Below are 121896 nucleotides of genomic sequence, written 5' to 3' on the forward strand. Positions count from 1 at the left end.
TATAGATGATGCCTTCCCTATCAGTCCCCCAGCAGTAGTTATCTGCTGAACAACATGGTGATCTTCCCATCTAATCAGGCTCCATTTAAAAGGTTTGTGAGGGTGCGCAGACCCAGGAACAGTGTAAACAATCGTACCCATTACTATGTATCGCAAAAAAAAATGGCTAGGGCCCATTTTCCAGAGTTCTTTACCTGGCCACGTAATTCCCCACCGTTTCACTCTCTGCCTTGCTTGTCAGTTCGGTTGCAGCGAACTACAAGGTGCAAGTTCTTCTTGGCAGCAGCAGTGTTCTTCAGGGGAGTTTCTCAGGTAACCGCGACCTTTTTCTGATCAAACAGGGTCCCCTTTCCTCCTTTTTTTTTTACGATACATAGACAGTTAGACCATACTTATCGAGTTCGTTTCAACGTGAGCTTTAAGTCATCAGGGCCTGCGACCGCTTCCCATTCGCTTTTCTGGATCGGTCCTTTCACGCGACTGGCATGCGTTCACCCCTTCTCAGCCGTCCGGATAGCCGTCTCTGTGATAAGTAAAACAACATAGGGGCCTCCCCACCGTGGTGTTAAAGACGTTTCTTTCCATGTCTTAATTAGAACCCTATCTCCAGGTTGTATCCTATGGATTGCTATATCTAGCCACCAAGCCTTTCGCTTGCAACTCCCTCCGTTGGTTCATAAGCTGTATTAAATAAGGTTTTAATTGGATATCCTGTACCTGGGGGTGATCAGATGGCATCTCTAAATCATAAGGCATACCATACAGCCTTTCAAAAGGTGAGATTCCGACATCGGCTCGGGGCTATGTCCGGATATTCAATAGTGCAAGCGGTAAACATTTCACCCAGGAGGTTTTAGTCTCTATCATAAGCTTTGTTAGTTGCTTTTAATTTCACCATTCATTCGTTCTACCTTTCCCAAACTCTGAGGATGCCAGGGAGTGTGATATTCCCATTTAATTCCCAGAGCCTTCATCGTGTCTCAGGATACCTTTGACACAAAGTGTGGGCCTCGATCAGAGTCAATTGCTTCTATTACCCCGTATCTGGGTATGATGCTTTCTAATAATATCTTTACCACGGTTTGAGCTGTGGCCCTTGCCGTAGGGAATGCTTCAACAAAGTTTGTGAAGTGGTCTACAATAACTAATAAGTATCTATATCGCCCCGTTTTTGGAAGTTCAGTAAAATCTAATTGAATCTTTGCAAAAGGTCGATGTGCCAATTCTCGTCCTCCTCCCGGGACCCTTTTTCTCATGTGTTGAGCATTTACCCTCCGACAAGTTATGCAATCATTTACGATCCTCTTTGCTATATTATAAATCCCTATACACATATAATATGTGGCAAATTGATCCACCAACGCCTGAGTACCCCAGTGCGTCTGTTCATGAAATCTCCGTAGCACCCTCATAGCTACTGATTTTGGTAACACTTCCCGTCCATCAGGCAGTACCCATTTCCCTTTATCAGTTTTTTTTTTTTTTTTTTTTTTTGAACCCCCATTTGTGTCATCTTGTCTTCTTCTGTATTAGTGAAACAGAGTAAGGGGAGGGGAATGGGTCCATTCGACCACAGGGAGTTAGTCGGCCCGCACTTGTAGCAGTTTTTATAAGGCGGGCTTTCTTCCTCTGAACAATTGCATTCAATCCCATCAACTCCCCATTCACTCCAGCAATCATAACATGGAAATTCCTTTAAGCCTTTCCCACAGTATTAAGTATTATATTAAGCATTATTATATATTATTATATTATTAATTATTATATTAATTATTATATATTAAGTATAAGTATTAAGTATTTCCCACAGTCTGGGCAATCTTCCCTCGTTCTTATAATTCTTATACTCATTAATGCTGCCCTTTTTGCCTCCTGATCTGCTAGATTATTACCCCTAACCTGAGGGGTGAGGCCTTTTTGATGCCCTTTTATATGTACTACAGCAATTTCTTTGGGCTCTCTGATAGCTTGTAAAACCTGGGTAATCAATTCCTGATGTATTAAACCCTTTCCTTGTGAATTGATGAGCCCCCTTTCTTTCCATATTTTACCAAATGTATGTACTACCCCATAAGCATATTTTGAATCTGTATATATTGTACCGCTTTTATTTTTCAACAATTTTAGGGCCTGCAATATGGCATATAGCTCGCAAGCTTGGGCAGACCAGCTAGGGCTCAAAGGTCCAGATTCCACTATCTCAAATGTTTTCTCGTTTACTAACGCGTATCCTGATTTTTGCTTTCCCTCGACTACTCTCGAGGAACCATCCACATATATCTGTTCACCGATGGGTAATTCCACCTCCTCTAGATCAGGTCTCAATTTCGTTTGCTCTTCTATATTTCGGAGACAATCATGTCCTAAGGACTCATTTGGTTCCCCATAAAGAAATTGAGCAGGGTTCTGTAGGGAGGTTGTTCCTAAGGTTAATTTTGGAGAGGAAATCAAAATTCCTTCATATTTTAATAATCTGGCATCAGTGATCCATTTCTCTGCCTTCTGTTGCAGTACCCCGCATATATTGTGTAGAGATATTACTTTGATTTCCCCCCCAAAAGTGATCTTCTGTGCTTCTTCCACTAACAAGGCAGCAGCTACCACTACCTGCAAACAGTTTGGCCAACCCCGGCTAACCGGATCCAATAATTTAGACAAATAGGCCACAGGTTTTTTTGTTTTTTTTTTTTTTTTTTTTTTACTCCCTGCCCATTCTTGGGCCAGCACTCCGTATGCTGTGCCTTCTGCGCTGTTCACAAAAAAAAAAAACAAAACAGCCTCCTTAAATCTGGTAAGCTTAACACTGGGGGGGGCGTACTAGTTCCTCCTTTAACTTGTTCAGTCGTTCCTCATCTTCTTTTGTCCATTTGAGTAATCCATCCTTATTCAGCTTGTTATATAAAAATTTAACCTTTCCACTATAATCTTCTATCCATTGTCTACAGTATCCGGTCAACCCTAACAATTGCCGTACCTGCTTTTTAGTTCGCAGGGATGCTAAAGCCAATATTCCACTGATTCTGCCTGGGTCTAACTTCTTAGTCCCCTTACTTAACTGGTGACCCAGGTACTTTATCTCTTGCTCCACAATTTGTAATTTTGCCCCTCCTTTTTCTTTTAAAGGGTACAGAGGGTACAGATTAACTCGATTCTCTGAGCCAATCCAAAGGCTCGCATATTCGCTCTCCTCTAAACAAAAAGGTTCCTTTGCACTTACATAAATGTTTAAGGCTTGGCAAACCCAGTCTTCAAACGACCCGAATATGGGCCAATAATTTGCCTACCTCCCCAAACTTCAACACAATAATGAATCATTTTTACTTTATCCTTTCCCCGCCTAAAAGGGGAATCACTCCAATTCTTAATCATTAACCCCAGTGGACTATCTGGGGGAATAGGGGGCAACCTAGCACTAGGCATTACCCCACCCATGGGACCAGAAGGCTTACTCTTCTTCTGTCCCATCTTCCGGAGTGCCTTCACACACACACAGAGCCGCTTCCCCCTGGTCGTGGCCCAGTCCCTCGCGGGATGTGGGAACCGCACTACTGAGGGGTCCGCACTCACTTCGTCCGCAATTGGACGTCTCACACAGACGCACTCCGGGATCACCAACCCCAACCGAACGGATCACCGGCCTATACTTACACACCCCGTGGGTCTTCGTTCGGTCTTCGTGCACAAAGATTGCTTGGGGTTACCGGTTTTATTTGCTTGTGCCTAATTTTGGGTTCGTCGGTGAAGGGCTCGAGCGGGATTTCCCGTTCCCGGGGCCGCCAGAATCGGCGGGGCGCCTCCCCTAGAGGGATTCCCAGTCAATCCGCCTTCATCCGAGTCACGGCACCAAATTTGTTATAAGTGAGACCATACAAATTTCTTGGTCTATCAGAAATATTTTATTAATTAAGTAAGCAGGCACAAGCAAAACAGCGCTGGGCGGCTGGGGAGTCTCCGCTCCACCACAGCACGCAACTTTCCCTTTTCAGTGTCGCCGTTTTATAGCATCCAAGTTTCGGTTTGTCAGGACTTGTTGGACCTTCTGAAGCTGTGCAGTTCGTTGTTGGGGGTCGTTGTTTTTCTTTCAATGGTCATGCGTTGTGCTCGTGTTCAAGGGGGAGGGTAGTGAAGCGGGAAACAGTATTTCACAGAGTCTGTTTTACCAAGGATGTTCATCCAACACCCCCTCCCCACTATCTACTTGCTTAGTCTTCCCCCTTAACAAGGTCGTAAATTGCAAAACCTTATCTTCTCAGCAGATCCTCTGAATTCCTTTTAAAGACAATGAACAAACACCCGCTAATTTATCACAAAACACATCCAGTTTTCCTACACATAACTGTCACATTCACATTTCCTTTGTCTCCTTGTCTTCACTGCCTCCAGTGTTCTGCTCTAACGAGCTCCAACAAAGGCTATCACAGTGCTAGCCCTAGTAGGGCCTGGGCACCATGAGGGATGCCATACGAGCAGTGGTGCTGCTCACTAGGAACCAGGCCAGCTTCCTACAGAGCTGCTTTATGAGGAGCATGGCCACCAAGAAGATCTGAGTTATCAGACTCAGATCAGATCTTGGCCTTTCCAGGTCATTTCACTTCAGACAGAAGTGACCTCCCAGTCATTGCCCCAGTCACATTCCTCCTGCTGGGGCAGGAGATCCTGAGGCAGAGCTGACCTCTCTCTAGCCCCCTCGGTACCTGTTTTTCACTTTCTGGGTTAGAGATTAAGCAAAGATATAGTGGGAGTGTTTGGTGTTCTGCTTGTGGTGTCAGGTCTGTGGTAAAGGTATGGACAAGGTCTGTGGTTTAGGATTTTTTAGGTCTGCCAAGAAGTCTAGGGTTGAATAGAGCATTTTAATTTTAGTGTTAAGGGAAGGGATTAGGGTTAGCAAGAGAGAAAATGGACTCCGTTAAGAGTGTTGCAGTAGCATTTAGGTTTAGGGATTGAAATTCCTGGTTCAAGCAATGTAAGGGCCATACGTGACTGTTTTAAGCCAGTGTTACTGCAGCATCTACATTACATGAACCGTCTTAGCTCTATGAAATCATACATTTCTGCTGGCCAAGCTCGTCTTCCCACCCCAAAATCTCACATCTCTCTTGTCCAGGCTGCTCCTGACCTCCCCATATCTTATTGGGATCAGCTCTCTGATTTTTGATCCCAGAATATCTGTCTCGCCTCTGTTGGCTACTCTAGTCTTGAGACAGAAGTGGCACTGTTGTCAGGAAGGAAAAGGGCACAAAGGTCTCTAGGAGCATCCCTCACAATGTGCCCATCAGCTCTGCACCTCCACAAATCTGTGCTTCCTACCTACAAGTTTTGTTTCCAGATTGGCTTCTATGGTGCAGGGTTCCTTTTCCCAGGCCCTCACGCATGGTTTTGTTTCGGATGTGCAGGGATGGAATAAGGAAATCCAAGGCACGGATGGAACTGAGCTTGCCAAAGGATGCAAAGAATAACCGAAGAGATTCTACAGATACATTGCTCAGAAAAGAAAGGGCAAGGAGAGTGTACCCCCTCTGATGGATGAGAAGGGTGAACTGGTAATGACAGACATGGAGAAGGCTGAGGGACTCAGCAACGTCTTCTCCTCAGTCTTCACCGCCAGTCAGGCTTCCCAAGTCTTTCATTTCCCTGAACCCACAGATGGAGGCTGGGGGGCAAAGTCCCACCCTCTGTAAGTGAAGAGCAGGTTCGAGACCACCTGATGAACCTAAACACGTACAAGTCTATGGGGCATGATGACTTGCACCCCACGTCCTGAGGGAACTGGCTGATGTAGTTGCCAAGCCTCTCTCCATCCTATTTGAAGAGTCCTGGCAGTCAGGTGAAGTCCCTGGTGACTGGAAAAAGGGAAACATCACTCCCCTTTTGATTAAGGGTAGGAAGGAGGACCCAGGGAACTACAGAACGGTGAACCTCACCTCAGTGCCTGGCAAGACCATGGAAAAGATCCTCCTGGAATCAGTGTCAGGCACATGCAAGACAAAGAGGTGATCCGAGACAACCAGCATGGCTTCACCAAAGGGTAAATTGTGCTGGCCCAATCTGATGGGTTTCTGCAATGGAGTGACCACATCACACAGCAAGGGAAGATCGACTGATGTCATCTACTTGGACTTCAGATTATCTATACGATCTTTAATGTCCCTTCCAGCATGGGCCATTCTGTGATTCGATGGTCTCACAAACTATATCTCAAGCATGACTCCCATCCCATCAGCCTTCCTGTGGTCTCTCACCTGACCAGAACAGAAGGTGCCTCGCCATCATCTTCAGTGCCATGTGCATGCCTCTGCCCTTTACGGTCCCTGTCTGTGCCACATTCCTGCTGCTGGTCCGTCAGCTCCAGAGACAGAAGTGACCTCCCAGCCTCCTTCCCAGCCACGTGCTTCCTGCAGGCCTAGCAGATCCTGAGGCACACCTGATCCCATCACAGCATTCCCAGCCAGCTCCTCCTTGTGGCCTCTGCTCTGATCGCATACCTGTCACCTCATATGCCTCTTCAAATGCCATGCGACTGCTGCAGGACCTCACAGCCCCTGTGTCCTGGTTCCAGATAGGACAGAGTTAATTTTTCCTCATAGTAGCTGGTAGGGTGCTATGTTTTGGATTAGGATGAGAAGAGCGCTGATAACATGCTGATGTTTTAATTGTTGTAGAGCAGTGCTTACACCAGGCCAAGGACTTTTCGGCTTCTCGCTCTGTCCTGCCAGCGAGCAGGCTAGGGGTGCAGCAGGAGCTGGGAGGGGACAGACCCAGGACAGCTGACCCAAACTGGCCAAAGGGGTATTACATACCATCTGACGTCATGCTAAACAATATATAGGGGTGGCTGGCCGGGGTGGGGGGGCCGGCTGCTCGGGGATAGGCTGGGCATCGGTCAGTGGGTGGTGAGCAATTGCATTGTGCATCACTTGTTTCTTACACATTATTATGATTAATACTATTATCATTATCACTATTATTATTATTATTGTTATTATTATATTCCTGTCTTAATAAACTGTCTTTATCTCAAGTCACAGGCTTCACTTTCCCGTTTCTCTCCCCCATCCCAGAGAGGGAGGGGGGAGGGTGAGCGAACGGCTGTGTGGTGTTTAGCTGCCAACCAGGTTAAACCACAACACCCTGCCCTGCCCCAAGGGGACAAACAGCTGAAGTTAGGGGTAGGAGTGGGGTTGAAGCTGAGATGTGCTGTGTGCATGGTGGAGGGCTTTGGGGGTTAGGTGTTCAGGACAAAGATTAGGGATTAGAGGTCACCTTCCGGGGTTAAGGGAATGGCAAGGGCTTTAAGGGAGGGATTGGTGTCCTGCTCAAGGATCCTGCTCAAGGTTTAGGATAGGGGCAAGCTTTGAGTCTTATAGTTTAGTTCTGGGTTGAGGGCTAGGGTTAAGGCTGGGATTAAGCTGGTTAGACTTAATCATCCTTCTGCTTGCTCTTCTAATAGAAAATGGGTTTAATATCTGCCTTTTCCAAGTCCCGGGAAATGTCTTTGATCAATCCATCCTCTCCAAGGTCTTTGAGATAGGTCTTATGACGATTTTTTTTTTTTTCCTCCCAGTTCTCTCCTCCATCCCAATGGATGAGTAGATTTGTAGTGCTGAGCTGCCTGTCGGGTCAAACCAAAGCAAGTCTTCTTGGTTCCTTGTGTGGAGCACAAAGGTTGAGATGACAGATCTGACCAGAGCGTTTTAAAAGTAAGTTGTTCTAAGCATTAGATCAGTTTAACAGTTGCTGATCACAATGTCGATCTTTTTGATCTGGGGTCTGTTGTGTTTGTTTTCAGAATTGTGTTGTATAGCACATTGCTAACTGTCTGACTTCCATGTCATGCTGTTCATCAATTCTGGGGACAGGTTTAAGGTTAATCTTTTGCTGTATTGGATAACTCTGACTTAGGATAGGATAAAAGTATTGCCACCTCTGTACCTTGGGAACCATCTCTTCATCTCTTAGAAACTCTTAATAATTACACTCTTTTACACTTTTTCACTTTTCTCCTCAAGGGGTAAATCTATGCGGTGTGGGGCAGGAGGTGGGGGGGTGGAACTGGTATGGACAGTGGGGGAGGCCTTTCCCCACTGGTTCACTCTCCCTTTCTCCTTCACCTCCCCCTTCTCCTACAGGCTAATTACAATAGCTCTTCCAAGCTTTGAATATCCTTGGGATGGTCAAACCAGCATGTTCCTATTGTTACATTTCCTGCATGTGTTCCATCTTTTGTTTATGTTTAAGCAACTACTTAAGCATGCCATCCAGAGATCTGTCCAGAGGCAGGAGAGTGAGGAGTGGCAGGGAGTGTGGGAGGATCTGGGCACGCACCTAGAGCAGGGGGCACCTCCAAAGCTTTGGAACTTCACCCCAGAGCAAGTGCAGAATCCTAAAAAACTGGTTAAATGCTTGGAAAAGTGGTGTTATCACCCTGGCATTTCTAAGAGACACATACCACTGCAGTGTGCTGGGTCTCAGCCTATGCCTACAGAGCCACAATCAATGCCACTCCAACCTCTGTGACAAGCCCTGCAGCCACTCCAACCCCTCTGACAGACCCTGCAGCCACTACAGCATCTGCAAAATGCCCTGCAGCAACTCCAGCTCCTTTTGTGGGCCCTCTGTCTGGGCCAAAGAAGCAACCTGTGTCTATATCAGTTGCTCTTATATGCAAGAAAAAACAATGGATATGAAAGTCAGTTTTTTTAGAGAGAAAATAAAATCCTACCTAGCCAAGAAAGGAGGAGAAAGAAGATGAGGCAGGCTTCAGAAAAGCTGGGCCATCATGTGAGTAGGAGGACCAAGAGGAAGAGGTCCTAAGAGCATCAGTAATCACTTGATTCCTATACCTATGCTGCTCTGGTGCTGGGAGAAATGGGGCCCCTCCCTGGAGTTAGAGGGCAGGAAAGGAGAGATGGTGGGTACACACGATGTGTCACCCTGTGGTTTCACCTGTGTGACCATGGAGAGGACATGAGAAAGTGGGATGGAAAATCTGCCTCAACCCTAGAGGCACAGGTATGTGAGTGGCAAGGAACAACAATCCCTAAAAGGGGTTCTTAGAGAACTGCTGCTCCACTTTCCAGCGGGCAGTCCTGCAGACACAGTAAGGAATACTATGGGCAGGACTAGAGGGGCCCTGCCTCCAGCCAGGGGGAGGAAGGGGACGATCGGCTGTATTGGGCTGTGTGGATTCGATGGCCTTGCACATCAGGCCCCCAGAAGTCTCAGGCTCCAGTGGACACCACTGCACAGCGTACCCTAGTGCCATCAAGCTGTGGAGGGGTGAACCCATTTGTATGTCTGGAGTGACAGGGGGATGCCAACACTGACCTGTACTGGAGGCTGAAGTGAGTCTAAGTGGGAAGGAGTGGCAAAAGCACCCCACTGGGACTGGCCCCGGACTCTGTGCATCCTTGGAAGAGACTGCTTCAGGAGAGGAGAGATACTTCAAGGACCAAAAAGGGTATGGGTGGGCTTTTGGCACAGCTGCCTTGGAGACGGAGGACATGATGCTGTTGTCTGCCTTGCCTTGGTCTCTCACAGGACCCTTCTGTTGTGGGGTTGATGAGGGCTGAAGGACAGCTGGTGCCAATCACTGCCACAGCCGTGCACCTCAGTCAGTAGAGCACCAAGGGAGTCCGCTGACAGAGGATTGTCGTGGCCTGAAGGAAGTCATGCAGTGCTGAGTGCTGCCATGCCGGACACGGTAGAGCTTCCATGCAAGCTGGGATCAAAGGCACCCAAGCGTTTTGCCACAACTGATATCGCTAATGCATTTTTCTCCATGCGTTTGCCAGCAGACTGAAGGCCACAGCTTGCTTTCAACCTGGCATCGACTGCCCCAGGGCAGGAAACTCAGCCCTACCATTTGCCATGGACTGATTCAGAGTGCCCTGGAAGAGGAGGAAGCTCCTGAACACCTGCAGTACATGGATGGCATCGTTGTGTGGGGTGACAGAGCAGAGGAAGTGTTTGAGAAAGGGAAGAAAATACTCCAAATTCCTCTGCAAGCTGATTTCACACTAAAAGAACTGAAGGTGAAGGGACGTGCACAAGAGATCCTGCTGCAGGCTGGCCAGGGCGCAGCGGACCAATGCTCAGGGACAGGTTGAGCATCAGTGAGGGGCTTCTCAGGAATTGCATGGTGCATCACTTGCTTTGTACATATTATTGTCATTATTTTTACTGTTATTATTGTTATTATTACTGTTTTAACTCCTTTTTCCGTCTTTTCAAATTTTCAATCATTCATTATTGTTTGGGCCCTTGTGCTTAGTGAAACACATCCAGTTTTCCTACACACCAGTGCCACCTTCACAGTGCCTTTGTCTCCTTGTCCTCCCTGCCTCCAATGCTCTGCTCTAACGAGCTCCAAGGGAGGCTGTGTCAGTGCTGGCCCTCAGGGGGACACTGCAGGAAACTTGCCTCTGACTTGGACTTGTTGAGAGATGGCTTCAATTGTCTCTCAGTGCCTGAGGCTCGTGGGTTCATCACCGAAACCCCCCGAGGGGGGATTCCAATGCCTTGGGCTGGGCGTCTGGTGCTGAGCTGGGCCGGGCTCCTGGGACAGAGAGAGCTCGTGGCAAGAGGGCCCTGGTGCAGAGAGACAGCTGTGCCCAGGAGCAGCTCCTGTGCACAGCGCAGCAGGGCTGGGGGCTCTGACCGCAGGTGGCACAGGGACAGGAGAGAAGGAGAGAGGGCTTGGAGGCAGTGAGGAGCGCAGCAACAGAGGGCAGCGTGTGGCAGGACAGATCTGCAGGCTCTTGGCACCGTGAGTCTCTGGCAGCAGGGCCATGCAGGTGGGGTTGCCAGAGGGGTCTTCTACAGCTGGCACATCTGATGCCTGATAGCCGCTGTCAGGATGTCTGTTACTCCAGCGAGGAGTAGAAGATGCTTTAGTGAATGTCATTTATAAGGGGGCATTTGAAGGGGAAGACTGAGGATTGGTTAATCTGAGATTTTTGGATTCTGTGCTTTCAGATTCCTGTTGTGGAGGGGAATCTGAGTGAATCTTTGCACATAGACTGTGGGATGGGTATGTGAGCATGTACAGGGAGGAGATGTGGGGACACAGGACCAGCTCCCAGCAGGGACACGGGCAGGCAGCAGGGACATGGACAGGTGGTGAGAGGGAGCTGCTGCCAGAAATGCTGTGCGAGGGAGGGCTCAGGCACCTCCCTGGAAAAATCGTTGCTCTCCTCTCCCACCAGCACAGCGCAGCTGAGATCAGAACTGATGGACAGACTGGCTGTGCTCTCTGAAGTACACTCGGCACCAGAGAAATAGTATCTGTAACTCTGAGGATCTACAAGGTTTCACTTGAAGTGCAGCAGGAATGACAGTATAGAAAAAAGAAATTGCCACAGCCCTTCTCTGCCCTTAGGGGACTTGGCAGCAAAAATTCGTTCATGTCAAGAGTTAAGTTAATCTGAGAATACTCCATGTTCCTCTTTACTTCTTTCTATAGGTAAGGACTGTTAACTACACTGTCCACAGCAGAGTCCTCTGCTCCTAGGGACAGCCTCAGGCAGCACCAGTCAGAGGTCATGAAAGGGACCTGCCTAATGTCTGCTTAATAGGTTGAAACTGAATCACATATTATCAGATAATTCTGTTGTATTTTCTTACTGAGTTTTCCCTCCTTGGTCAGCACCCCATGCCAAGAACCAGCAAATGCCCAACAGCAGCTCTGTGAGCGAGTTCCTCCTGCTGGCATTTGCAGACACGCAGGAGCTGCAGCTCCTGCACTTCGGGCTCTTCCTGGGCATCTACCTGGCTGCCCTCCTGGGCAACGGCCTCATCCTCACCGCCGTAGCCTGCGACCACCGCCTCCACACCCCCATGGACTTCTTCCTCCTCAACCTCGGCCTCCTCGACCTGGGCTGCATCTCCACCACTCTCCCCAAAGCCATGGCCAATGCCCTCTGGGACACCAGGGTCATCTCCTATCAAGGGTGTGCCACACAGGTCTTCTTTTCTGTCTACTTGGTTGTAGCAGAGTTTTCCCTTCTCACCCTCATGTCCTATGACCGCTAAGTGTCCATTTGCAAGCCCCTGCACTATGGGAGCCTCGTGGGCAGCAGAGCTTGTGCCCAGATGGCAGCAGCTGCCTGGGGCAGTGGCTTTCTCAATGCTGTCCTGCACACGGCCACTACATTTTCCCTGCCCCTCTGCCAAGGCAATGCTGTGGACCAGTTCTTCTGTGAGATCCCCCAGATCCTCAAGCTCTCCTGCTCAGACGCCAACCTCAGGGAAGTTGGGGCACTTGTGTTTAGCGTTTGTTTAGTCTTTGGTTGTTTTGTCTTCATTGTGCTGTCCTATGTGCAGATCTTCAGAGCGGTGCTGAGGATGCCCTCTGAGCAGGGCCGGCACAAAGCCTTCTCCACGTGCCTCCCTCACCTGGCTGTGGTCTCCCTGTTTGTCAGCACTGCCATGGTTGCCTACCTGAAGCCCCCCTCTGTCTCCTCACCATCCCTGGACCTGGTGGTGGCAGTTTTATATGTGGTAGTACCTCCTGCAGTGAACCCCCTCATCTACAGCATGAGGAACCAGGACCTGAAAGCCACACTGAAGAAACTGATTCTAGTGGTAATATTTACTTAGCAATGATTCGGCTATCTCACTTTTCTAGTTTTATTCAAGTTAATTTCAGGCAATCTTTGACCTTGATGTGTAGTATTGTTTGTAATTCTGTTTGCAGATAAATGTTTGCTTTCATTCCTCTTTTCCAGATGACCAACCCTCTGTTTGACCGAGAGGTATTCTGTAAACGTGTTTATTCCTAAATGACACCTGGCCTCTGTTGTGGCATCTCGGTACTAAAAGTGAAGTTGCTCAGTGCTCAGGGCTCCTCTTCCCAAACTGGAGTGCAGAAGACGCTCAGGGAATGCCAGGCTCAAGGCCTCACTCTTGTGCTTGGGTGCCACCTGGACACAGGGGCACGAGGGCACGGGGTGCTGGGTGAGGGAGTCAGGGCTGGACTGAGTCATCACTGGTGGATTCCCAGTGCACCTGGAGGCCCTGACTGGTCAAGAAGCAGCTTCCTGGGATTGAAACGTGACAGGGCTGGTGGCATCAGGGAGGTATTGGGAGCCACCAGGATATCCTAAGGGTTCTCCTGGGATGCCGTGTGCCTTGTGTTGGCTGGGCAGCGAGTGGGTCTTCACAGTAAAGCTAAGCCAAAGGATGCATGGGCTGATGGGAGCTCTGCAATGCCAGGACACACAGCGAGGCCACAGCACAAAGGTCTCAGAGGCCTTCAGTGAACAAGCGGAAAGGGCCAAGACTGGGTGACAAGGCGACGGCACGGGGGTGGGGAGAGGTGGGCAGGGGCTGGTCTGGGCTGGGCAGTGCCCGGCAGAGGGCACCAGCAGCATCAGGGAGCGGTGGCAGCATGCAGGGGAGGGCTCCCAGCAGGGCTTGGTGCTGCAGAGCCAGGGCTGGGGAAGGGAGCCCAGAGCTGCAGGGGCAGGGGACACGAGGCCGCTCGGGGCCCTTGCTGGCCTGGGCAGAGCAGGAAGGGGGCCCAGGGCATTTGTCACCTCACCGCAGCCTGCCACGACCTGCACGGCACTCACGGAGCGTCCAGGGCCTGGCTCTGCCCCGTGGTGCGCAGGGAGAGGGCAAAGCCTCTCTGAAAAAGAGGCTGAAACTGAAAAAGGTCCCTCCGCTGCCCCGTGGTGTGACAGGGCCAGGGTTGGAAACGTTACCTGTATTTGATGTAGTTCTTGTATAATTTGCATTGGTGATGGCACAAAAAGACAGCTCCTTCAGTAGTGATGTACATCCTTCTTCATGTTAGGACACCACTCAGCGTCCTTCACTCTGCTTTATCTCACAGATGAACTGGATTAGGTCTCCTTGATTACTCTGAGGCACAGTGCAGTGCTTTTTGCCTTCTGACACTCCAGCACAATATGTGTGACTTTCCCTTACTCTGCGCATTGACCTGACGGGTCATTTCACATTTTTCACTTTGCCTAGTTAGAAGGGGATGGTTCCCCAAAACGGTGAAAGCTGATGGGTTCTGCCTCAGCCATTTGAAGTGTCCTGCTCTTGAGTCTTTCAGCCTCAGTTTTCCACACATGACCCAGGATGGTAAATGGATGTTTAGTTGTCTCCTAGGAAGGAGGGAGAGTGTCTTGGGATCCCAAAGGCCATTTCAAATTTAGGTCTATCCCAAGAAACGGCTGAAGAAGGAATTTGCCTTGAAGGGGTTTCCTGTGCTGGGCTGGGCTGCAGTTTCAAGGAGAAAGAGCACTGCTGGCAGTGGAGGTGCCCGGGAAACATCACCTGTCCCCACCTTATCCACCAACGGGCTCTGGTCTCCTACAGGTCCTTTCAGACAGCTTCCATTCCAGGGAATTACTCTAAATGCACCAGAGCCTCTGGAGGCCTAATGATTTCATTGAAAGCAGAACCAGGAAATGTGATTTCAAGGAAATATTTCAAATGTGAGTAAACTACTCTGAGGACCTTGGCACTGGTTGCTTATGGTCAGACAGCAAAGCTCTGCCTCAGTACCCAGTATTTTCTTCAGTACTTAAGTCATAAAGCAACTACTCATTACCTCAAATGATTCAATCCCTTCTGTAAAATGTCACACAGTGTAGTTTCTCTCACGATGAAATAGGCATTTTCAGGATGAAATCACAGAAAAAGAAAAACTGGTGTTCTCCTGTACTTGCATTGTCATCGCTTTGTCTATCATGGTGTGCTCCCTCATCTTCCAGGTACATCCACCTGTCTTGATTAAGCAGTCCATGTGAATGTCCCCTTTCCAGCTGCCTGTCTGGAGCTATGCACTTCCCATGGTTCTCCTGGCTTGCCCTCCCCTTCCTCCTGGATCACTCAGACCGCCCTCACCAACCCAGGTGCTGCTTTGAGCTTCAGGGAGTTGAAGCTTGCCCATCTATCTGCAGTCTGTCTAACTGTGTCCTTAGAAAGCTCATCATCATTTATCATTGAATTAATATCATATGGATTAATTCTAATCTTAACACTTATAATTTCCGATCTATCAGTATAAAAGACTTCTTGTCCAGTCATCCTTTTGGGAACACAAACCTCACAGGAGGCATACAGGATGAGGAGCTTGCTTTGCTTGTGGGAACTTGCTGCATGTTTTCCTGTTGTTTGTTTTGAAATAAGGAGAAACCCTTCTGCGCCTGTGTGCATCCAGGTCTCTAAGGCAAGCAGGAGGGAGCTGGTGCAAAGGAGCTGTAACATCCAGCTGCAGACTTCTGTGCCGACGTCTGGTGGAAGGAAAAGTGATGCAAGCGCCAAAGAGAGAAATGTCAGGGCTGGGGTGGTGAGGAGCAAGGTTCTCCATGCAGTGTCAGAGCTCAAGGGTCTGCTTTTCCTCCCTGTGCAGGTCTCCAAAGGAGACACCCTGGATCAATATCAGTTAGAGAATAATGCTCCAAACTGAAATTCAACTAAACGCATCCTTTAAGATGAGAAAAGATTTTTTTCAGGTGCTTCTTGAAATCTTCCTCCTTAACTACACCATGAAAGCTCTCCAATTAGCTGCACAAGTCTTGAAGACTTGAAGAAAATTATGGGAGAGATATGTCTGCTTAGGACATTCTGCATTTTAATGAGCTCCATGGTGTATTTTGGTGCTCAGTTTATGAAGCTCAGGTACTGAGAGGAGAATGATGCAACTGCTTGAGAAAGTAAAGTCAGGAGGAAAAGTTGAAGTGACTTGGAGTATTAATGGGCCCCACTGAGGGCTGTTACTAACAAAGCCTACTCATGGACTTCTTAGGGCAGATAATTAGAGGCCATGATTCCAGACAGGCAAAGCGCTGTGCTGAGAAAAGTCTTGGTTGGTTTTGGTGAAGCAGAAGGGCCAAGGCCTGACCCCAGCCACTGGGAGGGGAGATCCTGCACCCCCACGTCTGGCTCAGGGCTCTTCTTGGGGTCTGTATGATGTGGTGGGCAGTGTGATGCCATGAGAAGAACTTCATTAGGACACCTCCCCACCCCTGCACAGGGTATCAAGGAAGCAGTGAGGCCCCATTACAATGACTATATCTCGTCTCCTCAGTAGCTCTAGCAAAACGGGACAAAAACGTCAGGGCTGTTGGGGCCTTCCATTCTTGCCAGCACCCTCTGCCTTCTCCTCTGCAGGCTTTCCTTTGCCCTATTTCCTTGAAGCCTGCAGACACCCATCTCTGTCCACCACCTTGCCCTCATCCAGGACTTTCCATCATCTCGCCCATGTCTCATCAACCCTCACCAGCTGTTCCTTGAAACACAAAGCTAGGGTCAGATTTTTGAGTAACCTCTGGGACCACAACACTACCCTTTGAGGGACATTTCTTCCTCCTTGTGGCCAGTGCCAACATTCCAAGTTGCACTTTGTGGTAGTTTTTCTCTCTTGCTCTTTCCTACTACCAAAGAAAGCTCCATCAGGGTGAAAACCACTCCTGAAGCAGGCATCCCAACCCATCAGGCTCCTTGCGGCCTGTCAGCCAAGCACACAGAAGTCACCTCACCAGCATCTCCCAAGGCCTGGGCCTGCTACTGGCCTTGCAGCTTCTTGGCTAGACACAGCCAAGCCTTGTGCCTCCTGCTGTCCAGTCCTGGACTCAAGCAGAAGGGACAGGACAACCCCTCTGCGGGCCTTCTTTCTGTCTGGGTCCTCCTGGGGATGGAGGCAGAGGGGATCCCACGGTCGGCATGCCAAGCAGGGGCCTTCTGCTGGCCTAGCAGGGCCACTGGCAGATGTCAGCCCCAAAGTGCACATCCCAGGGAGAAGCCAAGGGTGACCTGCCACCTCCAGACACAAGGGACCTCACAGTCCCTTTGCGTGACACGTTCCTGCTGCTGCCCTATCAGCTGCAGAGACAGAAGTGACCTCCCAGTCACTGCCCCAGTCACATTCCTCCTGCTGGGGCAGGAGATCCTGAGGCAGATTTGACCTAGGGAAAATGTAGCTGACCTACAGAGCCCCCTCGGTACCTGTTTTTCACTTTCTGGGTTAGAGATTAAGCAAAGTTTTAATTGGAGTCTTTGGTGTTCTGCTTGTGGTGTCAGGTCTGTGGTTAAGGTATGGACAAGATCTGTGGTTTAGGTTTTTGTTTAGGTCTGCCACTAAGTGTAGGGTTAAATAGAGCAATTTAATGGTATTGTTAAGGGAAGGCATTAGGGTTAGCAAGAGAGAAAATGGATTCCTTTCAGAGTGTTGTAGTAGGATTTATATTTAGGGATTAATTTTATTGGTTCAAGTGAGGTAAGGGCCATACATGACTGCTTTAAGTCAGTGTTATCATAGCATCTACATTACATGATCCCTCTTACCTGTATGAAATCATTAATTTCTGCTGGCCAAGCTCTTCTTCCCACCCCAAAATCTCACATCTCTCTTGTCCAGGCTGCTCCTGACGTCCTCATATCTTATTGGGATCAGCTTTCTGATGACATTCTTGATCCCAGAGTATCTGTCTAACTTCTGCTGGCTACTCCATTCCTGAGATAGAAGTGGCATTGTAATCAGGAGGGAAAAAGACACAAAGGTCTTTAGGATCATCCTGAACAATGGGCCCATCAGCTCTGCACCTCCACAAAACTGCGTTTCCTACCTACAAGTTTCCAGAATGGCTTCTCTGGTGCAGGGTTCCTTTTCCCAGGCCCTCAGGCATGGATTTGTTTCGGATGTGCAGGGATGGGATAAGGAAAGCCAAGGCATGGATGGAACTGAGCTTAGCAAGTGAAGCAAAGAATAAAAGGAAGATTCTACAGATACATGGCTCAGAAAAGAAAGTCCAAGGAGCGTGTACCCCCTCTGATGGCTGAGAAGGGTGAGCTGGTAATGACAGACATGGAGAAGGCTGAGGGACTCAGCAACGTCTTCTCCTCAGTCTTCCCTGCCAGTCAGGCTTCCCAAGTCTTTCATTTCCCTGAACCCAGAGATGGAGGCTGGGGGGCCAAAGTCCCACCTGCTGGAAGTGAAGAGCAGGTTCGAGACCACCTGATGAAACTCAACACGTACAAGTCTATGGAGCCTGATGACTTGCACCCCAGGTCCTGAGGGAACTGGCTGATGTAGTTGTCAAGCCTCTTTCCACCCTATTTGAAGAGTCCTGGCAGTCGGGTGAAGTCCCTGGTGACTGGGAAAAGGGAAACATCACTCCCCTTTTGATTAAGGGTAGGAAGGAGGATCCAGGGAACTACAGAACGGTGAGCCTCACTTCTGTGCCTGGCAAGATCATGGAAAAGATCCTCCTGGAATCAATGTCAAGGCACATGCAAGAGAAAGAGGTGATCAGAGACAGCCAGAATGGCTTCACCAAAGGGTAAATTGTGCCTGACCAATCTGGTACATCTACAATTCCATCTATTTGGAATTGTGTTGTCACAGTACACCATGACATTCCGGTCTCCAAATTCTAGAGATATGCATTTGATGGGTGGACCATTGAGTGGATAAGGAGTTGGCTTGAAGGTCACACCCAGAGAGTGATGGTCAACGGCTCTATGCCCAAGTGGAGGCTGGTGATGAGTGGCATCCGTCAGGGTCTATCCTGAGCTAAGTACTTTTTAATATCTTTATCAATGACATGGACAGTGGGGTAGGGTGCACCCTCAGCAAGTGTGCAGATGACACCAAGCTGAGGGGTGTAGTGGATGCAACAGAGGAAGGGATGCCATCCAAAGGGTCCTGGACAAGCTTGAAATTTGGGCCCATGTTAACCTAAGGAGGGTCAACAAGTCCAAGTGCAAGGTGCTGCATGTGGGCTGGGGAAATCCCAGACATGGGGATAGGCAGGGAGAAGAACTCATTGAGAGCAGCCCTGCAGAGAAGGACTTGGGGATAGTGCTGGATGAAAAGTTTGAAATGAGCCAGCAGTGTGTGCTGGCAGCCCAGAAGGCCAAGTGCATCCATGGCTGCATCAAGAGAGGAGTGGCCAGCAGATAGAGGCAGGTGATTGTCCCCCTCTGCTCTGCCCTTGTGAAGACTCACCTGGAGTACTGTGTCCAGGTTTGGGGCCACCAGCACAAGAAAGATGTTGACCTCCTACAGCAAATCTAGAGGAGGGCTCCAAAGATGATCAGAGGGGTGGAGCACCTCACCTGTGAAGACAGGCTGAAGGAGTTAGGTTTGTTCAGCCTGGAGAAGAGGAGGCTCCAGGGAGACCTCCTTGCAGCTTTTCAAACGTTAAAGGGGTCTTTCAAAAACAATGGAGAAGGACTCTTTACTCGGGTAGACAATGACAAGAGGATGTGGGAATGGTCTTTTAGATTTAGACTAGACATTAGGAGGAAAATCTTCAGTGTAAGGGTAGTGAGGTACTGGAACAGGTTGCCCAGAGAAGTTGTGGATGCCCCATCCCTGGAAGTGTTCAAGGCCAGGCTGGATGAGGCCTTGGCCAACCTGATCTAGTGGGTGGAATCTGGGGGGAGTTCAGTTAGATGATCTTTAAGGTCCCTTCCAACCCAAGCCATTCTACGATTCTATGATACTAGGATGAAAATTAACTCAATCCTAACCAAAACCAGGACACAAATAGACTAAGGGCAAGATACCTCTGTGTGTATATCAAAAGAGAGGATAGATGGTGATAGTTATTTAGAAAGTGTCAGACCTGAGTATGACATAGGAACAATGGTATGGAATGAGGGGTGGATATAGTCTGAGTTTTAGCTGGGATAGACTTAATTTTTCTTCCTAGGAGCTGGGGGTCAAGGTGCAGCACCTTGCACTTGGACTTGTTGACCCTCCTTATGTTAGCTGGGGATCAAGGCCTGGCCCTTTTCCTTGGTGAAACACATCCAGCTTTTCTACACATCAAGGTCACCTTCACATTGCCTTTGTCTCCTTGTCCTCACTGCCTCCAATGCTCTGCTCTAACGAGCTCCAAGGGAGGCTGTGTCAGTGCTGGCCCTCAGGGGGACACTGCAGGAAACTTGCCTCTGACTTGGACTTGTTGAGAGATGTCTTCAATTGTCTCTCAGTGCCTGAGGCTCGTGGGCTCCTCAGCAAAGCCCCCCGAGGGGGGATTCCAATGCCTTGGTCTGGGCGTGTGGTGCTGAGCTGGGCCGGGCTCGTGGGACAGAGAGAGCTCGTGGCAAGAGGGCCGTGGTGCAGAGAGACAGCTCTGCCCAGGAGCAGCTCCTGTGCACAGCACAGCAGGGCTGGGGGCTCTGACCGCAGCTGGCACAGGGACAGGAGAGAAGGAGAGAGGGCTTGGAGGCAGTTGGCAGTGGGAGGATGCTGAGAGCTGCCTGCAGGAGAAATCTGCACAGCCCTTGACAACGTACATCTCTGGCTGCAGGGCCATGCAGCTGCACGTCCTGGAAGGGTCTCCTGCTGGGTCTTGTTTCTGGGAGGGCAGTGGGCAATGCAGTAGGCTTTGGGGGTCCTGCTGGATGGCACTGCCAGGTGAGGAAGTCTGGCCGAAGCCCCTTGGAGTGTCATAATCCAGCTGCCCCTAGTCAGCCAAGAGTGGGTGGCCAAGCCTCCTTCAGACACTGCAGGGGATGCAGATGGTATATTGGGACGCCCCAGCTTGCGGATATTCATATCTGTCTGTGGGGTGTTCTTCTGGGCTGGAGGCTGCTCTCTAGCAGGATGCAGCTCTCTCGTGGCATCCTTGTGTTATCCAGGATCCCCGAGGAGGAGACACCTCCGTGCTAAGGCCATGTCCGTGCTGCTGGATGGCTGTCTGTGGGCAGCTGGAGTGAGGCCTCTGCAGCCCTGTCTAGGAGGGAAGAGCTGAGATCCTGCTCAGGCACCAAGAGACAAGGTGAGAATTCTGTCCAGATGAACTGGGACTGGGGCTTCTCTGCTTTAAGCAGTCTCCACTTATTGGGAAACACAAGAGTGTGATCACTGTCCTAAGCATAGGAATATTTGCCTTGCTGTACATTGGTTGCATGAGTTCTTTGGAACAACACTGCAAAGTTTATAGATCTCATAAGTGGATTGAACTTGAGTTTCCCCCATGTTCCTGCTACCAGCCTGCTGCACAGCAGGAAGGACTCCTCTGGAGCCCACAGCAGCCCCTGCTCCCAGTGCCACTCTCAGCCAGCTCCAGCTCCAGCTCAAGCAGGAGAGCTGCAGAAAGGTTCTCCTGCAAAAGGAGAGGCTTGGGATGAGAGTGCTGTAAGAACTGCAACAGGTTTTCCTGAGAGAAGTCTGTTCTAACTTTTTTCTGCCTTCTCCTTTTCAACAGACAACAGTGTCCAAAGTCTGCAAATGGCCAACAGCAGCTCTGTGAGCGAGTTCCTCCTGCTGGCATTCGCAGACACGCGGGAGCTGCAGCTCCTGCACTTCGGGCTCTTCCTGGGCATCTACCTGGCTGCCCTCCTGGGCAACGGCCTCATCCTCACCGCCGTAGCCTGCGACCACCGCCTCCACACCCCCATGTACTTCTTCCTCCTCAACCTCGCCCTCCTCGACCTGGGCTGCATCTCCACCACTCTCCCCAAAGCCATGGCCAATGCCCTCTGGGACACCAGGGCCATCTCCTATCAGGGATGTGCTGCACAGGTCTTTCTGTTTGTATTTTTGATGTCAGCTGAATATTCCCTTCTCACCATCATGTCCTACGACCGCTACGTTGCCATCTGCAAGCCCCTGCACTACGGGAGCCTCGTGGGCAGCAGAGCTTGTGCCCAGATGGCAGCAGCTGCCTGGGGCAGTGGCTTTCTCAATGCTGTCCTGCACACGGCCACTACATTTTCCCTGCCCCTCTGCCAAGGCAATGCTGTGGACCAGTTCTTCTGTGAAATCCCCCAGATCCTCAAGCTCTCCTGCTCAGATGCCTACCTCCGGGAAGTTGGGGCACTTGTGTGTAGTGTTTCTTTATTTTTTGGTTGCTTTGTTTTCATTGTGCTGTCCTATGTGCTGATCTTCAGGGCGGTGCTGAGGATGCCCTCTGAGCAGGGCCGGCACAAAGCCTTTTCCACGTGCCTCCCTCACCTGGCTGTGGTCTCCCTGTTTGTCAGCACCGTCATGTTTGCCTACATAAAGCCTCCCTCCATCTCTTCCCCATCCCTGGACCCGCTGGTGGCAGTTCTGTACTCGGTGGTGCCTCCAGCAGTGAACCCCTTCATCTACAGCATGAGGAACAAGGAGCTCAAGGATGTGCTCTGGAAATTGATGACTAGATGAGTTTCGGAAGCAATAAATTTCCATTCTACGTCTGCAGATGACTAATAATATCAATGACTACAAGAATATTATTAACTAATATTATATATATAATTAATTTTTGTGTGTTTCTGTATTTATGAATGTTTTCATTACAGGACTTTGTTTTAATGAGGATAAAGTTGCCCATTAAAATGATATGATTCATCTCATTTCTTTTACAGTGTGTACCTTTCGAGTATAGCTCAGAGATTCTGTACATGAGGAGAACTGTCTCTCTGTGAACATAAACAAACTGAAGGAGCCTGCACTGCCTTCCTTGTGTGACGTCCTTCCTGTGAGAGCTGCTCTGGCTCTGCAGGGGCAGTGCCATGTGCAGGGCTGCAGAGGAAAAGAGTCCCATCCCAGCAGCACGGCCAGGGAGCACCAGCGCTTGGGGCATGCCGAGCTGCTCTCTTGCCACTGCCCCCCTCTGGTGCTGAGCCCTGCTGGTGGGGTCAGGCCCGGCTGCTCCTGTAGCTTGGTGCCAGTGCTGCTGTGGGGCTGTGCTGGGACTGCAGCCAGGGACAGGCAGTGGGCACGGCAGTGGCACAGCCGGCCTGCGCTGCAGCACTTCCCTCCTAAGGGGGGAGCTCCTCCAAGGTGGACTCACCACAGCTCAAGGGCTCAGTCTGCTATGAGCAGGCAGAGGAGAGCTCTGCAGCCCCAGGGCACGCAGCAGCCCCAGCCAAGGAGTCTGGCGAGTGATTTGACTGCAAGGTCCCTCCTGCCCTAGCACCTCCCAGAACTGGCACGGCACTGGCTCCTGTGTGTCAGAGAGGCTGGGAGCCCAGGAGCTGTGCCATGGGCTGGAAGGATCACAACCAGATCACTTCTACATGGGCAGATTCTGGCCCAAAGAGGGGGTGTTTTGTAGGTGTGGTATTACGAGGGCAGTGGTGCCTTAGAAGCTCCAAGTCCAGTAGGAAGCTAATGGCTGTTAAATGGCCTGTGAGGTGACTTCTTTCTGAAGCAGCTGACAGGTCATCCCTTGACTCCTGGCTGGGATCAGTGCCTTTAGGCTCACATCTGCTGGTCTCCATGACAGGCCACCAGATGCACAAGCTTTGCACACAGTTTGTGAGATCCTCGCTTCCTAAGTAGCTGGTAGCGCCCGTAGAGGAAGAGGTCTTGAATAGGTGTTGTCAAGTCAAAGTGTTCAGCTTTTGCCTGAACTCATCCTTCAGGGCTGCTTTTGTGGTGGTGCAGAGCTGCTGGGCACATCATGCAGGGTGCTCCTACAGCCTTTGTGTCCTTCTCCATGCTGGCTTGGGAGCTGCTCCTTTCTCAGGAGCAGAGTAGCCCACAGAGGTGAGACAGATACTCTGAGTTCATGAAAGCCATCAGAAAGCTGCCCCTAAGAAGATGACTGATAAGGGGAAGTCAGGGGAAGCCTGGCCAGGAGAGATGTGAGATTTGGGGGAGGGAAGAAGAGCTTGGCCAGCAGAAGCTAATGATTTTGGAGCAGTAAGAATGCTCAGGTAATGTCGATCCCACCATAACGCAGACTTAAAGCAGTCATGTGAGGCCCTTACCCTATTTTAACCTGTAACATTAATACCTAAATCTAAATGCCACTCCACACCCTGACAGGAATCCACTGCTCTAAGTTTTGACCACAATATCCCTTGAGCCAAAATTAGTCCATAACACCTTTCCCTTACCTTTACTCTCTTGCTCACCCTGATCCCTGCCCTTAACACTAGCATTTAAGTTCTCTAATATTATCTCTAGTATTCTTGCAGACCTAAAGAAAATGCTAAACCAAAGAGCTTGCACATACCCTAACCACAGACCTGACACCCCAAGCACAACACCAAACCCTCCCACTCAATATTTGCTTAAGCTCTCATCCACAAATGTTTGCCGTAGTCCCTAATGCCATACATGAACAACTAACATCCAAACCCTGTCATCAGAAAGCTGATCCCAATAAGATATGGGGAGGTCAGGAGCAGCCTGGACAAGAGAGATGTGAGATTTTGGGGTGGGAAGAAGAGCTCGGCCAGCAGAAATTAATGATTTCGTACAGGTAAGAGGGTTCATGTAATGTAGATGCTGCGGTAACACTGACTTAAAACAGTCACATATGGCCCTTACCATACTTGAACCAGGAATTTTAATCCCTAAACCTAAATGCTACTACAACACTCTGAAAGGAATTCATTTTCTCTCTTGTTCATCCTGATCCTGTCCCTTAACACTAGCATTAAAACGCTCTATTTAACCGTAGACTTCTTGGGAGACCTAAAAAACCCTAAACCATAGATCTTGTCCATACCTTAACCACAGACCTGGCACCACAAGCAGAACACCAAACACTCCCACTAAAACTTTGCTTAATCTCTAACCCAGAACATGAAAAACAGGTACCGAGGGGGCTAGAGAGAGGTCAGCTCTGCCTCAGGATCTCCTGCCCCAGCAGAAGGAATGTGACTGGGGCAGTGACTGGGAGGTCACTTCTGTCTCTGCAGCTGATAGGGCAGCAGCAGGAACGTGTCACGCAAAGGGACTGTGAGGTCCCTTGTGTCTGGAGGTGGCAGGTCAGCCTTGGCTTCTCCCTGGGGTCTGCACTTTGGGGCTGACATCTGCCAGTGGCCCTGCTAGGCCAGCAGAAGGCCCCTGCTTGGCATGCTGCCTGTGGGATCCCCTCTGCCTCCATCCCCAGGAGGACCCAGACAGAAAGAAGGCCCGCAGAGGGCTTGTCCTCTCCCTTCTGCTTGAGGCCAGGTCTGGACGGCAGGAGGCAAAAGGCTTGGCTGTGTCTAGCCAAGAAGCTGCAAGGCCAGCAGCAGGCCCAGGCCTTGGGAGATGCTGGTGAGGTGACTTCTGTCTGCTTGGCTGACAGGCCACAAGGACCCTGATGGGTTGGGATGCCTGCTTCAAGAGTGGTTGCCACCCTGATGGATCTTTCTTTGGTAGTAGGAAAGAGCAGGAGAGCTCTTTCTCTGCCACAAAGTGCACCTTGGAAGAGTGGCACTGGCCATGAGGAGGCCAGGGGATGTTCAGGGGAAAAACTGGTCTTGCTGCTAGAGCCTGAGAAAAAGAAGGCATTAAGTGCCTCAGCCTTTACCTCATCTCTTGTCACCAGGTTTCCCACCACATCCATTAAAGGATGATGATTCTCCTTAATCCTCCTTTATTAAAGTATTTATGTAAAAGTGTTTTTATTGTCTTTGACAGTAACGGACGGAATGAGCTCCAGCTGGGCTTTGGCCCTTCTAATTTTGACCTGCGCAGCCCCATAACATTCAGGACACAGCTCCAGACAAACTGACAGCATGTGTGAGAAGGAAGCACAGAGGAGGTAGAACCTGGCAGTCCTCCATCCCCTGCCCTTCTGTGACTCTGTGCTGCAAATCAATTCAGCTGGTTACTCCTCTATTATCCAAACTTTCCTGCGGCTCCTGATGCTGCTGTCTTGTCAGAGATAGCACAATCACACGAAGGTTGAACCGTCTGTCTGCAGACATTAACAGATGACAGAATGGAGCATCTGTCCAGGAGAACCTTGAGAAACTGCAGGATTTTGCCTACAGAAACCTCTTCACATTTACAAGAAGAGCCCAGTCCTGCAGCAGAGGAAGAGGAACCCCACACATTAGGGCAGACTGGGACCCTGCTTAGTGAGCAGTGCCCAGGAGGAGGAGGGCCTGGGCACCACGAGGGATGCCATACGAGCAGTGGTGCTGCTCCCCAGGAACCAGGCAAACTTCCTACAGAATCACAGAATCACAGAATCACAGAATCGTCTAGGTTGTAAGAGACCTCCAAGATCACCTAGTCCAACCTCTGTCCTAACACTAACAAGTCCACGACTAAGCCATATAACTAAGGGCTACATCTAAACGTCTCTTAAAGACCTCCAGGGATGGCGACTCAACCACCTCCCTGGGCAGTCCATTCCAATGCCTAACAACACTTTCAGTAAAGAAGTTCTTCCTAACATCCTACCTAAACCTCCCCTGGCGCAACTTTAGCCCATTCCCCCTCGTCCTGTCACCAGGCACGTGGGAGAATAGACCAACCCCCACCTCGCTACAGCCTCCTTTAAGGTACCTATAGAGAGTGATGAGGTCTCCCCTGAGCCTCCCCTTCTCCAGGCTGAACAATCCCAGCTCCCTCAGCCGCTCCTCGTAAGACTTGTTCTCCAGACCCCTCACCAGCTTCGTTGCCCTTCTCTGGAATCTCTCGAGCACCTCCATGTCCTTCTTGTAGTGAGGGGCCCAAAACTGAACACAGTACTCAAGATGCGGCCTCACCAGAGCCGAGTACAGGTGGACAGTCACTTCCCTAGACCTGCTGGCCACACTGCTTCTTATACAAGCCAGGATGCTGTTGGCCTTCTTGGCTACCTGAGCACACTGCTGGCTCATATTCAGCCAACTATCAACCAGTACTCCCAGGTCCTTCTCTGCCAGGCAGCTTTCCAACCACTCATCTCCCAGCCTGTAGCTCTGCTTGGGGTTGTTGTGCTCCAGGTGCAGGACCCGGCACTTGGCCTTGTTGAACTTCATGCAGTTGACCTCAGCCCATCGCTCCAGCCTATCCGGATCCTCCTGCAGAGCCTTCCTGCCCTCAAGCAGATCGACACATGCACCTAACTTGGTGTCATCTGCAAACTTACTGAGGGTGCACTCGATCCCCTCATTCAGGTCATCGATAAAGATATTAAAGAGGACCGGCCCCAGCACTGAGCCCTGGGGGACTCCACTAGTAACCGGCCTCCAACTGGATTTGGCTCCATTCACCACAACTCTTTGGGCCCGGCCATCCAGCCAGTTTTTAACCCAACAAAGCGTACGCCAGTCCAAGCCACGAGCAGCCAGTTTCCTGAGGAGAATGTTGTGGGAAACGGTGTCAAAAGCCTTACTGAAGACAATGTAGACCACATCCACAGCCTTTCCCTCATCCACCAAGCGCGTCACTTGGTCATAGAAGGAGATCAGGTTCGTCAAGCAGGACCTGCCTTTCATAAACCCATGCTGACTGGGCCTGATCGCCTGCTTGCCCTGCAAGTGCCGCGTGATGACACTCAAGATAATCTGCTCCATGAGCTTCCCTGGCACTGAGGTCAAACTAACAGGCCTATAGTTCCCCGGGTCTGCCCTCCGCCCCTTCTTATAGATGGGCGTCACGTTTGCTAGCCGCCAGTCGACTGGGACCTCCCCTGATAGCCAGGACTGCCAATAAATAATGTAAAGTGGCTTGGCCAGCTCCTCCGCCAGTTCTCTCAGTACCCTCGGGTGCATCCCATCCGGCCCCATCGACTTGCGCACATCCAAGTGTTGTAGCAGGTCTCAAACCATTTCCTCATGGATAGTGAGGGCCACATCCTGCTCCCCATCCCCTTCCACCAGCTCAGGGTAGTGGGTATCCAGAGAACTGGTCTTGCCGCTAAAGACTGAGGCATAGAAGGCATTGAGCACCTCAGCCTTTTCCTCCTCTTTTGTAACTAAGTTTCCCCCCGCATCCAGTAAAGGATGGAGATTCTCCTTAGTTCTCCTTTTTGTGTTGATGTGTTTGTAAAAACATTTTTTGTTATCTTTAACGGCAGTAGACAGATTGAGCTCCAGATGAGCTTTGGCCTTTCTAATATTGTCCCTGCACAGCCTCGCAACATCCTTATAGTCCTCTCGAGTAGCCCGCCCTCTTTTCCAATGTTACCATGTTACTACCATGCTACTACCTCTGGCTGTAGTGCAGGACTGATTCTTGAATTGCCCACAGATGTGTCCCTTGCTCCCAGAGACACTCTCAGGCAGAATCAATAAAAGGGACCTTCAAAATATCTGCCTGGAAATGGGCAATTCTGGGTGATTTTAAATGAGAAAATGGAAAGAGTTTTCCTCTGATATGCCTGTGGTACAATATCACTGCCTTTCTCCTCCTTGTACAGGACCTCATGACCAGAATTAGGAGATGTCCAACAGCAGCTCCATCACTGAGTTCCTCCTGCTGGCATTCGCAGACACGCGCGAGCTGCAGCTCCTGCACTTCGGGCTCTTCCTGGGCATCTACCTGGCTGCCCTCCTGGGCAACGGCCTCATCCTCACCGCCGTAGCCTGCGACCATCGCCTCCACATCCCCATGTACTTCTTCCTCCTCAACCTCACCCTCCTCGACCTGGGCTGCATCTCCACCACTCTGCCCAAAGCCATGGCCAATGCCCTCTGGGACACCAGGGCCATCTCCTATCAAGGGTGTGCTGCACAGGTCTTTTTCTTTGTCTTCTTGATTACAGCAGAATTTTATGTTCTCACGGTCATGTCCTATGACCGCTACGTTGCCATCTGCAAGCCCCTGCACTACGGGAGCCTCGTGGGCAGCAGAGCTTGTGCCCAGATGGCAGCAGCTGCCTGGGGCAGTGGCTTTCTCAATGCTGTCCTGCACACGGCCACTACATTTTCCCTGCCCCTCTGCCAAAGCAATGCTGTGGACCAGTTCTTCTGTGAAATCCCCCAGATCCTCAAGCTCTCCTGCTCAGACGCCTACCTCAGGGAAGTTGGGCTTACTGCAATCGGCTTCTGTATAGGTATTGGTTGCTTTGTTTTCATTGTGGTGTCCTATGTGCTGATCTTCAGGGCCGTGCGGAAGATCCCCTCTGAGCAGGGCCGGCACAAAGCCTTTTCCACGTGCCTCCCTCACCTGGCCGTGGTATCCCTGTTTGTAAGCACTGTCCTGTTTGCCTACCTGAAGCCCCCCTCCATCTCCTCCCCATCCAGGGACCTGATGTTGTCATTTCTGTACTCGATGCTGCCTCCAGCAGTGAACCCGCTCATCTACAGCATGAGGAACCAGGAGCTCAAGCATGCACTGAAGAAACTGTTCAGTTGTCTTCCAGAAGCAATTAGCTGCTACTCTGCTGCTGCAATGGGAAAAACTCACCAAAAAAAACCACGGTGTGACACACAGCCTTGCAGTGCCAGATACCAGGTCCACCAATGCTGGCCCCAAACTGTGAGAAAAAAGTAAAAATGTTACATACAGAAGGAGAGAAGATCGATCCTGATGATACAGGACTGCAGGCACCTCTGGGCAGTACGGACACTGACCTGTAGTCTCAAGGCTCCCTGGGTGGGGAATAGGAGAAAGAGGCCAGTGCCTGTACTGTGCCACCTCCCCACCAGCCCTGCCCTCCCACAGGTGGAGTATTTCTCCCTTACTCGCGCACCTGCAGTGCTATGCCTCGTCCTCCTCCACAGGGAGATGAGCCACAAGCCTGGCTGTGTGTGAGGGAGCAGCAGACTTGAGCAGAAAAAAAGCCAGTTTCATGGCACTGGGGCATCTGAAGGGTCCAGCCCCTGTGGCTGGGTCTGTTCTCTGCAGCAAAGGGCTGTCACCAAGCCCCAGCTCTGTGGTTGCTCCTGCAGCTCTGAGGACCACTCCAAGGGCATCACAGTAACGATGCTCAGGACCTAGGAGGGTCAGCCCACCCATGGATCGCGGCAGGAGGTTGGTAGGATTCCATAGTACACAAGGACACGGACACCTCCTTGCTCTGTCTTCATGAACGTCTTTATTACAAATTGCTACAAATCCCTACCTGTAAAGCAACTACGTGTTGCAAGAAACTTCTAAGTTACCACTAGGAAAGCAAATATGGGCTTGTGATGCTTTCCCTAAATCTGCACCAATAAATACTATTTGAGGTGCTACTGGTACAACACTCATGAATCCACTTGGTGGAGGGCACAAGGCAGGGCACCTTCCCCTTCTTTCTTTGGGGCCAGTCATGATAGCTCGTGAGTAACGTGAACGTCATTGGGTAACCCTAACGACATGCCTCCAGACTGTGTTTCTGGCTTTTTCCAAGGGTAAACAACTAAGCAAAAGGGCACCAGAGGGCTGTTGGCATAACTGCCTTGAATAGAGAGAACGTCAAATAGTTGTCTACCTTGCCTGGTCTCGCACAGGACCCTGCTGATGTGGGGTTGCTGAGAGCCGAAGCAGAGCAGGTGCCGATGGCTGCCACAACGGTGCACCGGCAGCAATAGCGCGCTGACCTCCAAGTCCTCCAAGCTCAAGAGCTGTGTATTCCTGTGAGCAAAAAGTCAGGCAAAGGGGGCAGGAGACCTGCTTCGATAATCAAGGAGATCCTGGAGTGACTGAAATGGAAGAAGGAAGCATACATAATGTGGAAAAGGGGACAAGCCACTTGGGAAGAATATAGGGACATTGTCCGAGGATGCAGGGAAGCGACAGGGAAGTCCAAGGCCCATTTGGAGTTAAATCTTGCAAGGGGTGTCAAGGACAACAAAAAGGGCTGTTTCAAACTCATCAGTTGCAGAAGGAAGACAAAGGAAAATGTGGGCCCACTGCTTAATGAGGTGGGTGCCCTGGTGACAAAGGACAAAGGGAAGGCAGAATTACTGAATGCCTCCTTTGCTTCAGCCTTCACTGCTAAGACCAGCCCTCTGGAATCTCTAACCTTAGAGACAAGGGAGGAACTCTGGAGAAACGAGGACTTTCCCTTGGTTGAAGAGGATCAGCTCAGAGATCTCTTAGGCAAACTTGACACCCACAAGTCCTTGGACCCCGATGGGATACATCCATGAGTGCTGAGGGAGCTGGCGGATGTTACTGCTGGCCCACTCTCCATCATCTTTGAAAGCTCCTGGAAAACAGGAGAGGTGCCTGAAGACTGGAAGAAAGCTCATGTCATGCTGGTCTTCAAAAAGGGCAAGAAGGAGGCCCCAGGCAACTACAGGCTGGTCAGCCTCACCTCCATCCCTGGAAAGGCAATGGAACAGCTCATCCTGGAGGTCATCTCCAGCATGTGGAGGAGAAGAAGGTGATCAGGAGCAGTCAGCATGGGTTCACCAAGGGAAACCGTGCTTCACCAACTTGATAGCCTTCTATGATGGACTGACTAGCTGAGTGGGTGAGGGAGAGCAGTGGATGTTGTGTACCTTGACTTCAGCAAGGCTTTCAGCACTGTCTCCCATAACATCCTCACAGGCCAGCTCAGGAAGTGTGGGATGGATGAGTGGTCAGTGAGGTGGATTGTGAGCTGGCTGGATGGCAGAGTTCAGAGGGTTGTGCTTAGTGGAGCAGAGTCTAGTTGGAGGCCTGTAGCCAGCAGTGTCCCCCAGGGATCTACACTGAGTCCAGTCCTGCTCAACTTATTTGTCAGTGACCTGGATGACGGAACAGAGTGTACCCTCAGCAGGTGTAAAGATGTGCTGTGTTTCGGGTCAAAGTGCTGTGCTTTGAGTCAAAGGTCCCCTCAGGCTCTCCTCAAAGCTCAACTCAAGCTCTCCTGCTCAGATGCCTACCTCAGAGAAGTTGGGGTACTTGGGGTGTTCAGTGTCTGTTTAGCATTTGGTTGCTTTGTTTTCATTGTGCTGTCCTACGTGCAGGTCTTCAGGGCTGTGCTGAGGATGCCCTCTGAGTAGGGATGGCACAAAGCCTTTTCCACGTGCCTCCCTCACCGGGCCGTGGTCTCCCTGCGTAGCATCACTGCCATGGTTGCCTCCCTGAAGCCTCCCTCCATCACCTCCCCATCCCTGGACCTGGCGGTTTCAGTTCTGTACTCAGTGTTGCCTCCAGCAGTGAAACCCTCATCTACAGCACGAGGAACAAGGAGCTACAGGAGGCACTGAGGATGTTATTCTAATATACACCATTTCCCCATCAATGAGGTACCTGCACATCTTCCTCACATATACCCGGGCAAGGCAGAAACACCTTTGTTCATGTATTTCAAAACTGTCTTTCAATCTTTGCAATATTATTCCAATTAAAGTATTTTTTCTTCATCTCACTTCTATCTCACTTCTTCTACCTCTTATTTATTTATTTTTAACCCAGAGACCTCATGTACAGGTGCTGATATGCTCTTGGTAATTAACGAAATAAAGGAACCAGCAGGTAGTCATTTTCTGTGACTCTTGTTTCTCATGATTTCTCTTCAGGTACAGCAGAGGTTGTGGGATTGAAGAGCCCAGCTGCAATGTGGAGGAAAAGCAGAGATTTGGCTGAGGGACTCCAAGTATTTTCTGTATTAGTCTGTACCAAAAAGTTCTCCTAGGCCTCTGAATTCAGTAAAAGAGATCAAGCATGAGAAGAGCACGTACTGAGAGGAGGGCCATGAAAAGACACCAGGACAAGGGCCAGTTTCTGCCCCTGCAGGGGACTGAGCCTGGGCAAGGCCCAGCTTGGGAAGCAGCCCTGTCGGACGTTCTTGGTGGGCAGTGAGCTGGGCAGGAGGCAGCCGTGTGCCCTGGCAGCACAGGAGGGAAGGCTGAGGGGCACCTCACCGCAGCCTGCCAGGAGCTGCAGGGACGTCAGGAAGAGCCCAGGGCCAGGCTCTGCCCCGTGGTGCACAGGGAGCCCTCCTCCTGCCACGCAGCGTGCGGTGGCTGCAGCAGAGGGGACCCCCAGCCAGCCCCTGCATGGGGCTCTGCCACCCGCCTCACCCCGGCCCTCTCCAGCGCCCTCCTCGCTGCTCTCTGATGCACGCCAGCACCTCCCCGTGCGTGCCGGCCAGCACATCTGCTGAGGGCCAGTGCGGCTGCTGCAGGGGCAGGGAGCTCAGCATGGCCCTTGCAGCCCCCTGCCCTGCGCCTGCCCCTCCCCTTGCCCTCGGCCCCGGCCTTGTCTCTGCTGGCAGGAGCTCTTGGCATGCGCTTCCTGGCCTCCCCTCGCCTGCGCACAGCTGCTGCCCACTCAGGCTGCTGGCACAAACGTGTCCTCACAAGCAGCACCACTCCTTGGGCTGCTTCTCCTGGCCTCCCCCAGCTACTGCCTTGGCTCCTTGTCTCTGCTGGGCCCCACCTTCCACACCCAAATGCGTCCCTTGGCTGTCAGCTCCCTCTCCCCTGCCCTGTGGGGTGACAGAGCCAGAGTGGGGCTCGTTACCTTTATTTGATATAGTTTTGTGTGTTTGCATTGGTGATGGCACAAAAAGACAGCTCCTTCAACAGTGATGTACATCCTTCTTCATGTTAGGACACAACTCAACGTCCTTCACTCTGCTTTATCTCACAGATGAACGGGATTAGGTCTCCTTGATTACTCTGAGGCACAATGCAGTGCTTTTTGCCTTCTGACACTCCAGCACAATATGTGTGACTTTCCCTTACTCTGCGCATTGACCTGATGGGTCATTTCACATTTTTCACTTTGAAAACCTCAGTTGGACGGGGACCATTTCCAAAGTGGGGCAAGCTGATGGGTTCTGCCTCAGCCATTTGAAGCGTGGTATACTTGAGTTTTGAAGCCTGAGTTTGCTAAAGATGACCCAGGAAGGTAAATGCATGTTCAAGTGTCTAGTAGGAAAAAGGGGTATCATGGGTTAAGTACTAATAAGAATATCATGGGTTTCCAATGGCCATTTCAAATCTAGGTCAATCCCAGGAACCCACTGAACTAAGGTGTTGTCTTTGAAGGGGTTTCCTGTGCTGGGCTGGGCTGCAGTTACAGGGACAAAGACCACTGCTGGCAGTAGAGGTGCCCTGGGAACTCCACCTGGCTCCACCTGATTTTCCCATAGGGCTCCGGTCTCCTGCAGGTCTTTTCTGACATCTGCCGGTCCAGGGAAGTGCCTCAAACACAACGGGGCCACAGGAGGATTTCCCTGGTTATGCTTATGGTCAGACAGCAAAGCTCTGCCTCAATAACCCGTAGTTTTTTTAGTACTTAACTAATAAAGCAACTACTCATCAGCTCAAATGATTCAATCCCCTCTGTTAAATGTCTCACATGAAGTATAATTTCTATCATGAAAAAATGTGAATTTCCATGATCTATATTCATCGCAGGAGAAGAAATACTGGTGTTCACCTGTACTTGCATTGTCATCGCTTTGTCTATCATGGTGTGCTCCCTCATCTTCCAGGCACAAAACCCATCTTGATTACACAGACCCTGCTGAATGTCCCCTTTCCAGCTGCCTGTCTGGACCTATGCACTTCCCATGGTTCTCCTGCTTTGCCCTCCCCTTACTCTTTGATCATTCAGACCGCTCTCACCAACCCAGTTGCTGCTTTGAGTTTCAGTGAGTTCCAGCTCGCCCATCTCTCAGCAGTCTGTCTAATGGTTTCCTTAGCAAGAAACTCATCGTTTCTCATTGAATTAGGATGATATGGATTAATATTAACACTATTATATTACATTTTCTATTACTCAGTGTAAAATATATCATGTACAGTCATCCTTTTGGGAAGGTAAACATCACTGCAGGCAACAAAATGAGGAACTTAAATTTTTTTTTTTTTAATTGCAACATGATTTCCTATTCTTTGTTTTTAAACAGGAAAAACCCTGCTCTTCCTACCCTAGGCAGGGCTCCAAAGGAGAAACCCTAGACCAGTATCTATAGGAGGATGATGCTCCAAACTGAAATGCAACAAAATTCAGCCTATAAAATGAGGAAAGATTTCTATTAGATGCTCTTTGAAATCTTCCTCCTTAACTATACCATGAGAACTCTCCAATTAGCTGCACAAGTCTTGAAGACGTGAAGAAAACTGTGGGAGAGATATGCCTGCTTAAGACTTTCTCTCTTTTAATGAGTTCTGTGGTGTACTTTGGTGTACCTCAAGAGTCTGCTTTTCCTCCCTATGCAGGTCTCCAAAGGAGACACCCTGGATCAATATCAGTTAGAGAATAATGCTCCAAACTGAAATTCAACTAAATGCATCCTTTAAGATGAGAAAAGATTTTTTTCAGGTGCTTCTTGAAATCTTCCTCCTTAACTACACCATGACAGCTCTCCCATTAGCTCTACAAGTCTTGAAGAAAATTATGGGAGAGATATGTCTGCTTAGGACATTCTGCATTTTAATGAGTTCCATGGTGTATTTTGGTGCTCAGTCTATGAAGCTCAGGTACTGAGAGGAGAATGATGCAACTGCTTGAGAAGGTAAAGTCAGAAGGAAAAGTTGAAATGACTTGGAGTATTAATGGGCCCCACTGAGGGCTGTTCCGAACAAAGCCTCCCCAGGGACTTGTTAGGGCACATAATTGGAGGCCATGATTGCAGCCTGGCAAAGCGCTGTGCTGGGAAAAGTCTTGGTTGGTTTTGGTGAAGCAGAAGGGCCAAGGCCTGACCCCAGCCACTGGGAGGGGAGATCCTGCACCCCCCCGTCTGGCTCAGGGCTCTTCTTGGGGTCTGTATGATGTGGTGGGCAGTGTGATGCCACGAGAAGAACTTCATTAGGACACCTCCCCACCCCTGCACAGGGTATCAAGGAAGCAAAGAGGCTCCATTGCAATGACTCTATCTCGTCTCGTCAGAAGCTCTAGCCAAAGGGACAAAAACGTCAGGGCTGTTGGGGCCTTCCATTCCTGCCAGCACCCTCTGCCTTCTCCTCTGCAGGCTGTCCTATGCTGTGCCACACTTTGTCCTATTTCCTTGAAGTCTGCAGACGCCCATCTCTGTCCACCACCTTGCTCTCATCCAGGACTTTCCATCTTTTCACCAGCGTCTCATCAACCCTCACCAGCTGTTCCTTGAAACACAAAGCTAGGGTCTAATCTTTGAGTGACCTCTGGCACCACAATATTACTCTTTGAGGGACATTTCTTCCTCCTTGTGACCAGTGCCACCCTTCCAAGGTGCACTTTGTGGCGGTTTTTCTCTCCTTCTCTTTCCTACTACCAAAGAAAGCTCCATCAGGGTGGAAACCACTCCTGAAGCAGGCATCCCAACCCATCAGGCTCCTTGCGGCCTGTCAGCCAAGCAGACAGAAGTCACCTCACCAGCATCTCCCAAGGCCTGGGCCTGCTGCTGGCCTTGCAGCTTCTTGGCTAGACACAGCCAAGCCTTGTGCCTCCTGCTGTCCAGTCCTGGACTCAAGCAGAAGGGACAGGACAACCCCTGTGCGGGCCTTCTTTGTGTCTGGGTCGTCCTGGGGATGGAGGCAGAGGGGATCCCACAGGCAGCATGCCAAGCAGGGGCCTTCTGCTGGCCTAGCAGGGCCACTGGCAGATGTCAGCCCCAAAGTGCAGATCCCAGGGAGAAGCCAAGGCTGACCTGCCACCTCCAGACACAAGGCACCTCACAGTCCCTTTGCGTGACACGTTCCTGCTGCTGCCCTATCAGCTGCAGAGACAGAAGTGACCTCCCAGTCACTGCCCCAGTCCCATTCCTCCTGCTGGGGCAGGAGATCCTGAGGCTGAGCTGAGCTCGTCAGAGCATTCCCACCCATCTCCTCCTTGTGGCCCACAAGCTGATCAGATCCATGGCCCCTCACATCCATCTCTGAATGCCATGGGACTGCAGAGAAGTCTCACAATTCCTGCCTTACCCCAGGGGGCCAAGCACCTTAAGTTAAGGGTTAGGAGAGGGGCTGAAGGTGAGGAGGTTAATGCACGGGAACAGGGCTTTATGTGTTAGATTTTCATGAATGGGATTAGGGGCTAGGTCTCAAATTTCTGGGTTAGAGTTTAAACAAAGGTTTAGTGGGAGGGTTTGGTATTCTGCTTGATGTGTCAGGTGTGTGGTTAGGGTATGGACAAGCCTTGTGATTTAGGGTTTTGTTTAGTTCTTCCAAGAATCTAGGCTTAAATAGAGCATTTAAATCTCGTGTTAAGGGTAGGGATCAAGGTAAGCAAGAGAGTAAGGGTAAGGGAAAGAGGCTATGGGCTGAGTTTTGGCTTCCGTGCATACTTTGAGCTCAGGCATAAGAGTAGTGGATTCCTGTCAGGGTGTGGAGTAGCATTTAAATTTAGGAATTATGTTTACTGGTTGAAGCCGGTGAAGGGCCTCATGTGACTATTTAAAGTCTCAGTTAGAGCAGCATCAGCATAACCTGAACCTTCTGACCTCTACAAAATCCTTAATTTCTGCTGGCTAAGCCCCTGTTCCGTCCTCGAAATCTCACATCTCTCCTGTCCTGGGTTTCTCCTGACCTCCCCATATCAGTCACCTTGTTAGGGGCACGTTAATGATGGCTTTCATGATCTCAGCGGATCCATCACACCTCTGCTGGCTACTCTATTTCTGAGAAAATTGGCACTGAAGACACGATGGAAAAGGACACAAAAGTCCATCAGAGCACCCTGCACAATGTGCCCAGCAGCTCTGCACCTCCAGAAATGTGCTGTTCCTGCCTACAAGTTTTCTTTCCAGAATGGCTCCTATGGAGCCAGGGTAACCTTTCCCAGGCCCTCACTTCCCCAGGCCACACCACTCTTCCCACAGGCCCCACGTGTCTCTCCAACCCTCCCCTCTTCCCCTGCAGTAGTGGCACCTCACCGCAGCAGGTTGGTGCATCTCCAGGCTCAGGGGTGTTTCCTGAGGGCCTGCCCCGTGTGGGGAGTGGCGGGGAGGAAGAGAGCAAGGTCAGCTCCTGGGGCATGGCTGAGCACAGCCCAGCCATCCCGCACCGCGGGCAGGCCCCTTCTCCCAGGCTGAGGCACACACGCAAGGTGGACACTTCTCCATCAGCCCAGCTTCGCGCAGGGCCCTTCAGGCCTGCCCCTGTCCTGGGACTCGCCTCCTCCTCCTCCACCCACAGACATACATTGCTTTCCATTTGGGGACCCAGGCAGGACTTTAAGGATCTGCTAAAGCCCTGAATTTCCATGTTTTTCATAGTCTTCACACAAGTCTTCCTCCTGCCATCCCCACTGCCTAGCCCTGCCTTCCAGGTGGAACTCAGTAACGTGGTGCTCAGCAATAAATAAAGGGGTCATCTTTCCAAGAGAGGGGGGCAATTTCTCGGGGGCAGGCTGCAGAGCTGATGAAATATTGCATCTTCATCAAGGCTTTAAATAAGGCCTCGCCAATTATTATGCAGTCTTATGGGCCTTCACCTGCTGCCTCTTCACGGCCTCCCCTGGTGTTGTAGAGCCCTCCTTAGCCCCTGGACACCTCAGATTCGCTTTTCCCCCTAAAAGACTCTTCCTTGGATGGTCACTCATTTTAAGAGGTCCTAATCACTACCCACTGAGCACATTGTCCCTGCAGATCCCCTGACATCTGATGCCAGCTCCAGATTCCTCTCCAGGCTGGAATCTGCCATCAGCCCCACTGCAGGGGGCGCGGTCCCATGCAGATGAGTCCAAGACTGCGTTTGCCCTGAGCAACCCCCCTTGCTACCGTGCTGCTAGTGTTATAAATTACTCTTTTAGCCAGAAAGAATTAGTTTATTGAGTAAGCGATCAGCAAGCAAAACAGCGCTGGGCGGCCGGGGAGTCCGTGCTCCTCCAAACGGCGCGCGCCCCCCCCCCCTTTCACAGTCCCCTTTTATCATCGAGTTCTTCCGGGGTTACGTAGCCCCCCTTCCTGCTACTGCTGCTGCGTCGACTGTTGCTAGGGGGTCGTCTCCGGTCCCTCTGGTGGTCGCACGGATGAAGGCCATAGTCTTCCTCCGCTTGGTATGTGATGTTTTTGCCTCCTTAACCGGTCATGCTGTTTTGTCTTCAGATAGGACAGTGGGTTATCAATTTTGCAGTTATAGTATTTACACAAAGTTCTCTCAACTATCCGCCCGAGACAGCAACAGGCAGGGAGCCTCAAGGTCCTTACAGCCACCTGGCGACTCCCTTTGTTCCTTCTTAATATAGCCATGGGAAATAATGAACAAACATGCTTCATACACCACAATCCCTCCTTTTTCTTTTAGTTAGTTATTTTGTTCATTAATTCCTGGTATGCCTGTCTGCTGAGCGTTAGAGGTTCAGCATCCTCACTCGTGGTTATGGGTTCGTATTTGGCACTGATATGCATCAAATGTGCTGCCTCCAAACGGTTTTTTTTACAATCACAATTACTCGATTAAGAATACATGGTCCAAAAGTTAGACTCAATATTAGTAACAACAAAGGTCCCGCTATTGTCGACAGTAAAGTTGTAAGCCAGGGTGAATAATTAAACCAAGATTCGTACCAATTCTGCTTAGCCTCATTTTCTTGCTTTCTTTTTTCTAATCCTTCTCTGAGCTTCCTCATTGTATCCCTCACTACTCCAGTGTGGTCTGCATATACACAGCATTCTTCTTTCAATGTGGCACATAATCCACCGTGTTGTAAAAACATCAGATCTAATCCTCTACGATTTTGCAAAACAACTTCTGATAGTGACCGTACCGATTTTTCCAGGGCAGTGATTGACTGTTCAATTCGAGTTAAGTCCTCATCTACAGCCACACGTAGGGAGGTAAACTCCTGACTCTGTCTGACCAGAGAGGCAACTCCAGTGCCCACCCCGGTGCCTCCCAGAATTATCAACATTGCCAATGTTATAGCCGTGATTGGTTCTCTTTTTGTTAAATGTTTCTCTGCTACTGTGTGCCGTGTATATACGTACTCTTCAGAATGGTATAGAATTCTTGGTATAATTATCACCTGTATACAAAAATCTTGAGATACATTAAAGAGTTCAAGTGATAAACAAGGGGTAACACCTATCGATGAGCAGACCCATCTAGCATTGGTTGCGGGTATTAACCACCTTTCTCTACTTCCTGGTGTAACCTTCTCCGTAATACTGCATAGATGGAGCTTCTCACTAGGGATTGTACCTACACACCTGTCATTCCCAGTTACTTCCGTCAATGTTATTCCTACATCCCTTCCCCAATTGCATTGTGGAGGGTTGGGGTTACGTGAACGGGTGGCCTCTCCCAGATTTCCAATAGCGTCATAATATGGAGGCCTTATATCAAGACATAACCAGCAAGGTCTAGGTATGTTTGGATTTGTTTGATTCAATAAGTAATAAGTAGCATCCATGATTCTCCACATGTTATTCTCAGTCATCCCTTCACTTTTAATTTCATATTTTTGACCCACTGATTTATTAATGACCTTTAGTGGTTTTGGGCTATTAGAAGTTTGTATTCCAAAAGCTTGTGTAGGTTGAATTCTTAAAACACTCCCTGACAATTCTTGGTTTGGTCCCACCCACTGGGGGTTCTTATATATTATCCCTCCCCTATCAGCTCCAGATTCATGAAACCTGATTCCCCAATGTTGTCCTAGGGTCCATCTTTGATCCCCCGGTTGGGTTACATTGATGTATATGAATTTGCAATCTGACCTGGAGTACTGTGGACCCCCACCAGAGAGGGTGGTGTAATGCTGTAGTTCGCCCTTATGGTTACATCCTGGTGGCCCGTATCCCACCTTCAAATATCTGTCTGCTCCAGCTCCGGGATTCCAGTCTGTGGCAATAGTCTCACAATCCCAATAAGCACAAAAGTATTCATGTGGATAATTACAATACGGTCTTCCCAGGTTAGAACTTGGGCACATATAGAAGCTCAATTGACCAGAACACGTTTGCTATGTTTTTGCCCCATGTCACAAGGTCACACAGTAAGACCCTAAAGCTAGGGCCCCCAGCGATGGTTATTTGCTGCACAACATGGTAATCTTCCCATCTAATTAGGCTCCAAGTAAAAGTCTATGCGGGTGCGCAGACCCAGGAACAGTGAAAACAATTGCACCTATTATTATGTACACTATGTATCGCAAAAAGTGGCTAGGGCTCATTTTCCGGAGTTCTTTACCCGGCCACGCAGTTCCCCACCGTTTCACTCTCTGCCTCGCTTGTCAGTTCGGTTGCGGCAAACTACAAGGTGCAGGTTCTTCTTGGCAGCAGTAGTGTTCTTCAGGGGAGTTTCTCGGGTAGCCTCTCCACACTGTCATCTTCTTAGCACAGAAGAACGCTTAACCCCGAGAGCTGAGACATTGGTTTGTACAGGTGGGGAGGAAGATCAGTTCTCTTTAAGTTGGTGGACCTCTTCCAAAAGTTTCTCCACAGCCGAGACGCAGGCCTGTAGGGAAGAGGATAGGCTTCCTTCCCACTGCTTTTGACTTGCCTATAGTGAGAACATTATTTTCTGTAGGAACAGAACATTCTCACAATTTCCACTTAGTGAAAGTAACACTAATGCCACCAGTATCTATCCAAATCTGTTTCTACTTCCCACAAGACATCATCTGAGTTCACATTAAGGCACCTTTTTCACACAGGCTGTTGTTCCATCTTAACAAATACTTAAAAGCATTCTTCAAAGTCAGGCTTACCTGTAAGCACTTGAGCTTCTGAGTTTGTCTTTTTTATTATTATTTTATTTTATTTTTAAGGGCTGGAAAGGGAGCTCAGAACCCATGTAAGTAATCTCACTGAAAACAGACAAGGTGAAGGAAGTACTCAAACTCCTCAACATCAAACAACTGTAGAACCCAGGAACACTTACCTGCCAGCTTCTGAGCTTGAGTCACTTCCCAACTACTTCACAGTGAAGTCGTACCACCAGGGTTTTACTACACTGAGAAGGCACCACCAACATAGCTAGCTCCTAGAATCACTAAAACTATTTCACAGAGATGGTAGAAAACATGAAGAAAAAGCAGCCTATGGGGAACACTGAGTCCATTGCACCACAATAGAAACACACCCTAAATAACACAAGCCTCCAACTCCCCTGGGGAGACAATTCCCCACCACTCCTCATGCTTCCTATAGAGCAAAGGTCAAATGATCCACACCTGGCAGATTTCACTTAACAAGGGTGGAGCCAAGAGACCTTGTGGAATAGGCTCATCTACTTGGCTTCAGTCTTTGAAGGTCAATCGCTCCTTATCACTAATAGAAATAGCCTGAGATGGGGCTTAGTGGTTAGAGTTGACCTAATGAATTAACTACAAATGGTGCACAAGGGTCACATTTCTCTTAGTCATTCTGTGAGGAAAATTAGTACAGAGCCTGTTAAAATCAATCAATCAATCAATCAATTTATAAATAAATAGAAGAAATAAAAGGAAAAAGAAAATGACCTTGAAGGGAAAATGGCTATCATAGATTTTCTTCTGTCTAGTCATGGCAGATAAAGAATATAGCAATCAGAATTACTTTTCTTGACATTAATGTTATTTAAATTTGCTTTTCTGAGATCTCTTCTTTCTGTAGGGCTTTTCAAAATCCAGCCCCGTGACCTGTGACTACAGTATTTATTTTGGCTGCGTATAAAATCTCACGTATAAATGCCGGGATCCGGATCCTCACTCACTATTCAGGTCAAGGGCTGGGCTGAAGGTTTGGGCTTTAATTTGGTTACATGCCTACATTGCTTTTTCCTGGCAGGTTATGGGAAGAAGATTGGCTGGACTGGGGGAGCTTATGTACATGTGGCTTTTAGGCTGCAGCCAAAGTGTTCCTCTAGATCTGGAAGTCTGAAGAGGGTTGCAGTCTCCAAGCTCAGATACAACCGTAGTCTGGCGCAACTGATTATTGTGTCCCTTGCCCTAGCTGTTCCTTCACCTCCTCTTCATAGACAAGGACACGCATCTCTTTCGTGCTCCTTCGTTAGGAAACAAACCAGGAGAGATTAAAGCCTCTTTCTTCAAGTCAGTAAGATACTGGGCTCCAAAGATGGTGAAGGGCCTAGAGGGGAAGACGTATGAGGAGCGGCTGAGGTCACTTGGCCTGGTCAGCCTGGAGAAGAGGAGGCTGAGGGGAGACCTCATCGCAGTCTACAGCTTCCTCACGGGGGGGTGTGGAGGGGCAGGCGCCAATCTATTCTCTTTAGTCACCAGTGATAAGACCCATGGGAATGGTGTCAAGCTGAGGCAGGGGAGGTTTAGGCTACACATCAGGAAGAGGTTCTTCACCGAGAGGATGGTCGCCCACTGGATCAGGCTCCCCAGGGAACTAGTTACTGCACCAAGCCTCTCAGAGTTTAAGAAACATTTCGACTGTGCACTTAGTCCCATGGTCTGAATTTTGGGGTAGACCTGTGTGGTGCCAGGAGCTGGACTTGATGATCCTTATGGGTCCCTTCCAACTCGGGATATTCTATGATTCTGTGATTATTTTTTTGTGACTTATTCCCATTGCAACAGCACAGATGTAGCTAACTGCTTCTGGAAGACAACTGAAATAGCTTCTTCAGTGCATGCTTGAGCTCCTGGTTCCTTATGCTGTAGATGAGGGGGTTCACTGCTGGAGGTACCACTGAGTACAGAACTGACACCACCAGGTCCAGGTGTGCGGAGTAGATGGAGGGGGGCTTCAGGTGGGCAAATGTGGCAGTGCTGATAGAGAGGGAGACCACGGCCAGGTGGGGGAGGCACATGGAAAAGGCTTTGTGCCGGCCCTGCTCAGAGGGCATCCTCAGTACGGCCCTGAAGATCAGCACATAGGACAGCACAATGAAAACAAAGCAAACAACACCTAAACAGAAGCTAAATGCAATGAACCCAACTTCCCTGAAGTAGTCTGAGTCTGAGCAGGAGAGCTTGAGGATCTGGGGGATCTCACAGAAGAACTGGTCCACAGCATTGCCTTGGCAGAGGGGCAGGGAAAATGTAGTGGCCGTGTGCAGGACAGCATGGAGAAAGCCACTGCCCCAGGCAGCTGCTGCCATCTGGGCACAAGCTCTGCTGCCCACGAGGCTCCCGTAGTGCAGGGGCTTGCAGATGGCAACGTAGCGGTCGTAGGACATGATGGTGAGAACATAAAATTCTGCTGTAATCAAGACGACAAATAGAAAGACCTGTGCAGCACATCCTTGATAGGAGATGGCCCTGGTGTCCCAGAGGGCATTGGCCATGGCTTTGGGCAGAGTGGTGGAGATGCAGCCCAGGTCGAGGAGGGCGAGGTTGAGGAGGAAGAAGTACATGGGGGTGTGGAGGCGGTGGTCGCAGGCTACGGCGGTGAGGATGAGGCCGTTGCCCAGGAGGGCAGCCAGGTAGATGCCCAGGAAGAGCCCGAAGTGCAGGAGCTGCAGCTCCCGCGTGTCTGCGAATGCCAGCAGGAGGAACTCGCTCACAGAGCTGCTGTTGGGCATTTTCTGACATTGGGCACAGCTGTCTGTTGAAAAGGAGAAGGCAGAAAAAGGTTAGAACAGACTTCTCTGAGGAGAAGCTGTTGCAGGTGTTAGAGCACTCTCATCCCAAGCCTCTCTCTTTGCAGGAGAACCTTTCTGCAGCTCCATGACTTGAGTCCCAGCTGATGCTCTCTGAGAGTGGCACTGGGAGCAGGGACTGCTGTGGGCTCCAGAGGAGTCTTTCCTGCTGTGAAGCTGGCTGGAAGCAGGAACACGGGGGAAACTCGAGTTCAGTCCACTTATGAAATCCATAAACTTTGCAGTGTTGTTGCAGAGAACACATCCAACCGCAGTGTAGAGCAAGGCAAATATTCTTATGCTCAGGACAACAATCACAATCTTGTGTTTCCCAATAAGTGGAGACTGCTTAAAGCAGAGAAGCCCCAGTCCCAGTGCATCTGGACAGAATTCTCACCTTATTTCTGGTGTCTCAGCAGGATCTCAGCTCCTCCCTCTTAAACAGGTGCAAACGCCTCCTTCCAGCTGCCAACTGACAGCCGTCCAGCACCACGGACATGGCCTAAGCATGGAGGTGTCTTCTCCTTGGGGCACCTGGATAACACAAGCATGCCACGAGAGAGCTGCATCCTGCTGGAGACCAGCCTGCAGACCAGAAGAACACCCCACAGACAGACATGAATATCCACAAGGTGAGGTATCCCAGTATCCCATCTGCATCCCCTGCAGTGCCTGAAGGAGGCTGGGCCACCCCGCTGTTGTCTGACCAGGGACACCTGGCTTAGGGCACTCCAAGGGGCTTCTGCCAGACTTCCTCACCTCGCAGTGCCATCCAGCAGGACTCCCAAAGCCTACTGCATTGCCCACTGCCCTCCCAGGAACAAGACCCAGCAGGAGACCCTTCCAGGACGTGCAGCTGCATGGCCCTGCAGCCAGAGACGTACCTTGTCAAGGGCTGTGCAGATTTCTCCTGCAGGCAGCTCTCAGCATCCTCCCACTGCCAACTGCCTCCAAGCCCTCTCTCCTTCTCTCCTGTCCCCGTGCCAGCTGCGGTCAGAGCCCCCAGCCCTGCTGCGCTGTGCACAGGAGCTGCTCCTGGGCACAGCTGTCTCTCTGCACCAGGGCCCTCTTGCCACGAGCTCTCTCTGTCCCACGAGCCCGGCCCAGCTCAGCACCAGACGCCCAGCCCAAGGCATTGGAATCCCCCCTCGGGGGGCTTTGCTGAGGAGCCCACGAACCTCAGGCACTGAGAGACAATTGAAGACATCTCTCAACAAGTCCTAGTCAGAGGCAAGTTTCCTGCAGTGTCCCCCTGAGGGCCAGCACTGACACAGCCTCCCTTGGAGCTCGTTAGAGCAGAGCATTGGAGGCAGCAAGGACAAATAGAGAAAGACAATGTCAAGGCACACTGATGTGTAGAAAAGCAGGATGTGTTTCACCAAGCACAAGGGACAGGCCTTGACCCCCAGCCCCTGGGAAGGGAGATCCTTTCCCTTCACACACTGCTCAGGGCTCTTCCTGGGGCAGGAGGAGATGGGGATGTGCATGGCCAAGTGCAGGAGAATGGTACGAGCCCTGCCTGGTTCATGGGTGGGGGCGAGGAGGCAATGAGGCCCTGGTGCTTTACCGAGAAGCTGTCTCCTCCAAGGCCTCAGTGGCAGAGACAACAGCCAGAGCCATGGACAAAAAGACCTGGGTCCTGTTGGGACTCTCAGCCTTGTCAGAGGCCTCTCTCCTCTCCACACCAGGCTTTCTGAGGGACAGATTCTTGTCAAAGACAAAAAAAAAAAAAAAAAAGAAAGAAAAATTGTTTATATAAATACTTTAATAATGGAGGATTAAGGAGAATCATCATCCTTTAATGGATGTGGGGGGAAACCTGGTGACAAGAGATGAGGTAAAGGCTGAGGCACTTAATGTCTTCTTTGCCTCAGGCTCTAGCAGCAAGACCAGTTGTTCCCCTGGACATTTCTTCCTCCTCCTTGCCAGTACCAACCTTCCAAGGGGCACTTTGTGGCAGTTTTTTCTCTCCTGCTCTTTCCTACTACCAAAGAAAGCTCCATCAGGGTGGCAACCACTCCTGAAGGAGGCATCCCAACCCATCAGGCTCCTTGCGGCCTGTCAGCCAAGCAGACAGAAGTCACCTCACCAGCATCTCCCAAGGCCTGGGCCTGCTGCTGGCCTTGCAGCTTCTTGGCTAGACACAGCCAAGCCTTGTGCCTCCTGCTGTCCAGTCCTGGACTCAAGCAGAAGGGACAGGACAACCCCTCTGCGGGCCTTCTTTCTGTCTGGGTCCTCCTGGGGATGGAGGCAGAGGGGATCCCACAGGCAGCATGCCAAGCAGGGGCCTTCTGCTGGCCTAGCAGGGCCCCTGGCAGATGTCAGCCCCAAAGTGCAGATCCCAGGGAGAAGCCAAGGCTGACCTGCCACCTCCAGACACAAGGGACCTCACAGTCCCTTTGCGTGACACGTTCCTGCTGCTGCCCTATCAGCTGCAGAGACAGAAGTGACCTCCCAGTCACTGCCCCAGTCCCATTCCTCCTGCTGGGGCAGGAGATCCTGAGGCAGAGCTGACCTCTCTCTACTCCCCTGGGGACTTGGTTTTCAATTTCTCGGTTGGAGTTTAAGCAAAGTTATAGTGGCAGGGTTCCAAAGCAACTAGGGCTCACCTTTCTGGGTTAGAGAGTGAAGAAAACTTTACTGGGAAGTTTTGGTGTTCTTCTGTGGGTATCATGTCTGTGGTTAGGTAAGATATGTTACAGAGCATTTTAATACTAGTATTAAGGGAAGGTATCAGGTTGAAAAAGAGAGTAAACGTAAGGGAAAGGGGTATGGCCTGAGTTTTCCTTTAAGTGATACTTTGAGTTCAAGCATTAGAGAAATGCATTCCTGTCAGAGTGTTGGAGTAGCATTTAGGTTTAGGGATTAAAATTCCTGGTTCAAGTAAGGTAAGGGCCATACATGACTGTTTTAAATCAGTGTTACCACAGCATCAGCATTACATGAGCCCTCTTACCTCTACCGCATCGTAAGCTTCTGCTGGCCAAGCTCTTCTTCCCACCCCAAAATCTCACATCTTTCTTGTCCAGGCTGCTCCTGACCTCCCCATATCTTATTGGGATCAGCTTTCTGAGGACATTCATGATCGCAGAATATCTGTCTCACCTATTTTGTTTACTCTGTTCTTGAGAAGGAAGTGGTGTTCTTGCCAGGAGGGAAAAGGTCTTTAGGATCATCCTGTACAATGGGCCCATCAGCTCTGCACCTCCACACAATCACACTTCCTACCTATAACTTTTGTTTCCCAAATGGCTTCTATGGATCCAGGGTTACTTTTCCCAGCCCCTCACACATGCTTCAGTTTTGGATGTGCACGGATGGGATAAGGCAAATGACATGATTAGTAGATGAGGGAAAGGCTGTGGATGTGGTCTACCTTGACTTCAGTAAGGCTTTTGACACTGTTTCCCACAACATTCTCCTCAAGAAACTGGCTGCTCGGGGCTTGGACTGGCGTACGCTTCGTTGGGTTAAAAACTGGCTGGATAGCCAGGCTCAGAGAGTTGTGGTGAATGGAGTCAAATCTGGTTGGAGGCCGGTCACTAGTGGTGTCCCCCAGGGCTCGGTACTGGGGCCGGTCCTCTTTAATATCTTTATTGATGATCTGGATGAGGGCGTCCAGTGCACCCTCAGTAAGTTTGCAGATGACACCAAGTTAGGTGTGTGTGTCAATCTGCTCGAGGGTAGGAAGGCTCTACAGGAGGATCTGGATAGGCTGGACCGATGGGCTGAGGCCAACTACATGAAGTTCAACAGGGCCAAGTGCCGGGTCCTGCACCTGGGGCGCAACAACCCCAAGCAGCGCTAAAGGCTGGGGGATGAGTGGTTGGAAAGCTGCCTGGCGGAGAAGAACCTGGGAGTATTGGTGGATAGTCGGCTGAATATGAGCCAGCAGTGTGCTCAGGTAGCCAAGAAGGCCAACAGCATCCTGGCTTGTATAAGAAGCAGTGTGGCCAGCAGGTCTAAGGAAGTGATTGTCCCCCTGTACTCGGCTCTGGTGAGGCCGCACCTCGAGTACTGTGTTCAGTTTTGGGCCCCTCGCTACAAGAAGGACATGGAGGTGCTCGAGAGGGTCCAGAGAAGGGCGATGAATCTGGTGACTGGTCTGGAGAACAAGTCTTACGAGGAGTGGCTGAGGGAGCTGGGATTGTTCAGCCTGGAGAAGAGGAGGCTCAGGGGCGACCTTATCGCTCTCTATAGATACCTTAAAGGAGGCTGTAGCGAGGTGGGGGTTGGTCTATTCTCCCACATGCCTGGTGACAGGATGAGGGGGAATGGGCTAAAGTTGCACCAGGGGAGGTTTATGTTGGATGTTAGGAAGAACTTCTTTACTGAAAGGGTTGTTAGGCATTGGAAAGGGCTGCCCAGGGAAGTGGTTGAGTCACCATCCCTGGAGGTCTTTAACAGACGATTAGATGTTGAGCTCAGTGATATGGTTTAGTGTAGGACTTGTTAGTGTTGGGTCAGAGGTTGGACTGCGTGATCTTGGAGGTCTCTTCCAGCCTAGATGATTCTGTAATTCTGATTCTGAAAATATGATAATCTTCACAGTAAAGTTAAGCCAAAGGATGCATGGGCTGATGGGAGCTCTGCAACGCCAGGACACACAGCGAGGCCACAGCACAAAGGTCTCAGAGGCCTTCAGTGAACAAGCGGAAATGACCAAGACTGGGTGACCAGGTGTCCTGGTTCCAGTTAGGACAGAGATAATTTTCCTCCTAGTAGCTGGTAGGGTGCTATGTTTTGGATTAGGATGAGAAGAGCGCTGATAACATGCTGATGTTTTAATTGTTGCAGAGCAGTGCTTACACCAGGCCAAGGACTTTTCAGCTTCTCGCTCTGTCCTGCCAGCGAGCAGGCTGGGGGTGCAGCAGGAGCTGGGAGGGGACAGACCCAGGACAGCTGACCCAAACTGGCCACAGGGGTATTCCATACCATCTGACGTCATGCTAAATAATATATAGGGGTGGCTAGCCGGGCTGGGGGGGCCGGCTGCTCAGGGATAGGCTGGGCATCGGTCAGCAGGTGGTGAGCAATTGCATTGTGCATCACTTGTTTCTTACACATTATTATTATGAATACTATTATCATTATCACCATTATTATTGTTGTTATTATTATTTTCCTGTCTTAATAAACTGTCTTTATCTTGACTCACAGGCTTCACTTTCCCGTTTCTCTCCCCCATCCCAGAGAGGGAGGGGGGAGGGTGAGCGAACGGCTGTGTGGTGTTTAGCTGCCAGCCGGGTTAAACCACAACAACCAAGAAGTCTAGGGTTAAATAGACCATTTTAATGCTAGTGTTAACGGAAGGGATCAGGGTGAACAAGAGAGAAAATGGATTCCTTTCAGAGTGTTGTAGTAGCATTTAGGTTTAGGGATTCAAATTCCTGTTTCAAGTAAGGTAAGGGCCATACATGGCTGTTTTAAGTCAGTGTTAAAGCAGCATCAGCATTACATGAACCATCTTACCTCTATGAAATCATAAGTTTCTGATGGCCAAGCTCTTCTTCCCACCCCAAAATCTCACATCTCTCTTGTCCAGGCTGCTCCTGACTTCCCCATATCTTATTGGGATCAGCTTTCTGATGACATTCTTGATCCCAGAGTATCTGTCTCGCCTCTGTTGGCTACTCCATTCCTGAGAAGGATGTGGCATTGTAGTCAGGAGGGAAAAGGGCACAAAGGTCTTTAGGATCATCCTGCACAATGTGCCCATCAGCTCTGCACCTCCACAAAACTGCGTTTCCTACCTACAAGTTTTGTTTCCGAAATGGCTTCTATGGTGCAGGGTTCCTTTTCCCTGGCCCTCATGCATGGTTTTGTTTCGGATGTGCAGGGATGGGATAAGGAAAGCGAAGGCATGGATGGAACTGAGTTTAGCAAGGGATGCACAGAATAACAGGAAGAGATTCTACAGATACATCGCTCAGAAAAGAAAGGCCAAGGAGACTGTACCCCCTCTGATGGATGAGAAGGGTGAACTGGTAATGACAGGTATGGAGAAGGCTGAGGGACTCAGCAACGTCTTCTCCCCAGTCTTCACTGCCAGTCAGGCTTCCCAAGTCTTTCATTTCCCTGAACCCACAGATGGAGGCTGGAGGGCAAAGTTCCACCTGCTGTAAGTGAAGAGCAGGTTTTTGAATACCTCATGAAATTCAACAAGTACAAGTCTATGGGGCATGATGAGTTGCATCCCAGGGTCCTGAGGGAACTGGCTGATGTAGTTGCCCAGCCTCTCTCCATCATATTTGAAGAGTCCTGGCAGTCAGGTGAAGTTCCTGGTGACTGGGAAAAAGGAAAACATCACTCCCATTTGTAAAAAGGGTAGAAAGGAGGACCGAAGGAACTCCAGAACAATGAGCCTCGCCTCAGTGCTTGGCAAGATCATGGAAAAGATCCTCCTGGAATCAGTGTCAGGCACATGCAAGAGAAAGAGGTGAACCAAGACAACTAGCATGGCTTCACCAAAGGGTAAATGATGCCTGACCAATCTGGTGGCTTTCTGCAATGGAGTGACTGCATCAGACAACAAGGGAAGACTGACCGATGTCATCTACTTGGACTTCTGTAAGACCTTTGACACGGTCCCACATGACATCCTGGTCTCCAAATTGGAGAGCTACGCATTTGATGGGTGCACCACTGAGTGGATAAGGATTTGGCTTGATGGTCACACCCAGAGAGTGGTGGTCAATGGCTCTATGTCCAAGTGGAGGCTGGTGATGAGTGGGTCCCTCAGGGGTCTATCCTGAGACCGGTACTCTTTAATATCTTTATTAATGACAGGGACAGTGGGGTAGAGTGCACCCTCAGCAAGTGTGCAGATGGCACCAAGCTGAGAGGTGTAGTGGATGCAACAGAGGAAGGGATGCCATCCAAGGGGACCTGGACAGGTTTGAGAAATGGGCCCATGTGAACCTAAGGACGTTCAGCAAGTCCTAGTGCACGGTGCTGCACGTGGGCCCGGGAAATCCCAGACATGGGGATAGGCTGGGAGAAGAACTCATTGGGAGCAGCCCTGCAGAGGAGGACTTGGGGGTTCTGCTGTATGAAAAGCTCAACATGAGCCAGCAGTGAGCACATACAGCCCAGAAGGCCAAGTGCATCCTGGGCTGCATCAAGAGAGGAGTGGGCAGCAGGTGGAGGCAGGTGATTGTCCCCCTCTGCTCTGCCCTTGTGAGGCCCCACTTGGAGTCCTGCATCCAGGTCTGGAGCCCCCAGCACAAGAAGGATGTGGGCTGTTAGAGTGGGTCCAAAGGGAGGCCACAAAGATGATCAAGGGGCTGGAGCACCTCTCCTATGAAGAAAGGCTGAGAGAGCTGGGGCTGTTCAGCCTGGAGAAGAGAAGGCTCTGGGGTGATGTCATTGCAGATTTTCAATACTTAGAGTGGTCTTATAAAGTGGATGGAGAAGGACTCTTTACTCAGGTAGATAGTGATAGGACAGGGGGAAATGGTTTTAAATTAAAAGAAAGGGGAAATTCCTATTAGAGGTTACCAGGAAAGTTTTCACTCAGGGTAGTGAAGCACTGGAACAGGTTTTCCACAGAGGTATTGGATGCCCCATCCCTGCAGGTCTTCAAGAGCAAGTTAGATGAAGTCCTGAGCAACCATGTTCTACTGGGAGGTGTCACTGCCCATGGTAGGGGGGTTGGAACTAGATGATCTTTGAGGTCCTTTCCAGCCCAGGCCATTCTGTGATTCCATGACTCTATGACTGGTTAAAAATATTTTTAAAACTTGTTATGCAGAAGGATAGGAATAAGATTATTTCTATCAATATAAAATTTTGCTAAAATATTAATAAAAATATACTTAAAGAAATCATTCTCTCAGTTTCACATATAACCAGGTAGTCCTGTTAGGATTATTTCTAATATTACATTTTGATAATAAGTATAATGACAAAAACGATATGATAATAATCACAATTATGAAGTCATTACTGATGATGAAGAAGCATGTACAGAAATAGATTCCTTAATGTATGCTTGAGCTCCTTGTTCCTCATGTTGTAGATGAGGGGGTTCACTGCTGGAGGCACCACCGAGTACAGAAATGACAAGAGCAGGTCCATGGATGGGGAAGAGATGGAGGGGGGCTTCAGGCAGGCAAACAGGACGGTGCTGACAAACAGGGAGAGCGCGGCCAGGTGGGGGAGGCACGTGGAAAAGGCTTTGTGCTGGCCCTGCTCAGAGGGGATCTTCCGCACGGCCCTGAAAATCTGCACATAGGACACCACAATGAAAACAAAGCAACCAATACCTATACAGAAGCTGACAGCAGTAAGCCCAACTTTGTTGAGGTAGGCATCTGAGCAGGAGAGCTTGAGGATCTGGGGGATTTCACAGAAGAACTGGTCCACAGCATTGCCTTGGCAGAGGGGCAGGGAAAATGTAGTGGCCGTGTGCAGGACAGCACTGAGAAAGCCACTGCCCCAGGCAGCTGCTGCCATCTGGGCACAAGCTCTGCTGCCCACGAGGCTCCCGTAGTGCAGGGGCTTGCAGATGGCCACGTAGCGGTCGTAGGCCATGACAGTAAGAGTATAATATTCTGCTGATATGAAGAAGAGAAAGAAAAAGTCCTGTGCAGCACACCCTTGATAGGAGATGGCCCTGGTGTCCCAGAGGGCATTGGCCATGGCTTTGGGCAGAGTGGTGGAGATGCAGCCCAGGTCGAGGAGGGCGAGGTTGAGGAGGAAGAAGTCCATGGGGGTGTGGAGGCGGTGGTCGCAGGCTACGGCGGTGAGGATGAGGCCGTTGCCCAGGAGGGCAGCCAGGTAGATGCCCAGGAAGAGCCCGAAGTGCAGGAGCTGCAGCTCCCGCGTGTCTGCGAATGCCAGCAGGAGGAACTCGCTCACAGAGCTGATGTTGGGCATTTGCTGGTTCTGGGCATGGGGTCCTGCCAAAGGAACAGAAATACAGCAATAACATACCAGAGTTATCTGAGAAAACCATTCCCATTTCTCAGTTAAGGTCCTCAAAGCACTTGCCCAATTGTACGCAGACAGTTGGCAGATCCCTTTCCTGCGTTGGATTCAGCTGCTCTGTGCTGGCATCTCTTCGACTGCAGGACAATTGCACTAAGGAGGTTCTCCTGAGAAGAGCTTGAACACTGCTGAGAGCAGAGGAATCCAGGCTCCAAGTGCCCATCTCCAGACCCCTCACCCTGTCCCCGTACTCCCCTTCCCCCAAGCACCCCAAGGGCTCACTCCATGGGCATGTGAAACCCCCATCCCCAGGCAGCCTGGGAACAAGAGCAGCAGCAGCACGGCCAGGTGGAGAAGCCAGGAGGAATGGCAGCGTGCTGCTGCCAGGGGAGGCAAGGCCAGGGAGGGACAGACGGACACTCAGCACACCCTCCTGTGCTGCCGCTCTGCCTGCAAAGGAGGCAGCTCCTGCTCATTGCAAATGATCTGTGCTCACCTCAACCCGGCAGAGACCTCCCAAAGGCAGGGCACTGGGCATCGGAAGGTTTGCAGCTCCTAAAGATCAGCTAGGATAAAGCCTGAGAGGACCTCAATGTGGTGTTGGTGCAGTCCATGAGATGAGGTTTGGGAAGGTACTTTGCAAATTTCATCACTGACCTACTGATTTCTCAGTGCAATGGTCTAGGAGTCTCAGTCTCCTGTACAATCCTGACAATCCATTACCATGAAACCTGCCTCCCCTCCACTGCAGGAATCTGAAAGCACAGACTGAAGAAAAAGCCTTACCCTTCAGATAAACCAAGCCTTGATCTTCCTCTTGAAATGCCCCCTCACAATGCCATTCTCTAAAGCACTGCAGAAATGGAGAGACCCATCCCAACAGCCGCTATCAGCCATCGGATGTGCCAGCTGTAGAAGACCCCTCTGGCAACCCCACCTGCATGGCCCTGCTGCCAGAGACTCACAGTGCCAAGAGCCTGCAGATCTGTCCTGCCACACGCTGCCCTCTGTTGCTGCGCTCCTCACTGCCTCCAAGCCCTCTCTCCTTCTCTCCTGTCCCCGTGCCAGCTGCGGTCAGAGCCCCCAGCCCTGCTGCGCTGTGCACAGGAGCTGCTCCTGGGCACAGCTGTCTCTCTGCAGCACTGCCCGCTTGCCACGAGCTCCCCTTGGGCCCAGGAGCCCGGCCCAGCTCAGCAGCACAGCACCCGACCATGGCATCGCTTGCTCTGTGCCATTGGGCTCCCTCGAGGTGTCCCCAAGGCCTCAGGTCTGACAGCTCCCGAAGGCAGCAGGGTCTCTGCTGGGCTGTGGTGTCTGAAGCAGGCTGACATCATCGCCAACTGCTCCTCTTTGTAGATGTCAGAGACTGATTTTTACAAGTGTGATTTGTGCTGTTGGACTGTGGTTGTCAAACATGTTGTGCTTTAACCCGTCAGGCACCTCAGCACCAAACAGATGTTAGCTGACACCCACCCCCAGAAGATAATGGGTTGAATTAATGAAGAAATTGAAAGAAATTGAAGAGATAATAATAACAGTAACAATACTACTAATAAATAATAATAATTTTTATTTTTATTTTTATTATTTTTATAAAGCAAGTGATGCACAATGCAATTGGTCATCACCCACTGACTGATGCCCAACCTTTCCCCAAGCAGGGGTCCCCCTGAACCTGACCAGCCTGCATTAGGATCTCATGTGCAGGTCCCTTGACTTTACTTTGGTTTAGGGCAATACAAGCTTTCAGAAGGATTAGGACTATTTTCTTCCCTTTCTCAAATACTTCTTGAGCTGTGTTGCCCCATGTGATGACGACATCAATGTACTGGAGGTGTTCAGGAGCTTCCCTGTTTTCCAGGGCAGTCTGGATCAGCCCATGGCAAATGGTAGGGCTGTGTTTCTACCCCTGGCGCAGTCCATTCCAGGTGGACAGGATGCCCCTCCAAGTGCAAGCAAAGTGCGGCCTTCACACTGCTGCCAAAGGGATGGAGAAAAATGCATTAGCAATATTAACTGTGGCAGAGCGCTTGGCTGCCTTTGACTCCAGTTCGTACTGAATGAAGTTCTAGCATGCCCGGCACAGCAGCACTCAGCGGTGGTGTGACTTCAGTCAGGCACAGAAGTCCACCGTTCTCTTCCACTCACCATTAGAATTTTGCACTGTCCATACGGGACTCCTAAAGGGTGAGCAAGTGTTGCTGATCACCCCTTGGCTCTGCAGTCACTGAACCAGCTCATGCATGGGAAGCAGGGAGTCTCTGTGAGTGCAATACTGCCTCAGGTGCGCTGTTGTGGTAGCGATTGGCACCTGCTGCCCATTGGCCATCAGCACCTGCACAGCAGAAGGGTCCTGTGAGAGAGTGGGCAAGGTAGACAACTGTTTGATGTCCTCCTTCTCCAGGGGAGTCATGCCCAAAGTCCATCCAGTAAACGTTTGGATCTTTGAAGTACCCTCTCCTGATTTAGTCTATGCCAAGGTTGCACAGAGCCTCCAGGCCAGTCCCAATGGGTTGCTTTTGCCACTCCTTCCCAGTTAGGCTCACTTCAGCCTCCAGTACAGTTAACTCTTGGGTTTGATGTGCCAGGCCAATACTCCTCAGAGTCCAATACACCCGATTGTCCCCTTCCTCCCCCTGGATGGAGGCTGGGCCCCTCTAGGCCTGCTCATAGTATTCATTACTCTGTTTGGAGGACTGGCTGCTAGAAACTGGAGCAGTAATTTTCTCAGAAGAACCACTTTTTTGCGAATGCTTTTCCTTGCGCTTCATGTATCCATGCCTCTAGGGTGGAGGTAGGGTAGATTTTTGCATCCCGTTTTCTCATGGCCTTTCCATGGTCACACAGTTAAAACCACAGGGTGGCACGTAGTATGCACCCACTATATCAACTTTCTTGAGCAGAGGGATGTTTACACCTGATAGCTGAGCTATTGGTTCGCGCAGGTGGGGAGGAAGATGTATCCTCTTGTAGTTCTTGCACCTCATGAGAAAGTTTCTCTCAAGATGAGATGCAGGCCCATAGGGAAGAAGAGAAACTTTCTTTGTAATGCCGGAGTTGGCTAGCCGATTCATCCATGTGGGTTCCTCTTGGTCTTTCCAAGTCATTAATGCCAGTGAGTTGGCATATGCTGATGGTGTGCTCTGTACAAACTTCTGCCGCATGGGTTGTGTGCACTTGACTTCACCTGGATCTTTGGATAGCTGTTCATTTTCTAGGTTTCTACAAATCACCTTCAGCATGGCTAACTCCCTCAGATACTGGATACCCCTCTCCATGTTGGTCTACTTTCCTGGTTGACCTACAAGGTCTTCCTTCAAGGGATACTTTTCCTTGACACCTGACAGGATTAAGTTTCTTGTGCCCTTTTGCAATGGCTTTGTCATTCACCCCTTCCTTAGGGGGGGATCCAAGCTGCTTGGCTTCCCTGACCTCTAATTCCAGGCTATTGGCCCTGTTCTCCCAGCACTGGAGCAGCCAGGTGACAATGTGCTCACCAAGATGATGGCTGAAATCTTTTCCATATCTCCTAGCTAACACTGGGATAGGGACCACTTGGTTTCTGATGCTTATATGTTTTCTTCTTTTTTGTCATCCTGCTTCCATGATGGCCCAACTTTGGAGAAACCTGCCTTATCTTCTTCCATATTTCTTGTCTGGGTAGGAGTTTCTTTCCTTTCTAAAGAAAAACTGACTTCCACACCCATTGGTTTCTCTTTCATAAAGAGGCAACCAATAGTGGCACAGGCTGGTTCTCTGGCCCATTGCAGGGGCTGGAGTGGCTGCAGGGCCCATCACAGGAGTTGTTCTGGCTGCAGGGCCTTTCAGAGGAGTTGGAGTGGCTGCAGAGCCTATTGCAGGTTTTGGAGTGGCTCTAGGGCCTGTCACAGGGGTTGGTTTAACTTTGGGCACACCTCAGGAGCTCAGAGGTGAAATTCGAAAGCACTGGATGTGCCCACTGCTCTAGGTGCCTGCCCAGATCCTCCCACAGTCCCTGCCACTCCTAACCCTCCTGCCTCTGGACACATCTCTGGATGGCATGCTTAAGTGGTTGTTTGACTTTAAAAAAAGATGAAACACATTCAGGAGACATAACAATAGGAACACGTTGGTTTGACCATCCCAAGGATATTCAAAGCTTTGAAGAGCTAGTGTAAGTAGCCTGGAGGAGAAGGGGAGGTGAAGGAGAAAGGGAGAGTGAAGCAGTGGGGAAAAGTGTCCTCCCCTTGTCTCCCCCATGGCTTGGTTTCCTGAGGAGAAAAGGTCAAGAGTGTAATTCTTAATAGTTTCTGAGAGATGGCTCCCAAGGTACGGAGGTAATGGCAATGCTGAGTACAAGTACCAGATTAGTTTCATGACCAGGAATTTTATCATATCATAAGCCAGTGTTACACGATACAAGAAAAGAATAAACTTGAAGCAGCCATCAGAAAAGATAAACAGCTTGACAGGGGAGACATACAGGAAGTCATGTGCTGTACAACAAAGACCTGAAATTGAGCACAACAGACCTGAGATCTGAGAAAGGCTTTCTTTTAACATGCTGTGGTGAGATCTGTCATTGGCTCAAAGTTTGTGCTCCATGTCGGGCACCAAAAAGAGAGTGGTTTAACCCGGCAGGCAGCTCAGCACCACACAGCCATTCCCTCACACACACACCCTGCTACACCCCCAGCGGATGCAGGAGAGAATGAGGAGGGGAAAAAAATAACAAAATAATAATAATAAAAAAAGCATGGGTTGAGATAAAGACAGTTTAAGGGAAGACAAATAATACGAACAATGATGATGATGATCGTGATGGTGATTGCCTGTCCAGCAGCAGTGGTACCCCCTACCCTGGCCAGCCACCCCATATTGATTGTTCAGCATGACGGCTGCGGTATGGAACATCCCTTTGGCCACTTGGGGTCAGCTGTCCTGCTTCTGTCCTCCCCAGCTTCTCAGGCACCCCCAGCCCTCCACTGCTGGGCAACAGCTAAGCCATCAGTGTGTGATAATCATTCTTCTCATGCTAAATGCAAAACACAGCATCATACCAGCTACTAGGAGGAAAATTAACTTGATCCTAGCCAACAGCAAGACACCCACAGACTAAGGGCATGATATCTCTGTGTGTATATCAAAAGAGAAAAGGTGGTGGAGATTAATTAGAAAGCACTGGAGCTGAGCATGATGCAGATGGTGTGGAATATGGGGTGGATATTGTCCTCATTTTGGCTGGGATAGAATTAATTTTCTTCCTATTAGCTGGCATGGTGCAGTGTTTGTATGTAAGACGCAATTCCAGACAAAATAACCACATGCATGAGAAGGAAGAAGAGAAAAAGTGGAATCTGCCAGCCTTCTATCCCGTACCCTTAAATGAGTTTGTGCTGCAATTCCATTCAAATAGTTAGTGCGGTATTGTCAAAACTGTCCTGCAAATTCCTGCTGCTGTTACCTTGTGAGAGACGGCATAATCAGGGTGAGTCATCTGCCTGCAGACATTAACAGCTGACAGAATGCAGCATCTGTCCAGGGGAACCTTGAGAAATGGCAGGATTTTGCCTAAAGGAACATCTTGGCATTTACAAGGAGAAGAGCCCAGTCCTGCACCAGAGGAAGAGGAACCCCACACATCAGGGCAGACTGGGACCCTGCTGAGTGAGCAGTGCCCAGGAGGAGGAGGGCCTGGGCACAACGAGGGATGCCATACGAGCAGTGGTGCTGCTCCCCAGGAACCAGGCCAGCTTCCTACAGAGCTGCCTTACGAGGAGCATGGCCATCAAGAAGATCTGAGTTATCAGACTCAGCTCAGATCTTGTGAGATACCACACGGACAAGGGTCTAGAGCCAGCAGGAAAAGAGGTACAGTGTGGGAGTCCTTAGGACAGCCTGGTGTGGAGAGGATCAAGGGCTGTGACAAGGCTGAGAGTCCCAACAGGACCCAGGGCTTTGTGTCCATGGCTCTGGCTGTTGTCTCTGCCACTGAGGCCTACGAGGAGACAGCTTATCGGTAAAGCACCAGGGCCTCATTGCCTCCTCGCCCCCACCAATGAACCAGGCAGGACTCGTACCATTCTCCTGCACTTGGCCATGCACATCCCCATCTCCTCCTGCCCCACGAAGAGCTCTGAGCAGTGTGTGAAGGGAAAGGATCTCCCTTCCCAGGGGCTGGGAGTCAAGGCCTGGCCCTTGTGCTTGGTGACACACATCCAGTTTTCCTACACATCAGGGTCACCTTCACAGTGCCTTTGTCTCCTTGTCCTCACTGCCTCCAATGCTCTGCTCTAACGAGCTCCAAGGGAGGCTGTGTCAGTGCTGGCCCTCAGGGGGACACTGCAGGAAACTTGCCTCTGACTTGGACTTGTTGAGAGATGGCTTCAATTGTCTCTCAGTGCCTGAGGTTCGTGGGCTCCTCAGCAAAGCCCCCCGAGGGGGGATTCCAATGCCTTGGGCTGGGCGTCTGGTGCTGAGCTGGGCCGGGCTCGTGGGACAGAGAGAGCTCGTGGCAAGAGGGCCCTGGTGCAGAGAGACAGCTGTGCCCAGGAGCAGCTCCTGTGCACAGCGCAGCAGGGCTGGGGGCTCTGACCGCAGGTGGCACGGGGACAGGAGAGAAGGAGAGAGGGCTTGGAGGCAGTTGGCAGTGGGAGGATGCTGAGAGCTGCCTGCAGGAGAAATGTGCGCAGCCCTTGACAAGGTACGTCTCTGGCTGCAGGGCCATGCAGCTGCATGTTCTGGAAGGGTCTCCTGCTGGGTCTTGTTGCTGGGAGGGCAGTGGGCAATGCAGTAGGCTTTGGGAGTCCTGCTGGATGGCACTGCGAGGTGAGGAAGTCCGGCAGAAGCCCCTTGGGGTGTCATAACCCAGCTGCCCATGGGCAGCCAAGATTGGAGTGGCCAATCCTCCTCCAGACACTGCAGGGGATGCAGATGGGATAGTGGAACAGCCCGGCTTGCAGATATTCATGTCTGTCTGTGGGGTGTTCTTCTGGGCTGGAGGCTGCTCTCCAGCAGGATGCAGCTCTCTCCTGGCATCCTTGTGTTATCCAGGTGCCCCAAGGAGAAGACACCTCCGTGCTAAGGCCATGTCCGTGCTGCTGGATGGCTGTCTGTGGGCAGCTGGAGTGAGGCCTCTGCAGCCCTGGCAAAGAGGGAAAAGCTGAGATCCTGCTCATGCAAGACAAGGTGAGGATTCTGTCCAGCTGCACTTGGTGTGGGGCTTTTCTGCTCTCAGCTTTCTTTAGTTTCTTCTCATGGGAACACCGAATAGATGGTTCTTCCTAAACATTACAGGTGTAGGTACCAGAACATAAAGCAAATAATTGCCCCTTGTTCTACACAGTCGTTGGATACTTTCCTTGAAGCAACACTGCAAATCTCCTGGTATGACCAGTCGACTGAACTTGAGTTTCCCCCATGTTCCTGCCTCCCTCCTGCTGCACAGCAGGAAGGACTGCTCTGGAGCTCACAGCAGCCCCTGCTCCCAGTGCCACCCTCAGCCAGCACCAGCCGCAACTGAAGCAGGAGAGATGCAGAAAGGTTCTCCTGCAAAGAGAGAGGATTGGGTGGGGGGTGCTCTAAGGCTTGCAATAGGTTTTCCTCAGATAAGTCTGTTTTAACATTTTTCTCCTTTCTCCTTTTCAACAGACAACTGCGCCCAAATTCAGGAAATGCCCAACAGCAGCTCTGTGAGCGAGTTCCTCCTGCTGGCATTCGCAGACACGCGGGAGCTGCAGCTCCTGCACTTCGGGCTCTTCCTGGGCATCTACCTGGCTGCCCTCCTGGGCAACGGCCTCATCCTCACCGCCGTAGCCTGCGACCACCGCCTCCACACCCCCATGTACTTCTTCCTCCTCAACCTCGCCCTCCTCGACCTGGGCTGCATCTCCACCACTCTCCCCAAAGCCATGGCCAATGCCCTCTGGGACACAAGGGCCATCTTTTATCAAGGCTGTGCTGCACAGGTCTTTCTGTTTGTCTTCTTGATTGTGTCAGAATTTTATGTTCTCACGGTCATGGCCTACGACCGCTACGTGGCCATCTGCAAGCCCCTGCACTACGGGAGCCTCGTGGGCAGCAGAGCTTGTGCCCAGATGGCAGCAGCTGCCTGGGGCAGTGGCTTTCTCAATGCTGTCCTGCACACGGCCACTACGTTTTCCCTGCCCCTCTGCCAAGGCAATGCTGTGGACCAGTTCTTCTGTGAGATCCCCCAGATCCTCAAGCTCTCCTGCTCAGATGCCTACCTCAGGGAAGTTGGGGCACTTTTGTGTAGTGTTTCTTTAGCCTTTGGCTGTTTTGTTTTCATTGTTTTCTCCTATATTCAGATCTTCAGGGCAGTGCTGAGGATGCCCTCTGAGCAGAGCCGGCACAAAGCCTTTTCCACATGCCTCCCTCACCTGGCCGTCGTCTCCCTGTTTATCAGCACTGGCATGTTTGCCTACCTGAAGCCCCCCTCCATCTCCTCTCCATCTTTGGACCTTATGGTGGCAGTTCTGTACTCGGTGGTGCCTCCAGCAGTGAACCCCCTCATCTACAACATGAGGAACCAGGAGCTCAAGGATGCAGTAAGGAAACTCTCTGGATACATGCTTTTTCAGAATCAGTAATGACTGTGAGTTCCCTTATGATTACAGAAACTGTGAGGAAAAAATTTGTTATCATATGCCTCTATAAATATCTTCTACTAATTATTTGTTTTGGTTTAAATAATGTTATCCTTTACCTGCTCCCAGATTATTTTTTTCATTTACAGTGACCCAATCATCTAATTACCTAAAGAAGCAGGCTTGCCATGTAGATAAACACAATAAAAAAAACCATCAGAACTACACTGGTCTCAGCTGCCATCTCTTCCCATCTCCTCTGCATCTGGGGGAACAGCCCCAGCATGTAGGAGGGGCTCAGGGCCCCTGCTGCTTCCCTGGAGCCATGGCCATGGCCAGCAGCAGGACATGGCCTTTTTGCTGCTGCTGTCTTCTGCCTCCAGTGTGTTCCCCTGTGCTCTTTTATTTGGATAAGCCCTCAGATCTCATGTATGTTGGTGACGGTACTGTTCTCTCTGCAGTGACATCCCTGTGGCTGCAGGCAGCAGCAGGCACTGTGCAGCCCTGGGTCACAGCTGGCCTCCCTGCTAGCAGCACAGTAACAAAAGGGGCTGCTCAGAAACCTGGACACCTCTTCCAAATGTGCTATCAGGAATAGAGCCAAGGGGTTGCTCCCTGCTTTTCTGTTTTCTGGGCTTCTTCATGGAGTGAAGAACACAGGCTGAAAGTCCCAGGGCGGTCTGTGAAGGAACAAAGTGATGGACCAAGAGCTCAATTTGTGGTGGCACTTCCCCAAGCAGACAACAACTGGTCTTGGACTCATCTGCAAGGGACTGCATCCCCTGCAGTGGGGCTGATGCCAGATTCCAGCCTGGAGAGGAATCTGGAGCTGGCATCAGATGTCAGGGGATCTGCAGGGACAATGTGCTCAGTGGGTAGTGATTAGGACCTCTTAAAATGAGTGACCATCCAAGGAAGAGTCTTTTAGGGGGAAAAGCGAATCTGAGGTGTCCAGGGGCTAAGGAGGGCTCTGCAATGCCAGGGGAGGCTGTGAAGAGCCAGCAGGTGAAGGCCCATAAGACTGCATAATAACTGGGGCGACCTTATTTAAAGCCTTGATGAAGACGCAATACTTCATCAGCTCTGCAGCCTGCCCCTGAGAAATTTCTACCCTCTCTTGGAAAGATGACCCCATTATTTATTGCTGAGCACCACGTTACTGAGTTCCACCTGGAAGGCAGGGCTAAGCAGTGGGGATGGCAGGAGGTAGTCTTGTGTGAAGACTATGAAAAACATGGAAATTCAGGGCTTTAGCAGATCCTTAAAGTCCTGCCTGGGTCCCCAAATGGAAAGCAATGTATGTCTGTGGGTGGAGGAGGAGGAGGCGAGTCCCAGGACAGGGGCAGGGCTGAAGGGCCCTGTGCGAAGCTGGGCTGATGGAGAAGTGTCCACCTTGCGTGTGTGCCTCAGCCTGGGAGAAGGGGCCTGCCCGCGGTGCGGGATGGCTGGGCTGTGCTCAGCCATGCCCCAGGAGCTGACCTAGCTCTCTTCCTCCCCGCCACTCCCCACACGGGGCAGGCCCTCAGGAAACACCCCTGAGCCTGGAGATGCACCAACCTGCTGCGGTGAGGTGCCACTACTGCAGGGGAAGAGGGGAGGGTTGGAGAGACACGTGGGGCCTGCGGGCAAGAGTGGTGTGGCCTGGGGAAGTGAGGGCCTGGGAAAAGTTACCCTGGATCCATAGGAGCCATTCTGGAAAGAAAACTTGTAGGCAGGAATAGCACATTTCTGGAGGTGCAGAGCTGCTGGGCACATTGTGCAGGGTGCTCTGATGGACTTTTGTGTCCTTTTCCATCATGTCTTAAGTGCCACTTTTCTCAGAAATAGAGTAGCCAACAGAGGTGTGATGGATACACTGAGCTCATGAAAGCCATCATCAACATGGCCCTAAGAAGATGACTGATATGGGAAGGTCAGGAGAAACCTAGGACAGGAGAGATGTGAGATTTCGAGGAGGGAATATGGGCTTGACCAGCAGAAATTAAGGATTTTGTAGAGGTCAGAAGGTTCAGGTTTTTGCTGATGCTGTTGTAACTGTGACTTAAAATAGTCACATGAGGCCCTACACCGGCTTCAACCAGTAAACTTAATTCCTAAATTTAAATGCTACTCCACACCCTGACAGGAATCCACTACTCTTATGCGTGACCTCAAAGTATGCACTAAAGCCAAAACTCAGCCCGTAGCCTCTTTCCCTTACCCTTACTCTCTTGCTTACCTTGATCCCTACCCTTAACACTAGATTTAAATGCTCTATTTAAGCCTAGATTCTTGGAAGAACTAAACAAAATCCTAAATCACAAGGCTAGTCCATACCCGAACCACAGGCATGACACCCCAAGAAGAACACCAAACCCTCCCACTAAATCTTTTTTAATCTCTAACCCAGAAATATGAGAGCTAGCCCCTAATCCCATTCATGAAAATCTAACACATAAAGCCCCTGTTCCTGTGCATTAACCTCCTCACCTTCAGCCCCTCTCCTAACCCTTAACTTAAGGTGCTTGGCCCCTTGGGGCAAGGCAGGAATTGTGAGACTTCTCTGCAGTCCCATGGCATTCAGAGATGGATGTGAGGGGCCATGGATCTGATGAGCTTGTGGGCCACAAAGAGGAGATGGGTGGGAATGCTCTGCTGAGCTCAGCTCAGCCTCAGGATCTCCTGCCCCAGCAGGAGGAATGTGACTGGGGCAGTGACTGGGAGGTCACTTCTGTCTCTGCAGCTGATAGGGCAGCAGCAGGAACGTGTCACGCAAAGGGACTGTGAGGTCCCTTGTGTCTGGAGGTGGCAGGTCAGCCTTGGCTTCTCCCTGGGATCGGCACTTTGGGGCTGACATCTGCCAGTGGCCCTGCTAGGCCAGCAGAAGGCCCCTGCTTGGCATGCTGCCTGTGGGATCCCCTCTGCCTCCATCCCCAGGAGGATCCAGACACAAAGAAGGCCCGCAGAGGGCTTGTCCTGTCCCTTCTGCTTGAGGCCAGGACTGGACAGCAGGAGGCACAAGGCTTGGCTGTGTCTAGCCAAGAAGCTGCAAGGCCAGCAGCAGGCCCAGGCCTTGGGAGATGCTGGGGAGGTGACTTCTGTGTGCTTGGCTGACAGGCCGCAAGGAGCCTGATGGGTTGGGATGCCTGCTTCAGGAGTGGTTTCCACCCCGATGGAGCTTTCTTTGGTAGTAGGAAAGAGCAGGAGAGAAAAACTGCCACAAAGTGCACCTTGGAAGGGTGGCACTGGCCACAAGGAGGAAGAAATGTCCCTCAAAGGGTCATGCTGTGGTGACAGAGGTCACTGAAAGAGTGTCTGTAATCAGACCACGGCTTTCTGTTTCAAGGAACAGCTGATGAGGGTTGACGAGACATGGGTGAGATGATGGAAAGTCCTGGATGAGAGCAAGGTTGTGGACAGAGATGGGTGTCTGCAGACAGGAAACAGCCTGAGAAGAAACTAGAGACAGCTGAGAGCAGAGAAGCCCCAGTCCAAGTGCAGCTGGGCAGAATCCTCACCTTGTCTGTGGGTTTTGAGCAAGATCTAAGCTCCTCCCTCCTAACCCGGGGTGCAGAGGCCTCACTCCAGCTGCCCACAGACAGCCATCCAGCAGCATGGACACGGCCTTAGCATGGAGGTGTCTCCTCCTTAGGGCACCTGGATAACACAAGGATGCCACGAGAGAGCTGCATCCTGCTGGCGAGCAGCCTGCAGACCAGGAGGATGCAGCACAGACAGAGCTGGATATTTGCAAGCTGGGGTGTCCCAATATCCAGTCTGCATCCCCTGCAGTTTCTTGGCTGACCAGGGCCAGCTGGGTTATGACACTCCAAGGGGCTTCTGCCAGACTGCCTCACCTCACAGTGCCATCCAGGAAATAGGGCAAAGTGTGGGACAGCATAGGAAAGCCTGCAGAGGAGAAGGCAGAGGGTGCTGGCAAGAAGGGAAGGCCCCAACAGCCCTGACATTTTTGTCCCTTTGGCTAGAGCTTCTGAGGAGACGAGATATAGTCATTGCAATGGGGCCTCACTGCTTCCTTGATACCCTGTGCAGGGGTGGGGAGGTGTCCTAATGAAGTTCTTGTCGTGGCATCACACTGCCCACCACATCATACAGACCCCAAGAAGAGCCCTGAGCCAGACGGGGGGGTGCAGGATCTCCCCTCCCAGTGGCTGGGGTCAGGCCTTGGCCCTTCTGCTTCACCAAAACCAACCAAGACTTTTCTCAGCACAGCGCTTTGCCTGGCTGGAATCATGGCCTCCAATTATCTGCCCTAACAAGTCCCTGGGGAGGCTTTGTTAGTAAGAGCCCTCAGTGGGGCCCATTAATACTCCAAGTCACTTCAACTTTTCCTCCTGACTTTACTTTCTCAAGCAGTTGCATCATTCTCCTCTCAGTACCTGATCTTCATTGACTCAGCACCAAAATACACCACGGAACTCATTAAAACAGAGAAAGTCCTAGGCAGCCATACATCTCCCACAGTTTCCTTCACGTCTTCAAGACTTGCAGAGCTAATAGGAGAGCTTCCATGGTCTAGTTAAGGAGGAAGATTTCAAAGAGCATCTAATAGAAATCTTTCCTCATTTTAAAGGCTGAATATTTTTGCATTTCAGCTTAGAGCATCATTTTCTTATAGATATTGGTCTACGGTTACTCCTTTAAAGCCCTGCTTAGGTTGGAAGAGTAGGGTTTTCCTATGTAAAAAAAAAAAAAAAAAAAAAAAAAAAACAGGAAATCATGCTGCAATTTTCAAAAGAAAACAAAACAAACAAACAAATGAAAAAAACCAAAGTTCAAGTTCCTCATTTTTTTCCCTCCAGTGAAGTTTACCTTCCCAAAGGGATGACTGTACATGATGTATTTTACACTGATTAATAGGAAATTTAAAATAATTGTGTTAATATTAATCCAAGTCATACTAATTCAATGAGAAACGATGAGTTTCTTGCTAAGGAAACCATTAGACAGACTGCTGAGAGATGGGCGAGCTGGAACTCACTGAAACTCAAAGCAGCAACTGGGTCGGTGTGAGCGGTCTGAATGATCAAAGAGTAAAGGGAGGGCAAAGCAGGAGAAGCATGGGAAGTGCATGGGTCCAGACAGGCAGCTGGAAAGGGGACATTCAGCAGGGTCTGTGTAATCAAGATGGGTTTTGTGCCTGGAAGATGAGGGAGCACACCATGATAGACAAAGCGATGACAAAGCAAGTACAGGTGAACACCAGTATTTCTTCTCCTGAAATGAACATATATCCTAAAAATGCATATTTCTTCATGATAGAAATTATACATCACGTGAGGCATTTAACGGAAGGGATTGAATCATTTGGACTGATGAGTAGTTGCTTTATTAGATAAGTACTAAAAAAATTACGGGGTATTGAGGCAGAGCTTTGCTGTCTGACCATAAGGATTACCAGGGAAAACCTCCTGTGGCCCCGTTGTGTTTGAGGCACTTCCCTGGACCGGTAGATGTCAGAAAAGACCTGCAGGAGACCGGAGCCCTTTGGGAAAATGAGGTGGACCCAGGTGGAGTTCCCAGGGCACCTCCACTGCCAGCAGTGGTCTTTGTCCCTCTAACTGCAGCCCAGCCCAGCACAGGAAACCCCTTCAAAGACAAACCCCTTCTTCTGTGAGTTCCTGGGACTAACCTAGATTTGAAATGGCCTTTGGAAACTCATGATATTCTTATTCCTACTTAACCCATGACACCACCTATTCCTACGAGACACTTGAACATCCATTTACCTTCCTGATTCATCTTTAGGAAATTCAGGCTGAAAATCTGGAGTATAGCACGCTTCAAATGGCTGAGGCAGAACCCATCAGCTTTCCCCACTTTCGAAATAGTTCCCGTCCAACTGAGGTTTTGAAAGTGAAAAATGTGAAAGGACCCGTCAGGTCAATGCGCAGAGTAAGGGAAAGTCATAGGCATTGTGCTGGAGTGTCAGAAGGCAAAAAGCACTGCACTGTGCCTCAGAGTAATCAAGGAGACCTAATCCAGTTCATCTGTGAGATAAAGCAGAGTGAAGGACGTTGAGTTGTGCCCTAACATGAAGAAAGATGTACATCACTGGTGAAGGAGCTGTCTTTTTGTGCCATCTTCAATGCAAATTACACAAAACTATATCAAATAAAGGTAACAAACCCCACTCTGGCTCTGTCACCCCACAGGGCAGGAGAGAGGGAGCTGACAGCCAAGGGACGCATTTGGGTGTGGAAGGTGGGGCCCAGCAGAGACAAGGAGCCAAGGCAGGAGCTGCGGGAGGCCAGGAGAAGCAGCCCAAGGGGTGGTGCTTCTTGTGAGGACACGTTTGTGCCAGCAGCCTGAGTGGGCAGCAGCTGTGCGCAGGCGAGGGGAGGCCAGGAAGCGCATGCCAAGAGCGCTCCTGCCAGCAGAGACAAGGCCGGGGCCGAGGGCAAGGGGAGAGGCAGGCCCAGGGCAGGGGCTGGCTGGCGGTCCCCTCTGCTGCAGCCACCGCACGCGGCGTGGCAGGAGGAGGGCTCCCTGTGCACCACGGGGCAGAGCCTGGCCCTGGGCTCTTCCTGATGTCCCTGCAGCTCCTGGCAGGCTGCGGTGAGGTGCCCCTCAGCCTTCCCTCCTGTGCTGCCAGGGCACACGGCTGTCTTCTGCCCAGCTCACTGCCCACCAAGAACGTCCGACAGGGCTGCTTCCCAAGCTGGGCCTTGCCCAGGCTCAGTCCCCTGCAGGGGCAGAAACTGGCCCTTGTCCTTGATGGCTTTTCATGGCCCTCCTCTCAGTACGTGCTCTTCTCATGCTTGATCTCTTTTACTGAATTCAGAGGCCTAGGAGAACTTTTTGGTACAGACTAATACAGAAAATAGTTTGAGTCCCTCAGCCACATCTCTGCTTTTCCTCCACATTGCAGCTGGGCTCTTCAATCCCACAACCTCTGCTGTACCTGAAGAGAAATCATGAGAAGGAAGAGTCACAGAAAATGACTACCTGCTGGTTCCTTTATTTCGTTAATTACCAAGAGCATATCAGCACCTGTACATGAGGTCTCTGGGTTAAAAATAAATAAATAAATAAATAAATAAAAGGTAGAAGAAGTGAGATAGAAGTGAGATGAAAAAATACTTTAATTGGAATAATATTGCAAAGATTGAAAGGCAATTTTGAAATACATGAACAAAGGTGTTTCTGCCTTTGCCCGGGTATATGTGAGGAAGATGTGCAGGTACCTCATTGATGGGGAAATGCTGTATATTAGAATAACATCCTCAGTGCCTCCTGTAGCTCCTTGTTCCTCGTGCTGTAGATGAGGGTTTCACTGCTGGAGGCAACACTGAGTACAGAACTGAAACCAACAGGTCCAGCGATGGGGAGGTGATGGAGGGAGGCTTCAGGCAGGCAACCATGGCTGTGATGTTGTGCAGGGCGACCACGGCCCGGTGAGGGAGGCACGTGGAAAAGGCTTTGTGCCATCCCTACTCAGAGGGCATCCTCAACACAGCCCTGAAGACCTGCACGTAGGACAGCACAATGAAAACAAAGCAACCAAATGCTAAACAGACACTGAACACAAGTAACCCAACTTCTCTGAGGTAGGCATCTGGGCAGGAGAGCTTGAGTTGAGCTTTGAGGAGAGCCTGAGGAGACCTTTGACTCGAAGCACAGCACTTTGACCTGAAACAGAGCACATCTTTACACTTGCTGAGGGTACACTCTGCTCCATCATCCAGGTCATTGACAAATAAGTTGACCAGGACTGGACTCAGTGTAGATCCCTGGGGGTTACTGCTGGCTACAGGCCTCCAACTAGACTCTGCTCCACTAAGCACAACCCTCTGAACTCTGCCATCCAGCCAGCTCACAATCCACCTCACTGACCACTCATCCATCCCACACTTCCTGAGCTGGCCTGTGAGGATGTTATGGGAGACAGTGCTGAAAGCCTTGCTGAAGTCAAGGTACACAACATCCACTGCTCTCCCTCACCCACTCAGCTAGTCAGTCCATCATAGAAGGCTATCAAGTTGGTGAAGCACGGTTTCCCTTGGTGAACCCATGCTGACTGCTCCCAATCACCTTCTTCTCCTCCACATGCTGGAGAAGACCTCCAGGATGAGCTGTTCGAACGCCTTTCCAGGGATGGAGGTGAGGCTGACCAGCCTGTAGTTGCCTGGGGCCTCCTTCTTGCCCTTTTTGAAGACCAGCATGACATGAGCTTTCTTCCAGTCTTCAGGCACCTCTCCTGTTTTCCAGGAGCTTTCAAAGATGATGGAGAGTGGGCCAGCAGTAACATCCGCCAGCTCCCTCAGCACTCATGGATGTATCCCATCGGGGTCCAAGGACTTGTGGGTGTCAAGTTTGCCTAAGAGATCTCTGAGCTGATCCTCTTCAACCAAGGGAAAGTCCTCGTTTCTCCAGAGTTCCTCCCTTGTCTCTAAGGTTAGAGATTCCAGAGGGCTGGTCTTAGCAGTGAAGGCTGAAGCAAAGGAGGCATTCAGTAATTCTGCCTTCCCTTTGTCCTTTGTCACCAGGGCACCCACCTCATTAAGCAGTGGGCCCACATTTTCCTTCGTCTTCCTTCTGCAACTGATGAGTTTGAAACAGCCCTTTTTGTTGTCCTTGACACCCCTTGCAAGATTTAACTCCAAATGGGCCTTGGACTTCCCTGTCGCTTCCCTGCATCCTCGGACAATGTCCCTATATTCTTCCCAAGTGGCTTGTCCCCTTTTCCACATTATGTATGCTTCCTTCTTCCATTTCAGTCACCCCAGGATCTCCTTGATCATCCAAGCAGGTCTCCTGCCCCCTTTGCCTGACTTTTTGCTCACAGGAATACACAGCTCTTGAGCTTGGAGGACTTGGAGGTCAGTGCGCTATTGCTCCCGGTGCACCGTTGTGGCAGCCATCGGCACCTGCTCTGCTTCGGCTCTCAGCAACCCCACAACAGAAGGGTCCTGTGCGAGACCAGGCAAGGTAGACAACTATTTGACGTTCTCTCTATTCAAGGCAGTTATGCCAACAGCCCTCTGGTGCCCTTTTGCTTAGTTGTTTACCCTTGGAACAAGCCAGAAACACAGTCTGGAGGCATGTCGTTAGGGTTACCCAATGATGTTCACGTTACTCACGAGCTATCATGACTGGCCCCAAAGAAAGAAGGGGAAGGTGCCCTGCCTTGTGCCCTCCACCAAGCGGATTCATGAGTGTGGTACCTGTAGCACCTCAAATAGTATTTATTGGTGCCGATTTAGGGAAAGCATCACAAGCCCATATTTGCTTTCCTAGTGGTAACTTAAAAGTTTCTTGCAACATGTAGTTGCTTTACAGGTAGGGATCTGTAGCAATTTGTAATAAAGACGTTCATGAAGACAGAGCAACGAGGGGTCCGTGTCCTTGTGTACTATGGAATCCTACCAACATCCTGCTGCGATCCATGGGCGGGCTGACCCTCCTAGGTCCTGAGCATTGTTACTGTGATGCCCTTGGAGTGGTCCTCAGAGCTGCAGGAGCAACCACAGAGCTGGGGCTTGGTGACAGCCCTTTGCTGCAGAGAACAGAAACAACCACAGGGGCTGGACCCTTCAGATGCCCCAGTGCCATGAAATTGGCTTTTTTTCTGCTCAGGTCTGCTGCTCCCTCACACACACCAGACCTGTGGCTCATCTCCCTGTGGAGGAGGAGGAGTCAAAGTGCTGCTGGTGCACCAGTAAGGGAGAAATACTCCACCTGTGGGAGGGCACGGCTGGCGGGGAGGTGGCACAGGACAGGCACTGGCCTCTTTCTCCTATTCCCCACCCAGGGAGCCTTGAGACTACAGGTCAGTGTCCGTACTGCCCACAGGTGCCTGCAGCCCTGTATCATTAGGATCCATCTTCTCTCCTTCTGTACGTAACATTTTTAATTTGTTTCTCACAGTTTGGGGCCAGCATTTTTGGACCTGGTACCTGGCACTGCAAGGCTGTGTCTCACACCGTGTTTTTTTGGTGAGTTGTCCTGGTTTCAGTTAGGACAGAGTTAATTTTCCTCCTAGTAGCTGGTAGGGTGCTATGTTTTGGATTAGGATGAGAAGAGCGCTGATAACATGCTGATGTTTTAATTGTTGCAGAGCAGTGTTTACACCAGGCCAAGGACTTTTCAGCTTCTTGCTCTGTCCTGCCAGCGAGCAGGCTGGGGGTGCAGCAGGAGCTGGGAGGGGACAGACCCAGGACAGCTGACCCAAACTGGCCAAAGGGGTATTCCATACCATCTGGCGTCATGCTAAACAATATATAGGGGTGGCTGGCCAGGCTGGGGGGAGCCAGCTGCTCGGGGATAGGCTGGGCATCGGTCAGCGGGTGGTGAGCAATTGCATTGTGCATCACTTGTTTCGTACACATTATTATTAGTAGTTCTATTATCGTTATTATTATTGTTATTATTGTTATTATTATATTCCTGTCTTAATAAACTGTCTTTATCTTAACTCACAGGCTTCATTTTTCCATTTCTCTCCCCCATCCCAGAGAGGGAGGGGGGAGGGTGAGCGAACGGCTGTGTGGTGTTTAGCTGCCAGCCGGGTTAAACCACAACAGTCCTTTTGGCACCCAACATGGGGCCCGAAGGGTTGAGATAACGACAGATTTAACCAGAGTGTGTTAAACTAAAATTGGTATAAGTATTGGACCTGCTTAATAGTTGCTAGTCACAATGTTGATTGCCTTAATCTCCAGTCTGCTGTGCCTGTTTTCCAGATTGAGTTTTATAGCGCGTTACTTTCTGTATGTGCTCCCTGTTGTACTGTTTATCCTTTCCGGGCCCTGGTTTAAGATTGTTATGGTACTGTGCGGTGTAACAATGGCTTATGAAATGATGAGATTTCTGGTCATGACTCTAACCTGGTATTCGTACTCAGCACTGACGTCGACTCTATACTTTGGAAACCATATCTCGGAAACTATTAGCAATTACACTTATTGCCTTTTTCCATCAGGGAGCCAATCTGTGGAGGGGACAGAGGAAGATAATTTTTCCTACCTGTTCACTCTCCCTTTCTCCTTCACCACCCTCTTATCCCCCGAGCTAGTTACAGTAGTTCTCCAAGATGTTGAATATCCTTGAGATACTCAGACCAGCATGTTCTTGTTGTTATGTCTCCTGAGTACCCTTCAGGTTTTGTTGAGGGTTAAACAACTACTTAGGAATCTCATCCGGAGATCTGTCTTGAGGCGGGATAGTTGCGAGTGGCAGGGAGTGTGGGAGGATATGGGCAGGTTTCTAGAGAAGTGGTCACCTCCAGTGTTTTGGACATTCACCCCTGAACAACTGCAAAATCCTAAAAAGCTGGCAGAATTCTTGAAAAAAAGGTGTCATGACTCTGGCAGTTCCAAAGTGACACAAATCACTGTAGCGTGCTGGGGTCTGGCTTGTGCCTATCGAGCTGCAATTGATGCTACTATAGCTCCAGCTCCAGCTCCTGCAGCTGCTCCCACTCCTGTGTCTGGGTCAGAGAAACGAGCTGTAGCAGTGCAAGTTGACCCCGCAGAGGGTATTCCAACCCCTGTGGCAGACCCTGTGTCTGGGTCAGAGAAACAAGCTGTAGCAGTGCAAGTTGCCCCTGTAGACAAGGTGAAAAAACAGTATAGAGACTTGGGTCGTTTGGAACGCAGACAGTCTTCTGCTGGGTCTGGGCATAGAGAAGACGAGGCTGGGCCATCAAATGTGCAGGAGGATGAAGATGAGGATGAGGATGTCGAAAAATCAACAGTAACTACCCAAACCCTATACCAGCGTGAGCTACGAGATGTGCGAAAAGATTTTGGTCGCTGTATAGGCGAGCAGCTTGTCACCTGGCTGCTCCGGTGCTGGGACACCGGAGCCATTTGTGTGGAATTAGAGGGCAAGGAAGCCAGGCAGCTGGGATCCCTTGCTAGAGACGCAGGCATTGACAAAGCAATTGGAGATGGAGCACGATCTCACAGCCTCTGGAGGCGTCTCCTGTCAGCTGTGCAGGAAAGGTATCCCTTCAAGGAAAAACTTGTATGTCTACCAGGCAAGTGGACCACCATGGAGAAGGGAATTCAGTACCTGAGGGAATTAGCCATACGGGAAGTAATTTATAAAGACCTAGACGACGCACAAACATCCACAGATCCAGATGAAGTCCAGTGTACACGACCCATGTGGCGGAAGTTTGTACGGAGTGCACCGTCATCATATGCCAGCTCATTGGCAATAATAGCCTGGAAAGAGAATGAGGAACCCACAGTGGATGAAGTGGCTACACAACTCCGGCAGTACGAAGAAAGTCGGGTATTAACCATTTTTCGTCACCTCCCAGTGTAATCTTCTCCATAATACCGCATAGATGGAGCTTCACACTAGGGATCGTACCTACACACCTGCCATTCCCGGTTACTTCCGTCAACATTATTCCTACATCCTTTCCCCAAGTGCATTGTGGAGGGTTGGGGTTATGTGAATGGGTGGCCTCTCCCAGATCCCCAGTGGTGTCGTAATATGGAGGCCTTATATCAAGACATAACCAGCGAGGTCTAGGTACGTTTGGATTTGTGTGATTCAATAAGTAATAACTAGCATTCATGATTCTCCACATGTTATTCTCAGTCATCCTTTCACTTTTAATCTCGTATTTTTGACCCACTGATTTATTAATAACCTTCAGTGGTTTCGGGCTATTAGAAGTTCGTATTTTAAAGGCTTGTGTAGGTTGAATCCTTAAAATACTCCCTGACAGTTCTTGGTTTGGTCCCACCCGTTGGGCATTCTTAGCCTCTTCCTTCTTTATATACATTATCCCTCCCCTATCAGCTCCAGATTCATAAAACCTGATTCCCCAAAGTTGTCCCAGGGTCCATCTTTGATCCCCCGGTTGGGTTACATTGATGTATATGAATTTGCAATCTGACCTGTAGTACTGTAGACCTCCGCCATAGAGGGCGGTGTAGTGCCGTAGTTTGCCTTTATGGTTACATCCTGGTGGCCCATGACCCATCCTCAAATATTTATCTGCTTCAGCTCCGGGATTCCAGTCTGTGGCGATAGTCTCACAACCCCAATAAGCACAAAAGTATTCATTTGGATAGTTACAATACGGCTTTCCCGGGTTAGAACTTGGGCACATGTAGAAGCTTAATTGACCAGAACACGTTTGCTATATTTTTGCCCCATGTCACAAGGTCACACAGTGGAACCCTAAAGCTAGGGCCCCCAGCGGTAGTTATTTGCTGCACGACATAGTAATCTTCCCATCTAATTAGGCTCCAAGTAAAAGGTCTATGAGGGTGCGCAGACCCAAGAACAGTGAAAGCAATTGCACCTATTATTATGTACACTATGTATCACAAAAAGTGGTAGCCGCGACCTCTCGACCTGTCACCGATCACACAGAGTCCCCCTCCTCCCCCTTTTTACAATACATAGACAGTGACAGTATATATTATACTTATCGAGTTCGTTTCAACGTGAGCTTTAAGTCATCAGGGCCTGCGACCGCTTCCCATTCGCTTGTCTGGATTGGTCCTCTCATGCGACTGGCATGCGTCCACCCCGTCTCAGCTGTCCGGATAGCCGTCTCTGTGGTAAGTAAAACAACATATGGGCCTTCCCACCGCAGTGTTAAAGACGTTTCCTTCCATGTCTTAATTAGAACTTTATCTCCGGGTTGTATTCTATGGATTGCTATATCTAACGGGGGACGCTGTGCCACCAAGCCTTTTGCTTGTAACTCTCTTCGTCGGTTCATAAACTGTATTAAATAAGGTCTTAATTGGATATCCTGTACCTGGGGGTGATCAGATGGCATTTCTAAATCATAAGGCATACCATACAGCATTTCAAAAGGTGAGATTCCGACATCGGCTCGGGGCTGTGTTTGGATATTCAATAGTGCGAGTGGTAAACATTTCACCCAGGAGGTTTTTGTCTCAATCATAAGCTTTGTTAGTTGTCTTTTAATTTCACCATTCATTCGTTCCACCTTTCCAGAGCTTTGAGGGTGCCACGGAGTATGATATTCCCAATTCGTCCCCAAAGCTTTCATAGTTTCTCGGGACACTTTCGACACAAAATGCGGACCTCGGTCAGAATCAATTGTTTCTATAATCCCATATCTCGGGTTAATATTTTCTAACAGTACTTTCACCACAGCATGGGCCATTGTCCTCATCATTGGGAAAGCTTCGACAAAGTGCGTGAGATGATCAACAATCACCAATAAATATTTGTACCTTCCTACCTTTGGAAGCTCTATGAAATCTAGCTGAATTTTAACAAAGGGCCGGTGCGCCAGTTCCCGACCTCCTAACACTCTTTTTCTCATTTGTCGGGCGTTCACCCTTCTACAGACAAGGCAATCATTCACAACTCGTTTTGCTACATTGTATATTCCAATACATATATACCTTGTAGCAAACTGATCCACTAGTGCTTGAGCTCCCCAGTGAGAGTTTTCGTGAAACCTCCGTAGCACTCTTAAAGCTGCAGAGTTAGGGAGCATTTCCCGTCCATCAGGTAATACCCATTTACATCCATCTGCCTCTTTTATACCCGTTTGAGCCATTTTATCCTTTTCTGGCTGCGTGAAGCAGAACAATGTATATATGGGCCCGTGTAAGTAGCAATGCGAATTTTTCCCTTTCTTCCCTTCCTCCTCGTGCTAGCTCCTCTTTTAACTTGTTTAGCTGTTCCTCATCTTTCCTAGTCCATTTCAGCAACCCATCCTTAGTTAATTTTTCATAGACAAATTTTACGTTTCCACTATAAACCTCTACCCATTGTCTACAATAGCCTATTAATCCCAGCAATTGCCGTACCTGCCTTTTAGTTCGCGGGGACGTTAAAGCCAATATTCCACTGATTCTGTCTGGATCTAACTTCTTAGTTCCCTTACTTAACTGGTGCCCCAGGTATTTTACCTCTTGCTCCACAAATTGTAATTTTATTTTGTAACTTTTAGTCCCTGTAGGCTGAGAAAATTTAACAGCCGTATACTTGCTTGTCTAACAGCAGTTTCATCCTTTCCTGCTAGTAATAAATCATCTACGTATTGTACTAAGGTTACCCCTGGTACCCTGTCATAACCCTGCGGAATTCGTTCTAATGCTTGTCCGAATAAATTGGGGGATTCGGTGAACCCCTGGGGAAGTACTGTCCACTGCAATTATTGTTTTCGGTGGGTATCCGGATCTTCCCATTTGAAAGAGAAATAATCTCTGCTCTTTTCTTCCAGGGGACACACCCAGAATGCATCTTCCAAATCTATCACACTATACCATCGATCTTCTGGGTGTAAATGACTTAGCAGGGTATGGGGGTTAGCCACCACTGGAAATCTAGTTACTGTTCTTTTATTAATTTCTCTTAAATTTTGAACCAACCGATATTTACCATCTTTTTTTTTTACCGGCAAAATCATGGTGTTAAAGGGGGACATACAGGGTTCTAATAACCCTTGTTGCAGCGATCGTTCGATCTCAGGCTTTAACCCTCGCCTGCCTTCCTCAGACAGGGGGTATTGTTTAATTCGTATTGGCACACTTGGGTTGGTTATAGTCACTTTAAAAGGTGCAATATCCAATTTTCCCACACTGTCAGGAGTATACCAAACTTTTGGATTTATGTCTTGCTCATCCTCTACTCTCAGAGGTCACAATTTAACTTTCAATTCCTTATCTACTACTTCCAGACTTTTACCTAATTCTAATTACACCCCAGAGGCAGAACTTGGACTGTAGATCTTTCAGCCCCTGTATCTATGAGAAACTCCACCTCCTTCCGCTGGGGACCTACTTTTAATTTTATCAAGGGCTCAGTGGTATTCCGGGTCCCCAGCAAATAGAGCCCCTGACACCCCTAATCTTCCTTAAACATTTTCTCGTCAGCCAACCTCTGTCGACATTCCATTTTCATGTGACCCTTTTTATTACAGTAAAAGCAAGTCACATCTCTGCGAGTAATTGACCTGTCCCCCCCCCCCCCTTGCTTCCTATAAGCCACTCCAGACCCTTGTTTATGCTCAAACATCCTCTGTCCTTCTCTGACCGCTGCCACCATCATTCGCACTTGTTTTTTCTGCTTCTCATTCTCTCTCCTGACAAACACTTTCTGTGCTTCCCTTAACAACTCGTCCAGACCCCGAGCCTGCCAATCTTCTATCTTCTCTAATTTCTTCCTGATATCCGGCCAAGATTTTGCTACGAATTGAGTTTTCAATAGGGCCTCCCCCACAGGAGTCCCCAGATCCACCCCCGAATATAGCTGCAGGCTTTTACGCAGCCTCTCTAGCCACTCCGTCGGGGTTTCATCTTTTTTTTGCTGTTCGCTAAAAGCCCTATTAATGTTGTGACCTCTCGGAACTGACTCCTTAATCCCTTGTATAATAATGATTCTTAGATCCTGCATATGACCACGGTGTACAGGGTCCTGATTATTCCAATTAGGTCTCTGCAGTGGCCATTTAATATCTGCAGCTGGACCTTGCTGATGCTGCTGATCCCAGATTCGCATCCCCGCTCTCCTAATCATTCTTCTCTCTTCTGAGGTAAATAAAATCCCTAATATAGACTGTATCTCCTCCCAAGTGTACACATTGGGTCCCAGAAACTGATCAACACGCTCTGCTACTCCGAGGGGGTCTTCCATCAAACTTCCCATCTCTTTCTTAAAATCGCGGACATCCCCTGAATTAAGGGGGACCGCCACATACCCCATTTCGGGTTGCGGGCCTCCCATAGATATTTCTCTCAACGGATACAGCCCCCCCACGCTCTCAGATTTCTGAGATTTCTGTTTCCATTTTCTAATTCGACTCCTAGTTACCGGCCCCTGATCGACATCACTGTCTGACTCCCCTGAAGACTGTGGGCTCGAAGGCCCGGGGGGGCTGGGGGGGCTGTGGGCAGGACATAGGGAGGTGGTGATACCGGGACCTCCAATTCCCGATTCTTTTTCTTACGTTTCTCCTCCCCTTTCTCTTTTAACGAATACAAATTAACACAATCCCCCGAGCCCAGCCAGAAGCTCGCATATTCGCTTTCTTCTAAACAAAAAGGTTCTTTGGCATTCACATAAACATTTAAGGCTTGACACACCCCATCATCAGACGACCCATACAAGGGCCAATAGAGACTGTCGCCTTGAATCTGCTGACCTGCCCAAACTTCAATACAATAATGAATCATTTTTACTTTGTCCTTTCCCCGCCTAGAAGGGGAATCATTCCAGTTCTTAATCAGTAACCCCAGTGGACTATCCGGGGGTATAGGTGGCAACCTAACCCCTCCCATGGGACCAGAAAGCTTACTCTTTTTCTGTCCCGTCTTCCAGAGTGCCTTCACACACACACAGAGCCGCTTCCCCCTGGTCGTGGCCCAGTCCCTCGCGGGATGTGGGAACTGCACTACTGAGGGGTCCGCACTCGCTTCGTCCGCAATTGGACGTCTCACACAGACGCGCTCCGGGAACATCAACCCCAACCGAACGGAACACGAGTCTGTATTTACCCACCCCGTGGGTCTTCGTTCGGCCTTCGTGCACAAAGATTACCTAGGGGTTTGCTGGCTTTATTTGCTTGCTGCCCAAAATTTAGGGTTCGTAAGGTAGAGGGCCCGAACGGGAAGAGTCCCGGCGAAGGCTGCCGAAATCGGCGGGGCGCCCCCCTCAATAGGCTTCCCGATCGACATACCTCTATCCGAGTCACGGCACCAAATTTGTTATAAATTACTCTTTTACCCAGAAAGAATTAGTTTATTGAGTAAGCGATCAGCAAGCAAAACAGCGCTGGGCGGCCTGGGAGTCCATGCTCCTCCAAACGGCGGCCCCCCCCCCCCCCCCCTTTCACAGTCCCCTTTTATCATCGAGTTCTTCCGGGGTTACGTAGCCCCCCTTCCTGCTACTGTGGCCGCGTTGACTGTTGCTAGGGGGTCGTCTCTGGTCCCTCTGGTGGTCGCACGGATGAAGGCCGTAGTCTTCCTCCGCTTGGTACGTGATGTTTTCCCTCCGTAGCCGGTCATGCTGTTTTGTCTTCAGATAGGACAGGTGGGTTATCCAGATTTGCAGTTATAGTATTTACACAAAGTTGTCTCAACTATCCGCCCCAGACAGCAACAGGCAGTTGCTGAGCAGAGCCTCAAGGTCCTTACAGCCACCTGGCGGCTCCCTTTGTTCTTTCTTAATATAGCCATGGGAAATAATGAACAAACATGCCTCATACACCACAAGTGCCACCCTTCCAAGGTGCACTTTGTGGCACTTTTTCCCCTCCTGCTCTTTCCTATAACCAAAGAAAGCTCCATCAGAGTGGAAACCACTCCTGAAGCAGGCATCCCAACCCATCAGGCTCCTTGCGGCCTGTCAGCCAAGCAGAGAGAAGTCACCTCAGCAGCATCTTCCAAGGCCTGGGCCTGCTGCTGGCCTTGAGATGCACCATATCATTTTAATGGGCAACAATATCATAATTAAAGATATGAAAAGCCTGTAATAAAGATACAAAAAAAAATAGTTTTTCCTGTAACTAATGACATTATGAGTCATATGCAGAAGGAGACTGGAAACTTCTTGCCTTTGGAACACATCCAGTCATCAGTTTCCACACAGCATGCCTGAGCTCTTTGTTCCGCATGCTGTAGGCGAGGGGGTTCAGTGCTGGAGGCAACATCGAATAAAGAAATGACATGATAAGGTCCAGGGATGGGGAAGAAATAGAGGGAGGTTTTAGGTGAGCAACTGTGGCAGTGCTGACAGACAGGGAGACCACAGCCAGGTGAGGGAGGCACGTGGAAAAGGCTTTGTGTCAGCCCTGCTCAGAGGGCATCCTCAGCAAGGCCCTGAAGATCTGCACATAGGACAACACAATGAAAAGAAAACAAACTAATGATAAATAAACACTAAACAGGAGTGTCCTATCATGGAGACCAGCAGATGTGAGCCTAAAGGCACAGATCCCAGCCAGGAGCCAAGGGATGACCTGTCAGCTGCTTCAGAAAAAAGTCACCTCACAGGCCACTTAACAGCCATTAGCTTCCTGCTGGACTTGGAGCTTCTGAGGCACCACTGAGCTCATAATACCACACCTACAAAACACCCCCTTTTTGGCCCAGAATCTGCCCAGGTAGAAGTGATGTGGTTGTGATCCTTCCAGCCCATGGCACAGCTCCTGGGCTCCCAGCCTCTCTGACACACAGGAGCCAGTGCCGTGCCAGTTCTGGGAGGTGCTAGGGCAGGAGGGACCTTGCAGTCAAATCACTCGCCAGACTCCTTGGCTGGGGCTGCTGCGTGCCCTGGGGCTGCAGGGCTCTCCTCTGCCTGCTCACAGCAGACTGAGCCCTTGAGCTGTGGTGAGTCCACCTTGGAGGAGATCCCCCCTTAGGAGGGAAGTGCTGCAGCGCAGGCCGGCTGTGCCACTGCCGTGCCCACTGCCTGTCCCTGCCTGCAGTCCCAGCACAGCCCCACAGCAGCACTGGCACCAAGCTACAGGAGCAGCCGGGCCTGACCCCACCAGCAGGGCTCAGCACCAGAGGGGGGCAGTGGCAAGAGAGCAGCTCGGCATGCCCCAAGCGCTGGTGCTCCCTGGCCGTGCTGCTGGGATGGGACTCTTTTCCTCTGCAGCCCTGCACATGGCACTGCCCCTGCAGAGCCAGAGCAGCTCTCAGAGGAAGGACGTCACACAAGGAAGGCAGTGCAGGCTCCTTCACTTTGTTTAAGTTCACAAAGAGACGTTTCTCTTCGTGTAGAGAGTCTCAGTATATTTAATCAACATGTACATACTGAAATGGAAGTGGAACAACGGGCTCCTTTCTTTTATTTAAATTCACAGAGGGCCTGGCTCCTCATATACAGAATCTCTGAGCTATACTTGACAGGTACATACAGTAAAAGAAATGAGATGAATCATATCATTTTAATGGGCAACTTTAGCCTTATTAAAAAAAAGAAAGTCCTGTAATAAAACACTCATAAATAAACAAACACACACAAAAATAATTATATACATAATATTAGTTGTTCTTGCAGTCATTGGCATTATTAGTCATCTGCAGAGGTAGAATGGAAATTTATTGCTTCCGAAACACATCTAGTCATCAATTTCCAGAGCGCATGCTTGAGCTCCTGGTTCCTCATGCTGTAGATGAGGGGGTTCACTGCTGGAGGCACCACTGAGTACAGAAAAGACACCACCAGGTCCAGGGATGGGGGAGAGATGGAGGGGGGCTTCAGAGAGGCAAACATGCCAGTACTGATAAATAGAGAGATCACGGCCAGGTGAGGGAGGCACGTGGAAAAGGCTTTGTGCCGGCCCTGAGAAGAGAGCATCCTCAGCACCGCCCTGAAGATCTGCACATAGGACAGCACAATGAAAACAAAACAACCAAAGACTAAAGAAACATTAAACAAAAGTGCCCCAACTTCCCTGAGGTAGGCATCTGAGCAGGAGAGCTTGAGGATCTGGGGGATTTCACAGAAGAACTGGTCCACAGCATTGCCTTGGCAGAGGGGCAGGGAAAAGGTAGTGGCCGTGTGCAGGACAGCATTGAGAAAGCCACTGCCCCAGGCAGCTGCTGCCATCTGGGCACAAGCTCTGCTGCCCACGAGGCTCCCGTAGTGCAGGGGCTTGCAGACGGCAACGTAGCGGTCGTAGGACATGATGGTGAGAACATAAAATTCTGCTCCAATCAAGAAGACAAACAGAAATACCTGGGCAGCACACCCTTGATAGGAGATGGCCCTGGTGTCCCAGAGGGCATTGGCCATGGCTTTGGGGAGAGTGGTGGAGATGCAGCCCAGGTCGAGGAGGGCGAGGTTGAGGAGGAAGAAGTCCATGGGGGTGTGGAGGCGGTGGTCGCAGGCTACGGCGGTGAGGATGAGGCCGTTGCCCAGGAGGGCAGCCAGGTAGATGCCCAGGAAGAGCCCGAAGTGCAGGAGCTGCAGCTCCCGCGTGTCTGCGAATGCCAGCAGGAGGTACTCACTGATGGCACTTCTATTGGACATCTGCTTGTTTTGGGATGTGGTCCTGCACAAGGAAGAGAAAGAAGAGTAATAATGTACAACAGACTTACCGGAAGAAAACTCATCCCATTTCTTATTTAAAATTGCCAAAACCTTGTCCACTTCCAGGAAGACATTTGGCAGGTCCTTTTCATAAGTTCTTCCTGGTGCTGCCTGAGGTTATCCCTGGGAGCAGGGAACTCCTCTGTGCGCAATGGAAGAGTCACTTATGCCCTACAGGCAGAGGTAAAGAGGAACATGGTGTTATCTCAGATTCATTTCAGGCCTGATATCAAAGAACTGTGCCCCAGTGTTGCTGCCAGGTCACCCAACTGCAAAGCAGATATATATATATATGGATTTTTTTTTAACTTTCCTTTCATAGGGTCATATTGTTTGTTGTTGCTACCCCACCACACCTGATGAGTTTTTCTAAAACACAAATTCTGGGCATTTTTCCAGCACTTGAAGGGAAACTTTGTGGATCCTCAGAGAAAAAGGGACTGTCCCTATAGCACAGAGAGTTTTTTAGTGAGGACAGGCAATCTGTCCATCAGTGCTGGTCTCAGCTGCCCTGTGAGAGCTGCAGGAAAGCTGTACTCAGTTGTTCATCTGAAAAGAACCAGGACACTGCTGAGAGCAGAGGAATCCAGGCTCCAAGTGCCCATCTCCAGACCCCTCACCCTGTCCCCATACTCCCCTTCCCCCAGGCACCCCGAGGGCTCACTCCATGGGCACGTGAAACCCCCATCCCCAGGCAGCCTGGGAACAAGAGCAGCAGCAGCACGGCCAGGTGGAGAAGCCAGGAGGAATGGCAGCGTGCTGCTGCCAGGGGAGGCAAGGCCAGGGAGGGACAGACGGACACTCAGCACACCCTCCTGTGCTGCAGCTCTGCCTGCAGAGGAGGCAGCTCCTGCTCATTGCAAACGATCTGTGCTCACCTCAAGCCGGTAGAGACCTCCCAAGGACACGGTACAGGGCATTGGAGGGTTTGCAGCTCCTAAAGGTCAACTAGGATAAAACCTGAGAGGACCACAGTGATGATGTTGGTGTAGTGTGTGGGCTGAGGTGTGGGAAGGGACTTTATGAAGTTCATTGATGGCATATTGGTCCCTCACTGCAATGCTCTAGGAGTCTCCATCTCCTGTACAATCCTGACAAACCATTACCATGGAACCTGCCTCCCCTCCAATGCAGGAATCTGAAAGCACAGCCTACAGAAAAAGGCTTGCCTTTCTGGTATCCCCTGCCTTGGTCTTTCTCTTGAAACATCCAACCATAAATGCCATTCTCTACAGCATCTTCTAGTCCTCGCTGGAGGAACAGAGACCCATCCCGACAGATGCTATCAGCCATCGGATGTGCCAGCTGTAGAAGACCCCTCTGGCAACCCCACCTGCATGGCCCTGCTGCCAGAGATTCACGGTGCCAAGAGCCTACAGATCTGTCCTGCCACACGCTGCCCTCTGTTGCTGCGCTCCTCACTGCCTCCAAGCCCTCTCTCCTTCTCTCCTCTCCCTGTGCCACCTGCGGTCAGAGCCCCCAGCCCTGCTGCGCTGTGCACAGGAGCTGCTCCTGGGCAGAGCTGTCTCTCTGTACCACGGCCCTCTTGCCAGGAGCTCCCCTTGGGCCCAGGAGCCCGGCCCAGCTCAGCAGCACAGCACCCGACCATGGCATCACTTGCTCTGTGCCACTGGGCTCCCTCGAGGTGTCCACAAGGCCTCAGGGCTGACAGCTCCCAAAGGCAGCAGGGTCTCTGCTGGGCTGTGGGGTCTGAAGCAGGCTGACATCATTGCCAACTGCTCCTCTTTGTAGAAGTCAGAGACTGATTTTTACAAGTGTGATTTGTGCTGTTGGACTGTGGTTGTCAAACACGTTGTGCTTTAAGCCCTCAGGCACCTCAGCACCACACAGATGTTAGTTGACACCCACCCCCAAAAGATAATGGGTTGAAATAAAGATAGTTTAAATGGACAGAAATTGAAGAGATAGTAATAACTTTAACAATACTACTAATAAATAATAATAATTTTTATTTTTATTATTATTATATGTATAAAGCATGTGATGCACAATGCAATTGCTCATCACACACTGACTGATGCCCAACCTTTCCCCAAGCAGGGGTCCCCCTGAACCTGGCCAGCCAAGACTAGGATCTCCTGTGCGGGTCCCTTGAGCTTACTTTGGTTTAGGGAAATATGAGTTTTCAGAAGGATTACGACTATTTTCTTCCCTTTCTCAAATACTTCTTGAGCTGTGTTGCCCCATGTGAGGGCGACATCAATGTACTGGAGGTGTTCAGGAGCTTCCCTGTGTTCCAGGGCAGTCTGGATCAGCCCATGGCAAATGGTAGGGCTGTGTTTCTACCCCTGGCGCAGTCCATTCCAGGTGGACAGGACGCCCCTCCAACTGAAAGAAAAGTGTGGCCTTCACACTGCTGCCAAAGGGATGGAGAAAAATGCATTAGCAATATTAATGGTGGCTGAGCGCTTGGCTGCCTTTGACTGCAGTTCGTACTGAATGAAGTTCTAGCATGCCCAGCACAGCAGCACTCAGCAGTGGTGTGACTTCAGTCAGGCACAGAAGCCCATCGTTGTTTTCCACTCACCATTAGAATTTTGCACTGTCCATATGGGACTACTAAAGGGTGAGCAAGTGTTGCTGATCACACCTTGGCTCTGCAGTCAATGAACCAGCTCATGCATGGGAATCAGGGAGTCTCTGTGAGTGCAATACTGCCTCAGGTGCGCTGTTGTGGTAGCGATTGGCACCTGCTGCTCATTGGCCATCAGCACCTGCACAGCAGAAGGGTCCTGTGAGAGAGTGGGCAAGGTAGACAACTGTTTGATGTCCTCCGTCTCCAAGGCAGCTATGCCAAAAGCCCACCAATACCCTTGTGGATCTTTGAAGTACCCCCTCCTGAAGTAGTCTATGTCAAGGTTGCACAGAGCCTCCAGGCCAGTCCCAATGGGTTGCTTTTGCCACTCCTTCCCAGTTAGGCTCACTTCAGCCTCCAGTACAGTTAACTCTTGGGTTTGATGTGCCAGGCCAATACTCCTCAGAGTCCAATACACGCGATTGTCCCCTTCCTCCCCCTGGATGGAGGCTGGGCCCCTCTAGTCCTGCTCATAGTATTCATTACTCTATTTGGAGGACTGTCTGCTAGAAACTGGAGCAGTAATTTTCTCAGAAGAACCACTTTTTTGCGAATGCTTTTCCTTGCACTTCATGTATCCCTGCCTCTAGGGTGGAGGTAGGGCAGATTTTTGCATCCTGTTTTCTCATGGCCTTTCCGTGGTCACACAGTTAAAACCACAGGGTGGCACGTAGTATGCACCCACTATATCAACTTTCTTGAGCAGAGGGATGCTTACACCTGATAGCCGAGCTATTGGTTCGTGCAGGTGGGGAGGAAGATGTATCCTCTTGTAGTTCTAGCATCTCGTAAGAAAATTTCTCTCAACACGAGATGCAGGCCCATAGGGAAGAAGAGAGACTTTCATTGTAATGCTGTAGTTGGCTACATCCAACTACATCCGATTCATCCATGTGGGTTCCTCTTGGTCTTTCCAGGTCATAACTGCCAATGAGCTGGCATACGGTGATGGTGTGCTCTGTACAAACTTCTGCCACATGGGTCATGGGCACTTGACTTCATCTGGAACTTTGGACAGCTGTTTGTTGTCTAGGTCACTATCAATCACCTTCAGCATGGCTAATTCCCTCAGGTACCGGATACCCCTCTCCATGTTGGTCCACTTTCCTGGTTGACATACAAGATCTTTCTTGAAGGGAGAACTTTCCTTGACGCCTGACAGGATTAAATTCCTTGTGCCCTTTTCCAATAGCTTTGTCAATCACTCCTTCTCTAGAGGGGGATCCCAGCTGCTTGGCTTCCCTGCCCTCTAATTCCAGGCTATTGGCCCTGTTCTCCCTGCACTGGGGCAGCCAGGTGACAATGTGCTCACCAAGATGATGGCTAAAATCTTTTCCCTTATCTCATAGCTTACCCTGGGAAAGGGATCACTTGGTTTCTGATGTTTAGGTGATTTCTTCTTCTTTGTCCTCCTGCTTCCATGGTGGCCCTTCTTTGGTGAAACCTGCCTTATCTTCTTCTTCCTCCTGTCTTGTCTGGGTAGGAGTTTCTTCACTTTCTAAAGAAAAACTGACTTCCACACCCATTGTTTTCTCTTGCATAAAGAGGCAACCAATAGTGGCACAGGCTGGTTCTCTGGCCCAGCCATGGGGCCCATTTCAGGGGCTGGAGTGGCTGCAGGGCCCATCACAGGAGTTGTTCTGGCTGCAGGGCCTTTCAGAGGAGTTGGAGTGGCTGCAGTGCATATCGCAGATTTTGGAGTGGCTCTAGGGCCTGTCACAAGGGTTGGTTTAAATTTAGACCCATCTCAGGGGGTGTGGTGCTTGAAGCAGACTGAAATCATCAGCGACTGCCCTTCTCTGTACACAGGAGAGATGAATTTTACAAGTGCGATTTGTGCTATTAGAGTGTGGTTGTCAAACATGTTGTCCTTTAACCTGGCAAGTAGCTCAGCACCACACAGCAGTTGGCTCACACCAACCCCCCAAATGCTTATGTGTTGAGATAAGGGCAGTTTAACGGACCGAAAGGGAAGAGAAATAATAATAATAGTAGCTTTTATGATGATGATGATGATGATGATTATGACAATGATTATTATTGTTGTTATTGTTGTTGTTGTTATTGTTATTATTATTGTTGTTATGTACAAAGCAAGTTATACACAGTGCAATTGCTCATTACTTACTGATGTCCAGCCTGTCCCCAACTGGTAGAACATTGTGGTAACCACCTGCACCTGCTCTTCCTTGACCTTCAACAACTCCACAAATGGAAGGCTCCTCCCAGAGACTGGGCAAGGTAGACAACTCTTTAATATCCTCTGTCTCCAAGGCAGCTGTCCCAAAACCCCACCTGTACCCTTTTGGATCTTTGAAGTACCCTCTCATGGGGAAGTCTGTGTCAAGGTTTCATAGATCAACATTCTTCTTCCTCCTTTCTTTTCTGGGTAGTAGTTCTTTTCCATTCTAAGGAGCCTGATTTTCACACCCATTGTTTTCTCCTGCATATAGAGGCAACGGATACTGGCACAGGCTGGTGCTGTGGCCTAGCAAGACCAGACCTGGGGGGTCTGGTCTAGTCCCCAGACTAGACCTGGGGCCTGTCCCAGGGGCTGGAGCAGCTGCAGGACATGTCAGAGGTGTTGGAGTAGCTGCAGGGCCTGTCACAGGGGTTGGAGTGGCACTGACTGAGGCTCAGTAAGCACAGACCAAGTCCCAGCACATTCCAGTGATTCGTGTCCCTTTGGAATTGCCAAGGTGATAACACCTCCTTTTCAAGCACTTCTACAGTTTTTAAGGATTCTGCAGGTGCTCAGGGAGAAGTTCCAAAGCCCAGGAGGTGCTCACTGCTCTAGGTGCCTGCCCTTATCCTCCCACTCTCCCTGCCTCTCCTAACTCTCCTGCCTTGGGGCAAGTCTCTGGAGGGCATTCTTAAATAGTTGTTTATCCTTAAACAGAAGTTGAAATACATTCAGGAGACATCACAATAGGAGCATCCCAAGGATATTCAAAGCTTTGTAGAGCTAGTGTAATTAGCCTGGAGGAGAAGGGGAAGGTGAAGGGGAAAGGGGGACTGAATAAGTGTCCCTCCGTTTTCTCCCCCTAGATTGGCTCCCTAAAGCAAAAAGGTCAAGAGTGTAATTCTTAAGTTTCTGAGCGATGGTTCCTGAGGTATGGAGGTGATGGCAATGCTCAGTACAAATAGCACATTGTCACATGACCACACATTTTATAGGATCATAAGCCAGTGTTACACAACATAGCAAAATAACTTTAAACCAGCCCCAGAAATGATAAACAGCACAACGGGAACACATGCAGTAAGTAATGTGCTATACAACACATTTCTGAAAGCAAGCACAACAGACCTGAGCTCCAAAACGTCGACATTGTGATCAGCAACTACTAAACTGGTCTAATGCTTATAAAAATTTAATTTTAGCACTCTCTGGTAAGATCTGTCATTATCTCAACCCTTCGTGCCCCACTCTGGGTGCCAAAAACACTGCTGTGACTTAACGCGGCAGTTCGAGTACATGGAATTATTTGAACAGGTCCAGAGGAGGGCCACAGAGATGGTCAAGAGGCTGGAGCATGTCTGCTGTGAAGGCACGCTGAGCAAGCTGGTACTGCTCATCCTGGAGAAGACAAAGCACTGGAGAAACCTTAGAACAACCTTGCAGTACTTAAAGAAGACCTGCAGGAAAGCTGGGGAGACAGTCTTTGTCAGGGAGTGTAGTGAAAGGACAAGGAGTAATGACCTTAAACTAAAAGAGGGTAGGTTTAAATGAGATATACGGAAGGAATTCTTTAGAATTCTTCAGAAGGATCTGGATAGGCTGGATTGCTGGGCTGAGGTGAATGGGATGAAGTTCAACAAGGCCAAGTGCAGGGTCCTGCTATTTGGCCACAATAACTCCATGCAACGCTATAGGCTTGGGGCAGAGTGGCTAGAAGACTGTGAAAAGGAAAGGGACCTGGGAATGTTGATTGATGCCCGGCTGAACATGAGCCAGCCGTGTGCCCAGGTGGCCAAGAAGGCCAACGGCAACCTGGCTTGTATAAGAAACAGCGCGGCCAGCAGGAGCAGGGAGGTGATCGTCCCCCTGTACTCTGCTCTGGTGAGGCCGCACCTCGAGTACCGTGTTCGGTTTTGGGCCCCTCACTACGAGAAGGACATCGAGGCCCTGGAGTGTGTCCAGAGAAGGGCAACCAAACTGGTGAGGACTCTGGAGCACAAGTCTTATGAAGAGTGGCTGGGATTGTTTAGTGTGGAGAAGAAGAGGCTCAGGGGAGACTTTATTGCACTCTACAACTTCCTGAAGAGATGTTGTGGTGAGGCGGGGGTCAGCCTCGTCTCTCAGATAACTAACGATAGGACTCATGGAAATGGCCACAGGTTGCGCATGGGGAGATTTAGATTAGATGTCACGAAAGACTTTTTCTTTCAAAGAGTAGTCAGGCACTGGAATGGTCTGCCCAGGGAGGTGGTGGAGTCACCGCCCCTCGCAGTGTTCAAGAAGCACCAGGACAAGGTGCTACGATACCTGATTTAGTAGCTTAGTGGGTAGTAGTAGTGATAGGATGGTTGGACTAAATGATTCTTTCCAACTTTGTGTTTCTATGATTTCTATGATTCTATGATAGGACAAGGGGAATGGTTTTAAACTTGAAGAGGGTAGATTTAGATTAGATAGTCAGATGAAATTCTTGACTTGGAGGTGAGGCACTGGCACTGGTGCTGTGGGTCCAGAGGTCACCCAGAGGGACTTTGGATCAGCCCATGCCCTTGTGTTTGAAGGAACAGCTGGCGAGAGTGGAGAGGCATCAGTGAAATCCTGGCAATACCAGAGTGAGAGCCAGGTGGGGAAGAGAAGTGGCTGTCTGCAGCCTTCAGAGAGGTGTGGGACAGCACAGGAAAGCCTGCAGAGGAGAAGGCAGAGTGCTCTGACAAGAATGGAAGGCCGCAGCAGCACTGACACCTCTGTCACCGCAGCCATGGCTTATGAGGAGACGTGTTATTCTCATGGCACTGGGACCATGTATTTTCCTTTCAACCATGTGAAGACACTGGGAGGTGTCATACCATTGTCCTTCACATGATCTTATGGGCATCGTCCCCTACCCCACAGACCCCAGGAAGAGCCCTGAGTGAGACATGGGGTTGCAGGATCTCTCCTCCAGTGGCTGGGGTCAGGCCTTGGCCCTTCTGCTTCACCAAAACAAACCGAGACTTTTCTCAGCACAGTGCCTTTGCCTGTCTGTAATCACGGCCTCCAGTTATCTGCCCTAACAATTCCCACGGGAGGCTTTCATAGTAACAGAGTAGAATAGCCAACAGAGTATAGAGTATAGGGCACTCTAATACTACAGAATAGAGTAGCCAACAGAGGTGAGACAGGTACTCTGATATAATGAAAGCCGTCAGAAAGCTGAACCCCGTTAGATGACTGATATGGGGAGGTCAGGAGTATCCTGGCCAGGAGAGATGTGAGATTTGGGAGAGGGAAGAGGAAGGGAAGAGGAGCTCAGAAGCTTACTTTCTAGAGGTTAGAGGGTTCATGTAATGCTGATGCTGCTGTAACACTGACTTCAAACAGTCTTCTGTGTCCCTTACACTATTTTCAACAGTAACAAAAATCCCTCAACATAAACATTAGTCCACCACCCTGACAGGAAACCACTACTGTAATGCAGAACTCAAAGTATCACTTAAAGGAAAACTCAGCCCATAACCCCTTTCCCTTACCTTTACTCTCTTGCTCACGCTAATCACTGCCCTTAACACTAACATTAAAATGCTCTATTTAACCCCAGACTTCCTGACAAACCTAAACAAAACCCTTAACCATAGTGCATGCCCATACCCTAACCAGAGACCTGACACCACAAGCAGAACACCAAAGACTCCCACTAAATCTTTGCTTAATCTCTAACCCAGAAAGGTAAAATTTAGTCGCTAGGAGACTAGAGAGAGGTCAGCTCTAGCTCAGGATCTCCTGCCCCAGTAGGAGGAATGTGACTGTGGCAGTGACTGGGAGGTCACTTCTGTCTCTGCAGCTGATAGGGCAGCAGCAGGAACGTGTCACGCAAAGGGACTGTGAGGTCCCTTGTGTCTGGAGGTGGCAGGTCACCCTTGGCTTCTCCCTGGGATCTGCACTTTGGGGCTGCCATCTGCCAGTGGCCCTGCTAGGCCAGCAGAAGGCCCCTGCTTGGCATGCTGCCTGTGGGATCCCCTCTGCCTCCATCCCCAGGAGGACCCAGACAGAAAGAAGGCCCGCAGAGGGCTTGTCCTGTCCCTTCTGCTTGAGTCCAGGACTGGACAGCAGGAGGCACAAGGCTTGGCTGTGTCTAGCCAAGAAGCTGCAAGGCCAGCAGCAGGCCCAGGCCTTGCGAGATGCTGCTGAGTTGACTTCTGTGTGCTTGGCTGACAGGCCGCAAGGAGCCTGATGGGTTGGGATGCCTGTTTCAGGAGTGTTTTCCACCCTGATGGAGCTTTCTTTGGTAGTAGGAAAGAGCAGGAGAGGAAAAACTGCCACAAAGTGTACCGTGGAAGGTTGGCACTGGCCATGAGGAAGAAGAAAAGTCGAGGGGATCAACTGGCCTTGCTGCTACAGACTAGGGCAAAGAAGGCATTAAGTGTCTCAGCCTTTACCTCCTCTCTTGTCACCAGGTTTACCCCCACATCCATTAAAGGATGATGAGTCTTCTTAATCCTCCTTTATTAAAGTGTTTATATAAACAATTTTTATTGTCTTTGACGGTAATAGTTGGATTGAGCTCCAGCAGGGCTTTGGACCTTCTAATTTTGATCTGCACAGCCCCATAACGTTCAGGGCACACCACCAGACAATGTGACAGCAAGCATCAGAAGGAAGCACAGAAGAGGTGGAACCTGGCAGCCTTCCATCCCCTGCCCTTCTGTGACTCTGCACTGCAATTCCATTCAGCTGGTTCCTCCTGTATTATCCAAACATCCCTGCAGCTCCTGATGCTGCTTGTCAGAGATAGCACAATCACACGAAGGTTGAACTCTTTGCCTGCAGATGTTAACAGCTGACAGAAAAGAGCATCAGTCCAGGGGAACCTAGAGAAATTTCAGGGGTTTGCCTACAGGAACCCCTTGATATTTACAAGGAGAAGAGCCCAGTCCCGCACAGGAGGAAGAGGAACCCCACACATCAGGGCAGACTGGGACCCTGCTGAGTGAGCAGTGCCCAGGAGGAGGAGGGCCTGGGCACCACGAGGGATGCCATACGAGCAGTGGTGCTGCTCCCCAGGAACCAGGCCAGCTTCCTACAGAGCTGCCTTACGAGGAGCATGGCCACCAAGAAGATCTTAGTTATCAGACTCAGCTCAGATCCTGTGTGACACCAAAGGGATAAGGGTCTACAGCCATCAGGGAAAGAGGTGCAGGTCTGGGAGTCCCTAGGACAGTCTGGTGTGGAGAGGAGCAAGGGCTGTGACAAGGCTGAGAGTCCCAACAGGACCCAGGGCTTTGTGTCCATGGCTCTGGCTGTTGTCTCTGCCACTGAGGCCTAGGAGGAGACAGCTTCTCGGTAAAGCACCAGGGCCTCATTGCCTCCTCGCCCCCACCCATGAACCAGGCAGGACTCGTACCATTCTCCTGCACTTGGCCATGCACATCCCCATCTCCTCCTGCCCCACGAAGAGCCCTGAGCAGTGTGTGAAGGGAAAGGATCTCCCTTCCCAGGGTCTGGGGTTCAAGGCCTGACCCTTCTACTCGGTGAAACACATCCGGTTTTCCTACACATCAGCGTCACCTTCATATTGCCTTTGTCTGCTTGTCCTCACTGCCTCCAATGCTCTGCTCTAACGAGCTCCAAGGGAGGCTGTGTCAGTGCTGGCCCTCAGGGGGACACTGCAGGAAACTTGGACTTGTTGAGAGATGTCTTCAATTGTCTCTCAGTGCCTGAGGTTTGTGGGCTCCTCCCCAAAGCCCCCCGAGGGGGGATTCCAATGCCTTGGGCTGGGCGCCTGGTGCTGAGCTGGGCCGGGCTCGTGGGACAGAGAGAGCTCGTGGCAAGAGGGCCCTGGTGCAGAGAGACAGCTGTGCCCAGGAGCAGCTCCTGTGCACAGCGCAGCAGGGCTGGGGGCTCTGACCGCAGGTGGCACGGGGAGAGGAGAGAAGGAGAGAGGGCTTGGAGGCACTTGGCAGTGGGAGGATGCTGAGAGCTGCCTGCAGGAGAAACCTGCACAGCCCTTGACAAGGTACGTCTCTGGCTGCAGGGCCATGTAGCTGCACATCCTGGAAGGGTCTCCTGCTGGGTCTTGTTGCTGGGAGGGCAGTGGGCAATGCAGTAGGCTTTGGGAGTCCTGCTGGATGGCACTGCGAGGTGAGGAAGTCTGGCAGAAGCCCCTCGGAGTGCCCTAAGCCAGGTGCCCCTGGTAAGCCCAGAACACCCTGCCCTGGCTGGCCAGGCCGGGCTCTCTGCCAGCTGCCCCGGAGCTCCTGCAGCCAAGGAGGTGCCCATTCGCAGGGCCCTGTTGGTGGCAGGGTGCAGCGGGGCCGCGCTGAGCACAGCCGCATGGGATGGGGTCTGTGAGCACGGGCAGGGGGAAAGAAGAGGTGGGCGCAGAGCAGCAGCTTGCGGCAGCTCTCAGAGAGGTGACACAGGGCAGCTGCGAACAGGCTGGTGGGCAGAGCTCCTCTGCTCAGTCTTCAGAGTTTCCCTCATGTTCCTGCTTCCTTCCTGCTGCACAGCAGGAAGGACTCCTCTGGAGCCCACAGCAGCCCCTGTTCCCAGTGCCACTGTCAGCTAGCACCAGCCGCAGCTCAGGTAGGAGAGCTGCAGAAAGGTTCTCCTGCAAAGAGAGAGGCTCTTGCTAGGGGTGCTCTAAGGCTTGCAATAGGTTTTCCTGAGATAAGTCTGTTCCAACATTTTTCTGCTTTCTCCTTTTCAACAGAGAACTGCGTCCAAAGTCAGGAAATGGCCAACAGCAGCTCTGTGAGCGAGTTCCTCCTGCTGGCATTCGCAGACACGCGGGAGCTGCAGCTCCTGCACTTCGGGCTCTTCCTGGGCATCTACCTGGCTGCCCTCCTGGGCAATGGCCTCATCCTCACCGCCGTAGCCTGCGACCACCGCCTCCACACCCCCATGTACTTCTTCCTCCTCAACCTCGCCCTCCTCGACCTGGGCTGCATCTCCACCACTCTGCCCAAAGCCATGGCCAATGCCCTCTGGGACACCAGGGCCATCTCCTATCAAGGGTGTGCTGCACAGGTCTTCTTTTCTGTCTTCTTGCTTGGAGCAGAGTATTCCCTTCTCACCATCATGTCCTACGACCGCTACGTTGCCATCTGCAAGCCCCTGCACTACGGGAGCCTCGTGGGCAGCAGAGCTTGTGCCCAGATGGCAGCAGCTGCCTGGGGCAGTGGCTTTCTCAATGCTGTCCTGCACACGGCCACTACATTTTCCCTGCCTATCTGCCAAGGCAATGCTGTGGACCAGTTCTTCTGTGAAATCCCCCAGATCCTCAAGCTCTCCTGCTCAGATGCCTACCTCAGGGAAGTTGGGGCACTTTTGTGTAGTGTTTCTTTAGCGTTTGGCTGTTTTGTTTTCATTGTGGTGTCCTATGTGCAGATCTTCAGGGCAGTGCTGAGGATCCCCTCTGAGCAGGGCCGGCACAAAGCCTTTTCCACGTGCCTCCCTCACCTGGCCGTGGTCTCTATGACTGTTAGCACTGGCTTGTTTGCCTACCTGAAGCCTCCCTCCATCTCCTCCCCATCCCTGGACCTGGTGGCGTCATTTCTGTACTCAGTGGTGCCTCCAGCAGTGAACCCCCTCATCTACAGCGTGAGGAACAAGGAGCTCAAAGATGCAGTGAGGAAAATATTTCTATACATGCTTCTTCATCATCAAGAATGACTTCATTATTGTGATTATTATCATATCATTTTTGTCATTATACTTATTTTCAAAATATAATATTAGAAATAATCCTAACAGGACTACCTGTTTATTTGGGAAACTGAGAGAATGATTTCGTTAAGTCTGTTTTTATTAATATTTTAACAACATTTTATACTGATAGAAATAATGTTATTCTTATCCTTCTACATAACGAGTTATAAAATTATTTTCATCCGGTCATAGAATCATGGAATCACAGAATGGCCTGGGCTGGAAAGGACCTCAAAGATCATCTAGTTCCAATCCCCCTACCATGGGCAGTGACACCTCCCAAGAGATCGTGGTTGCTCAAGACTTCATCTACCTTGCTCTTGAAGACCTGCAGGGATGGGGCATCCAATACCTCTGTGGAAAACCTGTTCCAGTGCCCCACTATCCTCTGAGTGAAAACTTTCTTTCTAACCTCTAATAGGAATCTCCCCTTTTAATTTAAAACCACTTCCCCTTGTCCTATCACTGTCTACCTGAGTAAAGAGTCCTTCTGCATCCACTTTATAAGACCACTCTAAGTATTGAAAATCTGCAATGACATCACCCCGGAGCCTTCTCTTCTCCAGGCTGAACAGCCCCAGCTCTCAGCCTTTCTTCATAGGAGAGGTGCTCCAGCCCCTTGATCATCTTCGTGGCCTCCCTTTGGATCCACTCTAACAGCCCACAACCTTCTTGTGCTGGGGGCTCCAGACCTGGATGCAGGACTCCAAGTGGGGTCTCACAAGGGCAGAGCAGAGGGGGACAATCACCTGCCTCCACCTGCTGCCCACTCCTCTCTTGATGCAGCCCAGGATGCAGTTGGCCTTCTGGGCTGTATATGCTCACTGCTGGCTCATGTTGAGCATTTCATGCAGCAGAACCCCCAAGTCCTTCTCTGCAGGGCTGCTCTCAATGAGTTCTTCTCCCAGCCTATCCCCATGTCTGGGATTTCCCCGGCCCAGATGCAGCACCTTGCACTTGGACTTCCTAAACGTCATAAGGATCACATGGGCCCAGTGCTCAAGCCTGTCCAGGACCCCTTGGATGCCATCCCTTCCTTCTATAGTATCACTAGTATATCACTATAGTATCTATAGTATCCACCACTCAGCTTGGTGTCATCTGCACTCAATGTCGCTGTCTATGTCATTGATGAAGACATTAAACAGTACTGGTCCCAGGACAGACCCCTGAGGTAAAGCACTTGTCACGACCCTCCACTTGGATATAGATCCATTGATTGCCACTCTGTGGTTTTGACCTTAGCCACTGAATGGTGCACCCATCAAATGCGTCTCTCTCCAATTTGGAGACCAGGATGTCATGTGGGACCGTATCAAAGGTCTTACAGAAGTCTCAGTAGATTACATTGGTCAGTCTTCCTTTATCATCTGATGTGGTCACTCCATTGTAGAAAGCCATCAATTCGATATGGCACGATTTATTTTTTGGTGAAGCCATGCTGGGTGTCTCGGATCACTTCTTTGTCTTGCATGTGCCTGACACTGATTCCAGGAGGATCTTTTCCATTGGTCTTGCCAGGCACAGAGGTGAGGTTCACCATTCTGTAGCTCCCTGGGTCCTCCTTTCTACCGTTCATCAAAAGGGGAGTGATGTTTCCCTTTTTTCCAGACACCAGGGACGTCACCCGACTGCCAGGACTCTTCAGATATGATGGAGAGAGGCTTGGCAACTACATCAGCCAGTTCCCTCAGGACCTGGGGTGCATGTCATAAGGCCCCATAGACTTGTACGTGTTTAGTTTCACAAGGTGTTCCCAAACCTGCTCTTCACTTACAGCGGGTGGGACTTTGACCCCCAGTCTCCATCTCTGGGTTCAGGGAAATGAAAGACCCTGGAAGCCTGAGTGGCAGTGAAAACTGAGGCAAAGACATTGCTGAGTCCCTCAGCCTTCTCCATGTCTGTCATTACCAGTTCACCCTTCTCATCCACCAGAGGGGGTACACTCTCCTTGGCCTTTCTTTTCTGAGCCATGTATCTGTAGAATCGCTTCCTGTTATTCTTTGCTTCACCTGATAAGCTCTGTTCCATCCGTGCCTTGGATTTTCTTATCCCATCCCTGCACATCCAAAACAAATCCATGCATAAGGGCCTGGGAAAAAGGAACCCTGGACCATCGAAGCCATTCTGGAAACAAAACTTGTAGGTAGGAAGCGCACTTTTGTGGAGGTGCAGAGCCGATGGGCACGTTGTGGAGGATGTTCCTAAAGACCTTTGTGCCCTTTCCCTCCTGACAACAATGCCACCCACTTCTGTCTCAAGACTAGAGTAGCCAAGAGAGGTGAGACAGATACTCTGGGATCAAGAATGTCATCAGAAAGCTGACCCCAATAAGATATGGGGAGGTCAGGAGCAGCCTGGACAAGAGAGATGTGAGATTTTGGGGTGGGAAGAAGAGCTTGGCCAGCAGAAATTAAAGATTTCGCAGAGGTAAGAGGGGTCATATAATGTTGATGCTGCGGTAACACTGGCTTAAAACAGTCACGTATGGCCCTTATTTTACTTGAACCAGGAATTTTAATCCCTAAACCTAAATGCTACTCCAACACTCTGACAGGAATCAGTTTTCTCTCTTGCTAATCCTAATGCCTTCCCTTAACACTAGCATTAAAATGTTCTATTTAAACCTAGACTTTTTGGGAGACCTAAACAAAAACCTAAAGCATAGAGCTTGTCCATACTTTAAACACAGACCTGACACCACAAGCAGATCAGCAAACACTCCCACTAAAACTTTGCTTAATGTCTACCCCAGAAAGAAAAAACAGGTACCGAGGGGTCTAGAGAGAGCTCAGATCTCCTGCCCCAGCAGGAAGAATGTGGCTGTAGCAGTGACTGGGAGGTCCCTTTTGTCTCTGCAGCTGATAGGGCAGCAGCAGGAACGTGTCACGCAAAGGGACTGTGAGGTCCCTTGTGTCTGGAGGTGGCAGGTCACCCTTGGCTTCTCCCTGGGATCGGCACTTTGGGGCTGACATCTGCCAGTGGCCCTGCTAGGCCGGCAGAAGGCCCCTGCTTGGCATGCTGACTGTGGGATCCCCTCTGCCTCCATCCCCAGGAGGACCCAGACACAAAGAAGGCCCGCACAGGGGTTGTCCTGTCCCTTCTGCTTGAGGCCAGGACTGGACAGCAGGAGGCACAAGGCTTGGCTGTGTCTAGCCAAGAAGCTGCAAGGCCAGCAGCAGGCCCCTGGCTTGGAAGATGCTGGTGAGTATGATCACACCCTAGCTTTGTGTTTCAAGGAACAGCTGGTGAGGGTTGATTAGACATTGGTGAAATGATGGAAATGCTGGGATGTGAGCAAGGTGGTGAACAGAGATGGGTGTCTGCAGACTTCAAGGAAATAGGGCAAAGTGTGGAACAGCATAGGAAAGCCTGCAGAGAAGGCAGAGGGTGCTGGCAAGAAGGGAAGGCCCCAACAGCCCTGACGTTTTTGTCCCTTTGCCTAGAGCTTGTGAGGAGACGAGATAGAGTCATTGCAATGGGGCCTCACTGCTTCCTTGATACCCTGTGCAGGGGTGGGGAGGTGTTCTAATGAAGTTCTTCTCGTGGCATCACACTGCCCACCACATCACACAGACCCCAAGAAGAGCCCTGAGCCAGACGTGGGGGTGCAGGATCTCCCCTCCCAGTGGCTGGGGTCAGGCCTTGGCCCTTCTGCTTCACCAAAACCAACCAAGACTTTTCTCAGCACAGCGCTTTGCCTGTCTGCAATCATGGCCTCCAGTTATGTGCCCTAACAAGTCCCTGGGGAGGCTTTGTTAGTGACAGCCCTCAGTGGGGCCCATTAATACTCCAAGTCACTTCAACTTTTCCTCCTGACTTTACCTTCTCAAGCGGTTACATCATTCTCCTCTCAGTACCTGAGCTTCATGGACGGAGCACCAAAATACACCACGGAACTCATTAAAATGCAGAATGTCCTAAGCAGACATATCTCTCCCATAATTTTCTTCATGTCTTCAAGACTTGTAGAGCTAATTGGAGAGCTTTCATGGTGTAGTTAAGGAGGAAGATTTCAAGAAGCACCTGAAAAAAATCTTTTCTCGTCTTAAAGGATGTGTTTAGTTGAATTTCAGTTTGGAGCATTATTCTCTAACTGATACTGATTCAGGGTGTCTGCTTTGGAGACCTGCATAGGGAGGAAAAGCAGACTCTTGGGGTCTGACACTGCATGGAGAACCTTGCTCCTCACCACCCCAGCCCTGACATTTCTCTCTTTGGTGCTTGCATCACTTCTCCTTCCACCAGACTTCGGCACAGAGGTCTGCAGCTGGATGTTACAGCTCCTTTGCACCAGCTCCCTCTTGCTTGCCTTAGAGACCTGGATGCACACAGGCACAGAAGGGTTTCTCCTTATTTCAAACCAAACAACAGGAAAACATGCAGCAATCTTCCAAAAGCAAAGCAAGCTCCTCATCCTGTGTGCCTCCTGTGAGGTTTATGTTCCCAAAAGGGTAACTGTACCAGAAGTCTTTTATACTGATAGACCGGAAATCATATGCGTTAGGATTAGAATTAATCCATATGATATTAATTCAATGATAAATGATGATGAGCTTTCTAAGGACACAATTAGACAGACTGCAGATAGATGGGCAAGCTTCAACTCCCTGAAGCTCAAAGCAGCACCTGGGTTGGTGAGGGCGGTCTGAGTGATCCAGGAGGAAGGGGAGGGCAAAGCAGGAGACCCATGGGAAGTGCATAGGTCCAGACAGGCAGCTGGAAAGGGGACATTCAGCAAGGTCTGTGTAATCAAGACAGGTGGATGTACCTGGAAGATGAGGGAGCACACCATGATAGACAAAGCGATGACAATGCAAGTACAGGTGAACACCAGTATTTCTTTTTCTGTGATGAAAATACATCCTGAAAATGCCTATTTCTTCATGAGAGAAACTACACTGTGTGACATTTTATGGAAGGGATTGAATCATTTGAGGTAATGAGTAGTTGCTTTATGACTTAAGTCCTGAAGAAAATACTGGGTACTGAGGCAGAGCTTTGCTGTCTGACCATAAACAACCAGTGCCAAGGTCTTCAGAGTAGTTTACTCACATTTGAAATATTTCCTTGAAATCCCATTTCCTGGTTCTGCTTTCAATGAAATCATTAAGCCTCCAGAGGCTCTGGTGCATTTAGAGTAATTCCCTGGAACGGAAGCGGCCTGAAAGGACCTGCAGGAGACCAGAGCCCGTTGGTGGATAAGGTGGGGACAGGTGATGTTTCCCGGGCACCTCCACTGCCAGCAGTGCTCTTTCTCCTTGAAACTGCAGCCCAGCCCAGCACAGGAAACCCCTTCAAGGCAAATTCCTTCTTCAGCAGTTTCTTGGGATAGACCTAAATTTGAAATGGCCATTGGGACCCCAAGACACTCTCCCTCCTTCCTAGTAGAAACCTAAACATCCATTTACCGTCCTGGGTCATGTGTGGAAAACTCAGCCTGAAAGACTCAAGAGGAGGACATTACAAAGGGCTGAGGCAGAACCCATCAGCATTCCCCACTTTGGGGAATCATCCCCGTCCAACTAGGGTTATGAAAGTAAAAAGTGTGAAATGACCCAACAGGTCGATGCGCCGACTAAGGGAAAGTCACACACATTGTGCTGGACTGTCAGAAGGCAAAAAGCATTGCACTGTGCCTCAGAGTAATCAAGGAGACCTAATCCAGTTCATCCGTGAGATAAAGCAGAGTGAAGGACGTTGAGTTGTGTCCTAACGTGAAGAAGGATGTACATCACTGCTGAAGGAGCTGTCTTTTTGTGCCATCACCAATGCAAATTATACAAGAACTGTATCAAATAAAGGTAACCTGTCCCACCCTGGCCCTGTCACACCACGGGGCAGCGGAGGGACCTTTTTCACTTTCAGCCTCTTCTTCAGAGAGGCTTTGCCCTCTCCCTGCGCACCACGAGGCAGATCCTGGCCCTGCGTGAGCGCCGTGCAGATCCTGGTAGGCTGCAGTGAGGGGACGAATGCCCTGGGCCCCCTTCCTGCTCTGCCCAGGCCAGCAAGGGCCCCGAGCGGCCTCGTGTCCCCTGCCCCTGCAGCTCTGGGCTCCCTTCCCCAGCCCTGACTCTGCAGCACCAAGCCCTGCTGGGAGCCCTCCCCTGCATGCTGCCACCTCTCCCTGACGCTGCTGGTGCCCTCTGCCGGGCACTGCCCAGCCCAGCCCAGCCCCTGCCCACCTCTCCCCACCTCCCGGACCTCTCCCCAGCCCAGCAGCCCAGGCTGGGCTGGCCCCAGGCCAGTGCCCACCGCAGCCTGCTGCAGGGCTCTGGGCACGGCCAGCAAAGCCCCAGCCCCTCGCAAGGCACCGCAGCTGCTGGCACAAAGGCGGCTCTGGGCCTCCCCAGCAGCCCCCGCGCTGGGGCCAGCCACGGCTCAGGAGATGGAGGGCCGTGAAGCTGCAGGAGCCCTACTCTCCTGCCTGGGACATCCCCAGCACACAGTGCCTGTGCCCCGCAGGGCCAGCCCCGCTCCCCAGGCCAGCACAAGAGGCCTGGCCCAGGCACACAGCAGCAACATATTTCTCTCCAGGATGCCATTTGCCATCAGACCCAGCACCACTGGGATGGTATCAGGCCAGTCAAGGCCAGTTACTGTTTTCTGGGGCGTAGTCAAGGAAGAAGGCAGCTCCCGGTCCAGCCCTTGGTCCTTCACTGATCACGCTGGGGTTCTGATCCATTGTGAGGCCCAGAAAAGCAAGAGGTCTGTTCAGGAAGCAGCTCCTTGGGTGTATTCCTGAAACCAGGTTTGCAAGAGGCGTGCAGAGACATTGAAGAGATGCCAATGTAGGGATAACAGGACTGTCACCAACATACATGAGATCTCAGGGCTTATCCAAATACAAGAAGCACAATGTGGAAGCCAGAAGAGAGCAGCAGTGAAAAGGCCACGTCCTGCTGCTGGCCATGACCATGGCTCCAGGGAAGCAGCAGCCCCGACCCGAAGGCAGCAGAGAGGCAGAGCCCAGTGGGCAGTGAGGGGCAGCCGCGAGGGCCAGCGGGGCTGCTCCTCCCTGTGGCAGCTGGGCTCTGGGCCCTGAGCCCCTCCTGCGTGCTGGGGCTGCTCCCCCAGCTCCAGAAAAGATGGGAAGGGATGAAAGCTGGGACCAATGAATTTCTGCTCAACTCTTTTTTGTCTTTATCTAAACGGGAAGCCCACTTCTATACGTACATGAGATACTTGGTTCAAAACTAAAATAGAATGATAAACACCTAGGATAGTAAGTAGATTACTGAATGAAAATCACAAGGTTCAGAAAATAGTATAAAAGTGAAGTAAGACTGTTCCAACACATTAAGAAAAAAGTAAAAAAAATAGTGTCCTGTTAGGACTTTGCCCCGATTCTTAATGATGAATAAATGTATCCAAAGTGTTTCCTCAATGCGTCCTTGAGCTCCTTGTTTCTCATGCTGTAGATGAGGGGATTCATGGCAGCAGGAACCACCGAGTACAGAACTGCCACAACCAGGTCCAGGGATGGGGAGGAGAAGGAGGGGGGCTTCAGGTAGGCAAACATGCCAGTACTGATAAACAGGGAGACCACGGCCAGGTGAGGGAGGCACGTGGAAAAGGCTTTGTGCTGGCCCTGCTCAGAGGGCATCCTCAGCACAGCCCTGAATATCTGCACATAGGACAGCATAATGAAAACAAAACAGCCAAATGCTAAACAGACACTAACTACATTAAGCCCAACCTCCCTGAGGACTGACTCGGAACAGGAGAGTTTGAGGATTTGAGGGATTTCACAGAAGAACTGATCAAGCTCATTTCCTTGGCAGAGGGGCAGGGAAAATGTAGTGGCTGTGTGCAGGACAGCATTGAGAAAGCCACTGCCCCAGGCAGCTGCTGCCATCTGGGCACAAGCTCTGCTGCCCACGAGGCTCCCGTAGTGCAGGGGCTTGCAGATGGCAACGTAGCGGTCATAGGACATGACAGTGAGAACTGAATATTCTGCTGATATGAAGAAGAGAAAGAAAAAGACCTGGGCAGCACATCCCTGAAAGGAGATGGCCCTGGTGTCCCAGAGGGCATTGGCCATGGCTTTGGGGAGAGTGGTGGAGATGCAGCCCAGGTCGAGGAGGGCGAGGTTGAGGAGGAAGAAATACATGGGGGTGTGGAGGCGGTGGTCGCAGGCTACGGCGGTGAGGATGAGGCCGTTGCCCAGGAGGGCAGCCAGGTAGATGCCCAGGAAGAGCCCGAAGTGCAGGAGCTGCAGCTCGCGCGTGTCTGCGAATGCCAGCAGGAGGAACCCGCTCACAGAGCTGCTGTTGGCCATTTCCTGACTCTGGACGCAGTGGTCTGTTGAAGAGGATAAAGCAGAAAAAAGTTAGAACAGACTTCTCTGAGGAAAACCTGTTGCAGTCTTAGAGCACCTCCAGCCCAAGCCTCTCTCTTTGCAGGAGAACCTTTCTGCAGCTCTCTTGCTTGAGCTGCGGCTGGTGCTGGCTGAGAGTGGCACTGGGAGCAGGGGCTGCTGTGGGCTCCAGAGGAGTCCTTCCTGCTGTGCAGCAGGAGGGAGGCAGGAACAAGGGGGAAACTCAACTCCATTCGACTCGTCGGTTGTTGCAAACAAGTCATCTGAACGCAGAGCTGAGCTGTAGGGATTTTGTTTGCTTTATTTTATCCCAGTAGCCCCTGTAATGCTTAGGATAGGTATTGGATGGTTGAATGCCCTCACATTTCCTGTACACTCCTGCTGATATTTTATGGGAGTGTCCATTAGTGAAGACCGAGAAGAGCCCTTCTGTCCACCAGTCCTGTTCTCAGCTGCCTTGTGGCACCCCTCTCTGAGTTACACTATCATCCCATTCAGGTGTTTCCCTGAGAAGAAAAAGGAGAATTCTGCTGAGGAAGAAGGGCCACAGCAAGCCAGATGGAGTTTGGGCGCTTCTCTTCTTTCCATGGCTGCAGGAGCTCCGGAGCAGCTGGCAGAGAGCCCGGCCTGGCCAGGCAGGGCAGAGTGTTCTGGGCTGACCAGGGGCACCTGGCTTAGGGCACTCCGAGGGGCTTCTGCCAGACTTCCTCACCTCGCAGTGTCATCCAGCAGGACTCCCAAAGCCTACTGCATTGCCCACTGCCCTCCCAGGAACAAGACCCAGCAGGAGACCCTTCCAGGATGTGCAGCTGCATGGCCCTGCAGCCAGAGACGTACCTTGTCAAGGGCTGTGCAGATTTCTCCTGCAGGCAGTTCTCAGCATCCTCCCACTGCCAACTGCCTCCAAGCCCTCTCTCCTTCTCTCCTGTCCCCGTGCCAGCTGCGGTCAGAGCCCCCAGCCCTGCTGCGCTCTGCACAGGAGCTGCTCCTGGGCACAGCTGTCTCTCTGCACCAGGGCCCTCTTGCCACGAGCTCTCTCTGTCCCAGGAGCTCGGCCCAGCTCAGCACCACACGCCCAGCCCAAAGCATTGGAATCCCCCCTCGGGGGGCTTTGGTGAGGAGCCCACGAACCTCAGACACTGAGAGACAATTGAAGACATCTCTCAAGACGTCCAAGTCAGAGGCAAGTTTCCTGCAGTGTCCCCCTGAGGGCCAGCCCTGACACAGCCTCCCTTGGAGCTCGTTAGAGCAGAGCATTGGAGGCAGTGAGGACAAGGAGACAAAGGCAACGTCAAGGTGACCCTGATGTGTAGGAACACTGGATGTGTGTCACCAAGGACAAGGGCCAGGCCTTGACCCCCAGCCCCTGGGAAGGGAGATCCTTTCCCTTCACACCTTGCTCAGGGCTCTTCGTGGGGCAGGAGGAGATGGGGATGTGCATGGCCAAGTGCAGGAGAATGGTACGAGCCCTGCCTGGTTCATTGGTGGGGGCGAGGAGGCAATGAGGCCCTGGTGCTTTACCGAGAAGCTGTCTCCTCTTAGGCCTCAGTGGCAGAGACAACAGCCAGAGGCATGGACACAAAGACCTGGGTCCAGTTGAGACTCTCAGCCTTGTCACAGCCCTTGCTGCTCTCCACACCAGACTGTCCTAAGGACTCCCACACCTGTACCTCTTTTCCTGCTGGCTCTAGACCCTTGTCCATGTGGTATATCACAAGATCTGAGCTGAGTCTGATAACTCAGATCTTCTTGATGGCCATGCTCCTCGTAAGGCAGCTCTGTAGGAAGCTGGCCTGGTTCCTGGGGAGCAGCACCACTGCTCGTATGGCATCCCTCGTGGTGCCCAGGCCCTCCTCCTCCTGGGCACTGCTCACTCAGCAGGGTCCCAGTCTGCCCTGATGTGTGGGGTTCCTCTTCCTCTGCTGCAGCACTGGGCTCTTCTCCTTGTAAATGCCAAGATGTTCCTTTAGGCAAAATCCTGCCGTTTCTCAAGGTTCCCCTGGACAGATGCTCCATTCTGTCAGCTGTTAATGTCTGCAGGCAGATGGCTCACCCTGATTATGCTGTCTCTCACAAGGTAACAGCAGCAGGAATTTGCAGGACAGTTTTGACAATACCGCACTAACTATTTGAATGGAATTGCAGCACAAACTCATTTAAGGGTACGGGATAGAAGGCTGGCAGATTCCACTTTTTCTCTTCTTCCTTCTCATGCATGCGGTTATTTTGTCTGGAAGTGCGTCTTACATACAAACACTGCACCATGCCAGCTAATAGGAAGAAAATTAATTCTATCCCAGCCAAAATGAGGACAATATCCACCCCATATTCCACACCATCTGCATCGTGCTCAGCTCCAGTACTTTCTAATTAATCTCCACCACCTTTTCTCTTTTGATATACACACAGAGATATCATGCCCTTCGTCTGTGGGTGTCCTGGAGTTGGCTAGGATTGAGTTAATTTTCCTCCTAGTAGCTGGTATGATGCTGTGTTTCGGATTTAACATGAGAAGAATGATTATCACACACTGATGGCTTAGCTGTTGCCCAGCAGTGGAGGGCTGGGGGTGCCTGAGAAGCTGGGGGGGACAGAAGCAGGACAGCTGACCCCAAGTGGCCAAAGGGATGTTCCATACCGCAGACGTCATGCTGAACAATCAATATGGGGTGGCTGGCCAGGGTAGGGGGTACCACTGCTGCGGGATAGGCAATCACCGTCATGATCATCATCATCATTGTTCGTATTTTTTGTCTTCCCTTAAACTGTCTTCATCTCAACCCATGCTTTTTTTATTATTATTATTTTGTTATTTTTTTCCCCCTGCTCATTCTCTCCTGCATCCGCTGGGGGTGTAGCAGGGTGTGTGTGTGAGGGAATGGCTGTGTGGTGCTGAGCTGCCTGCCGGGTTAAACCACTCTCTTTTTGGTGCCCGACATGGAGCACAAACTTTGAGCCAATGACAGATCTCACCACAGCATGTTAAAAGAAAGCCTTTATAAGCATGAGTTGATTTTAATAGTTGCTGATCACAAAGATGATTTTCTTTCTTTTTTCTTTCTTTTTTTTTTTTTTTTAATCTCAGGTCTGTTGTGCTCAATTTCAGATCTTTGTTGTACAGCACATGACTTCCTGTATGTCTCCCCTGTCATGCTGTTTATCTTTTCTGATGGCTGCTTCAAGTTTATTCTTTTCTTGTATCGTGTAACACTGGCTTATGATATGATAAAATTCCTGGTCATGAAACTAATCTGGTACTTGTACTCAGCATTGCCATTACCTCCGTACCTTGGGAGCCATCTCTCAGAAACTATTAAGAATTACACTCTTGACCTTTTCTCCTCAGGAAACCAAGCCATGGGGGAGACAAGGGGAGGACACTTTTCCCCACTGCTTCACTCTCCCTTTCTCCTTCACCTCCCCTTCTCCTCCAGGCTACTTACACTAGCTCTTCAAAGCTTTGAATATCCTTGGGATGGTCAAACCAACGTGTTCCTATTGTTATGTCTCCTGAATGTGTTTCATCTTTTTTTAAAGTCAAACAACCACTTAAGCATGCCATCCAGAGATCTGTCCAGAGGCAGGAGGGTTAGGAGTGGCAGGGAGTGTGGGAGGATCTGGGCAGGCACCTAGAGCAGTGGGCACATCCAGTGCTTTCGAACTTCACTTCTGAGCTCCTGAGGTGTGACCAAAGTTAAACCAACCCCTGTGACAGGCCCTAGAGCCACTCCAAAACCTGCAATAGGCTCTGCAGCCACTCCAACTCCTCTGAAAGGCCCTGCAGCCAGAACAACTCCTGTGATGGGCCCTGCAGCCACTCCAGCCCCTGCAATGGGCCAGAGAACCAGCCTGTGCCACTATTGGTTGCCTCTTTATGAAAGAGAAAACAATAGGTGTGGAAGTCAGTTTTTCTTTAGAAAGGAAAGAAACTCCTACCAAGACAAGAAATATGGAAGATGATAAGGCAGGTTTCTCTAAAGTTGGGCCATCATGGAAGCAGGATGACAAAAAAGAAGAGAACTGTTGTGGTTTAACCCGGCTGGCAGCTAAACACCACACAGCCGTTCGCTCACCCTCCCCCCTCCCTCTCTGGGATGGGGGAGAGAAACGGGAAAGTGAAGCCTGTGAGTTGAGATAAAGACAGTTTATTAAGACAGGAAAATAATAATAACAATAATAATAATAATAGTGATAATGGTAATAGTATTAACAATAATAATGTGTAAGAAAACAAGTGATGCACAATGCAATTGCTCACCACCCGCTGACCGATGCCCAGCCTATCCCCGAGCAGCCGGCCCCCCCACCCCGGCCAGCCACCCCTATATATTGTTTAGCATGACGTCAGATGGTATGGAATACCCCTTTGGCCAGTTTGGGTCAGCTGTCCTGGGTCTGTCCCCTCCCAGCTCCTGCTGCACCCCCAGCCTGCTCGCTGGCAGGACAGAGCGAGAAGCCGAAAAGTCCTTGGCCTGGTGTAAACACTGCTCTGCAACAATTAAAACATCAGCATGTTATCAGCGCTCTTCTCATCCTAATCCAAAACATAGCACCCTACCAGCTACTATGAGCTACTTAACTCTGTCCTAACTGGAACCAGGACAGATATCCACCCCTTATTCCATACCATTTATGTCATGCTCAGGTTACACTCTGTCCAATACATTCTAATTAATCACCATTTTCATCTATGATATATAGCAATCATGGTAGTGATGACATGCAGTATTATATAATAATTAACATACTACAATTCAACTCATGGGCTATTCTCACCCAGTATCAAATCCCCTTGAGGTACACACCGGACCTCCCCATTCTTTTGCATTACCCACCAAGTGCATCCAGGTCCCTGAGCAAAAGCAATTCCACGAATGGGTTTGCCTTTTCCTGAGGCAGGAGTAGCCCAGACTGTTTTACCCAGCATGTTTCTTACGTGCACTACAGGAACTTTATCCCCTTCTACAGTGCGTAACAGGCTTGATTGGGCAGGTCCAGCTCGGTTGGCAGATCCCCTCGTATTGACTAACCAGGTGGCCTTTGCCAAATGTGTATCCCAATTTTTGAATGTCCCAGCACCCATTGCTTTCAGTGTAGTCTTCAACAGTCCATTGTATCGTTCAACTTTTCCAGAGGCTGGTGCATGATAGGGGATGTGATACACCCACTCAATACCATGTTCTTTGGCCCAAGTGTCTATAAGGTTGTTTCGGAAATGAGTCCCGTTGTCTGACTCAATTCTCTCTGGGGTGCCATGTCGCCATAAGACTTGCTTTTCAAGGCCCAGGATAGTGTTCCGGGCGGTGGCATGGGGCACAGGATATGTTTCCAGCCATCCGGTGGTTGCTTCCACCATTGTAAGTACGTGGCGCTTGCTGTTGCGGGTTTGAGGGAGTGTGATGTAATCAATCTGCCAGGCCTCTCCATATTTATATTTCAGCCATCGTCCTCCATACCAAAGAGGTTTTGACCGTTTGGCTTGCTTGATTGCAGCACATGTTTCACAGTCATGAATAACCTGTGCTATAGTGTCCATGGTCAGGTCCACCCCTCGATCACGAGCCCATCTGTAGGTTGCATCTCTACCTTGATGGCCTGAGGTGTCATGGGCCCATCGGGCTATAAATAATTCACCTTTATGTTGCCAGTCCAGGTCCACCTGAGCCACTGCAATCTTAGCAGCCTGATCCACCTGCTGGTTGTATTGGTGTTCTTCAGTAGCCCGATTCTTGGGCACATGAGCATCTACATGGCGTACCTTTACAACCAGGTTCTCTACCCGGGCAGCAATATCTTGCCACAATGCCGCAGCCCAGATGGGCTTGCCCCTGCGCTGCCAGTTGTTCTGCTTCCATTGCTGTAACCACCCCCACAGGGCATTTGCTACCATCCATGAATCAGTATAGAGATAGAGAACTGGCCACTTTTCTCGTTCAGCAATATCTAAAGCCAGCTGAATGGCTTTTACTTCTGCAAACTGACTCGATTCACCTTCTCCCTCAGCAGCTTCTGCAACTCGTCGTGTAGGACTCCATACAGCAGCTTTCCATCTCCGATGCTTTCCCACAATACGACAGGACCCGTCAGTGAACAAGGCACATTTCTTCTCATTTTCCGGTAGCTTGTTGTACAGGGGGGCTTCTTCAGCACGAACCACCTCCTCCTCTGATGATATCCCAAAGTATTTGTCTTCTGGCCAGTCCATAATCACCTCCAAGATTCCTGGGCGACTGGGGTTTCCTATTTGAGCCCGCTGAGTAATCAGTGCAACCCACTTGCTCCATGTAGCATCAGTTGCATGATGCGTAGAGGGGACCCTTCCTTTGAACATCCAGCCTAGTACCGGCAGTCGGGGTGCCAGGAGGAGCTGCGCTTCAGTACCGACCACTTCTGAAGCAGATCGAACTCCTTCATATGCTGCCAATATCTCCTTTTCAGTTGGAGTGTAGCGGGCTTCAGATCCTCTGTATCCCCGACTCCAAAACCCCAGGGGTCGACCTCGAGTTTCCCCAGGTTCTTTCTGCCAGAGGCTCCAGGTGGGACCATTCTCTCCGGCTGCGGTGTAGAGCACATTCTTTACATCTGGTCCTGTTCGGACTGGCCCGAGGGCTACTGCATGAACTATTTCCTGCTTAATTTGTTCAAAGGCTTGTCGTTGCTCAGGGCCCCATTCAAAAGCATTCTTCTTACGGGTTACTTGGTAGAGCGGGTTTACAATCAGACTGTAATTTGGAATATGCATTCTCCAAAACCCCACGACACCTAGGAAAGTTTGTGTTTCTTTTTTGCTAGTTGGTGGAGACATAGCTGTTATCTTGTTGATCACATCCATTGGGATTTGACGACGTCCATCTTGCCATTTAATTCCTAAAAACTGGATCTCTCGTGCAGGTCCTTTAACTTTATTCGGTTTTATGGCAAAACCGGCCTTCAGAAGGATTTGGACTATTTTCTTCCCTTTCTCGAAAACTTCTTCTGCAGTGTCACCCCACACAATGATGTCATCGATGTACTGCAGCTGTTCAGGAGCTTCCCCCTGCTCCAGCGCAGACTGGATCAGTCCATGGCAAATGGTAGGGCTGTGTTTCCACCCCTGGGGCAGCCGATTCCAAGTATATTGGACTCCCCTCCAAGTGAAAGCAAACTGTGGCCTGCACTGTGCTGCTAGAGGGATGGAGAAAAATGCATTAGCGATATCAATTGTGGCATACCACTTGGCTGCCTTTGATTCCAGTTCATACTGGAGTTCTAGCATGTCCGGCACTGCAGCACTCAGTGGTGGCGTGACTTCGTTCAGGCCACGATAGTCCACTGTTAGTCTCCACTCACCATTAGACTTTCGCACTGGCCATATGGGACTATTAAAAGGTGAATGAGTCTTGCTGATCACTCCTTGGCTCTCCAGTTGACGAATTAGCTTATGGATGGGACTCAGGGAGTCTCGGTTGGTGCGATATTGCCGCCGGTGCACAGTTGTGGTAGCGATCGGCACTTGCTGTTCTTCAACCCTCAGCAACCCCACAACAGAAGGGTCCTCTGAGAGACCAGGCAAGGTAGACAACTGTTTAATGTCCTCTGTCTCCAAAGCAGCTATGCCAAAAGCCCAGCAGAACCCTTTCGGGTCCTTGAAATATCCTCTTCTAAGATAGTCTATGCCAAGGATGCACGGAGCATCTGGGCCAGTCACAATACGGTGCTTTTGCCACTCATTACCGGTTAGACTCACTTCAGCCTCCAATACAGTTAACTGCTGGGATCCCCCCGTCACACCATAAATACAGATGGGCTCTGGCCCTTTATAGCTTGATGGCATTAGAGTACATTGTGCACCGGTGTCTACCAAAGCCTTATACTTCTGTGCGTCTGACGTGCCAGGCCATCGAATCCACACAGTCCAATAAACTCGATTGTCCCTTTCCTCCCCCTGGCTGGAGGCAGGGCCCCTCTAGTCCTGGTCAGAATCTTCATTTCTGTGTTTAAAGGACTGCCTGCTGGAAGTTGGAGCAGCAAACCTTTCAGAGAACTCCTTTTTCCCAATTGTTTTCCTTTGTAATTCACGTACCCGTGCCTCTAGGGTCGCAGTAGATTTTCCATCCCATTTTCTCATGTCCTCTCCATGGTCACGTAGGTAAAACCACAGGGTGGCGCGGTGTGTGTGCCCACCATATTGTCTTCCTTGCATAGATGAACGTTTACCCCTAATAGCTGAGACACTGGTTTGTACAGGTGGGGAGGAAAATAAACTCTCTTCAAGTTGGTGGATCTTTTCAGAAAGTTTCTCCAAGGTATTCTCTTTTAGCTGGTGGACACTGGTTCGTTCAGGTGAAGGGGAAGATAATCTTTCTTCAAGTTGGTGGATCTTTTCAGAAAGTTTCTCTAAAGCATTCTCTTTTAGCTGGTGGACACTGGTTCGTTCAGGTGGAGGGGAAGATAAATTCTCTTTAAGTTGGTGGACCTCTTCAGAGAGTTTCTCCACAGCTGAGACACAGGCCTTTAGGGAAGAGGAGAGATTTCCTTCGTACTGCCGGAGTATTTTAGTCACTTCATTCACTGTGGGATTCTCCTCCGTTTTCCAGGCTAGTATTGCCAATGAGTTGGCATATGATGATGGGGCACTCTGTACAAACTTCCGCCACATGGGTAGTGTACACCGGACTGCATCTGGATCTGCGGATGTTTGTGCGTCGTCTAGGTCCTTATAAATTACTTCCCGTACGGCCAATTCCCTCAGGTACTGAATTCCCTTCTCCATGGTGGTCCATTTGCTTGGTAAACATACAAGTTCTTCCTTGAAGGGATACCTTTCCTTCACAGCTGACAGGAGACGCCTCCAGAGGCTGCGAGATTGTGCTCCATCTCCAATTGCTTTGTCAATGCATGCGTCCCTAGCAAGGGATCCCAGCCGCCTGGCTTCCTTGCCCTCCAATTCCACATAATTGGCTCCGGTGTCCCAGCACCGGAGCAGCCAGGTGACAAGCTGCTCACCTATACAGCGACCAAAATCTTTTCGCACATCTCGTAGCTCACGCTGGTATAGAGTCCGGGTAATTACTGTTGATTTTTCGACATCCTCATCCTCATCTTCAGTCTTCTGCACCTTTGATGGCCGGTGTAGAGTCCGGGTAGTTACTGTTGATTTTCCGACATCCTCATCCTCATCTTCAGTCTCCTGCACCTTTGATGGCTGGTATGGAGTCCGGGTAGTTACTGTTGATTTTTCGCCATCCTCATCCTCATCTTCAGTCTCCTGCACCTTTGATGGCCCAGCCTCGTCTTCACTACGCCCAGACTTAGCAGAAGACTGTCTGCGTTTTAAACGACCTGAGCCTCTATACCATTTTTTCACCTTGTCTACAGGGGCAACTTGCACTGCTACAGCTCGTTTCTCTGACCCAGACACAGGGTCTGCCACAGGGGTTGGAATACCCTCTGCGGGGTCAACTTGCACTGCTACAGCTCGTTTCTCTGACCCAGACACAGGGTCTGCCACAGGGGTTGGAATACCCTCTGCGGGGTCAACTTGCACTGCTACAGCTCGTTTCTCTGACCCAGCCACAGGAGTGGGAGCAGCTGCAGGAGCTGGAGCGGCTGCAGGAGCTGGAACTGGAGCGGCTGCAGGAGCTGGAGCGGCTGCAGGAGCTGGAACTGGAGCGGCTGCAGGAGCTGGAGCGGCTGCAGGAGCTGGAGCTGGAGTAGCTGCAGGAGCTGGAGCTGGAGCGGCTGCAGGAGCCGGAACGGCTGCAGGAGCTGGAGCGGCTGCAGGAGCTGGAGCTGGAGTAGCTGCAGGAGCTGGAACTGGAGCGGCTGCAGGAGCTGGAGCGGCTGCAGGAGCTGGGGTGGCTGCAGGAGCTGGAGCTGGAGCGGCTGCAGGAGCTGGAACTGGAGCGGCTGCAGGAGCTGCAGCTGGAGTGGCTGCAGGAGCTGGAGCTGGAGCGGCTGCAGGAGCTGCAGCTGGAGTGGCTGCAGGAGCTGGAGCTGGAGCGGCTGCAGGAGCTGGAGCTAGGTTGCTAGTAGCATCAATTGCAGCTCGATAGGCACAAGCCAGACCCCAGCACGCTACAGTGATTTGTGTCACTTTGGAACTGCCAGAGTCATGACACCTTTTTTTCAAGCATTCTTCCAGCTTTTTAGGATTTTGCAGTTGTTCAGGGGTGAATGTCCAAAACACTGGAGGTGCCCACTGCTCTAGAAACCTGCCCATATCCTCCCACACTCCCTGCCACTCGCAACTATCCCACCTCAAGACAGATCTCCGGATGAGATTCCTAAGTAGTTGTTTAACCCTCCACAAAATCTGAAGCGCATTCAGGAGACATAACAACAAGAGCAGGCTGGTCTGAGTATCCCAAGGATATTCAACATCTCGGAGAACCACCGTAACTAGCTCGGGGGATAAGAGGGTGGTGGTGAAGGAGAAAGGGAGAGTGAACAGGTAGGGAAACATGTCTTCCCCTGTCCCCTTCACAGATTGGCTCCCTAACGAAAACAGGCAATAGGTGTAATTGCTAATAGTTTCCGAGATATGGGTTCCAAAGTATAGAGTCGACGTCAGTGCTGAGTACAAATACCAGGTTAAAGTCATGACCAGATATCTCATCATTTCATAAGCCATTGCTACACCGCACAGTACCATAACAATCTTAAACCAGGGCCCGGAAAGGATAAACAGTGCAACAGGGAGCACATACAGAAAGTAACGCACCATAAAACTCAATTTGGAATACAGGTACAGCAGACTGGAGATTAAGGCAATCAACATCGTGACTAGCAACTATTAAGCAGGTCCAATACTTATACCAATTTTAGTTTAACACACTCTGGTCAGATTTGTCGATATCTCAACCCTTCGGGCCCCACGTTGGGCGCCAAAAAGGACTGTCGTGGTTTAACCCGGCTGGCAGCTAAACACCACACAGCCGTTCGCTCACCCTCCCCCCTCCCTCTCTGGGATGGGGGAGAGAAACGGGAAAGTGAAGCCTGTGAGTCAAGATAAAGACAGTTTATTAAGACAGGAAAATAATAATAACAACAATAATAATGGTGATAATGATAATAGTATTCATAATAATAATGTGTAAGAAACAAGTGATGCACAATGCAATTGCTCACCACCTGCTGACCGATGCCCAGCCTATCCCTGAGCAGCCGGCCCCCCCAGCCCGGCTAGCCACCCCTATATATTATTTAGCATGACGTCAGATGGTATGGAATACCCCTGTGGCCAGTTTGGGTCAGCTGTCCTGGGTCTGTCCCCTCCCAGCTCCTGCTGCACCCCCAGCCTGCTCGCTGGCAGGACAGAGCAAGAAGCTGAAAAGTCCTTGGCCTGGTGTAAGCACTGCTCTGCAACAATTAAAACATCAGCATGTTATCAGCGCTCTTCTCATCCTAATCCAAAACATAGCACCCTACCAGCTACTAGGAGGAAAATTATCTCTGTCCTAACTGGAACCAGGACACCTGGTCACCCAGTCTTGGTCATTTCCGCTTGTTCACTGAAGGCCTCTGAGACCTTTGTGCTGTGGCCTCGCTGTGTGTCCTGGCGTTGCAGAGCTCCCATCAGCCCATGCATCCTTTGGCTTAACTTTACTGTGAAGATTATCATATTTTCAGAATCAGAATTACAGAATCATCTAGGCTGGAAGAGACCTCCAAGATCACGCAGTCCAACCTCTGACCCAACACTAACAAGTCCTACACTAAACCATATCACTGAGCTCAACATCTAATCGTCTGTTAAAGACCTCCAGGGATGGTGACTCAACCACTTCCCTGGGCAGCCCTTTCCAATGCCTAACAACCCTTTCAGTAAAGAAGTTCTTCCTAACATCCAACATAAACCTCCCCTGGTGCAACTTTAGCCCATTCCCCCTCATCCTGTCACCAGGCATGTGGGAGAATAGACCAACCCCCACCTCGCTACAGCCTCCTTTAAGGTATCTATAGAGAGCGATAAGGTCGCCCCTGAGCCTCCTCTTCTCCAGGCTGAACAATCCCAGCTCCCTCAGCCACTCCTCGTAAGACTTGTTCTCCAGACCAGTCACCAGATTCATCGCCCTTCTCTGGACCCTCTCGAGCACCTCCATGTCCTTCTTGTAGCGAGGGGCCCAAAACTGAACACAGTACTCGAGGTGCGGCCTCACCAGAGCCGAGTACAGGGGGACAATCACTTCCTTAGACCTGCTGGCCACACTGCTTCTTATACAAGCCAGGATGCTGTTGGCCTTCTTGGCTACCTGAGCACACTGCTGGCTCATATTCAGCCGACTATCCACCAATACTCCCAGGTTCTTCTCCGCCAGGCAGCTTTCCAACCACTCATCCCCCAGCCTTTAGCGCTGCTTGGGGTTGTTGCGCCCCAGGTGCAGGACCCGGCACTTGGCCCTGTTGAACTTCATGTAGTTGGCCTCAGCCCATCGGTCCAGCCTATCCAGATCCTCCTGTAGAGCCTTCCTACCCTCGAGCAGATTGACACACACACCTAACTTGGTGTCATCTGCAAACTTACTGAGGGTGCACTGGACGCCCTCATCCAGATCATCAATAAAGATATTAAAGAGGACCGGCCCCAGTACCGAGCCCTGGGGGACACCACTAGTGACCGGCCTCCAACCAGATTTGACTCCATTCACCACAACTCTCTGAGCCTGGCTATCCAGCCAGTTTTTAACCCAACGAAGCGTACGCCAGTCCAAGCCCCGAGCAGCCAGTTTCTTGAGGAGAATGTTGTGGGAAACAGTGTCAAAAGCCTTACTGAAGTCAAGGTAGACCACATCCACAGCCTTTCCCTCATCTACTAATCATGTCATTTGCCTTATCCCATCCGTGCACATCCAAAACTGAAGCATGTGTGAGGGGCTGGGAAAAGTAACCCTGGATCCATAGAAGCCATTTGGGAAACAAAAGTTATAGGTAGGAAGTGTGATTGTGTGGAGGTGCAGAGCTGATGGGCCCATTGTACAGGATGATCCTAAAGACCTTTTCCCTCCTGGCAAGAACACCACTTCCTTCTCAAGAACAGAGTAAACAAAATAGGTGAGACAGATATTCTGCGATCATGAATGTCCTCAGAAAGCTGATCCCAATAAGATATGGGGAGGTCAGGAGCAGCCTGGACAAGAAAGATGTGAGATTTTGGGGTGGGAAGAAGAGCTTGGCCAGCAGAAGCTTACGATGCGGTAGAGGTAAGAGGGCTCATGTAATGCTGATGCTGTGGTAACACTGATTTAAAACAGTCATGTATGGCCCTTACCTTACTTGAACCAGGAATTTTAATCCCTAAACCTAAATGCTACTCCAACACTCTGACAGGAATGCATTTCTCTAATGCTTGAACTCAAAGTATCACTTAAAGGAAAACTCAGGCCATACCCCTTTCCCTTACGTTTACTCTCTTTTTCAACCTGATACCTTCCCTTAATACTAGTATTAAAATGCTCTGTAACATATCTTACCTAACCACAGACATGATACCCACAGAAGAACACCAAAACTTCCCAGTAAAGTTTTCTTCACTCTCTAACCCAGAAAGGTGAGCCCTAGTTGCTTTGGAACCCTGCCACTATAACTTTGCTTAAACTCCAACCGAGAAATTGAAAACCAAGTCCCCAGGGGAGTAGAGAGAGGTCAGCTCTGCCTCAGGATCTCCTGCCCCAGCAGGAGGAATGGGACTGGGGCAGTGACTGGGAGGTCACTTCTGTCTCTGCAGCTGATAGGGCAGCAGCAGGAACGTGTCACGCAAAGGGACTGTGAGGTCCCTTGTGTCTGGAGGTGGCAGGTCAGCCTTGGCTTCTCCCTGGGATCTGCACTTTGGGGCTGACATCTGCCAGGGGCCCTGCTAGGCCAGCAGAAGGCCCCTGCTTGGCATGCTGCCTGTGGGATCCCCTCTGCCTCCATCCCCAGGAGGACCCAGACAGAAAGAAGGCCCGCAGAGGGGTTGTCCTGTCCCTTCTGCTTGAGTCCAGGACTGGACAGCAGGAGGCACAAGGCTTGGCTGTGTCTAGCCAAGAAGCTGCAAGGCCAGCAGCAGGCCCAGGCCTTGGGAGATGCTGGTGAGGTGACTTCTGTCTGCTTGGCTGACAGGCCGCAAGGAGCCTGATGGGTTGGGATGCCTCCTTCAGGAGTGGTTGCCACCCTGATGGAGCTTTCTTTGGTAGTAGGAAAGAGCAGGAGAGAAAAAACTGCCACAAAGTGCCCCTTGGAAGGTTGGTACTGGCAAGGAGGAGGAAGAAATGTCCAGGGGAACAACTGGTCTTGCTGCTAGAGCCTGAGGCAAAGAAGACATTAAGTGCCTCAGCCTTTACCTCATCTCTTGTCACCAGGTTTCCCCCCACATCCATTAAAGGATGATGATTCTCCTTAATCCTCCATTATTAAAGTATTTATATAAACAATTTTTCTTTCTTTTTTTTTTTTTTTTTTGTCTTTGACAAGAATCTGTCCCTCAGAAAGCCTGGTGTGGAGAGGAGAGAGGCCTCTGACAAGGCTGAGAGTCCCAACAGGACCCAGGTCTTTTTGTCCATGGCTCTGGCTGTTGTCTCTGCCACTGAGGCCTTGGAGGAGACAGCTTCTCGGTAAAGCACCAGGGCCTCATTGCCTCCTCGCCCCCACCCATGAACCAGGCAGGGCTCGTACCATTCTCCTGCACTTGGCCATGCACATCCCCATCTCCTCCTGCCCCAGGAAGAGCCCTGAGCAGTGTGTGAAGGGAAAGGATCTCCCTTCCCAGGGGCTGGGGGTCAAGGCCTGTCCCTTGTGCTTGGTGAAACACATCCTGCTTTTCTACACATCAGTGTGCCTTGACATTGTCTTTCTCTATTTGTCCTTGCTGCCTCCAATGCTCTGCTCTAACGAGCTCCAAGGGAGGCTGTGTCAGTGCTGGCCCTCAGGGGGACACTGCAGGAAACTTGCCTCTGACTAGGACTTGTTGAGAGATGTCTTCAATTGTCTCTCAGTGCCTGAGGTTCGTGGGCTCCTCAGCAAAGCCCCCCGAGGGGGGATTCCAATGCCTTGGGCTGGGCGTCTGGTGCTGAGCTGGGCCGGGCTCGTGGGACAGAGAGAGCTCGTGGCAAGAGGGCCCTGGTGCAGAGAGACAGCTGTGCCCAGGAGCAGCTCCTGTGCACAGCGCAGCAGGGCTGGGGGCTCTGACCGCAGCTGGCACGGGGACAGGAGAGAAGGAGAGAGGGCTTGGAGGCAGTTGGCAGTGGGAGGATGCTGAGAGCTGCCTGCAGGAGAAATCTGCACAGCCCTTGACAAGGTACGTCTCTGGCTGCAGGGCCATGCAGCTGCACGTCCTGGAAGGGTCTCCTGCTGGGTCTTGTTCCTGGGAGGGCAGTGGGCAATGCAGTAGGCTTTGGGAGTCCTGCTGGATGGCACTGCGAGGTGAGGAAGTCTGGCAGAAGCCCCTTGGAGTGCCCTAAGCCAGGTGTCCCTGGTCAGACAACAGCGGGGTGGCCCAGCCTCCTTCAGGCACTGCAGGGGATGCAGATGGGATACTGGGATACCTCACCTTGTGGATATTCATGTCTGTCTGTGGGGTGTTCTTCTGGTCTGCAGGCTGGTCTCCAGCAGGATGCAGCTCTCTCGTGGCATGCTTGTGTTATCCAGGTGCCCCAAGGAGAAGACACCTCCATGCTTAGGCCATGTCCGTGGTGCTGGACGGCTGTCAGTTGGCAGCTGGAAGGAGGCGTTTGCACCTGTTTAAGAGGGAGGAGCTGAGATCCTGCTGAGACACCAGAAATAAGGTGAGAATTCTGTCCAGATGCACTGGGACTGGGGCTTCTCTGCTTTAAGCAGTCTCCACTTATTGGGAAACACAAGATTGTGATTGTTGTCCTGAGCATAAGAATATTTGCCTTGCTCTACACTGCGGTTGGATGTGTTCTCTGCAACAACACTGCAAAGTTTATGGATTTCATAAGTGGACTGAACTCGAGTTTCCCCCGTGTTCCTGCTTCCAGCCAGCTTCACAGCAGGAAAGACTCCTCTGGAGCCCACAGCAGTCCCTGCTCCCAGTGCCACTCTCAGAGAGCATCAGCTGGGACTCAAGTCATGGAGCTGCAGAAAGGTTCTCCTGCAAAGAGAGAGGCTTGGGATGAGAGTGCTCTAACACCTGCAACAGCTTCTCCTCAGAGAAGTCTGTTCTAACCTTTTTCTGCCTTCTCCTTTTCAACAGACAGCTGTGCCCAATGTCAGAAAATGCCCAACAGCAGCTCTGTGAGCGAGTTCCTCCTGCTGGCATTCGCAGACACGCGGGAGCTGCAGCTCCTGCACTTCGGGCTCTTCCTGGGCATCTACCTGGCTGCCCTCCTGGGCAACGGCCTCATCCTCACCGCCGTAGCCTGCGACCACCGCCTCCACACCCCCATGTACTTCTTCCTCCTCAACCTCGCCCTCCTCGACCTGGGCTGCATCTCCACCACTCTGCCCAAAGCCATGGCCAATGCCCTCTGGGACACCAGGGCCATCTCCTATCAAGGATGTGCTGCACAGGTATTTCTGTTTGTCTTCTTGATTGTGTCAGAATTTTATGTTCTCACGGTCATGGCCTACGACCGCTACGTTGCCGTCTGCAAGCCCCTGCACTACGGGAGCCTCGTGGGCAGCAGAGCTTGTGCCCAGATGGCAGCAGCTGCCTGGGGCAGTGGCTTTCTCAATGCTGTCCTGCACACGGCCACTACCTTTTCCCTGCCCCTCTGCCAAGGCAATGCTGTGGACCAGTTCTTCTGTGAAATCCCCCAGATCCTCAAGCTCTCCTGCTCAGATGCTTACCTCAGGGAAGTTGGGGCACTCGTGTTTAGTGTTTCTTTAGGATGTGGTTGTTTTGTCTTCATAGTGGTGTCCTATGTGCACATTTTCAGGGCGGTGCTGAGGATGCCCTCTGAGCAGGGCCGGCACAAAGCCTTTTCCACGTGCCTCCCTCACCTGGCTGTGGTCTCTATGACTGTTAATACTGGCTTGTTTGCCTACCTGAAGCCTCCCTCCATCTCTTCCCCATCCCTGCAGCTGATGGTGTCATTTCTGTACTCAGCGGTGCCTCCAGCAGTGAACGCCCTCATCTACAGCATGAGGAACCAGGATCTCAAAGATACAGTGAGGAAAATATTTCTATACATGCTTCTTCATCATCAAGAATGACTTCATTATTGTGATTATTATCATACCATTTTTGTCATTACACTTATTATCAAAATGTAATATTAGAAATAATCCAGTGAGGCGAGGCTCACTGTTCTGGAGTTCCTTGGGTCCTCCCTTCTACCCTTTTTAGAAATGGGAGTGATGTTTCCCTTTTTCCAGTCACCAGGGACTTCACCCGACTGCCAGGACTCTTCAAATATGATGGAGAGAGGCTTGGCAACTACATCAGCCAGTTCCCTCAGGACCTGGGGCGCAAGTCATCAGGCCCCATAGACTTGTACGTGTTGAGTTTCATCAGGTGGTCTCAAACCTGCTCTTCACTTACAGCAGGTGGGACTTTGACCCCCAGCCTCCATCTCTTGGTTCAGGGAAATGAAAGACTTGGGAAGCCTGACTGGCAGGGAAGACTGAGGAGAAGACGTTGTTGGGTTCCTCAGCCTTCTCCATGTCTGTCATTACCAGTTCACCCTTCTTATCCATCAGAGGGGGTACACTCTCCTTGGCCTTTCTTTTCTGAGCAAAGCATCTACAGAATCCCTTCCTGTTATTCTTTGCATCCCTTCACAAACACAGTTCCATCTGTGCCTTGGCTTTCCTTATTCCATCTCTACACATCCAAAACTGAAGCATGCATGAGGGCCTGGGAAAAGGAACCCGGGGCCATAGAAGGCATTCTGGAAACAAAACTTTTAAGTGTGAAACACAGTTTTCTAGAGGTAAAGAGCTGATGGACACGTTTTGCCCGATGCTCCTAAAGACCTTTGTGTCCTTTTCTCTCCTGGCAACAGCACCACTTCCTTCTCAGGAATAGAGTAGCCTACAGAGGTGAGACAGATATCTGCGATCATGAATGTCATCAGAAAACTGATCCCAATAAGATATGGGGAGGTCAGGAGCAGCCTGGACACGAGGGATGCGAGATTTTGGGGTGGGAAGAGGAGCATGGCCAGCTGAAATAAGAGGGTTCATGAAATGTCGAAGCTGTGGTAACACTGACTTAAAACAGTCATGTATGGCCCTTACCTTATTTTAACCAGTAGTTTTAATCCCTAAAACTAAATGCTACTCCAACACTCTGACAGGAATGCCCTACTCTAATGCTTGAACTCAAAGTATCCCTTGAAGCAAAACTCACCCATAGCCCCTTTCCCTTCCCGTTACTCTCTTGCTCACGGTATTCACTGCCCTTAACACTAGCATTAAAATGCTATATTAAGGCCTAGACAAGTCCTTGGAAGACCTAAAAAGACCCTAAACCGAAGAGCTTTCCCATACCCTAAGCAAAGAAGAAGACCAAACCTTCCCATTAAACCTTTGTTTACTCTGTGACCCACAAAGGTGAGTCCTATTCCCGTGGGGACGAGAAAGTGGTCAGCTCTGCCTCAGGATCTCCTGCCCCAGCAGGAGGAATGGGACTGGGGCAGTGACTGGGAGGTCACTTCTGTCTCTGCAGCTGATAGGGCAGCAGCAGGAACGTGTCACGCAAAGGGACTGTGAGGTCCCTTGTGTCTGGAGGTGGCAG

The 121896-nt window shown here is 50.5% G+C and overlaps 8 protein-coding genes across 8 annotated transcripts; 5 read left to right on the forward strand and 3 right to left on the reverse strand.

Moving 5' to 3' along the window:
- Positions 1 to 20691: 20691 nt before the first annotated feature.
- On the forward strand, positions 20692 to 22117 carry LOC310890508 (olfactory receptor 14C36-like; the record flags this gene model as incomplete). Its single annotated transcript, XM_083852842.1, has 1 exon — positions 20692 to 22117. The coding sequence occupies exon 1, from the start codon at positions 21200 to 21202 to the stop codon at positions 22115 to 22117; it is 918 nt and encodes a 305-aa protein (XP_083708968.1). The 5' UTR covers positions 20692 to 21199.
- Positions 22118 to 27783: 5666 nt separating this feature from the next.
- LOC310890509 (olfactory receptor 14C36-like) lies at positions 27784 to 29110 on the forward strand (the record flags this gene model as incomplete). Its single annotated transcript, XM_083852843.1, has 1 exon — positions 27784 to 29110. The coding sequence occupies exon 1, from the start codon at positions 28058 to 28060 to the stop codon at positions 29108 to 29110; it is 1053 nt and encodes a 350-aa protein (XP_083708969.1). The 5' UTR covers positions 27784 to 28057.
- A 10535-nt stretch (positions 29111 to 39645) lies between these two features.
- LOC310890608 (olfactory receptor 14C36-like) lies at positions 39646 to 44015 on the reverse strand. Its single transcript, XM_083852921.1, has one exon. The coding sequence runs from the start codon at positions 43882 to 43884 to the stop codon at positions 42949 to 42951; it is 936 nt and encodes a 311-aa protein (XP_083709047.1). The 5' UTR covers positions 43885 to 44015; the 3' UTR covers positions 39646 to 42948.
- Positions 44016 to 60387: 16372 nt separating this feature from the next.
- On the forward strand, positions 60388 to 61702 carry LOC310890625 (olfactory receptor 14C36-like). The gene has a single exon (XM_083852936.1). The coding sequence runs from the start codon at positions 60525 to 60527 to the stop codon at positions 61458 to 61460; it is 936 nt and encodes a 311-aa protein (XP_083709062.1). The 5' UTR covers positions 60388 to 60524; the 3' UTR covers positions 61461 to 61702.
- Positions 61703 to 81112: 19410 nt separating this feature from the next.
- Positions 81113 to 84317, reverse strand: LOC310890614 (olfactory receptor 14A16-like). Its single transcript, XM_083852927.1, has one exon. It carries the CDS (start codon positions 82392 to 82394, stop codon positions 81432 to 81434), a length of 963 nt encoding a protein of 320 aa, XP_083709053.1. The 5' UTR covers positions 82395 to 84317; the 3' UTR covers positions 81113 to 81431.
- An 8595-nt stretch (positions 84318 to 92912) lies between these two features.
- Positions 92913 to 94882, forward strand: LOC310890554 (olfactory receptor 14C36-like; the record flags this gene model as incomplete). The annotated part of the gene is made up of 1 exon (XM_083852880.1): positions 92913 to 94882. The coding sequence occupies exon 1, from the start codon at positions 93944 to 93946 to the stop codon at positions 94880 to 94882; it is 939 nt and encodes a 312-aa protein (XP_083709006.1). The 5' UTR covers positions 92913 to 93943.
- Positions 94883 to 99570: 4688 nt separating this feature from the next.
- LOC310890650 (olfactory receptor 14A16-like) lies at positions 99571 to 103699 on the reverse strand. Its single transcript, XM_083852963.1, has one exon. It carries the CDS (start codon positions 103197 to 103199, stop codon positions 102249 to 102251), a length of 951 nt encoding a protein of 316 aa, XP_083709089.1. The 5' UTR covers positions 103200 to 103699; the 3' UTR covers positions 99571 to 102248.
- Positions 103700 to 117352: 13653 nt separating this feature from the next.
- LOC310890555 (olfactory receptor 14C36-like) lies at positions 117353 to 120371 on the forward strand (the record flags this gene model as incomplete). The annotated part of the gene is made up of 1 exon (XM_083852881.1): positions 117353 to 120371. The coding sequence occupies exon 1, from the start codon at positions 119433 to 119435 to the stop codon at positions 120369 to 120371; it is 939 nt and encodes a 312-aa protein (XP_083709007.1). The 5' UTR covers positions 117353 to 119432.
- Positions 120372 to 121896: the final 1525 nt, after the last annotated feature.

This window comes from Anser anser (assembly GCF_964211835.1).
Source record: "Anser anser genome assembly, contig: HAP1_SCAFFOLD_32, whole genome shotgun sequence".
In the NCBI taxonomy this organism is placed as follows: Eukaryota; Metazoa; Chordata; class Aves; order Anseriformes; family Anatidae; genus Anser; species Anser anser.

Bases quoted from the DNA above. Each gene is read 5' to 3' on its own strand.
- LOC310890614 (XM_083852927.1), bottom strand. From the start codon at position 82,394: ATGTCCAATAGAAGTGCCATCAGTGAGTACCTCCTGCTGGCATTCGCA.
- LOC310890608 (XM_083852921.1), bottom strand. From the start codon at position 43,884: ATGCCCAACAGCAGCTCTGTGAGCGAGTTCCTCCTGCTGGCATTCGCA.
- LOC310890650 (XM_083852963.1), bottom strand. From the start codon at position 103,199: ATGGCCAACAGCAGCTCTGTGAGCGGGTTCCTCCTGCTGGCATTCGCA.
- LOC310890625 (XM_083852936.1), top strand. From the start codon at position 60,525: ATGCCCAACAGCAGCTCTGTGAGCGAGTTCCTCCTGCTGGCATTCGCA.